Source organism: Pleurodeles waltl, chromosome 7 (assembly GCF_031143425.1).
Source record: "Pleurodeles waltl isolate 20211129_DDA chromosome 7, aPleWal1.hap1.20221129, whole genome shotgun sequence".
NCBI lineage: Eukaryota > Metazoa > Chordata > Amphibia > Caudata > Salamandridae > Pleurodeles > Pleurodeles waltl.
In genome coordinates this window covers 1,355,102,148-1,355,224,043 of record NC_090446.1, presented here as the reverse complement: position 1 = coordinate 1,355,224,043, position 121,896 = coordinate 1,355,102,148, and the positions used below count along the sequence as shown (strand labels likewise).

Below are 121,896 nucleotides of genomic sequence, written 5' to 3'. Positions count from 1 at the left end.
AGATGGGCAGCGGGATGAGAGAGGGCATCTGTAGGGGTGATGGGGTGAGGGGAGATGGCATCAGTGGAGAGAGTTGGTGCAGCGGGATTGAGAGAGGCTATCTGTATAGGAACGGGCTCAGGAGAGAGGGCATCAGACTGTGGAGAGAGATGGTGCAGCGGGATGAGAGAGGACATCTGTAGGGGTGATGGGGTCAGGGGAGATGGCCTCAGTGGAGTGAGATGGTGCAGCGGGATTGAAGAGGCTGTCTGTATAGGAATGGCCCGAGGAGAGAGAGCAAGTGTTGGGAGAGAAGAGGAGAGGAAGGTGGCAGTAGAGGCAACGGGCTGAGGAGGGAGGGCACCTGTGGCGAGAGATGGTGCAGCGGGATGAGAGACGACATCTGTAGAGGGGACGGGCTGAGGAGAGAGGGATCTGTGGAGAGAGATGGTGAAGCGGGAATGATAGACCTTGTCTCTAGGAGGACTAGGCTGAGGAGAGAGGTTACCTATGGAGAGAGACAGCATAGTAGAGATGAGAGACGCTTTCTCTAAGTGGAACTGGGCTGAGGAGATGGCATCTGTGGAGAGTGGTGACATAGAAAAGATGAGCTGGGTGTATGAAGAGAAAGGGGGGCTGGAAGAAAGACTGAGAGCAGTGCGAAAGAAGCGGGAGAGTGGAGAGTGTATCTGTGGAGAGACCGTGCAGCAGGGAGGAGAGTAGGTATCGCAGGAGACGTGGTCCTAGGGTAAGAGTGGCAGCGGAGAGGATAGATGGTATCTTAGGCGAAAGGGGGTAAAGATGAGTGAGGGGACCTGATGAGATGGGCAAAACTACAGGAGGGAAAAGCGAGTGCATCTGAGGAGGAAGGGGCAGCAAAGACAGAGGAGAAAGGATGCTGAGGAGAGAGACGGTATCCGAGGAGATAAAGGGTGTCGTTGAGCAGAGGAAGGGGCAGCAGTGAGAAGAGAAGGGGTCTGAGGAGAGACGGGGTGATGCTCCTGGGAGAGAGGGCATGTGAGGACACAGAGAGCGCAGGTAGGAGAAGGAGACCGCAGAGAAAGATGCTTGACAGTGCATCAAAGGCAAGAGAGTGAGTGCACCTGGGGTGGAAGGAGCGCAGAAAGAGAGGAGAGAGGGGTCTCGGGAGAGATCGGCAGTAATGAGGGACTGGAAGACAGTGGGGAGCCTGGGCCGTAAGTGCAGCTGAGTGGGGTATGCCGAATGTGGTGAAGAGGGTACAAGAGGGGGGTCTGGGGTGTGAGGGGCAGCAGGGTGGAGACAGGGTATTTGAGGAGAGCCAGCGCAGTCCCACTCTAATAGGTGGAGGGAGCTTCTGGGGAGAGAGGGGTGTGAAGAGAAAGGGCCTCAGAGAGGAGCGAGGGTATCTGAGGAGACAGGGGTAGAAGGGAGAGGCAGTATTGGGGGAATCAACCAAAAAGCGGTATGAAGGGGCACGGAAGAGGGGGGATGGGGACCGAACATAGGGGCAAACAGGAGGGAGATCTGAAGAGCGGAGTGAAAAGAAGCGAGAAGGGGAGCAATGGAAATAGAAAGGGGGGTAGAACGCGGTGTAACAGAATAGGGGTGAAAAGATGGGAATTAAAGCTACAGTAACAGCTATTGGCGGTGCACGGGATGAAATCTAGAGAAATACAGCAAAGCGAGGTAATAAAATAGCAGCGCTTGCAGTGCAGGAGGGGGAGGGGTGACTCCTTGCTATTCACACTGTGCTTGTTGTCTAATGACATTTACAACACACTACAGGGAAAAGCATAATAAAAAAATGAAAGAGCGCCGATTGAGAAAAGTCCTACCCCTTACCAACAGCTCCCTCAGCACTTCCAGGAATAACTAGGAGGAGAGGGGGCGGGGAAGGGGGCGGGACGGCGGCAGCACCCAGCCTCTCCCAGCAGCCAGTCCCAGGCCGGCAGTACAGCGGGGACTTCCGCCACGGGCCAATCGAAACGCTGGGAAGGGAAAGAAATAAATACACACATTACCCTCCTCTGCCCCCCTCCCCGTTATCGTACAACTAGCTCCCTCCCTCCTACACTGCTGGGAGGAAAAAAAGAAGTAGAGCTTCGCATGTGAGTGGTCCTGCTCCAGCGGGTCAGTGAGTGGTGCTGTCCCGGGGTGAGGTGAGGTGGATAGCTCTACTGTCACAGCGAGGGCAGGCAAGCGAGCTGTGCTGCGGTTTCCCACCAGGGCAGGTACTTTTGCCAACCTGTCCAGTTCCGTCCATTGCTGCCCACAGACCTCAGGAGGAAATTCAGTGCTCTGTGCCACGCTCTGCAAGTGTTCATTCAGTCATTCCTTCACTCGCTAGTCTGGACTTCCTCCGGAACCTGTTCTAAAGAGCAGCTGATCAGCATGACCCCCGGTGCGGGGTGCACCTATCTGGACCAAGGACCACAGGGATCAGACAAGACCAACCGTAGGCAGGTGAGTTCTGTTCCTGGGGTCTAAGCTTTGCCTCCCCGTCCCATCTACACAGGAACAGCTGGCATCCCTCGTAGTGTAAAGTGATCAGGAACATATGTGGTTGAGGCACTGACCGTGACAGAGTAAAATATATCCTAACTGAAGTTTTTGAAGAGGTCGATTGTGGAGGAAAAATAATGTAATACTGCTCTTTTAAAAAAAAAAAAACGCTAAATACCAGTTTTTTGTCTCGCAGTTTTATATAGCGCCAACTCGACCCGAAGGTATTGGAGCGCTTTACATCAGCACCAGTTATGTTACACAAGAATACATTCAGGGTTATCCTGCATATAAACACTTTGAATTTCCACAAGGGAACTTCCAAATGGTGCCTTTTTGTCAAGATAACACGTTTCTGTGAATTAGCAAGCACCTTAACCAGAAATACTACTCCAGCAGGTGTGACTTTAGACAGTATACAGAAGTGTGGTCATCGCATAGTAGGTTCAAACGACGGGTGTTGTCAAATGTATTCAAAGACAAATACTCCAAACGGGGCTGCCTCTTAGGCATAGGACCCCCTGACTTGCAATATTGTTTTCATATACTGGATTTATTGTAAGCATAAGTGTGCACAGTTGTGGGGCTATTTCAAGATGACTCCCGCGTCCTCCTTGAAGTACTTATCTCTCCGCATGTGTTTTTCACAGCACATATTTACTGGTATAATTAATTGAAAAACACTATCAATCTTTGTTTACATTTATCTGCAGTAATGCCTCATGGCCCCTACATTGTTTTGCTTGTAATATTGAACATTTCACATAATAATACCTGAGATGAAATATCCTGTGTGTGCGCGGCATGACTAAATACTGTTAGGCAAGGGAGGCTTGTTACATTCACGTTTGAAGACCAGTGAGGTCGGTCGTGGAGATCAGTGGTTGAGGTGTTTGGTGATGTCACCAAGAGAGGGATCCAAGGCTAGAACCTGGATCGCCAGACACCTTTTCTGCTGCTGCGGCTGAACTTGCATGGCCTACATCATACTTGTTCCATAGAGAAACCCCTATTTATGTAGCATCCGCCTTATCTGGACGTCAAGACGCTGCAATAACTAGGGGGTGCCTGGCTGGCATATGGGAAGCAGCCTTCCTTGCTTTGCCATGTAACATGTAGGTTTAATAACAGTAACGGAGAATAATGGGGATGTGTTTCACTGAGGAATTCTGCGTGACATCAAATAGACAAGAGCAAAGCTTGTGTTGTCTATGATTAAGGCTTCCAGTTTTCTGTTTTTACCGATTTGTACGGTTAACTCTGTTTCCTGTCTATATTTTTTTTAAAGTGGAAAAGTACAGAAAATTGTATTTCTTGTGAGGGACTCTTCATGTTGCCCTTTGTGAATTCCAGGCCAACAGCAGAGCCTGCATGGAGAGCTGAGGAAGAGGATGATATTTCCTTAAATACAAGCATCTGTTAATGTGTATGTGTATATAATACTAATATTTACCTGGATGCAGTGTTTTATGTTATTTGGCTGTTTAATTTTGTAGAACTCAACAGGCATCAAAGTGTGAGTGCATGTTTATCAGTTAAATATATGTGAAAATATACCATTGTGTGACTCCATTTATTCTCAAAACACAAAATATATGGATAAATAGCAATGAGAGCGCCAAAACATAAACATAGATAAATACAGATGGAAATATTAGAAAAATAAATACTATAAAACTAGGAGGCCTATCTATATCACTCAGAACCTCAAGTTTAAAAACAACCCCTTATTCACTTTTTACCGTGTTTTAATTTGATGTAATATATGCCCCCCCAACATCATCTGCCGGTGCTTTGAATTGCTCCACAAGAGCACAGAAAAAATGGGGGATCCATACACAACATGGCCTCTCCTCCTTGTCCCAAAGGTTAAAAAACACACCTGGCTAGGAAAGTAGACCATTAACATCATGTTACTGGTAACTTTATTTTCGAGGGAGTCCTACTTATTGAACGAAATAGATATCTCATGCACGAGATGTTGGTAAAAATTGTTTAAAATGTTGCAAATTCAAGTCAAGTTTTAAGTAAACACCGATGCTGCTAAAATTCAGTCTAAATATGCCAAATCATGGTATAGTATAAAAAAAATGCACTGTATACTTGGGGGCATGGAGGATGGTGGTGTAAATCATTTGCAGTCCCCCCCAAAACTACCGATGTTTATCAGTGTTTTACCCCCACACTACGGTGCATCATTCAGTGCAAGACTTCCAGTCCAGTTATTCCAACTCATGAGAGGGACAGAGAGTGTAGGCCGGTAAAGGGGGTACCAGCACATATGCCGCTTGGGGAGTTAAATAATAAACACGGTTTCACCAAGAAAGTGGAGCCATGATTCCAACATATTCACACACCTATGGATCTGTACTCACCCTATTTTGGTTGTGCACATGCTGTTCCGTTTCTTTGTTGCCACTTTCTGCTTCTCCATTAAATGTTTTCTGTTTTTTTCGATTGTGTTCCGCTTTTCTATTATCTGTGTGGTTCTGTCCCCACTGTGTTTTGTTTTTTTACTCTCTGTGTTTTGGTTTTGCACGTTCTTTGTTCTGGTTCTGTACTGATGGACTTTTGGTTCTGTATAGTGTTGAGGCCATATACCCACCATGTACAACTTGCCTATTAGCTCTATTCTTGTTCTGGACTCTTGCTCCTTCCTTGCTGTGTTATGGTTTGTACGCCTTATTTTTTATTTCTTTACTCACTGTATTTTGGTTTCGTTTCTTTATTAACCGCATTAACTTTGTTGCTCCTTATTTGCTGTGTTTATACTGATATTACTATGTTTTATTTCTGTGCTAACTGTATTTTGTTACTGTACTGACTGTTCTGGTTCTACATTAACCGAGTTCAGTTGTGTACTCACTGTGCTGTAGTTTTATTCTTACGATGTTCATCTTTCTATTGGCTTTGTTGTTCTGTGCTCACTCTTATATTATTGTGCTCACTGTGTTTTCTTTCTGTGCTCACTGCATTTTCTTTCTGTGCTCACTGCGTGTTGGTTCTATGAAAGCTCCATCCACAGTAAAAAAAATGTCTCTACACAGAAGAATGGCAAATAATAAATTACACTTGTACACTCACCAGACAATTGCGGATTTTTGACCTACAATGTAAAATTTGGCATTGGTTTAAAGGTCTCTGTAATATTCCTTGCCATCTATGAACTTGGATGTTAGAGCCAAGTGGGCACCTTTTGTTAGAATCAAATCGTTAGAATCAAATCGTGACTAGCGGTTCGAAAATTAATTGGCCTTTTAAATACCTTGTGCACTTTGAGGGAAATCTGGTGAATGGTCACCGGAACCCTTTGTCCACCAAGTGTAGTCTTATGGACTAGTAGACTCAGGCTAGCCTGTGGCCCATCATTGGGCACAGGGTGCCTCTCCTACATCCTCTTTGAATGACCATTTGCTGACCAGACTTTGGGTGGGCATCCCTTCACCTGTTTAGGAGGTGGGAAGTATTTCAGAACCTTCTAAAACTTTTACAAACTCTGAACAGTTAGACAGAAGTCCATCACTACTACCAGACGCCAAGTAAGTGCGTGTGAAGTGCATCTGGAAATGGTGGCTGCCAAGAAATGTCAAGAGAAAGGCTGAGACCACCTGTGTGCTTTTGACATTTGAGACCATAGACTAAGTCCTTACTCTTTAGACCCATGCATCACAGACCTGACCCATTAAAGGACACAGTTTGCGGGTTCCACCAATGAGGGAACTACAGCTCTTAGAACCTGTGCGCTATAATAACATTTGGTGTTGGATCTCTGGCAAGGCAGCAGCTAGCAATTTCTAATTTTCTTTATGAAATATTATTTGATGCACAGTGACTGAAGGGATAGCCTTATTAAGTAATATTATTGTGTCTTTCTGTGTTCTAATCCCGCCATGTGCTTGAGGGAAAACAGGCAGTTATACCACGTTAGCCCTTTGACGACCTGCAGAACTTGAAAACTGGAGTTAGTATTGCATGGAGGAAAACCCTAAACCAGTGCTACCATTAGTTTCCTTTTGACTTCCCTCAGCTTCTTACCTCTTGTAATCACCCACTATGCTAGAGGCTTTGAACCGTATCCTAGGCACCTCTGCGACAAATCTAATCTTGAGACCACTAAAAACACAAATGTATCTGCTAGGGAATGGAACTGTTTAAATTAATCAAAGACCCTAAATAGATATTGCATAATCAGGAAGTGGGACACCACATTCCACTAGAACATAAGAGGTCCCCATTTCACGCCTTTTTTCAGCATTGGAAGAAAGGTTTGTAGCTATTTTGCTGTTGCCTGGCAACAGAGGTGAGTATGAATACATGGCCCACTGATGGGGTGTAGGGAGCAGCATCAGTAAGATGGCCAACTCACTCCACGTCATCAGTGACACCGTTTGTAGTTGTGGACCTCTTAAGCCACCAGTCGTTGTTATGAGGAGTGTTAGTCCTATTATTGAATGAGAGCAAAACAACACAACTTTACCCAGTAGAATGCTGACACATTAAAGTACAGAACTGGGAAGTGTCCGTGCTGATTACGAGTAAAGTGGCTAGAACGTTCTTCAACAAAATACCACAGCTGATCTAGTGCCACGTTTCCCTCAGAATGGTGGGTGCATGAACCAGGGTGCTGCTCCCCATAACCTGAATAAATGTGGTTCTTTTTCTGTCGAGTGAACGCAGTGTTTTTCAATGGTCCATGCTCCTCTCATATATTCAAGAACAGGATTCCCAGTTTGGTAATAACCAGAGCTTCAGCACAAATGCCTTCTTCTTTTGGGGCTTTAATCACAATGTCCCAGTTTTGCACTTGCTGTTTTCTGCTTCTTTATTAGCTGTGTTCTGGATCATTGCAACCAGCTCTTTGATTGGTTCTGTACAAGCAGAGTTTAGGCTCTGGTGTTGCTGTCAAGTATATTCTTGTTTTGTTTCTGTATTAGTTGTATACTGGTTCTGGACCGTAAGTACCCCGGCTTTTTACCTGTCATAGTCTTGTTCTGTACTAGTTATATGCCTGTTCTCTTCCAGCTGTGTTCTTGCCCTTTACTTTTGTCTAGTTTTGCGTGGTATTTTCAGGTTTTCTATCACCAGTGCTTTTAATCAGTAGTGGCTGATTTTCTGGTATTTATTCGCTGTGTTCTGGCTCTGTATCATCTCTTCTTGCGTAAAAAGCTTGCGTTCTGGTTCAGAAATAAATGAGTACTGGTTCTCTTTTAACTGCTTGTTGGTTATATCAATTACGGTTTTTTTTCTGTATCAGTTGAGTCTTAATTTGTGTCTACTTTGTTTTTGGTGGGTAATAGTTACTGTTTGTGTATCAGCTGATTTCCAAACTTGTACTAACTTGTTGTGTTTGGTACTAGCTCTGTCTGGTTGGTTCTCAATGTGTGTTAGCCTCACTTCATGTGCGCCTAAACGAAGACTGTGTTGTGTAAATGGGGTTGGGTAGAATATGGTTTCTCTGCATCATACTACACCGAACCAATGTTTTGGTGTAGCATTTTAACAAAACGTTGACAGTCACGTTGGCTGTCTTGGAAGAATCCTTTTTGGAAGAATTCAGGCATCCACCTGCCTTCCTTGTTGTTTGCTTATGTGCAGGCACCATTGAAAAGAGTGACATTATCATTTAATCTGTAGTCTCTACTCTTTGGTCAAGAAGGGGTGTGGAGGTGCCCAAATACCACCACACAAGATGATGGTGGCTATGTGCTGGGCTTCAGAAGGGGGATTCACCAGGTGTTGCACAAGATGAAGGGCAAAAAGTCTCCTATTTAAGGACTATGAAGGATTAGAATCACCAGAAGGAAATCCAGTTTACCAGGAGGTCTTGTTTTACAGGCAATTAGTTCCCAGGCAATAAAAGAGAAATGGTGTTGCTAATCTGTTTGGCAATTGCGCGGCCATGTAACCTAGAGTATTCTGTGTTATTCGGTTCAATGCAAACCTCCCAAAAATGGCATGCACTATTCCCTGAACGTCCTATATTGTATAGGCAGGATTGACTAAAACATTAGTCCTGCCAAAATCTATGGTTCAGCCATATGGTGCAAGTCTCTTAAAAAAGGGTCCTCGACCTTCTGTTCTTTTTACGTGGATTATCAGAATCTCAGCAGAGTGTCCCATTTGTCGAGCTGACAAGGTTTTGAGTAATTTCTGAGTAATTTCAGTCTAACCAGTGGTGATTAGCTGATTGCCTTGGCTGCTAGAGTTAAGTAGAAAACAACATTCATAACCCCTGAGGGCCTGCAGTAGTTCATGACAATGTCATTTGGATAAAATAATACTGCAGACACATTGTGGAGATTGCTCAAAGAAGTGATGGCTGATTGGAGCCCTTCTGTGTCAGCTAAGTAGATGATATAATAGATCCAGGAGAACAGTTATATGTACCATATGTGACATTTGACTGCCGGAACCCTCATGCTCCATTTTAACGCAAGATATTGACAAGCAGAATTTCTCTCTAATTTGCAAAATTCTGTGAAAACAAGAATCTTTGATTTCACTGATCCCTACAACACGATTGTCTGCAGTGGCAGCTATAATATACATGTGTGGTATCACTGAAGGGTATTGACAGCACATCAGTAGAGCATGCCGACCCACCTGGCAACCAAGTACTAATCAGTCTGGTGTATTGTTCATTGGGCTCACATGAGGAGAGATAATATTCATTCTCTTAAGGCCAAGGTCCAGGCGAAACTGGGCTGGCCAGTCAAACAAAACCAATGTGAGAACTCTTGATTTCACAGAGTACAGTGGGACTCTTCTCTAAAAACCGTGAGATCATAGTTTCAGCTGAGCCAAGTGCTTTCAAGGAAGGAGTCCAAATAAGTTGCCTGGACTGCTGAGCATCAGAAGATCTTTTAGACCCAAAAGCATCATATGCCTACTCCTTAACTGTGAAGATAGCTGCTTCTGACAAAGGAGGTTGGGTAATGATGACAAGATGATCAAGGGAACAGAGCAGAGCTTTGCCTCTGACTGTGACACTGTCCTCAGTTACGAAGAGATGCTTTGCAGCGGTACTGGCTTTAATGTATTTTCAGCCCTCTTGTGTGGGTCAATGTTCGTGGTCTAGCTAGATTATAAAAGAATTACTCAAGACGATAATGACAATGAAAGGCGAAGGCCCCAAACTTCAGCAGTGGTTCATTTCTCAGTAAGGTTTGAACTTCATTGTAGAGCACAAGTAAAGAATGACAGCTGAATAAAGCTCAAGGAACCAGATCCTTTTACATGTAGCTCTAGAAGGAGAAAGCCTACTGACTTTTCCCTGGAAAGCCCCCCCCCCCCAAGTGCCCCACAGCTGGGGTCCCTACTTTCCTCATATGGTGTGTGCACCGCATTATGTGTGCTTTTTGTATTTGTTCTGCATGTCGTGTGATTGAGAAATAACCGAGGATGGGCAATGAAGGACACAGTGAATGCTGATGGGTATGCCCCCAAAGTGGATTAATGCTAGTACATTTGGGGTTACTGGACTCTTAAGTGTGATGAAGTTGTTTACTACTGATGTCCTGGGTCCACAGTGCTACTGGACCCCAGAGTGGATGACCAAGTACTCCTCTACAGTACTTAACGTTCTCGTAACAGCAAGGCAAAGGGTCAAAGGCTTATTCAAGGAGGTGATTGAAGTTAGACTCTCGGAACATAGTAAAACACTCAAGAAACCCTAAATAACTGAATGTCCACCTTCTTTAAAATAAAACTACGTTAATACACATAGAACTAAGTACTATACATACTTTTTACCTCCTTCCTAGCCAAAGGAAGGACCCGTAATGTTATCACTGTAATGTAGTTGCATTTATATGGCACTTCATACCCCTGATGAGGATCTGAAGCACATTTGCAGGCTGGTATCATGCTACTCTGGAAGAGAAACAACTCCAAGCATGTGGCTGTCTTGTGGTGTACGTAGGTACTATTTTGTGCTTTAGACCAGAAGACTTGGCGTGTTTTGTTTCTGTGTGTATGTGTGAATTTGAAGCAAATAGGATGGGAGATAGAAACCTGGCTAGGAAAATGTCATGACATACAGAGTTAAAGGTGTCACAGACATCAAAAAGAATCAAAGCCATGGTGCCAACTTGGCCCTGGATCATACGAAGTTAATTTAGTACTGCAACCACTGCAACATCTGTGTGGTGGGAATGAACGCCTGCCTCAACAGGACTTAATAATGACTTGGAAGCAATGTATGCAGTTAACTTAGTATTGACAGGCCTTTCAGGTATCTTTGGACAGAATGGGAACAGTGAGATGCTGCTTTGGACAGAGGGATCTTAATTATAAATCTTCTGCTATCAACCGAAAGTCAGTATATTACACCTGTGGCAGTAGTTCATGATATTGCTCAGTTGATGGTCCACAATAAGTACTGACTCTCCCAGGATCTAGAGAAAAACCCTCTGATGCTCTAGCTGTGACTTATGGCGCCCTCACTATTCTGCATCCTACCTACAGGTGAGAGGCTCAACTGCAGAAGGCGCAACCACCATGCCAAAACACTTCATGCTTTAGTCCTGTAGAGGTTCGTGCTCTTACTCACCTGATCTTTGTTCAATGAGGAGACCACTAAGACTTACCACTCTTTCTATGAATGATGTTATGTGTCTCTGGTCATTAAACTAGACTGCTCTCTGTTTTTGTAGGTAGCACAAAACATGGTGTGGTCAGTTGGCAAGACCACTATCACCTAGTCAGTAAGGAGTACCGCTCTCATTATTAACATGGATGTGTCTTCATCCATAAGGGGTGTCCAGAGAGTACCAACACCTTGCATTGTCTCTTGGTGGAGAGTAGCAATGCACTCTCTTAGTGCACACATTACAATAATGTGACTCATCATGTGTGTAGTAGGCTGGGGCATTGCTCTTGCTGTATATGGTGTTTGTTTTTTTCGTCAAGAAAGGGCCGCTGCTCTTTGATCTTATATAAAGTTCAACCAATCTATAAATAAGTAACCAGGTCAATTAAGGGGCCTGCCCCCCTGGTGCTGTAAATGGGTGTCTAGTCATTACGAGACGCCACCCTTTCTGTGAGTAGCGTATGAATCGGTGATGAGAAAGAGGCACAATTATTGATATTGGTTCATGTAGTACAGATAATTCCTAGTCATATTGTTGGTGGTTTTTGGCCGGACGTAGGAAAGCAGTTGGGTAAGAACAGTTCCAGATTAAAGATCTCTCTGGGTGTGACTGACTGAGAGGGGTAGGATTGAAGATAGAGAATTAAAAGAATAACTCTGATAATAAACCCTTCACAAATAGTCTGTATAGGAATCACCAACCTGCTGAGGTTACATGACCCTGGCTTGATACTTAAAATAGGTGCTGGGAGCAATACTGGCAATACACTGCACCATAAACAATATATCTAATGAAAACCACATAGAGCACATACCAAGAAGCACTCTTAGTTTTACATTCCTTAGAGGAGGAGCTTTAGGTAGTGCAGACTGATAACAACTATGTACAGGGTCACTGTGAGGCTATATGCTCAGGTCTACTCTGGAATGCATTCCCACCCTATATGATAACCCTGTGCCACAGACCAGGGGGGACAAGAGTCAGATGGTAGTGTCTTGAGGGCCAATTGAGCTTGTAGGGATTTAAGTCACCACAATGGGAGAGAGTCGGAAAGAAAAGCTGGAAAGTGGTGCTCGTAATATTTAAGCAGAGCAGCATCCTTGTTATAGTTAGCAGCCATAGGCAAAAGATGGTGCACTGGATGGCAGCCACAATCAGAGGAGGAGAGGCTGGAAGTGGGATGTATGCAGGAGGCAAGAATCCAAGCTGAAGGAAACTTCCACCAAGGTATCATTTGGAGGTTTTCAGACTGTTGTGCTCCTAAGAGCCATTCAGCATTCTCTTGTTTGTAGGGATTCATATTGGGGCAAATAACCCTGGCCCCATGGGTGAGATGGACACAATTGTCCCTCTAGGCCCTTCCTGGTCAACAGAAAAAAATCAGAATGTCCTTAAATTCTCTGATCAGGACTCAATGCATGCCAAGCCATAGGGCAGTAAGCACAGCAGCACATTGTGAATGGCAGTAACTGGAAGGCTTCAGGTATCGAAGGTGAAGGCCACAGTAGCCGTCATCTCACACTCATCCATAAAGTTGCAGTGTTCTGCAGAAACCCACCATGCTTGTCGCCTTACTGCATGAGGTAGGTCTCCAGGCCTGAAGGGAGCAAGTCTGTCTGATGCTGTCTCATGGAAGCAGTTTGTAAATGGCACTACTCTTATGCAAAGCGAGCCTATGTGTCAGATCAATTAGGGGCCCAACTCTCAAAACGATGGTGTATGTATCCCTGGTCCATATGGGCCAGTGCTCTTATTGTTAGTTTAAATATATCTGTGCTTTGAGAGGCATCTCTTTTATTGTTGTGTTTGTGTCTCAAATCATAGAAGATCCAACCCTCTGTTAGTGTGTATGCATCTCTGGTCACATTGGGGCACTGGTTTATCTCTGGCCGGCAAAGGCCACGGCTTTTTTGTTGTTCTACATGTGTCTCACTGATTGTTGGCACACTTTTCTCTTTGGGGGTGGGGAGGGGCTCTTCTCTCCCTCTTAGCGTGTACGTGTCACTAGTGACCAGAAGGCTCCACTCCTGTTGGTATTGTTGAAGATGTTTCTAGTCAGTGAAAGGCTCCCTTTTCATTCTTACACCCACAGGAAGGGTTATCACCTTCATTGATAGTGTGTCTCTTGGCTCGCTCTGTTAATGTCCGGTTAGTGAGAGGCGCGCCTCTCCTTCTTATTGTGACTGTCTAGCTGCCGGATTCTATGTTTCCTGTAGTTTCTTGGCAGTATCTGTTGGGATGCTGTCTTTTACCACTGCTGTGCTCCCTTTGCACTCTTGAGGCCAGATTTACAAGGCCCTGCCGCCACCGGAGCATCACTTTTTGTGATGCTCCGGTGGCGTTGTGCAATGCACCACATTTACAACACCTATTGTTTTTGACGCTGCCCCAGATTTACAAGAATACATAAATCTGTGGCAACGCCAAAAACTAATGCCAACCCTGGGGTGGCATTAGCATGGCACAATGAGGAGGAATACTTTTATTCCTCCTCATTTTAGCTTTTCCTGTGTGCTGCATTCTGCAGCACACTTAGAAAGAGCAAAATGCCATGAAGGAATGTTTATGTGCAGGAAGTTGTCCCTTTCTGCACATAAACAATCATTCATAAATTATGATTTGCTACTTCTATGTGTACTGCATTTTTCAGCACACATAGAACTGCCAAATCACCGTTGTAGATTGTTTATGTGCAAGAAGGAACGCCTTCCTGCACATAAACAATCCATCCCCTCAACTCAGACACCCTTGCACTATGGTGCAAGGGTGCCTGTGTTGGCAGCTAAATTCAGCGCTGGTGCAGGGGAAAACGCAGGGGTGCGCCATATTTTAGTAAATACGGCACATCCCTGCGTTTCTAAAGTGACGCATCGCAGCGCTGCATATTTTGGCGCAGCACCGCGCTGCACCACTTGTTAGTAAATCTGGCTCTTAACTCTCCAGGACAGTGGTAGCCAGGCCGAAGTGTAATGGCCAGCTCCTGGATATTAGCAAGTGGCTGTAGGTCTGGATGACAGGTATAGATCACACATAAGAAACTAAGGACTAGATTTAGAAGGCTCTGATGCCACCAGAGCTTCACTTTCTGTGACGCTCCAGTGGCTCTGTGCAGGGAGCCAGATTTGCAAGGTGGTGCTAAGCCACTTTTTGTGGCTTAACGCTGCCTTGTAAATATGGGCCACTCCGACGCAGTTTTTTGTGTCCGAGGTGTGCGCAGTGGGTGTTGATGTGGGCGTTCCACCGCAACACCCATTTCTTTGGGTGCTGCCCCAAATTTACAAGAAGGCGTAAATCTGTGGCACCGCCAAAAAATAACGTCACCCCAGGGGTAGTGTTAGCATGTACAAGGAGGAGGAATACTTTTATTCCTCCTCATTTTAGCTTTTCCATGTGTGCTGCATTCTGCAGCCCGCATAGAAAGAGCAAAACACCTTGAATTAATGTTTATGTGGAAGAAAATGTCCCTTCCTGCACATAAACAATCATTCAAAAATTATGATTTGCTACTTCTATGTGTGCTGCATTTTTGTCAAATCGTCATTATAGATTGCTTATGTGCAGGAAGCGACACCTTCCTGCACATAAATAATCAATCCCCTCAATGCAGGCACCCTTGCACCATGGTGCAAGGGTGCCTCCGTTGGTGTGGCAGAAATATTTTGTGCCGGTGCAGGGGGAAACACAGGGGTGCACTGGATTATAGTAAATACAGTGCATCACTTTGTTTCTTAAGTGAGGCAGAACTGCATATTTTGGCACTGCACCCCTTTTGAGTTAATCTGGCCCTAAGTGCCCAGTCGAAGCTATTACTTGTAAAATGCATACATCTTGATTTACAGGTTGAAAAAGAACATGTAACATCAGGAGCAATGCAAAGAATCATATCTCCTTGACTAGCTGTGATCTGCACTCTATGCCAATGGTTCCCAATCTTTTCACTTCTGTGGACCACCATTTTATCCTTATTGGAACTCGGGGACCCCCATTGAATCATTATTGGAATCACGGGACTCCCCCCAACTGAGTCATTACTGACAGCCGGGGACTGCTGCCAAACATTTTCCATGATTTGACATGCAAAACAATACTCAAAAAATATAAAAGCATTCATCATACACAAACAGTAACACATTTTATTTAATTTGCAAACAAATATAAATAAAAAATAATAATAATAATTTTAATGGGAAGGTTGGAGCTTTTCTAAATTTAACTGAAGCCTCATATTGTCAACTATATTCTGTTTGATGCACCTGCACTGCACTGAATCAATTTGAGCATACTAATTTAGTTTTTAGCCCCCAATTTCAAATTCCTTGATATTTACAGTATGTTATCATTTTTGTATGTGTACATTTAGCAACTTTTTTATATACACCTTATTAATCTGTTAATATTATTTAATTTTCTAATTAGTGGAGGACACCCTGAGAGAAGGCCTCGCGGACCACCTGGGGTCCCCGGACCACAAGTTGGGAACCACTATTTTATCAAGCTGAGGACTAATGGGCCCTGAACATCGAGTGTGATAAATGTTTAGTTACATTGTAATCAAAGCAGTTGAAACATTGTATCAGCGGCACAAATAACCCCTTGCTCCTTTTTCTGAGTTTCTGTTGCCCTTGCAGGTTCAAGCTGGATAGTTCAGTGGTCCTAAACAAATGCTGTAGCAATTTTGCCAGTTACTTAATAGCTTTCCACTCAGAAGCGAACCCAGAACCCAGACCACAAATAAGGGTGCTGCTGGTTAATAAAGTGTAAACTAGACAGTGCCTCTTGTTCTTAGGCATCTGGTGCAACTGATAATTAAGTTCCTGTGCTGCTGATCACATTACTGGGCAGTTGTCTCAGTAAAAGTTGGGCACTGAAAAGTTTTCAAGTGGGTGTGCGTAAAATTCATTCTCTACACGAGGAAAACGGAGAACACCCTACCTTGGTTTAAGTACTACAACAACTTCAATAGAAGATAACCTCTCTTTAATATTGGACAATGATTCTATCAGTTCTGGTTTCAGATCAACTAACCCGTGAATAGGTGATACCACTCCCACTAAGTCACGTATGCAGAGGGGTCGTATTAGCTCACTAGTAGTACTGGTTTGTTGATGATTTGGGCACCGCCTCAATCCTGCTGAGATGGAGATGGTTTCTTTATGGATTTGAACCTGGCCAACAAGACTGTAGATCCCACTGTTTCTGCAGACATATTTCATACAGGCCAGGGCAGCTCCTCTGCTGAAACATAGGTCCAGCAACTCACCATGCAACCAAGGCACAGTAACAGGGCCTCTCTAATGTCTTAAGATGTGTACTTCCCTTGAAGGGGACAGCAATATGAAGACGGTGTCCTGCTCGGAAGACTCCTCTCAGCTGAGTCTTAAGATCTACCTTATATGGTAAGCTGAATCCACCCTACTGGTTCCAGAGTACTTGTGCATATCATGGTCTAGGGTTACTGCTGGGAAGTTAAGGCCAATCAAGAGCAGTACCTGAGTTAATTATCATACCTTCATCCTTTCACAGAAGAGGGACTTTTGCCACGATGTTTCTGCGGGTTCCTATGCTAGATGGAAGGAGATACTGCAGACAGTCAATATGGTGTGCATCCAGGAGACACCATCCGGACACTCTGAGTAGGTTCTCTCCATTGCTATCCACACCTGTGGATAGGGCTTCCAACACAAGCGAGTTTTGTTCAATCATTTGTTCCAGACAACAGTTGAGCCCTGGCATGATGCAGATGGGAGAAATCTAACCTGAACTGGATCATTCATCTTGCACTGCAAGTCAAGGGCCAGATGTAGGTAGCCTTTTGCGCCTCGCAAACGGTGAAAAACGCCGTTTGCGAGGCGCAAAAGGCCTTCACGATGTAGAGTCACATTTTGCGAATCGGTACCGACTCGCAAAATGTGATTCCGACTCGCAAATAGGAAGGGGTGTTCCCTTGCTATTTGCGACTGCATCGCGATGTAGAGTTGATTTGTGACTGCGAAAGCGGTCGCAAACCAACTCGCAGTTACCATCCACTTGAAGTGGATGGTAACTCATTCGCAAACGGGAAGGGGTCCCCATGGGACCCCTTCCCTTTTGTGAATGCAAAAAAAATATTTTTTTCAGAGCAGGCAGTGGTCCTATGGACCACTGCCTACTCTAAAAAAAAAACGAAACTAAATGGTTTCGGTAATTTTTCTTTTTGCAGCTTGTTTTCCTTTAAGGAAAACGGGCTGCAAAAAGAAAAAAAAAACTGCTTTATTTAAAAGCGGTCACAGACATGGTGGTCTGCTGTCTCCAGCAGGCCACCATCCCTGTGAATGCCTAGACTCGCTATGGGGTCGCAAACTGCGACCCACCTCATTAATATTCATGAGGTGGGTCTTTGCGACCCCATAGCGAGTCGCAGAAGGTGTCTGAGACACCTTTCTGCATTTCCTTTTGCGAGTTGCAAATTGCGAGTCGCTGGGACTCGCAATTTGCAAATCGCAAAAGGAAACCTACCTACATCTGGCCCTTAGTCCTCACTAAGGGCACAATCCCTTGAACTGCAAAATGGGTACACACCATAACTACCACACCACATACATTTAGTGGAATGGGAAGAAATCAAGTTACGGGGGACTGAACAGATTTTCCATAGGATGGGTGGCAGACCCAAGCACAGTGGCACAGTGGCACAGATAAGACACCCTAGGTCCTGCAAATGTGATTGATCCATCACTACCAGTAGAAATCCAAATAGTCTGGTGAGGGCTCAGCAGATACCTGAGCACTAGGGGTGGGATTACACTTTGGGTGTACCACCTGACCCGCAGAGCTCTGGGGGAAAAGTAATACACAGCATAGAACAAACTCAGTTGTCTAATAGAAGTTGAGATCACTGAGGCCAGTGCTTAATTTGAGCCGGTGGTTGCAGGTGGTCCCACCAGCACTGATTTTTGGAGACCACCACTTATTTTCCCTCTTCAGCCTTTGATCCACAATAAGAGAGAGAAAAACACACAATGTAGAAATAAGGGGGTGGAGATAAACGGAATTAAAAAGAACCTGCAAGGGTGAGATAGATGGGCAGGAGTTGTCTGGTGGTAGATCTAACAAGCACGAGGCTGCATCAAGACTACACAGTCTTAGTATTCTGCCTAGCATTCAAGAGCACAGGATGTGCACTGCTGAGCAAAACGTTTGGCACAGGTACTTATACTTTTAGAAATTAAGCACTGACAGTGGAGGACCACGCTAATAGTTGTCACTCGTTAGTAAGAGCCAGCAATGTTATTGTTAGCATATATTTTTCTAGTAGGAGTATGACTATCATTAAAAGGAGGAACACCACAAAAACTGAAGTTCCTCTCACCTACAAGAGCCATGGCGCAAGAGTAGCGAATAGGACAAAACAGGCACTCAATGAATTGACCACTAATGACACTGATTGTGATCAGTCCAGTATTTCAGATTATTAAGGGGCATCGCTCTTAGATTTAGTATGTATGTGGCTCTGACAAAAACAGGCACCACTCCTACTCAACACGTGTATGGCCTGAAAGGAGCCTTCCTTTTTTTAGGTTTTGCATAAACAGGGCACATGCGTTGCCAGTGAAATCTATTGTTTATTAAATAAAAGGCTTAAAAACAGGGTTAGACCCACTTATTAGTTACCAATTCTTACTATTGGTTGGTTTCCATGTCCCTTTGTTTCTTATTGGTTATGCCTCTAGGTTCCTCCTGGCTGCTCCCCTACTCCTGCTTTCTTCTTGGGGATTCTGGGGGATTCCGTACCTGCCAAGGAGCATGGACCATCTGTCTGTGCCATAGAGCGTGGACCTATCACATCTTCCTGTTTGCGGCAGTGTTATTCCACTGGCCTTGTGCTGCTTCAAGTATTTTTTTTTAAACTTTTTACCAGGCACTCTAGGAGAGTGCATTGCACTCTTTGTTCCTTTCCCCCACCCCCTTGCACCATCCAACCCCACCCTAGGCCGCACTGTCCATTGTTGTTTTTCCCTCCCTGCACTGATGTCCTACTCGCCTAAAAACACATTGAAAAAGCCACTAGATCTCACATAGGGAAACCTATTTGTTCTGCTTGTTGATGCATGCCTTGTTTGAGAGGGGCCCCGCTCCTTCTTTAGGTGTTTCAATGTGTCTCTGGCCAGAAAAGGGCAGCGCGAATGAGTCTGTGCAACTTCTGTTGTTATTGTGAACCTCTGCCTGGTCAGTGACCCACACGATCTCTGTAGATGTGTAAGTGCCTGGAATGGCAAGGATTCCACTCTCGCTATTAGAGAATGTTTCTCTTGTTGATAAGTGGCAATACGCTCATCACTAGTATGTATGTGTGTCTGAACAGAAAGGAGCTCTGCTGTCAGTGTACTAATTAATCTGGTCAGAGAGGATATCTGTTTCCACTGTCAGTGTATAGGTCTGGTCATGGATATCCTCTGTTCCCAATATCGTTGTATGTGCATCTGTTCTGAAAGAGGTCATGCCATGTAATGTCGATTTATAGAACGCACTATCACCCGGGAAGATATCCCGGCTCAGAACAGTTGTGAGGCTAGCCAGTCCTAGGGCCAAGAGGGACTTGTGGAATTCAAGAAGTGAGGAGAAGGCTCTGGTGTGTAGCAGCAGGTCATTTTAGACTTTAGGAGCAATGTAGGAGAAGGCTTTCCTGCCAGATCTAGTTTTTGTTATGTGTGGTATGCGTGGGATGTGTGTAAGTAGGAGTCCAGACAAGCGGAGGAGTCTGGAAGGTTTGTGAAAGCAGATGCAATTCTTGAGTTATGCTGGACAGTGTTATGTAGTCTCTTGAAAGTGAGGTTGGGTGACATTTTATATATGTCTTTGGCCCGAGAGGGTATCCACTCCTGCTGCCTGTGTCTGATACGATCGAACATTGGCTCCCACTGTTAGTGGATTTGTGACTGACCTGTGAGGGGATGTGATCCTGCTGTCAATATTTGTTTCTAGCGAAAGAAGAGCTCTCTCCTTGCTGACAGTATGTCTGTTCCAAGAGTGGCTTTGCTCTCACTTTTGTCATGTGTCTTTGAATAGAGGACCATGCTCCCACTATTAGTATGCATGCCTGTGATCAGTAATCAACATAAGTCCTATTGTTTGGTATCTAGGCTGCCCTGGGCTGAACTGGCATTGGTTGCATTAAAAAAAAAAACTGATTTCTACAACAAGTGCAAAATGCGTAGGAATTTCTTATACTATACTGAAAGTACTGTGGTGGAAATGCCACTGTGGGAATCTCCTCCACATTCACCCCCACTTGCAGAAATTGACAGATGTCCTTTTGCATTCCAGTTCTTAATCAGGCCCTCTGTGTTATCCTGAAAAGGCACCCATCATGTTGTTATTTGGTTCTTATTTCCTTGAACCTCTCTCATCTTGTCACATCATTTTCAATGATTATTGCACAGCAACCATTCTATGAGATTTGGGTGCTTATTGAAGGCAAGCACTCCTGCGGGTGATACTGAAATATGATCTGTCCACCCCTTCCTGCTTACTCTTTCTAAATCTCATTACGCCTAGTAACCTTTCATTCATTCTAACTCTTTGGTCCTCTTTATTGGAATGCACCTCTTTTGAACTGAGAGCTCTACCCTCTTGTTCGGCCTGGCATCCTTAATTAAGGTGGTCTTACCCCAGACGTTTTGCCTTTCACCTCCTTTTTGTTGGCCTTAGGACTCTGAGCACCTTACCACTCCTAAGCAGTGCTAACATGCATGTGCTTCTCCCCTAAACATGATAACATTGGTGTACCCACATTTGGCATAATTAATTTATTTGTAAGTCCCTTGTAAAGTGGTATACCATATACCCAGGGTCTGTAAATTAATTGATACTGGTGGGCCTGCAGCACTGATGGCCTGTGTGTGCAGTTTCACTGCCACTTCGCCTTGATATTTAATACCTCTTGCCAAGCCTTAAACTCCCCTTTTATTAAATATGTCACCTCTAATGTAGGATCTAGGTAGCCGATAGGGCAGGGTACTATGTAAGTAAAAGGCAGGACATGTACTTTGAGGTTTTACATGTCCTGGTAATGAAAAACTCCCAAAGTCGTTTTTCATTACTGTGAGGCCTAGTCTTCTCATAGACCAGCATTGGGAATTCCTTATTATACATTTAAGCTGTAATTCCTGATCAGAAAGGTGTAGCTACATTATGTTTCATTTCTTTGGAATGGTAAGGATAAATCCTCTTTACTGGTAAAGTCAAAATTTATCAGTAGTATTTAGAAATCCACTTTTAGAAAGTGGGTATTTCTCTGCTATCCCTGTTCTGGGTGCCTGACAGCCAGTTTCCAATACATGTCTGGACTGGGCTGGGGTGTCAGCTACATTTGTGCATTCCCTCCAGACAGCCACAGCACAGGACACTCAACTGTATCTGCATGCATCTGCATACTGATGGGTCTTCCTGGGTAGGGATGATGGGAAGGGCTCACACTTATACTCCAAAGGGCAGTGGCCTGAGCCCCACACTAAGGGCTGATTACCCACAATTGACAGTTTGGAGCCAGGGCTGGGATGAAAGGGGACCCTGTGCACTTCAAGGAGCTGCTCTGAAGTCACCCCCACTTGAAAGGCACTTTTTGGTATAAGTACTGGGTACCTGACCCCCTGAGTTCAGACCACTACTGGACTTGGGAAGAACTTTGCTGAAGTAAAGACTGCTGTGATGTAGGATTGCCACTCTGCCTAGACTGACACATCCAAGGAACTGCTTTTGTACTTTGCTGTGCTGCCCTGCTGCCCTGCTGCCTGCTGATCTCTGCCCTGCTGAGGGCAAGGACTGGGCCCATCTTGCTGAGCAGAGTGACTTCAAGGGCTTGCTAACTTGGCCTTGTTCTCCTGCAGCCTCAGAGACATCAAAGACTGCCTGAAACTTTCCTGGTGCTGTTGGACTCTGTCATCTGTGAGTTTTTGCTGTGAGTGCTCCTTTTCAGTCCTGGGCCTTAGAAGTGGGTTCTGCAGCTGATGTCTGCAAAAACCGATGCATCACCTCGATTGTGTATAAAATGTCACTGCATCATTCTTGATACTGATGCAGCGGCTGCTTGGCAACATTGGATCCACACCCTGTGCAGCTCAATGACGGGAATTGGTGCATCTCGAGGCATTGCATTGAGTTAATTGGAGCTCAACAATGACGCGGGATCTCACTTTGTGCAGCTCAACAGTGACGCAATGGATTCTCGATCCGACCAAAGCTCCATCCAAGGTACTTTGTTAGCAGGACCTGTCAGGGTCCTGAAGCCAGCCTACCCTCTGTCACAGTCAGCCTGAACTTTGTATTTGCACCCGTCCCTCAAGTAACCTTGTGACTGCTAATGACTTCTGAACACTTTTTTTTAAATTTAATCTTTAAAAATTCATGTCTCAACTTCTAATCATTGGAGTTTTGCCGTTTTGACTTTGTTTTACTAAGATAAATATTCTCTATTTTTCTAAACGTGTGGAGACTTTTTGTAGTGATTTTATTGTGTTGCTATGTGTGTGTGTTGCAGAAACACTTTACACATTGCCTCTTAAATTAAACCTGACTTCACTTTGCCAAGCTACCAGAGAGTGAACATAGGTTAATTTAGGTTGTGTAACTGCCTTACCCTGATTAGGATTGTGGTCCCTACTTGGACAGGGTGAATTCCTCTCCCAACTAGAGACCCCAATGTCTAACACCTCTTTAATCAATTCACAACTGCACTAAAGGACCACGTGCTATAATGTGGATCTGCAGAGCATGTATAACCCCGCTCTCTCCTCACCTCAGTCTGTCTGCAATTTCAGAGGTGGAGCTCCACTGTTTGGGAGAGGTGATCTATATTGTGTGCTGTCATGTCTGTTAATATATTGTGTATGTTCACACCCTTGTTCATATGCTGCCCACTATCATATATAGTCATTGTTCTTGCAATATGGCATGATCAACAGTGAACACTGAAGTCATCCAGAGGCATTTCATGTAGAAAAGATCATGCCTTGTTTTTTAAATCAAATACATAAATCAATAAATACTAACAAAGAAGGGGACATTCTGGACTCTATGCCGCTGGTCTATACATTTTGTACGTTTAAAAAAAAAAAATGTTTATTGTTATTAACTTAGTGTAACCAAGACCCCATGGTAGACCGACATTGCTGTATACGGCAAGCACAAGAAAACAATATTGATGAATCTTAGTTAATGAACAGTATATACAGCATTTATATGTTTGAAAGAGATATTTGCAAGATGAGCAACTACGTGTCAGAGTGCAACAAATTATTTGAAAAAGTTACTTCCAGAGGCGAGCAACTGACTGAGTGACATATTGCAGAAATCAGTGTGCATGCGTAACATGCGACATGGGACCACCTACAAGAGATGGCAAAGCAGGTTTGGCTGTCGAAAAAAGTGGAGTAAGGGGAAACCAAAGCCAAGGGAAAGCGAAGCAAGGGTAGTTGTATGTGACGTTTGGGAAACAGTGTCAGTCGAGAGGGCGGATTAAGGCCTCGAGGTCCTTCAAGTGGAGAATAGTGCTAGTTAAGGATGTCCCTTTTAAGCTGTCTTAAAAAGGTATTTCATGAATTGAGTCTCTTTTAGGTGAATAAGGTTATTTTTGTATTTGTGTTTGTTTGCTTTTAATACACCAGTCATGTATACTTCATCATGTGCCCAGAGCTATGTCTTGAACTGGCAATTTCAGGTTTAGCCAAATATCAAAAAGGGAATATGGCAGAGAATCATGTCACTGTCTAAGACCCTGATATCTGAGGTTGCTTTTGCAGCACGGTTCCTTGCTGCAATAGATGGCAGATGTAACTAGTCTGGGTGTAGCCATGGACAAAGAGAGGATCCATGCAGGGTGATTGGTGCGTGTGTTTGACATTGCAGGTGTTTTCTCAGGCCAGGTTTCCACCGCCTTCTTCTGGTACCATACGTTAGAGTAGAGTCAGGAAAGAATTAGCCCTCCAAGTTAATGTTAATGGGACTCAGGTGTGCAATGGAAATGCCTGGAAAGTCAAACCCTGCTCTGACGATGCCATATCAATGGCAGCACTATACAAGCACTAATCAACAGTTACAACAATGTCCTGCTACTTCTGCTTTGAAACTGGACACAGGCCTACATGAACACTGAGACTCTCCATCAGCCCCGCAGCTAGGAACTTCCTGGGTGCTTCCTACTAGTTAGGTTGAGCCCCCAAGCGCTCTGGCCTGTTGTAATCTATCTGTGGGCTTTTAAGCATGCCCTCCGCACTCCCATCACTGTCACTCGTTTGTGGGCTTGCCTTTCAAAAATCCTTTGTTACCATTAATAAATGTTTTACACTTGTCCCTCCTTGGGGCAGTTTTGTTACCGCCTTGGCCATCGACCCTGTTATATGAATAATTGCACTTTTGCCGATACGTGCGAGCAAACTTCTTTTTTCTTTTGTGTCTCTCCTTCGCGCTCATGGCAGCTGTGGTGCTTTTAATTGGCTTGCTTATGTCCAATGTTTTACTTTTTATTTTTAATTTATGTGGCAAGAAAAGTCCAGTTAGGAATTTACAACGCTAATAGCTCTAAATCGAGCAAACACCAGACCCATTGCATTGTAATTGCTTGTTTTTGATTATCTGATGAGTACACTTTTGGAGAGTCTTTTTAGTAAAATGTCATTCCTGTACCCCGACATTTGTAGTTACTATTAAAAAAGGTACAAAGGAAGTTTTTGTTTATGTCACAGGTCTGTGTATTTTAGTTACCGGTCTATCAAAGATAAGCCTATATTCATGGGAGATCTTTCTTTTTAACAAATTTCTTAAATGAAGAAAGCCAGATTAAAGCAGGCTCTATGAACTTCGATTTAAAGGAACCTTGAAACTACCTTTTCCACAAAAATATGGTTTAGTGGAAAAGGAAAATGTAAACAAAGAAGAAGGCAGTGTGACAAAAAAATAAGAAGGGAAAAGTAGGTGAGTATACTGGATGGTGTTAGCCTGGATGAAGGGGGTGGGGGGGGTAACACGTTAACAAAACAAGCATTGGCATAGCCAATAAGTCTTGACCTTTGGATTTGAATGCAGATTTACTGGGTGTTTTTTTTGTTATCATTGTTTAGTATTAGCATGGAAAGTTAATACATTTTTACATAATATGTACTTTGTGATCTGCCTAGTACACATTCTTTGCAGCCGGCATATTAACCCTCTGCGCTACCTTATGATGAGTCCAAGCTTCCACTAGATAAAACTACGTTATCTCTCCAGAGAGAACATTATTCACCAGTTATTTTGACATTTTTCTTGTTGGAATTCACCAAACATGAAGACGTAGTCAAACTGCAAACAACTTAAACACATAGTGGGAATCCAAGAAATATGAAGACGGAGTAAGAATCCAAAGAACATCACAACAGTCATACTGCCAACAACATGAGAACAGAATCGGAATGAAAACAAGATGAGGGTGGAGTCAGAATGAATGTAACATGAGGACGGATTTGGTACGAATGGAACATGAGGACGGATTGGGAGTGAAAGGAACATGAGGACGAAGTCGAAATAAAAGCATGATAAAGAGCAGAGAAAGTACTTTGGACCAAAACACAGAACAAAAGCATGATGAAAATGCTTGGAGTAGACATATCTCGACATGGGCAATGTTTTATGAATTAATCTTTTCTTCAAAGTTCCACGGATAACATTGTCGAACTCTAAAATGAACAAAACCCCACACGTCTTACGTAAACATATGGTAAATACGGCCAAGGTTTAAAATATCAAAGTGAAAACTAAGCTTTTTAAATAGTGTTAACTGTGGCTGGCTCTTGCATGTCTGAAGATGTTATCTTGTGCTACAAAGTCTTGGCTGTAAATAGGCTGGTAACAATGTAAATTAGCCCAAATCACTGTATGGTAGAGTGACTCCACTAGAGAAAAGCATTTTTTCCCCTTTTGAACAACAAAAGGATCTCTGACAAAAGCAGTAACCCACTGAACTCTTTACATGATTTTCACTTTGTGACCTGCCTAGTACACCTTCTTTGCAGCAGGCATATTAACCATCTGCGCTACCTTATGTTGACTTTAAGCTTCCACTAGACAAAAGTACGTTCTCTCTCCAGAAAGAACATTAATCACCAGAGTTATTTTGACATTTATATTGTCGGAATCCAACAAAAATGAAGACCAGTCAGAATACAAACAACTTTAAAACATAGTCGTAATCCAAGAAATATGAAGACGGAGTAAGAATCCAAAGAACATCAAGACAGAGTCATACTGCCATAATGAGTCCTAGCTTCCACTAGATAAAAACATGTTCTCTCCGCAGAAATAACAGTAATCACCAGAGTTATTTGACATTCTTACATTATATGCACTTTGTAATCTGCCTAGTATACATCCTTTGCAGCAGGCACATTAACCCTCTGCATTACCTTATAACGAGGCCATGCTTCCACTAGACAAAAGTACATTCTCTCTCCAGAAAGAACATTAAACACCAGTGTTATTTTGACATTTTTATTGTCAGAATTCAACATGAAGATGGAGTCAGAATGCAAAAAACTTAAAAACGTAGTCAGAATCCAAGCAGTATGGAGAACAGAGTAAGAAGCCAAAGAACATCAAGACAGAGTAAATTGCATATTATGACAACTGAGTTGGATTTAAAAGGAGATGAGTATGAAGTCGAAATGAAAGCAACATGAGGACTTATTTGTAATGAAAACAGCATAAAGACGAAGTTGAAATGAAAGCAACATAAAAACGGAGTCAGAATAAAAGCAATATAAAAATGGAGTCGAAAACCGCTAATAAAAAAAGTTACCAAATTATTGAATACGTATTATAACAACAGAGTTAAAATCAAAACAAGATATGGACGAAGTCAGAATAAAAGCAACATAAAGACGGAGTCGGAATCAAAGCAAAATGAACACAAGTCAGAATGAAAGCAACATAACAACAGAGTTGTATTTAAATTAAAATGAGGACGGAGTCAAAAGCAAAGCAACATAAGGACGGAGTCGGACACGCTAATAAAAATATGTTGTCAAATGGCTGATTTGCATGTTATGACAACAGAGTTGGATTCAAAAGAAGATTAGGACAATGTCAAAATGAAAGCAACATGAAGAAGGAGTCGAAACGAAGCAACACGAAGACAAATTTGGATGAAAGCAACATGAGGACGAACTCGGAAACCACCAGAAAAGAAAGTACAACATGAGGACGGAGTCTGAAACCACCAGAAAAGAAAGGAAAAAAAGAGTCCCAAAAACAGGCAGATAATCACAAAGGCATAAATATACCAGTACTAGTCAAAAACGATGAATTAACCAACAGCAAGCAAGCATTTTAACAGACAGAGAAAAGAACAAATAAAAAGTCAATAGGAGGGCTAAAGTCCACAAACTATAAACAACATGTATCGAAGAGACAGCGCAAGTGCTGCTGTGGCTTGACGTAAAAAGGGGGTTAAGCAGCAGGGGAGTAAGAGGCATGGAAGTTTGGGGAAAGGTCTTTAGAAAAGGGGGAAAAGGGAACGGGAAGGTTAAGAAGGGAGGGGAACCTCTTCCTTAAGAGGCATAAAATAGCCTAAAGAAAGATATTGTCAATCTAGTGAAACACATTCTTGATGAAAATTACCAGTATTGTTTAGACAAAAACATTTAGTCAGAGCCACTTTCTTTAAATTGGTTATCATCTCATACACATTCAACCCCTTCCTGAGGCCTGTAGCTGCCAACTGCAGGTATGTCACGAGGCTCACTTTCAAAATCTCCCTCTTTTTATAGATGGGAGATGACTCCAGCAGAGAAGAGGGGTATTCAAAACTTCAAATAATATATGTTTTCACAGAAAATACACAGGTCTAAAAATCCAGGTATTCATAGATTGAGGTGGGCCAAGGCTCCCCGAAAACTCTTTGAAGCTGGTGGTATGGACCTGTCTGAGCTCTAGCAACAGCCTTGCTAGAAGTGCTGAGAGATGCCAAAAATAACAAGCACAATGAAATGTATTAAAGAAGATAAAGAACTTGAGGCCCAGACAAAGACTGGCATAAATGTAGTAAAGTGTATCCAAAGGAAGACATAAAATATTTTTTGTTGGGGTACAAATAGTCGACACTATTATTTTTCAGGATTAAGGACAAACCCCTTTTTATAAGAGTTTTTTTAGAGATCCATTAAAACCTAAAGGGGTAAAAAAAAAATCAAATAGTCCCATAAATGTCCATCTGCAAGGCCCAGTTCTTGGTATGTATGCAAGTTGTGGTTTGGCCCACTGGGGAAAATTACCTTTGGCTTGGAAGGAAGAGCTCAGTTAGACTGAGCAGGTGGCAGAAGATGTGTAAAATAATTTCCACAACCTTGCAGTGACATAATGATGTTTCATATAAAAAAAGTTTTGCTTAGATGAAAAAACTTAAGGCAGGGGAAGGTAGCTATTGAGGGTCCAAGCAGAAAACAAAGCCTTTGCATCCACACACTGATCTTTTTTTTTTTACTGGTCCTCTGATGAAATGGATGATGTGGAGGCAAGCTTGCATGTGTACAGTTCTTCAGTACTTTGAACCATTGACTTCGGATTCTACAGAGAAGGCATCATGTATCTCTATTCTAGAGGAACTACAACACACACTCAATTCCCTATTTTTATGGAGCCATGCATTGAAAAACCAGGGTGTGAGGTAAACATGCAGGTTTCTTCTGGTACAATAGGCTGTATCTGGGGCTAAATTTTGAGGTTTCTTTTGGCTCTATGCCACCATTTGTCAGCGTTTGCCTTATTTCCAATGAATGTTGTCCTAATTAGGTATTGGCTGACCAAAGTCCTTCAGATTTCAGACCCCCATCTGGCCATCCACAGGGCAGACTGGGACTGCTTGGCCCCACTGGTGGTTGTTGAGGTTGCCAAGAGTGTCCTAGGAACCTTTCTACTACCGCCCTTCTAAATAGCCCTCTTTCTGCACCTGAGTGTTAGGATAGCAAGGGCAAGCATTCACCAGCTTCTTAGGGAGATAGTCTGCCCATGATCTCAGAATTAAACAATTAGTCAACAGGCATAAAAACTTCAATGACCAGCCCAGTGTTTGTAATTTTAGAAAACTATGTTTTACTCTTACAACAGCACTAAGTAGTATGCAGTTCAATCCAGTTTACAGGGCTGTTATCCTGGTCTTGATTCTCCTTTGTAACGCTACACTCGCTAATACTCCCTCATGTTATCTCTCACCTCAGTTAACCTTGATACGTTTTTTCCCCTCTAGTAATTATGGAAGAAGCATGAAAGGCTGTTATGCTCTCGTCCTCCACTAACATGGATCTAGCATCTGGTGGAGTCCTGTGATAGTTGGAGGCAGTACTTGGAAACCATAATGGAAGATGGGCAAGGTCTGCATGTCTTTTGACAAGGCATCCCGAGTTTAGTCCAGCTTTGATCAGTGGCCCTGGTGCTTCAATGCTGGTGCGTGCTTGGCTGTTGTGGCCCCTTCCAGCCGGTGAGGTGGGTGCAGTCTTACTTGGGCTGTTGACCAACACAGATGAAGGTACGAGAACCAACCAGGTTCAAGCGATCAATAGGGTAGTTACAGCTGTAACTGAGCCAACACCATCACCTGGGCCGATAGGATCATCAAGGCATTTGCAGCCCCAGCCACATAGACTTTTCATTGTTCCAGCCAGGTACCTTCTGAGAGACCAGGAGACCCAATACAGAACGGGTTGCTTCTAGTTTCCTGAAAAAACAATCAGCTTTCTTCTGGCATCCCTTCATCCAGGGGCGTGCTGGGCTTCTCCTTCTCGACAGTCACTTCTCCTGCAGGGACAGGAAGACTTCTTCAACATCCAGGCAGGATTCCGGGCACTAGGCAGCTTCTCCAGCAGAAAGTGTAGACTTCATGTGATTATTAACTCCTGGAGATTGGCTGTCACCAGACACCAGAGCTCGTCACAGAACAGTCTTACAAGAACTCTGTCGAGCAGTCCCTCCTTTGGTCCTGAAGGACTCGGAACTAGAAGAAAGTGAGGTGGTTTGGGACCCAATTTTATACACATTTTCTAGACAGGGTATGTGGATCCACTGTTTCCAACTTCATAACTGGTTTGGGATGGTTTTCTTTTCAAGTGTCCTTCTCAGGCTGCTCTCAAGACACTTCCTGTGTGTAGAGCTCTGCATCTCACAGGAGGTAACACCCGGACTGTCTCCAAACTGGAACACCCATAACATGGCACATCAAATGATGCGGTTTCTCCACATGGCTGCCATCATCCTCTGTGAAGGAGCAACAAGGATAAGCAAAAACAGAAGGCCTGACAGAGGCACTTCCTCAACTAGCACAACAGAAACTAGAGCTCCACTCCTGACCCCTACTATAAGCCAATTGGCATTCTTCAGAAAGAACCAATCAACAGCCCTTTGCTAACAGTTTTCTCCACCAGCCACATGAATGCTGACAATACACTTCCACTTTCTGAGGAAGGTGTTCATCTTCTGCCATGACAAACTAGAGACATCCAAAAAGAATCCCACTGGCTTCAGTACTTAATCATTGACACACCCAGTCCATATACTGCACGTGCTATAGCCACACTGCACACACACTTGACCTACACTCAGGGTGTCAGCTCAAGGTTCTGGACATTCACATGACAGCGGGCCTTTACCCAAGAGGAGCCTGTAAGCTGCAGTTTTCTGTGATGGATAAAAAGGACTAGTAACAATCTCATTAACATTAGCAATCTCAAAAGACGGTCTGCTGCCATCACTGGTTTATTGGCTAAACCCACTGCTTTATGTGCTGTACACAAGACAGGAACTGTATTCTGTATCCATTAGATGGGCATGCTTGGTGCACCCCTCCTGGTCACAGGACAGGTCCAGGACCTTTGATAATCAGGGACATGTCTAGGCCTCATCACACACTTACATAAGCGTGATGCTAGGGCCAAAATAAAACTCAGGATAGCAGCTATGCTATCATTCTCATTCTCACTTTTAAAGGGGAAGTAACTTCCACATGAGTTTCCAGACAGCCCATGAACTCTAATCTAATATGTTGTTTCCATTGAAGCTCAGTGAGAGGCTTGGCGGGAAAGATGGTCTTTATGCTGTTCTTTCCTTGCAGCTACTCCAGAGGTCCTAAAAGTTGAGAATCAGAGAGCTGGCAGGGAACCTCTTTGCCAGAGTCACTTAATTATGTGTTGGATGGAGCAGCATCACTCAAAGGATTGTCCCATCTTACCTTGAGGAAGGAGTAAACCTAACTCTGAGAGAACAAATGCCTGGACTTGAAGGAACTACCACCATCCTTACTGTTACTTACAGACCTTCACAAATCCACACACCTTACAAAAGGCTAGAGAAGGTAAACCATTTCTCTCATTACCAAGCTTGATTTTAGGGAGTAGAAATTCCCTAATTTGGAATTGCATGTGTTTTTTTTATTATTATCAATACCTCTAAAATGACATTGCTAGTGTGGTCACTGTTTATTAATGTTATTTGTCATTTGCGTAGCCCATACAATCTGTCAAACGTATGGCATTGCCAGTGGCATAATGAAACTTGAGGACCCCCCTTCTGTAAAGTATGTGGCAGGACACCCTCCTCCCTGACCCAGTCAGGATCTCTCAGGCCAGGGGCCCGGCGCCCAGTGTACTGCGCTGAGGGGGCACCCTAGAGCTCGCCTCCTCCCCCCAACACCACGGTGGCTGCGGGGACTAATGCTACGCTACTAGGCATCGTAGGGCTAACTGCAGTACCTAGAACATTTCATGGCCAACTTTTCCAAGCGATTTTGAGGTTTCCATTGCAGACCGAAGTCTGATTTGTGTTGTGGAAATGTGCAGTAAGTGAACAGGTGGTGTGTGTCTGAGGTGAGAGGGGGTTTAAGTCGTGAGGCCCCGGGGCTGTGCTAGGTCATTATCTGTCTGTTCATTCGGAGCAGGTGCTCATAGCTTGGCGGATGTGTGTGTGTCCAGTCCCTTGTAGAAGCAGGCCCTCTTGGGTGTCCCAGTAGACAGTTAATTGCACACTTGGTATGACTTGGCTATGCACCAGGGGCTCTTGTTGTGCGTTCTGTTGAGGAAGGTGTGTGGTAATTCTTGTAGAATTATGTTCGCTTTTTGATATTTACCTATATGATGTATTTGTGCTCTGTTGGGTGTGAGCGCTGCTTCATCTGTGGCTGTGCTTTCCGAGCTGGGTACCAGCACTGATTTCTTTGACTCGGAGCAAGAGAGAGAAAGTCTGGAAACAAAAACAAAATGAAGAGAAACAGAGCTAAAGGTAGAAAGTGTGTGCGAAAAAGAACTTACAAGAGTGAGGTGAGACAGGATGATTAGGAAGGTGGAATAGAATACAGAGGCATCCAAATTGGCAGCCTTGCAATTCGGTTACCCCAGAATTTGGAACTGCGGGCTTCTAGCAAAGAATTTTACCCCTGCCCTTCATTATTATACAAATTAGAACTGGGTGAAAGGGTGGTGTTTTGCTTTATGTAGAATGTGCCATGCGTATGAGAGGTGGCTGATTAGAAGTGCATTCTGGTAGATAAACAATTGTGGGTTTTAAATATAATGGCAGTGTTTGGACATGACCTTGAGTCATCATGTTAACTGCGTTGGGCAGAAAGCCCAGGTACACTTTGTAACACAAGAGAAAATATTTATTTGTAACTTTAAAGCATTTTTAAAATTACTTTTTGGCATGACTGTGCTGATAACCCCTGCTCTTATTTAACTAGGCAAGCAACTTTGGCAAGTTTGTATCCATGAAGTTATTATGAAATATGTAAATAAAGTATGTAAGACTATCAAGTTACATTGAAACACATGAAGGCTTGATACACAGATGCTGGAACAACTTTCAGAGTATGGGTGCTGGCATCAATGTTACACCACCGAAGTCATAGGGATTGTGAAAAAGTGTTGCATCACACAAAAAATAAGGATAGCAAATAAACTATCCCCGTTCAGCAGGAGAGTGGCAAGCGTGTGGTATGTATGTATCTGGTGGTGCATTTTGGAGCACATTGTCACAAAACACATTAATAAAGCAACGTGTCATAGCGCATCGTCATTTACAGACAGCATATTTTCCATTGAAATGGCCTCAAACTTTGCAATGAGTTGCAATTTTACTGATAAAACTATATAGCACACAACCAATCTGTGGAAATTGGTTTACAGCAAATATTTACCATTTGCACATCAAGTGTCTTGATTTGTGTCGATCCTATTAAAATCTTTGTTTTTATCACACTTCATAATTACAAAAAAAGTGCTCACTTTGTGCTTATCTAACTGCTGATGTATTTTGAAATAGTTGTACCTTGATTTTACAGATATTTAAATGTTGTGTGTCAGAAACAATTCTACATACTTTCCTTTAACACTCTCTGTATCCCAGCAGGATTGCCAGATAGTTCACTTTACAAACTCCTCTAATGTTTTAGTCACAGACAGAAAGGTAAACACCAGACTTCAAGATAAAAGAATAGGCAGTAAGGACACAGAAGATATAGCCTGACATTTGACCTCGGCCCTTGAACACATAGCAAATGTTACAAGATAAAAATAACATTTAAAGGCATCCTTCTTGCTCATTTAGCACTTTAGCATGGTTATGCAGCACCCACGTGACCTCTATTTCCTGAGCCTATGAAGGCTTGACACAATTGCACAGGGCCAAGCCCTTATGTGTAGTTACAAATACAAGCAAAAAAGCAACAAATTGAGCGCTTCAACAGGAGGCAGATCAAGCACCTCCATTAGGCAGCAACACTTGGCAGGCCAGAATCCCAACCTGCTAAACAAGCATTCACTAAGCCAATAGATCTCATCTTTAAAATGAGAAGGCTAAACTATTGACCTAAGCAATGTCTGTTTGTAAAGCATAGTGCAAAATATTGTTTTAAAGTTTCAAAAAGGCTGGTGATGTGTTGCATCCTGATGTGCTCTTGGCCAGTTTGGATTTTGTTTTACATTTTTGAGAAAAACCTTTTCCAGGGTGGCTGTTAATGTGTCATGACACTTGCAAGTCTATTTTTAAATCTGTTTTCTGAAAAAAAAAACAATTTGAAGAAGGTCATCAGTGAATACGTTGTTATATCACAACACATTTGAAGGCAGGTTTTAAAGTGTGTTCAACTCCCTGTGTAAGAAATGTGCTTGCACTCTAAGAATACAAGATTTATCTACCTTTTTTAAGTATTGATGTACATGGCACATACTATTCTTTATTTCTTTTATAGCATTACTCACCCCAGTGTAGGGGTCAGAACACTTTACAGTACACACAGTGGCACAATAAATCATACATGTATGTAAATCAATGCATGGGAAATGTTAAATATGACAGTGAGGGTTATACTAACTTATAATCTGTAGAAATCACATATCACCCATACTTCTGGACATTGTGGGGGATCGTCGGACCACGTAAGTCGATCGTCCGTGAGGGGAGGTGGGTGGGAGGGTGTTTTGTGTTGTGTGCGTGCATGGGGGTGTGCGTGTGTGTATGTTGTGGGGATGTCTGAGTGCCTGTATGCTTGCGGGGGTGTCGTGAGTATGGGAATGAGTGCGTGTATGTCTGTAGATATGTCTGCATGGTTGTGTACGTGTATGTTTGAATGTGGGTGTGAGCATCTGACTGTGTGTGTGGATGTTTGCATGTATGTCGGTGTGTGTGTGTGTATGTGTGTTGGTGGTGCCTGCATGCGTGTCGTGTGTGCATGAGTGATGTGATGTTGGGGTCGGGGTGGGGAGGGGGGTCCTGCCACCTTTGGGCAGGTGGCAGGGGTGGTGGGGGGTGTAGGGGAGGGAGTCGGGGTGGGGGTGTCGGGTGGGCGAGACCCCTATCAGTGCCAGGGAAGGAATTCCCTGGCACTGATAGTGCTTACCGCCATGGATTTCACGGCGGTTCCAAATGCAGGAAATCCATGGTGGTAAGCCGGGTCCAAATACTGCCGGCAGTATAGTGACCATCGCCGGGCTGGAGACCCTGGTCTCCAGCCCAGCGGTCATCTCCGCCCTGGTGGGCGGAACGGAGAAGCAGCGAATGACCATGGCGGTAATCGCCAAGGTCATAATTCCCCAAAAGAATGACCGCCAGCCTATTGGCGCTCTTACCGCCGCCTCTCCTCCGTCCGCCAGGGTCGTAATGACCCCCTATATGTTATGAGTGAACCGTCAAAGTCTGGAAATAAAACCTAACACTGATTGTGGTTGTCTCTACTAATAAAATGATATTACTTCCCAAAGGAACACTTCTTAGCAATCTCAGAATAACAGCAGATTGTGAAAAAATAAGCATGTAAACTAGGGGTGGGTGAAGAATTCCACTCCGCCGGCAGAATTCACAGAGTTTTCCCCACTCGGCACTCTACATGGAGTGCAGAGTTCTGAAAAACTCTGCGAAGTGACGCGTAGCGGAGGAGTTTTTTCTCTCATTCGTGCTTACCAATGTTAAGTTGGTGAGCAAGAGAAATCGCTAAGTTGGTAGCACGAGTGAGATTTCTGAACGAGGGCGGTTGCTGCTGCTCGTGTTGAGGAAGTTCCGCTCGAGTAGAAAATCTACTCGAGCACCAACAAGAAGTTAGCGCCCTCTTGCGCCCTGCATGATGCCGTTCTCACTGATTTTACAGCAAGGGAGAAACGCCCGTGCGGAAATTCAGTGCGAACAGCGCATTTTACCCAAACTTTGTCACTCGCGGAACTCCACGTGGCGCAGCAGAGTTTTTTGGCAATTCACGGAGTTTCGTGTAGCAGAACTCCGTGAACACTACCCAGGCCTAATCTAAACCCCTAACTCACAGTTTGCATGCAGCCCCCTCCTTGATGCTGGTAAACAGAGCACTGTGATATATTAGAAGGCTTGCAACTTAGTCACTGAAAGTATAAAAATTACATCAATGTCAAAAGTAGTAACCCACTAACATTGCTAAGAAAACAATATGTGACCTTTTAAAGCCGGGTCTGGTGGCTTAGGGGACAAAGGCATCCACTTTAGAAACCTGTGTTTGGCCTCATAGTCACAGGTTCAAATCCCTGCAGGTCCACTCAGCCTTTCATCCAAAATTCTGAGGTCAATAAAATGAGTACCATTGAGTTGGGTAACAATAAAACATCTGTTATTCAGTGCCTAGATACCTACGGGTTATGTGTGCTTTACAAATACACATGTTATGTTATGTTAAGTTACATTGCTAAGAAAACAATTAGTGACCTGCATGTTACACACTGTGCTATGAAGCAGGCACATTAGTCCTCTGTGGTCTACAATCAGTCAAAACCCTGACTGGACAAAAACTGAACTCCCCCCATAAATGTGTTAACCACTAGAGTTGTCTTACTGCTATTATAATCCTCTCAAAATAGCTGGGCACACAATGATCTCTGAAGAATGTGTCTTGATCATGTAAGGCATTTTAAAATGTGACCTCTTTGTGACCAATTAAGTAATCTAGAACAGATTTATGTTCAGATATGCCCCTGCTTATTTGCAGATTTTTTAAATATATGTATACGCTGTCAGGCTCTGATTTTCGAGCTTCACCCTTCTACCCGCTTTACACAGGCACATCTTGACCCCAGATTATGGGTTTCCGGGGTAAAATTGTTCCAATTTCAGCACAGCTTTCAGTCCATCTCTGCTGTAGTGCTTGGGAAGAGCAAACAACATGTCAAGCTATTTTAGTCCACTTACCCCAGCCACAGATACATTTCAGGAAGGTTTTAAGTGGGTTGAAAAAAGTGGGGGGAAATCCTTTCCAAGAGTGGAGGCTTCAAGCATGTAAACTAAAATCCACAGCTTCCCATCCTGTGCCATACGACTAGTATTTGGAGCCTTTCATGAACTTATTCTAATTGCACACAGGCATGTCACACAATAACGAACATGTGCCTAAAACATGTCAGATCCATCGGGTTTGGCCATGCGTATTAGCAGTGTCTGATTAATGAGTAACAACAATAATGTTTTGAATAATATGATATATGAATAGACTGTTTTTGAGTCCTGATATTTAGAGACTGAAATACCATATTAAACATTGCTGTGGTCTGTGGAAGGGGCAGTGGTCCATGGAGTGTCACAATCCTGTTCTCCGCTTCACACCACTTACTTCTTCAGCTGGATATGTATGTCCTTCTTCTCCCCTCTGTTGACATATCTCAGTCCTTGTCGGTTTCCTCTTTTGCAGCCCCTCTTCACTCTCTCCTGCACGCATTTCCGTGGTTCTTCTTCATTTCACCACACTCACACACATGCAAAAGATACACTGCCCTGTAAACGCAATTTTCTTTTACTTATACCCAGTAAATATTTCAACGGCTGTGTGCCTCCTTCTCACACTTTCAGAAAGATTCGCAATTGCAATTGGCACACCTAACTGCACTGTGTGCTCTGCAGAGAGGCCAGGGATTGGATGAGCATGTATTCTGAACCCTTTATCACCCTCTGGTGGACACTGTGAGAAACTCCTACAGCCTTTGGCCCGAACTCCAGAGGTCTCAGGCCTATTATAACACCCACCCACAATCTGAAGTCACAAACAACCGGTGGTGACTCTTAACGACACACAACTTGGAAAAAGCAATTACATTTATGTAATGATATAGCAGTAGTCTTCAAACATCTTTAAGGCTTCCCCCCCGTTTGTAAAAAAAAATCAAAAATCAAAGGGGTCCCAGGAATAACAAATATTTTTTCACAGTTATTTTAAACTGGCCACTCTAAATTTACTTAACAAGTCAAACATAGCTATTATGTTCAGTTATCCCTTTTAAATTACATGAAGTACATGACTGCCAAAATTCTGTGGGCAGCCTATTTTCAAAAATTGTAAAGGTGTCCACAGTGTGATCGTTTACTAGAACTGGTAAAAAGTGGGGGGCGTCTTTGAGGGTTATTTAGAGACTCTTCCCCTTTGACATCTACACCCAGCCCGGACAGGAGTGAGAAACAATGTTACTTATGGCCCATTACAGAGTGGCTCACAGCTACAACACAGCACAGCTTTCACCATGGTGTTCCTCTTGGCAGTACCTTGTGCCCCCTCTGAGATCAATTCATGATCCCACCGAGGGGGGCCTGGCCCCCAGTTTGAGAACCTGATGTCTACTTTTATTACGCAGCTAAAATATCATAATTTGAGTAGGGCCAGACTGTGAGCCAAAAGAAGCCCTGGCAAAAAGGTTTCTGCCCCACCTTTGCTTTTTTCACTTTATATTTCTTCCTCCCTCCCTGTCTCTCATTGCTCTGCCTGCTGCCATAAGCACTAGGGACCTGGAGAAAGGAAAGTGACAGAGGCAGTGGGAATGGGTTATAGCACAGGCCTGCAATGGCTCCAGCCCTACCCCTCGACCCCCAAGGGAACTGGCCCATAGGGTAGACCAATCTGCTTAATATCAATCAATTTCAGAACAATTCTGCTTTTCTGTTGGATCAGGGAACTCTTCAGGACCATGCTAACTAAAACATCAAAGAGAACAGCCTGCGATGGCTGTAAGCAGTCATTAAATATATTTTGGATAGCTCGTAACTACAGCCAGATCTGTAGCAGTCTGTTGTTGAAAACAGTAGCAATAGTTAGAGTGGGCTTTGAGTAAGCCAACTGCCTATCATAGGTCGACTTTGTTGTCACTCCTTTCCTTGCTTTATATTTGATGGCTTTACATAGGTGTGTTTGTCACCCTTCTGGACTACAGCTGGTTTTCAATGTTCTGACTGGATTTTCTATGTCCTTCCACTACTGACAATGATAAAACTTGAGAAAACAATTTTTGTTTTGTTTTTCTTTCAGTACTCCATAGTGTAATGCTATCTGTATTTAACCACCGATTCCATCTTCACCACTGACTCTATTTTGTGCTTAGCTTAGCTTTAAATGCCGTCACGTTGGCAGCCCAGGTATTTTTCCCTGCACAGTTTGTTCTCTACATTGAATGTGTTTTCGCTTTTCTCACGAGGGAAGAGAACATAACATAGGGGTTGCAACGATAATAAGAGTGTACAAGGATGAGAATGTTTATAGCAGAGAAGGGCACAGCTCTGTCTTGGAAATACACTTTAGGATCTAGTCAATCCTTTTGTGTGTTTTCACCACTGACCAAGTACAGCCAGCGCTTGAATTTCACAACTTATTGGAAGGGAGGGGAGAGGTTACCAAAACCATCCTCTTAAGTTTGTTTAAGGTATATATGGTGGGTAACCTTGGCACTGAGGCAGAAGGAACTCATTTCTGAGGGTGGACGCCCTGCTCAGAAAAAATCAGAGTCCCTTTGGGGAAAATTTCTCCTGTCCAGGGTTCCACAGCTTGACATTGGCAAAGACAAGGATAATGTTGGGTTTGATCCTTATGGTGATGCATTTTTAATTTTTAATTAGCTTTACTGAGTGCATGCATATATATATTCACTGCATGTGTATTCATTGTTGATATATTGCATTATTTATATTGCATTTTTTCTGATTATTATTATTCTGTGATTATTTTAGTAGCTGCACATGTTTTTTTGCATTCAAGTTAAATGCTCATGTTGATATTTTTGTATACTTTTGTTTGAGCCCTGGGAGGTGCCTTAATAAATTCATTACTCAGACTAAGAGTGTTGCATTCTTTGTATTCTTTAGCCTCGTTCCCTCTTAGTTTGAAGATAAGCAGAACCCATGGGAGTTCATCTGCTTTTTCCTTTCACTCCCTTGTGCTCTTGTTTTCTTGTAATTTTTTGCATCCTCTTTCCCCTATGTGTGTTACTTCACCACACTTTGTTGCTCTCATACCCCTCCCCGCTTGTCCTTTGCCTTCTGCACCCTGAACTGTTTCCCTAATTCTCTGTCACACTTCTCTGCTTCTCTGTTGCTTTTTGTGTCCTCATCTGCCAGATGCTCACCACTGCACCACCTGTTCATGTTGCGCCCCCTCACTTTCACTGTTTTTCTCGACCGCCCCCTCTTTTCTATTGATTTTCTTCCTTCTAACAGTTCCTCTGGTGCTCTGTCACCCCTCCCTGCCCTTGAGTTGCTTTTCACCCACTCCACCAGTTCCTCCATTGCTAGATGGTCCCTCACTGCTCACCAATTGTATTTTGTCCCCCTACACCTAGCTGTTGATCGCCCACCTTTCCCCTTTCCACTTTTTTCTGTTTCAAAATATAAATACATTTTGCAAGAGCCCAGGAGCTGCACGCTGCTACTGGGCTTCCCTGCTTACATTTTAGTTAATTAATTTACTGTTTGAAAATGGCCTACTGACATATTGGAAAAGTAAATTAAACTAAGTAAAAAAAAACGGCCACTAGTGCATTATGGTACGTTTCTTGCAGCAGACATATTAACCCTCTCCCCTACCTTAAAGCCTCCACTAGAGAAAACTCCGATCTCTCTCCAGCGAGAGCATTAGAGTTATGTTGACATTTTTATTGTTGCCTGAAAATTGCTGGAGGCAAGGAACGCTGCAGCAGATGCTTTTTAAAACTATATATACCTGCAAACAGGGCGCCCCCACCCGAAGCCAGCACCAGGTGCGGGTGCAGTGACCGCCCTAGAGCCCGCCTTGTTATACTCAAACAAAAGGAGTGCTGAAAACCCTTTAAATGAGGCCTTTTGTTTTGGAACCAACTGGCGTGTAAATAAAAAAAAAAGCCCCCTGCTGCTTGTATGTTGCTTCTCTGAACAGAATGCACGCAACATGCGGGTACTGCTGAATTGTGTCCTGGTGGTGGAAAGTGACAGAACGACAAATTCAGCAGGCTATCCTGGGTCGGCCGGATCAGAGATCCAGCCAGAACCGGGATCCGGCGCGGTGCGCCTACTTTCCAACACTGGCTGGAACATCATAACGCCCCTCACTCTTCCTCAGCCCTAACACCGAGAAGGACTGAAAGATCATGATGTGACTGACCCTTCCCGAACCCTACAACAGATAGACTGCAAAAGCATAATGTGACTGACCTTTCCCCAGCACGACAACATAAATGTTTGGACTGCAAGTGCCTGATGTGACTGCCCCTTCTCCAAACTTACAACGAAGATGTACTGGAGGAGCTTGATGTGTGACTGACTCGGTCCTGACGGCTGAGATAGACTGGAAAAGCAGACGTGTGAGTGACACTTCCCCAACCCGCTAGAGACTGACAAACAGGACGAGCCCACGGTGTAATTCAGGAAAGAGATGAACTGGAAGATTGTGGAATGTGACTGACTCGGCTCGAGCCATGGCGTTCATACAGTGGCATCGGCCTGTTTTCACTTTTGACTTTCGTGAAACGAGTTGTCCAAAATCAGCACTGCACACTGTCACGTGAATAATATATCATAAAACAGCGCTCTTATCTTGCATTTGCTACTATTTCACTTTCGTTATTTGTCCAGGTCCTTGCCATTGCCTCTCCCTGACTGTAATGTTGTTCGTGACACCAGAATCTGCTCTAGAAGACTTGTTTTTTATCTGAAATTCCTGCCGTACAGATGGATGCATCCAGCTATCTTCGGCTCCAGCGCCTCGAGGGTGGTATTGTAGGCGCGGTATTCAGCCTGCGAGAGATCTCCAGCCTCCGCGAACAGCCTGTCGAGATTTCCTCGATACATACAGGTAACGCGAGCAGTCTCTTACGCGGCAGGCAGTCACAGAGACACAAATTCTGGTTTGTATGGAATGAACTGCGGGTACCTCAACTGCGAAAGTTCTGAGAAATTAGAAGTTATAAGTTTCAATGTCTTAATTATTAAATAAGCAAACAATATTGTTGCATTCTAGTAATGATCCTACTTGACAACATTTGAAACAGTTTAAACGTTTAGTACGTGCTATTTTTATCTTTGCCCGAGTACTAATTGTCCCCGCCCACTTCCGGCCATTCTGTTAGACAGGAAATGATGTGCAATGACACTGAGTGGGACCTGTGGTCCAGGGTTCTGAAGTCTAAATCATAACACATTGCATTCCTCCCTCCACCACTTGACAAAACACAGCTTGACTGCACAATGTCGGTCGCCCTACGTTTCCTTACCATTACTCCTGCCCTCTTTTCTTTCAAGCACTTTGATGCTACTGCTCAAGTGCATAAGCACTATACAACACATTATAAAAAGGCAGTACTGCATATCAAGCAAGCAGGATACTTCTTTCTGTGCTGCTGCCTGATCAGCCAGTTTTCAGAGCCGTTGTCAAAATGGCGCAGGCTCTAAGCACTCTCATTGGGAGCGGCTAAAATCACAAACTGCATGGTTTGTTGGAGTGATAGCATAGAATATTGAAAGTTGGAATCAACCGAAGCTTAGTATGAAGCTCTGAGTATACATCCCCGTACTATTTGGTTCTTCTAAATTCTGTGGTTGCCCTTTGCGCCATCCCAGCAAATGCTGACATGTCATCAGGTGGATTTCCTGCCACCCCCACTTCCTGTTTTTGAAGGTGTCCATTTATGGACTCAGAGAGGCAACTTGGTTTTGTATTTCTTTTTCTTTCCATCCTACTGGAACAAAATCCTACTGTAATAGAGAAGGGGCAAGGAATGATATTCACTTGATTATTATTGGTGTCATTAGAGGAGTATTTTCTTCAGTGGCCTGGAGGGAGGTCTTCAATGCTAAACGTGTTCTAAGCCAGATAAGGGCTTGATCACATCTCCATCCCTGGACACTGAGAAGGACCTACTGATGTTAATTGATTTTTCAGCCATCAAGACTTTCTCAACACTGATAACACTTGTTCTATGACCTTCTCTAAGGTGGAAGAACAATTATCTTCCTATGGGACTTCCTTTGGTTCTGTCCTAGAACCAGATTGCATAGTCTACTTTAAGCTACTGACCATGGTCTGACTCGGATGGGGAGTCAGGGACTTAGACAAAGTCTATGATTCTTTCATTCTCAAGGCTCTGTCTGTGACTAAAATATCTGGTACAATCGGCGACCTGTTGATATCATCTTTGTCACCCTCTTTTTCATCTTCTTTTCCAAAGAGAAAGTTAAAATAGCCACGCGACAGCAGTGAAGATAGACGTTATGTATTAAGGAGTAGTCCATACACCACCATCAATAAGTCCTGGTCGATTGGAGGCTAGGAGCAAAGTCCCCTAGCTTTGCATTAATCTACATACCATAATCCAAGGCACACGGATTCTGGACTACTAGAACCCATCTACAGGGAGCAAGGGCTAGCAAAGCACATCCCCACCGGTGAGCAATAAAACACGAAAGCAGAATGGAGGAAATAACCCAGCAGAAAGAAATAACAAATATGCGATTATAACAGTACAATGGCACAATAAAATGTATACAATGCAGCAGCAACAAATTGAGCTATTGCATACAAGTTTTCCACCATCCAGTACAAATTAATCTGATACCCAGCCTTATTCCTCACCTCATAGCTCACCTAAGATTCTTTGAAACCTGCCCTGCTTCTGCCTTATGAGATTCTTCACTCAGTACCACCTTCGGTTTCCTCAACTGTGCAGCGCAATAAATACCCTTGTTGTCCACCATTACGTTCTTCTTCACTTCATCAATGTGCACCTCTTGGTCATCTCAAGTGTCCGTGGATTCCCCTGCCCAGATACGAGAGCTGCCCTTCTTCGTTTTACCTCTAAACGTTCTTCACAAGGTGCCCCACAAACATGGAGTAGTTTCCCAATACTGCACCCTGTACTTGGTCAACTGGGCCTTATACAATGTCGCTGATGCTCTTTTTGCAGCTCTCACCAAGTCCACCTTTAGTTTAATTCCATCATTTGCTATTGTACGACGTATGTCACGAGAATGTCACAAGCCTCAACTCCTCCTTCCCTGTGGCGACAACTTTTGTATGTCCTTTTTTTATAGGACACACAGCCTGATGGACAGAAAGAACATTTATATCAGAAAAATAGAGAAGTGAAACTTGGACAGAAAACTACTTGTTGGTAGATCTATTTTTCGCAAGCGATAATTGAGTAGAAGTGCAACAGCTGGGCTCACCACTGTATGGGAGTATAAAACCCATTGCTTTATATCTGGTGATGTGGAGTAAGATGCTAGAGTGACTTATAAGAGCAATGCATGTTGCTAGATTTTATAACTGCATTCTAAATGTTGGCAGTCACAGGTTTCAATTCAATTAAAAATGTTTCAATATTTACAAAGAAAGGAAACTTTTAGGAGCAAGTAAACTCGGTAGGGTATTTTTGCTTGGCAATGTCGAAGAACCATGAAGATAGTTAAAAGGGACAAACCATAAGTGTTAACACTAGTTTGAATGCCGTAATGTGAGCATATAATCCTTCCTATGTCGATACATTGAGTGCCACCACATTCAGTAACAGTAGCACCTGTTCTTCACAGTGCGTGGAAATGGCAAACGTTTAGTGCTATGTGCTAAACGTTCCTGGTGCTGTGCTTGTTCGCATGAGTGCTTTAAAAACTGTAAAACATATACATGCAATTGTGTGAATTTGGAGTGTGAATCTGTTTTATGTTGGCAGCGGGCTCCTACATTGTGAGAATTGGAATCTTAAGTCTTGCACGTCATGGTGATCTCTCACTGCCCGCCACAGCAACGTTGGCTCATTCAATTTGTGACCTCACTCTAGAGGCAAACAGATGAACCTATTGAGTAAGAGCATTAGAGGTGGCCAATGATTTATTTTAATTTTATTATTGCAGTTTGTGTACTGCAAACTTGGCTAAAGGGCATTGGAGTGTTTTCCGCGATAATATGATTCAAGATACATATGATTATGGGTGAGGGCTAAAATACACACTCACATGTTAGAAACAAGAAAACACTAGACTTGTATGGGATGGATTTTGGAGCAGGCATTAGCCAAAGTGCGTTTTGACAAGAAGAGTTTGAGTTCCTTTTAAAAAGGTAGACAAACAAGGGGTTAGGCGTTGACCAGGTGGAAGCGCGTTTCAAACCTCTTCCCGTCCTGCCAGAGAAGGACTGCTTCATTTATCACTGTGCGTGATGCAGAGCATTTTAAAATTTGCTTTGCTGCAAAGGGCAGACACGGAAGAGTAAACCGCATAGGAGATATGTAGTTGAATTTCTCATGAACCGAAACAAAGCAGTCGGCCACTTGGCACACACCTCCGAGGAGGGCCAGGTGGACATTTTGGAGTCTGGAGAGAAGTGCGTTCCTGTGATCTAATATGGAAAAAAAATAGTGCCTGATCAACTGACTTTAGATCCTGATGCCCCAAAATTGACCAAGTTTGTATTGTGCGTTCCCTCACCACAGTGGAGATATAGCTATGTAAGTTTAGCCAGTTGTCAAGGATGAATTAGCCATTAAGCTTTTGTCCCAATAGCTGGTTTGCACCTTGATGGAGAACAAAAGCCAATCCATACTTGGGCAGGGTGGGTAGGTTGAATTTTCCAGTAACATTAATGGGAATTCACTTTTTGAAGACCATAGTTTTAAGTCATTTTTACAATCTTGAACTCTGATCAGGGTGTTCCAAGAGCAGGTACCAATCAATCAATATTTGTAAAACGTAGCTACTCACCCATGAGGGTCTCAAGGCGCTGGGGTGAGGGGCCTCAGCCTAAGAGCCACGTCTTGAGGTTCTTTCTGAAGATGGTGAGCAACAGGCTTTTTCTGAGGTTCAGGGGGAGGTTGTTCCAGCTTTCTGCTGCAGTGTAGGTGAAGGATCATCCTCTGGCGGTGGTTTTGCAGATGCGAGGGATGGTGGCCAGAGCCATCTGGGCAGAGCGGAGGGATCTGGTGGGGGTGTGGAAGGAGACGCAGTGATTCAGGTAGGCTGGTGTTGCGTTCTGTATGGCGTTGTACTTGTGGGTGAGAAGCTTAAAGGTGATTCGCTTCTCGAACGGTAGCCAGTGGAGTGTCCTCGGTGTTGGGAGATTTGTTCTCGGCGAGGAAGGTCCAGAATGAATCTGGCGGCGGCGTTCTGGATGAGTTTTTTTTTTTTTATGTTTCTAGTTAAGGTGCTGACGTAGAGGGCATTGCTGTAGTTAAGCTTGCTAGTGACTAAGGCGTGGGTGACTGTCCTGCGACAGTCTGCTGGGATCCATCTGAAGATCTTCCGAAGTTTGCAGACTGTGTGCCAGTAGGAGGAGGTGACAGAGTTTACCTGATGGGTAATGGATAGGGAGGAGTCGAGGATGATTCCTAAATTACGGGCGTGCTCAGCCGGACCAGGAGGTCAGTGCAGGTAGACATTGTTCAAGCAGCAGATCTTAAGAAAGATGTGACTATCATCCACATATTAGTGATACAGCATACCAAATATCTGGGGAACTCTCCAAGTAGCTCCAGATAGAGGTTGAATAAACTAGGAAACATAATCAAGCCCTGTGGAACCCCTTGTGGAAGATTAACAAATAACTCCCTATTTTGACTGTGTGTTCTTTCAAGATGTTCATTACTGAGCATTTGAGCATTGACGACTCCTGAAAAGGTCCAGAAGGACAAGAAGGTGGTAGTTACCTGAGTCACGGAAGTGAAAGGCATCTACAACCACTTGTACAATGCCAATTTGTTGAACATTCAGCCCTGCATGAATCTAGATTGCCAATAATCCTGGAGGTCGTTCGCATGTGGAGAGGTAGTTGGGATGCTACACAGCATTCAATCACCTTCCCTAGGTTGAAACAGGCCTGAAGTTGTTGAAATCACCAGCATCAGCAGGGGCCTTTTCTGGAGGGGTTGAAGGATACCTTGTATAAGTGACGCATTCACTTAAGTGCCCCATTAGGATAGCAAATGTTCCTTACTGATGAATCCAGGTAAAGTGTCATTGAAGTGGTCTGATGTTTGACCGAGGTAGTAGTTTTGAATGAATCTGTTTCTAACACTTCATCCATACAAGTATGGATGCATCCTACAAGTTCACCTCAGCAAACAATACTATGAAGTCTTCACACTTGTCTTTCAGAGCGTGGACTAGGATGTTTGAAGTCAGGTTGTTTGTATGTTTAAAAACTTAAGGATTTTTTGGGCTGATACTTGGAGGCATCTATAAGCAATTTCATGTTTGAGCAATTAGCTCTATAAATGTTGGATTTGTAATGTCTTCTGGTTGTCATAAGCTGTTTCAGAATAGAAAACGAGTGAGCTTGTAAGGCAGGTTTTTTTCTTTGAGTTTTTGCCAGCATTTTCTGTCTTTATAAAGACCTTTTGAGAACCAGGGTAGTGGGGGTTTCAGACTCTTTATCTCAATTTTAGCAGCACAGGTACCTCCATCAAGTAATTCCTGCAATCGTTGTATCCTCTGCTATGGCATTAATGTTATTTCGGGACTCAGAGGAGACTAGGAACCACCATACTATTTTGGCAAGAGCATTATTGTCAATGTCCTTTGTGTCACTAAATCAGGTTGACTTTTTTCCTATTGACCCCAGGTTCTCAGGGAGGCAAAGACTAGCATAAATGCAATCTACAGGTGATGTGACCAGTCCACTGGGCTGGACACATTGGTACAAAGAAGGGTATTCTTTGAGATGATTTGATCCAGAGTGCCACCTTTCTAGTGCCTGGGGTACACTCGCTATTGTATAAGATCATTGTCAATATGAAAGAAGAAAACCTTACCAGAATTATCACTGATGTTACACCACTGTAGATTGACTTAACCTTCAAAGATACTGGCCTCAGAGGTCATCCATTGAGCTGTGATTAATTACATGCATGTTTCAACTAATGTGTTAACCGAAGGTTAGTGGTAGATAACATTAAGTATAAGAGCAGAGGCCTTGAGAACAATGATTTCAAGAAATAGGCATTGTGAGAATGATGGTGAACAGTAGCAAGGTTTCTGAATGTTAACATTTTCTTGTGAATAATAGTTACTCCACCACTGTGTCTGTCTCCGTGGTCACATGTTAGAATTGAGTACTGTAGATGAAAGAGGTGTCCAGGACATTGCTTGAGGAGTCATTAAGACAGATTTATTTCATTACTAGGATATCTAGATTAAAATTCTTGATGGTGTCATAATTTTCCGCACAGTGCTTGACTGCAAAATTGCAGTTGCAGTGTAGGCACTGATGCGAGTAGCGGTTGGAGTTGGACATACTGTTCTTTAGTTGTTTGATCAGAACTCTGTTCATTCTTCTTGATTGTTGTGTAGGAATAGGGAAGTCTGTTGTTTAAGGTGGCTCTGATGGAGAGGCTGACTGGGGCTCGGTCACTCATCTGTTTTGAGGAGTCACCTCTGATTTCATAGATTTCGATGAGATTCTGGAGCTCTTTGTCTGAGGGCGGACTATGGGCCAGATGTATCAAAGGTTTTTACCCATTCTGTGTCTATGGTAAAAAGTGTTTGTACATATGGCCCAAAGTTCTCTTTGGAAGGGGACAATGGTTACCCCTTGGAAGAGTTGTACTTACTAGACAGGCAGTTCATTTAGTATTGGGGGGTGAATAGCTGTTAGCCTGTCCAGCAATAAAGATAACTGATTACATTCTTGAGATAGTGCCTCAATTTTCTTACTTAGTTCAGAAATAGAGGATAGCATATAAAAAGGGGGATATAAGTGAAACTCTAAGAGTGGACTTGGGGTGACTTTTTCTGCTACAGCTTGGGCCTAGATTTTTAGGTTTGAAAGGTAAATTTTGGGAACCTGGGGGTTGTACATGAGAAGAACGATTAAAGGAGGCTAGGTTCAGAGAGGATCGGGAAATAGAGGTGGAAGTCAGAGGGAGACCCAGCACAAGAAGAAGGTTGAGGAAGTAAGGGGAGAAGGGGTGGGGTACTCTATCATGCAGGGCATTGGGTTTGAGAGCTTCAGTTGAAGACTAGAGGGTGGAATCTGATGGACTGTTGTGTTAATGAGGCTAAGGGAGGAGAGCAGTGCTTAATTTGTGCTTGTTGTTTCCGGTGCTGAGCACCGGTACTTATTTTTGAGGGCTGGGGCTTACTCTTCTGCCTCAAGCATTTGCTGCGAGCAAAAGACACATAAGTGAAAGATGGAGGAAGAGAAAAACGAAAAAGAGTCACAAAAGGAGAAAGTAGAAAGCTGCAAGAGTGAGCTGAAAGGGCAGGGAGTGACTTCAAATGGCTTGAAGAGGCCCGAGATGGCTTCAGGATTACGCTGCCTCAGTATTCCGTACTCGCACATGTAATTGCAGCAGCCGCATGTTTAATAAGAGGGCTTAGGGCACCGGCACCTATGTATTTACAAATTAAGCACTGGAGGAGAGGAAGAGGAGGAGGAGTTTGGAGCTGGAGTCAGAAGACTGGGGGTGATGAGCGAGGATATGTCAGGGATTAGAGCATCTGAAACTTCTAGAACTTGGCTGCTTGAGATCCTGTTTCCGTAGGAGTGTGCTTGGCTGCTCAGAAGCCCACGAGGACCGAGACGAATATACTGGGATGGAATCCTGAGATGGTTGTTGGTCTTTAGCTACATTTTTCCATATTGGAAGAGGACAGGGGGCATCTGAGGGTGGGGATTCGCCATGGGATATGCTGGTAAGAAGGAAGTGGGTACAGGCAATGCAAAGGGCATAGGGGCGGAGGAGAGGGTTGAGAGATAGAAAGAGGCAATTGAACAGAGCCAGATTCTCATCTTTCACTTGTATCATGACATTGACAAAGATAGAGAAATTACAGAGAGGGGAAACGTTAAGCCTTTGACCATAGACAATGGTCGTGAGTGAAAAGAAGGTCAGTTTTGATAGACTCCCTCCACCCGCAGCGATATTGGTCAGGAATAAATGTTTCTGAACATTCCATAAAAATGTTGTGTTGGTACAGAGGAATATAATTTCATATGCTGTTTTGTAAAGCAATATTATTCCTTATATACGCAGTCTCTTGTGCAAACATTTGATATTTAAATGAGTCATCTTACTCCTGAGGCAGCATTTCAGTTGTGCCGACTTTCCCCTTTCTAATCCCTTCTCCCACCTCGCCCTTGGGTTTGGAGTCCGGGCCCTTTCTCTGGGTTCTCTGAGTAGTTTAAGAAAAGAGAAGAGCAGAGGCCTGGAAAATACCCTGCACGTTAGGCCTGATGCCACAGGGCTTCCAATGAGTCACAGGGAAAGTATGTTGGTAGGAATTTGCCAACCACGGCGGTGCTATAATGTCACGCCACCCTCCGTGATGTGCCTTTTCCCGTTCCCTGGCCTCCAGGGAGGATGTGAGCTGGCACGCCACAGCGCCTTCTGAGGTGCAAGGAGGGCGGAAGTGTTTTACAGACTCAGCTGTACAGAGCTTGGGGCTAGGGTCAGTTGAGGTCTCCCCTCCAGAGCACGTGACGTCTGGAGTGCTCTCTTTAATGCTCACACCGACTGTTTTGGGGCCAGTTCAGCAGAATGCCTTTTCAGAAAATCCGCCACATAATGATGGTCAGTTTTTTGTTTTTTTTTGCCTCCATGACCAGTATTTTAATGTCCGGCTGGTGCAAAATTTAAGAAAAAAAAGTAAAGCCGGTATATTTTTGCCATGATCAGTACATACTTTAAACAATTACTTGAGAAAGAATGCACTTTAAATCTGTTCTAGAGCTACCTTAAGGATCCCTAATTGATAATGTGACCAAAGATGTAAAATCAATGTAAAAAAGCATTGGCAAAGCCAATAGGTCTCAGCTGCGTGAGAACTATTGGCTTTCTCAATGTCAATGTCTTTTAGCCATGTTGTATAGGAGAATGGCTGCTGTTCAGCGTGGCTGAAAGTCATGGCCTTGTCATAGGTCTTTTTTGTCTAGCAGGACGAGCTAGACGAGCAACACACTTTGTGAGGGGGTGGAGGGTTGGTGGGGTGAAGGTAAAAAAGTGATATGACGCAGCCAGCGGTGTCCACGTCATCCTTTTTTTGTTATGGTCGCGAGGATAACAGGAGTGAGGGCCAACACACAGAAAATGGGTGGAAGGTAAGAGGCCAAACACATCAATGGAAGGGAACAAAAGGACAGGGTAAAAACCGAACATGAATGGGGTGGGTGGTGGGGGGTGAAACAGGGATGGGAGGTGGGTTGGGGTAAGGAAGAAACAAATGGGGCAGGAGTATGGAAGGCAAAAGCAACAACATGTTTGGGGATATGGGAGATGGCCTGAAAATGCAAGCATGCATAAGGAGTGCTTGAACATTAAATAAAAATAGCTCCAAAGTACTTGGTCCATGCTCCACAGAAGGTCCAAACACAAGAAGAGGACATGAAGCATGCACCCGATCACAAATGGGAATGGAGCAAATGAGTGCTATTCAGAAGCAAACAAATAGTGAGCACTGTATGTAAACAAAATATCTCGAAGAGACAGCACATGCGTCGGACCTTAAAAGCATTTGTTGCCTAACATATCTATAGGCTTATCTCAAAATGTCTTCTTTTTTTCAATGAGTTTGGTGCTGTATCTGACGCTGTCCTGTTAAGGCCCATTGTTCTTCACATACTGCATACTAGTATGAACTGTAGCAATCTGACCTTCTCATATCTTTTCTGCTACATCCGTTGTCTATCAGTGAATCTGCCCAGTGATTTAATCAGTGCCCATCATTGCTGAAATCCGGAAACAAAGAAGGTGCGGTACACTGATGTTTGTCCTATCCTCTAGGATGAAGGATGGCTGGATAACTGTAGCCTGAAAAAGATGGAACATTGGAACTGGAACTTTTGAGAAGTGGCAAGGATACTTTCAGTGGTCCAATTCTGCAGGCGGACATTGTAAGAAAGGCCAGACCGGACACTTCTTTCCGCCATTTCACTCACCTACTTTGCTACATCTTGGTCAAACCTCAGGCTAGGCAGACATGGCATGGCAGTCAGTTCTTCCTTTGTCCAGGCTCCCCGCAGAGCTACAGCTTCCCTGTGTTTATGCAAAGTCCCAGGGGGCATGGAAGGAGAGCAGAGACTGAGAGTGACTGTCTGCCCTCCAGGTAGTCTCTCAAGCCCTGGCTCGGATCCTTTAAAATGCAGTGACACAAGATCTAAATTAAGTTATGTTGTTCAGCAGGTGACTCATGGAAGGGGGTGGAAACTTCAGCAGTGGTCAGTCCTTTTTCTGTGTCACGTTACATCATGGTATAGGTGGTTGCCCACAAAGCCTTCTCATCCAGTAGAACTGCTGGCCACATGTCCATAACTAGCAACAGGAAGGGGTGAAAAGAGCCAGGTGGAGAGAGGCCGAATGCATCTCTCACATGAACTGCTACCTGGCCCAGATCAGATGCAAACTGCAGAGCACCTTCTTCAATAGGCTGCCAGGAATAAGGGCATCCTTAGCTTCTTTCATATTCAGCTGTGCCACGCATTTAGCCTTCTTCACGTTCCACTTTAAGTGGCTTATGTGTCCTAATATGTAGCACTAAAGAGGATGCCCTGACTTCATTAGCAGGTTTTTATGCCATACGTTAAGCAGCACTTCGGCTGTCCCTTAGCATAGCTGTCAAGAGAAGTTACTATTATTTCATTTAATGATACTCAGTTTACCGACTGTAGAAGGATGAGTGTCTTTGTTGTTTCAACATCGTGTTCTACTCAATGAACCACCCTGTCAACCCTGTGTGTTGCAACAGCACAACAAAACACTGCTTTGTTGTAACAGTGATCATAGTATTGCAGCTGGTACTACCACTGTTAACCCCACGAGCAACCATAATAATGTTGACAAAGTAGACTACCTGAACTTTACCCAATGCGCACTACATGCAGCACAAAACTAAAAGTACATTGTAGACACACTTAGACAAAACTCTATTCAAACGAATGTCCACTAAATACTCACACAGGGAAGATCCTCTCAACTGAGGCTTACATTTGAACTCATTAGTCCAGGCAGTGTCCTAAGACAAATGCACATTCAACTTGCCAGCTTTATCAAATTAAAAAGCTCTGATAATTTATGTGAAGTTGCAAGGCAGTCCTACCCTGCATAAGATTGACTTTTGCTTGGGTTGATTAGGGCAACTCTAAAATAGCTAATAATATTCTTCTGATGTGGTGCGCGTATTGAGCTGATTAAGTTCCAGGCACCTAGCCAGGGTGGGTGGAAAAGAAATGGACGGTTGCAGGATTTTGGGAGGGAACAGCAGCAACATGGACCGGGTGGGAGGATGGTAGGGAAAAGCAGCAACATGGACGGGAATATGAGAGACAGCCTGAAAACACAAGCACTCATACGGGGAGCATGAACCCCCCCCAAAAAAAATAGCTCCAAAAAGGGAAGCTGTGGATGGACACATGTACTGGGTCCATGCTCCAGGGGGGTGCCAAACACAAGAAGAGAACATGACAGAGGCGTGCCTTCACGAACTGGACTAGCGCTGGAATGAGAGTGATGCTGAAGCTAACCAATGGTAAGCTATGGGGGGCTTTGAGCCTACTGTATGTAAACAAAATGTTCCAAAGAGATAGCGCATGTGCTGTCTAGCCGAGACCTAAAAATTAATTGAGATAATTTTCTTTGAAGTTCTTTTTAAATATCATGTTTGGCGAGATGCGGAGGCCACTCAGGAATCAAAAGGGAACAATGCATATATTGATAATTAAATAAGGAAATTAATACACCAACTTCCTTTCGGTTGGCGCTACAGAGTGTACTGTATCATTGTGATGTGTAATTCCATTGTAAACAACTGGAATGGCTGTGAAGAGATTGTTCAAGTGTTTAAAACCTTGCAAAAAAACAATAAAAATAATTTACACCAAAAAAGTATAATGTACGGGCCTTTATTGAATCTTACCACCTGGGCAACCCTTACTCTTCCCAAGTCCTTGAGTTCGGGCACGTGTGTTCCTTCTCATGCTTGTGCACCCCTTTTCCTGAAGGATTCAGTCTCCCTTAATTGAAAACTCCAACAGAGGCGTCGCTTTCATCACAGTACCTAGCTCTAAAGCTACTGGGAGCCAGATGTGGGTTAAAACAAAAATAACATTCTTTAATTTTTTTACACAATCCTATTTCGTAGGGGTTAAAATAACAAGTGATGCTTCTACCCAGGGCTTTAAGTGGGATGGAAAAAAATGGGGTGCCTTTAAAAGTGGCATGGCCTATTTAATTAAAGAGGGTGGTTTAAACATATATACTACATTTTGGCGATTCAAATAGTGTCGCAACTGGCCTGTTAGTTTAGAGCCTCTCTGAGCTTTCTGTTATTGCATTGAGATATATAATACAACAACAAACACACACCTTCAACCAGCAAATGCTGTTGGGCTTACTCATGGTTGTTGGCTGCTTAACATAAATGAGTAACAACGATTATCCTGTAAGTAACTAATATTGAAAATGTTTCAATTCTGAAATTTGTTGAGACTGTCAATTGAATATCAAAGAGGCCTGCGGAAGGGGTAGTGGTCTTCAGAGTGTCTCAGTCACTCCTGTTATGCTCAGTCTGTTAAACATGTGTACCCTTTTCCTCCTCAGATCTCTTCCATCTGCATACCTTACGCCTTATCTCTTTCCTCTTCAGCACGGTTTTCGCTGTCTCCTGAATGCACTTCCTCACGTCTCTTTCACTTCACCACTCCCAAACTTACCTGTAAGCAATGCATTTTCTTTTGCCTTTTCAATATTTTGATAACTGTGTACCTCCTTCACACCCATTTGCACAGAATCACAATTGCAACTGGAATATGTGACCATTGCTGTGCGTGCAATGCAGAGAGGCCAATGATTGCGTGGCCATGTATTCTGAACACCTTTTTGACCCACTGACAGGCACTGTGAGAAACTTGCACTGCCTTCGGCCTCTGCTCCATAGCTCTCGATCGTGGCCCGTTGTAAAGACCTCAAAGCGACTCAGTTCAAAACATGCACTATGTAACAGTAATATACTACACCATACACAATTTAGAAAAACAACATCATGAAAATAGCTAACACTCTTGGGGAATGCAAGATTACATAATACATGTATAATATATAGAAGCTAAATTGGTTACATCGATTGATTTAACGTTTTTTTACATTTATTGTTCAGGCATCAATTAGTGTTACTTGCCAGCAAACTTAAGGAGCTTACTGTAAGGTGCGAAACTGACCTGTTTCAGTGTCCATTTTAAATAACAACCGGATCAGGGACTTGGAGGGACCCTGTCCACTTAAAACCCTGATCTCACCGAACTGAATGGTACTGCCCAGTCGTTGAGAAGCCGGTTGGTTTCAGATTGGGCTCCAGCATGGCAGAAATGGCGCTTTTGGGTCAAGCCAGTTTTGGCCTCTCACAGTTCACCAAGATTCATTTCCTGATGTCGCCCAACCGTATGACTGACCCCAGTACTCAAAGGCATCCTTGCAGAGAGAGCACACATTTTCTTATGTCTCCTTAATTATTTGTTCTACACATAACTCCTGTTGTTCAGACAATATCTCTGTATCTCTTACAAGCCTGCATAGCCAGCAGGTTTCCCAAGTATATGCTTGACTATTTAGTCCAGTCACGGTTTTTGCTTAGAATTCGGTGGCTTGTAGTCCTAGGTTTATAGTGAGTTAAATAAGGTTACAAGTCTCAGAATTCTAAGGAAAACCAGAACTGTCCGGTCTAGTCACAAATGGAACTTGGATACTTGTCAGCTTCAGACCTGTATTATGGTGACTCATGCTCCCTGCACTCTTCTGCTGCACTCTTATTTTATTTCTAGCTCCAGTGTCTCTAACCCTGTCTGGCTGATTAATAGTAACTGCAAAGTATGTGACTACAGGTGGGCGTAATTCAGAGAATTACTTAAACATGATGCAAGATTCTGCTTGAATCATGCGAGAAGAGCGCTATTTCTGATTGCAAAAATGGCCTGTTGCGTACAAAGTGGGCACGAGCATGCATTTTGTGCTAAGAAACAGCGCTAAATGCAACAAAACGCAAGCAGTGAGCGCCCTCTAAATGTGCTCTTGGGGTAGGATTTTCCCACAAATTTCGATAGGCATTTAGAGGTATTTTGCTTGCGCAAAATGCACCCTTGTGTCCAAAATGGATGAGGGATGCATTTTGTGCTAATAAACAGCAGTAAAAGCAGCAGAAAATGAGTAGCGATTTCCCCCTCCTCCCCAAATTACTCTTAATTACGCGAGCAGGAGTAATCCAGAGCTGGACTCACCTACAGGGCAATCAGGCAGAGCGAGATGGGCTTGTCTGACCGATCAGTGTATGGGCTGGTGTTTTAGCAGTTTGTGGGATTCGGTTTTTACTGTTGATTTCACTGATATTACCACAAGTATTGGTTGCAGTAAACACAAATGCATGCACGCTCCCAAACCTTGTAAAGTACCCATACATCATGGTCTTACAGGTTCAAAACTCGCCTGATTTGCAAATATGGGCCACTTTTTTAGCTATCCGGATTGCTAATGCGGACCACTTTTATTTTGGTGCTCAGGCCTATTTTTTGTCTCAGTCCGACTCTGAAGGAATCTTGTAATTATTTATAATTCCAGGTAAACGAGTAATGCAAAATTACCACAATTACTCTGATCACCCCCACATAATCAAAATTCTGGCTAGGTCTACCCTGTCTCTTTATTCACACCTAATGATTTCTTATCACTCAGTCCCTCAGAGGCGTCTCTTCTCACTTCTCTTGTTGTCATACCTCTTTGTCCCTGGTAGCGAGCAATCGTTTCTGGTACCTAAAGTTTTCTTGTCACTCTATCACTCCCGGGCCTTGTTTCCAGTAATTAGTGTCCTTCCGCCTCCCTGTACCATCCCGGCCTCTCTTTCTCGAACTACGGTTCCCGTAACTCTGTATGCGTAGCTGGACTCGTTTCTCAAAACTTCTGTCCCCAGGCCTGTCTACCCTTCAGAAACATATGTTTTGTTTTATCTTGATCTGATGCCTTTTCCCCTCAGAGGCCTCTCTTTTAGTTAGCTCTGGTTCGCAGGTTTTTCGGTCGCCTGGAGGGAGGCTTTATGCAGTTCTCTTGAGCCTCTGTTTTGATAACTCATGTTCGCGTGTCACTCTAAGCCTAGGGAGACCAGATTTTGAGGAGCAAAATCCCGGACAGGTCAGACATAAAAGAAGGACTAAAGACTTTACTCTCACTTTTATATCTGGCCTGTCCCATTTTTTATGGGCGAGCGCAAAGCGCTCCGTCCATGATGTAATCTCTTTTTGGGCTTCAAACCATGCCAGGTCACGTCAGTCACTTTCATTGGTTCCTGGGCTTGCTCTCTAAAATTTGCTTGCTTTCATTTGTTAAAGGCATGCATACGTCATGCCTTTTCCGGTGTTTAGCCCACCTACACAGCACCGGTAAAGTACTGAAACCATTCGAGTCTCAATGTTTTCAGCCCAGGTTTCCGGACTACTTTATCTGTTTATTTTTCCCACAGCGTGATCATGCTGGGGTTTACATAGCGCAATGGCGCTGCATTTTACATAGCGCATTTTTTCTTTTAATTTGTGTCAAGAAAAGTCCGGTTAGGAGTTTACAGTGCAAATAGCTCTAACTCGAGCAAATGTGAGCCCCGTTGCATTGAAAATGCTTGTTTGTGTAGCTTTGTGAATGTGTGCCTATACATGTGTGTACACACACACACACACACACATTTTCAAGACTACCTATATAAAATTACCTATGTCTTGACCTTCCACGCTGCAACCCCGACCCTCCCTCCCTCCTCCCCCCCACCACCAGCCTCTCTCTCCTCTCCACTCCCTCCCTCTGCTGGGAGCAGACAGGGGACTGTGATGCCTGACCAGTAACAGATACACTACTTTCATTATTTCATACTTTGTAGGCGTCTTTAACTTATCCTTCCCTAGATGATCTGACTTTTGTCCCAAAATCCGGGACATTTATTTAATAATCTGACCTTTGTCCCAAAAACCGGGACATTTATTTAACATTAAGAGAAGCGTCGGGACACGGGACACTCCTCTAAAAACCGGGACTGTCCGGGGAAATCCGGGACGTCTGGTCACCCTAGGCCTCGCTTCTCGTAAGTCCCGTTCCGACGGCTCTCGAGTCCTCTCAGAAGTCTGTCAACTCTGGTTAGCAACTCGTCTCCTCGTAGCCCCTCTGTTACCGCCATCACTGCCTTGTCTCCACATCCGCGAGAACCTCCCACGTGCCGTACTTACTGGAATATACCTATTTTAGGTTTCTTCTGTAGGAAGCTCTATCACGCAATTTTAAAGATCCTTTGCTAAAAGAATGATGTGGTGGGGGGGATCTCTGGCATGTCACGCCACACTTCTTTCTGTGCCCATATGAGGACTACGCACTTTCTAGAGAAAATAACATGAAAACCACACATGCAGCAGCTGTGAGAAAGCCATGTATTAAGTAGGCTAGAGCTCTGTGTTCAGAGGGCGTGGGGCACTTTCTGGCAAGGGACTGCTCTCTTGTGAAAGAGTTTCAAAACCGTGTGCCGTCACATACTTACACCATGTGTTCCCTCCCCCCCAGCCCCCACACACGCACACACAGACCAACCCATGCTATGGGAGCCATCTTAAGGAAACGAATAACTGTTAGCTCATGACGCACTGCTACCTGTGTACGCAAAGCATATCTCAGCGCATAAATCTCTAAAGCCTACTAGACCTATCGATGGCTTTACGCACCAGCCGCACACACACGAGTTTTGGAGAGGCTTAAAGCCCTGACCCCCCCAGCGAAGATGCCACGGTAGGTAAATCCACCTCTAGGAAGTGACACTGCTATTAAAGACACTGTCAGCATCAGTGGGGTCGGGGGTGTAATTGGCAGAGTTTGCAATTTCCAAATGCTGCCAATCATAACATCATAGAAAGTGAAGCACGCCCCTCCTCTACCGTGGTGCCTCAGAAAATAGTTTTCTCAACCATGAACCCCTTGGTTATTTTGAAGATCGTGTTTCTTTTCACTGGCCAGTCGGTTTATCGATTTAATTTGTCGCACTTCCTCTGTTCATTGTTAAGTGGGTTGCACAGACTTTTGTAAGATTGTGGCTGTTCTCGACAGTCTTCGAGTTGTGTGGGTTACATTTTGGCAGACTTTGACTTTTTTCATTTTTGCTTTGGTTGAAAGAGTTTTATTTCGCAAACCTTGATTTTTGGAACTGTGTTATTAGAAGGCTTTTTATATTTTCATTGGTCCAGGGTTATACGTTTTTTGGCTTACTTAGTGCACCGGAACCAATTAAAAGAGTCAGAGTTTGCTAAGTGGAGCACACGCAGCGAATGGACAAACTAAAACGCTCGAGTTTGTCAGGGTTCCGGGGCTACTGCCCCTGTTGCACTTTTGATAGCCACGCCCTAACTTGTTTGGTCCTTGGCCAGCCCTCGTATCGACTTTGCTGCCTGTCCTTCTGCTCATCAGGCTCCACGTCAGCTCCTATTAATTAGAGCAGTGAGGAGGCATATAGCCGCGGGGATTAAAAATAGCTTGGAGGGATAATGAATAGCGCGCGGCGGACTCTGGCAGCTGGTGCCGCCGCGGAACCAAGCCCAGGGCATCTGGGTACTGAAACCTAAGAGGCCGGTCACAGAGTGCCGGGAACACCGCTCCTTCTCGCCGCTCGCTCATGACGATCATTTAGGGAAGGAAAACTATGGTGAAATACCTGGGGACCCTTCTCCCAGTGAGCCCCTTTCTCCGCCTTCCCCTTTAAAGGACCCGCGACAACCGTGATTCATCGTAGCACTGGTGTGTGCACCACAAACGGGATCCCAAGTGGTGCGCAAATACCACTCTGAAATAGTGGTCGAAGTGTATTAAAAACAAGCATTGGCAAAGCCAATAGGTCTGGCCTTTGCAGGGTCTATTGGCTTTGTAAAAGTATTTTAGCCAGGTAGCTCAGCATCGTGGCTGCTGTTAAGCATAGGTAAATGTTAGTGGCATAGAGGAGAGTGGCGTGGAGTGTTGTAGAGTGGAATGGTGTAGAGTGATGTGGAGTGGCATAGAGTGTTGTGTATTGGAGTGGCATAGTATGGAATCACGTAGCGCGGGACACACGAGTGGCATAGCGTAGAGTGCAATGGTGTAGAGCAGTGATACTCAAAGTACGGCCCAGGGGCCACATGCGGCCCTTTTGACCTCTACATGCGACCCCCAGGGCAGCAGTAGCACTAGGCTGCTGTTTACTCAACTCAACAGGCAATACTTTATTTAAACATTATTAAAGATAAAGAAAGGAAGGAAGGAAGAAATTTGTCCTGAAAGGCTTAACTGCAGGAACGCTTTCATTTTTTACGAAATCTTGGAGCAAATGTCTGCAACTATGATAAGGGTTCTCACAAATTCAAAAAGTGTATTTAATTTACACACAGGACCATTTCATTTTACTACATCAGATTATATCAGTGCATGGAGAAGTGTATATATATATATTTTTTAAACAATAGATTTCAAACATAAAATCAGAAACATTCATTATTACCCACACCTTGACAATAATGCCAATAGTGAATTAAGAGCCAAGTCAGTTATCTGCACTCTTTGATTGGCCTATTATACATGAACAACTTCATCGTTTATTAAATCAAACACAGGCGAAGGGTTTGCACAGTGCACATACTGAAGTCATGCATTTGGAGGTCCTCCTCATACAATAATGAAGAAAATGAAGGGAACGTGAAATAAAACAATTGCCTAGGATCACACAATTTGGTAAAGTGGGGACGCTGGGATTAATGCCAGGTTTTCTGGTTTCACTTTGAGCGATTCTGCCAATAGATCATATGCTTTGCTGCCCCCTACACCCACCATAACGCCACAACCCCTCCCCATCCAGACCCCCCTTCTACCTTTAATCACCACACTTCTAGCATCAGTGTGGCCCTCGGTCACACCACAGACCAAACTTTGTGGCCCCTGGGAAAATGTTTGTGAGTACCCATGGTGTAGAGTATAGTGGCGTAGAGTGCAATGGCATTAAGTGCAGTGGCATTGAATTCATCAGGGTAAAATGCAGCTGCGTAGATTAGAGTGGTTCAGAGTGCTGTGGTGCAGAATGGAGTGGCACATAGTGCAGTGGTGTAGAGTAGAGTGGCGTAGAGTAGTGAGAGTGTAGTGGCATAATGTTTAGCAATGCAGAGGGCAGTGGCAGAGAGTACAGTCAAGTGGCATAGAGTGAAGCTATGTAGAGTGCAGAGTAGAGTTGAGTGGCATAGAGTGCAGTTACCTAGAGTGGTGCAGAATAGATTATAGTCCCATAGAATGCAGTGGCATAGATTGGAGTAGGTCAGAGTAGAGTGGTGTAGAGTTTAGTGGGAGAGTGCAGTGTTGCACAGTAGAGTGTCAGAGTGCAGTGGTGTACAGTGGAGTAGAGTGGCGTAGAGAGCATTAGTGTAGATTTCAGTGATGCAGAGTAGAGTGCAGTGGCATAGAGTGCAGTGGTTAAGAGTAGAGTGGCAAAGAGTGCAGTGGCATAGAGTAGATTGTGTAGAGTGAAGTGGTGTAGAGTGGAGTGGCATGGGGTAGAGTGCAGTTGCATAGCGTGATATAGAGTGTAATGGCGTAAAGTGGTGTAAAGTGCAGTGACATAAAGTGCAGTGGTGCAGAGTAGATTAGAGTGGCATATAGTGGATTGACATAGAGTGCAGAGGCATAGAGTTGAGTGTGACAGAGTAAAGTGTATTGGTGTGGAGTGTACTGGCATAGAATGCAGTGGCATAGAGTGCAGTGTTGCAAAGTCGAGCTGTGCAGAGCAGATTGGTGTGGCCTAGACAGGAGTGGTGCAGAGTGCAGTGGTGTAGAGTAGCAGTGGCGAAGAGTGCAGTGGTGTAGAGTAGAGTGTCAAAGAGTGCATTGGCATAGGATAGAGTAGTACAGGGTGGAGTAGAGAGGCATAGCATGAGTGACGTAGAGTGAAGTGGTGCGGAATACACTGGCATAGAGTGGTGTAAGGTGGAGTGGTGCAGAGTAGAGTGTAGTAGTGTGGAGTGATGCAGAGTTGAGTGGAGTGGCGTAGCATGGAGTATTCATGGTGTGATAGGACACTGCAATTACAGACAACACATTTTCAATTGAAATGACCAGCACATTTGTACAGACATCAGGTTTTACAAAGAAACCTATACAGAGCACAGGTAAAAATGTGTTTAAATTGCATCACCTAGTTTAATGATTTGTTTTGATCATATTAATCTATTGTTTCCAACACACTTCAGAAATAACAAAAAGTGTGTGTAGGAAGTTGGCTCTGTATGTACTATTTCAAAGTAAGAAATAGCATGCACAGAGTCCAAGGGTTCCTCTTAGAGGTAAGATAGTGGCAAAAATAGATAATTCTAATGCTCTATTTTGTGGTAGAGTGGTCGAGCAGTAGGCTTATCAGAGGGTAGTGTTAAGCATTTGTTGTACACACACAGGCAATAAATGGGGAACACACACACTCAAAGACAATTCCAGGCCAATAGGTTTTTATATAGAAAAATATATTTTCTTAGTTTATTTTAAGAACCACAGGTTCAAGATTTACAAACAATACTTTAAATGAAAGGTATTTCACTTAGGAACTTTAGGAACTTTGAAATAGCAAAATAGCATATACAGTTTTCACACAAATGGCAATAAGCTATTTTAAAACTAGACAGTGCAATTTTCAACAGTTCCTGGGGGAGGTAAGTGTTTGTTAGATTTGCAGGTAAGTAAACCACCTACAGGGTTCAAAGTTGGGTCCAAGGTAGCCCACCGTTGGGGGTTCAGAGCAACCCCAAAGTTACCACACCAGCAGCTCAGGGCCGGTCAGGTGCAGAGGTCAAAGTGGTGCCCAAAACACATAGGCTTCAATGGAGAAGGGGGTGCCTCGGTTCCAGTCTGCCAGCAGGTAAGTACCCGCGTCTTCGGAGGGCAGATCAGGGGAGTTTTGTAGGGCACCGGGGGGGACACAAGTCAACACAAAAAATACACCCTCAGCGGCACGGGGGTGGCCGGGTGCAGTGTGCAAACAGGCTTCGGGTTGGTAACAGAGTTCAATGGGAGACCTAGGGGTCTCTTCAGCGATGCAGGCAGGCAATCGGGGGGCTCCTCGGGGTAGCCATCACCTGGGCAAGGGAGAGGGCCACCTGGGGGTCGCTCCTGCACTGGAGGTCGGATCCTTCAGGTCCTGGGGGCTGCAGGTGCAGTGTCCTTACCAGGCGTCGGGTTCTTAGAAGCAGGCAGTCGCGGTCAGGGGGAGCCTCTGGATTCCCTCTGCAGGCGTCGCTGTGGGGGCTCAGGGGGGTCAACTCTGGCTACTCACGGGCTTGCAGTCGCCGGGGAGTCCTCCCTGTAGCGTTGGTTCTTTTCAAGTCGAGCCGGGGGCGTCGGGTGCAGAGTGCAAGTCTCACGCTTCCTGCGGGAAACTTGTTGTTTTCAAAAGTTGCTTCTTTGTTGCAAAGTTGCAGTCTTTGTGGAACAGAGCCGCTGTCCTCGGGAGTTCTTGGTCCTTTTAGATGCAGGGTAGTCCTCTGAAGCTTCAGAGGTTGCTGGACCCTGTGGAACGCGTCGCTGGAGCAGTTCTTTTTAAGTGGGGAGACAGGCCGGTAGAGCTGGGGCCAAAGCAGTTGGTGTCTCCGTCTTCTCTGCAGGTTTTTCAGCTCAGCAGTCCTTCTTCGTCTTAGGTTGCAGGAATCTGTTTTCCTAGGTTCTGGGGAGCCCCTAAATACTGAATTTAGGGGTGTGTTTAGGTCTGGGAGGGCAGTAGCCAATGGCTACTGTCCTTGAGGGTGGCTACACACTCTTTGTGCCTCCTCCCTGAGGGGAGGGGGGCATATCCCTATTCCTATTGGGGTAATCCTCCAAAATCAAGATGGAGGATTTCTAAAGGCAGGGGTCACCTCAGCTCAGGACACCTTAGGGGCTGTCCTGACTGGTGGGTGACTCCTCCTTGTTTTTCTCATTATCTCTCCTGGACTTGCCACCAAAAGTGGGGGCTGTGTCCAGGGGGCGGGCATCTCCACTAGCTGGAGTGCCATGGGGCATTGTAACATGAAGCCTGAGCCTTTGAGGCTCACTGCTAGGTGTTACAGTTCCTTCAGGGGGGAGGTGTGAAGCACCTCCACCCAGAGCAGGCTTTGTTTCTGTCCTCAGAGAGCACAAAGGCTCTCACCACATGGGGTCAGAAACTCGTCTCTCAGCAGCAGGCTGGCACAGACCAGTCAGTCCTGCACTGAACAATTGGGTTAAATACAGGGGGCATCTCTAAGATGCCCTCTGTGTACATTTTTTAATAAATCCAACACTGGCATCAGTGTGGGTTTATTATTCTCAGAAGTTTGATACCAAACTACCCAGTATTCAGTGTTGCCATTATGGAGCTGTGGAGTTCGTTTTTGACAGACTCCCAGACCCAATACTCTTATGGCTACCCTGCACTTACAATGTCTAAGGTTTTGCTTAGACACTGTAGGGGCATAGTGCTCATGCACCTATGCCCTCACCTGTGGTATAGTGCTCCCTGCCTTAGGGCTGTAAGGCCTGCTAGAGGGGTGACTTACCTATGGCACAGGCAGTGTGAGGTTGGCATGGCACCCTGAGGGGAGTGCCATGTCGACTTAGTCATTTTCTCCCCACCAGCACACACAAGCTGGCAAGCAGTGTGTCTGTGCTGAGTGAGGGGTCCCTAGGGTGGCATAAGATATGCTGCAGCCCTTAGAGACCTTCCCTGACATCAGGGCCCTTGGTACCAGGGGTACCAGTTACAAGGGACTTACCTACGTGCCAGGGTTGTGCCAATTGTGGAGACAATGGTACATTTTAGGTGAAAGAACACTGGTGCTGGGGCCTGGTTAGCAGGGTACCAGCACACTTCTCAGTCAAGTCAGCATCAGTATCAGGCAAAAAGTGGGGGGTAATTGCAACAGGGAGCCATTTCCTTACACTGTGCTTTAGTGGTGCATTTATAATTCTGATATACTCTGAACTACTTACACAGTTCATGTAAATGTTGTGTGCTAGAAAAAAACTCTTTCCTACCCACAGTATCCAGCAAGATTGTCACATAAATCCTCTCCCTTAGAAGTCAGAGAAAAGAAAGTAAACAAGTGCCCTTGGGATACAGTGCCTGCATTTGATCTTGTTCTTTCAGTGCAGAGCTAATTTGACAAGATAAGAACAAGATGTAAAGGCCTGTTAACAGAAAGTGAGTTTGTGGAACAATTCAGTAAACATGGTTTAGGAAATGGGGGGACAAACAGAACCTAGAGATCCTAAAGCAAATAAAGCCAGCAAATGGAAAGCCAGAATGTATGAGTTACAAACCACAAAGACAATGGTAATGAATGAGCAGAATGCACTCGTAGGTCATCTTTCCAAAAGTTCCTAAGATTTATTTAGGCTGCGACCTAAAAAGTATGAGAACTGCGATGCTGAGCGCAATGGGGGCTGGGTGAGTGAGCATCTGAGCTTCGTCAAAGGTGTGGCTAAAAAAAAAACCAAAGATTCTCTAACTTTTTTTCTTCTCTCTAGTCCGGTATAGCCTTATAAAATAACATACATTTTAAATGAAAATTAAATGCAAGTTATGTTAATCAGTGAACAATGCACTATTGTACATTATGTGAAACCTCTGTTAGTTAATTCACTGCACCCGAGAGTCACAGATTCGAATCCTGATTGGTGCAGTAGAGAATAGTGACTTGTGCATGTTTAGTGCTACAAGGTCCCAGTCTATGACAGAAAGCACTGTGAACATGTAAGTAATTATTTTAAACTTGTATTACACACAGTATAAGATAGGCTGCTACAAAATGCACAAAGTTTTAAGATAAAAAAGTGTTTCAAAAATATTGATTTTAGTAATACCCAGGCTGTATGTTGTGCATTTTTTATAACTGTCTTTTAAAAGCACACACTTTACAGGTTAGCTGGCAACTCTACAATACCCCTCAAAAAGAACACATGCCTGTCATCTGAAAACTTCAAGTTATTCCATCAATTAAAGCCAATACCTGCTTCCAAGACCCATTCGCATTTGCAGATTGACCAGTTATGCACATTTATATTTCTTTCAGGCATACAGACACCCTGGCAAGAAGGCTCCTTCCTGGGTTTCACAGCACAGGAGACTCCCTGTCTTACACTTCAGTTGAAGCATTTCAAATGTCGTAATTAACCGCCCTGGGACTTTTGACTTTTCACAAAAAAGTAGGGTGACTGTTTTTCTAAAATTAAAAAAAAGTAGTATGGGCATGCCGTGCCCCTCAGAACCCTCTCACACCCTCCAGACTTCGACCCCTGCCCTGAACCAGAACATTTCCCTTAAAGATTCATTCAGGAGGAATTTGTGCAGGGAAAAACTGCAATATTCATAGTTTGGCAGTTTGGAACGGGAGGAAAACGCGGCATTTCTGCAGTATGACTCTATTTTGACCTGGGCACTTGGAATGGGCAGCTACATACAATACGGTATCAGCTTTTCCCCATTTCATACCCAGCAGTGCTACCGCGGCTCCTGTGATTAGGGCGTCGTCGAATTTATCTGAAATGAAGGGGTGGCACCGACTTGTGTATTTTAGTGCTGATATCTTAATAACCTCACGTTTCCCCCGTTCCGAGCTGCAAGCCGGGGAATGTACCGGTGTTTCCACGCACAAAGTCTGCCACATGGTATGTGGCAAAATAGTACAGCAAGTGGCAAACAGTACTATGCTTGCGTGACCAATCAGACCTTCCAGCCAGCGTCATGCCCCGCCCCTCCCACCCTTGCCCGCATAGGACGTTATTATATTGCTTTAAAGTAGGTGGTGGAATCTTTAATTGTGACAGGAAGTAATCACTTAAGTAAGAGAACTGTTCAAAACAGCAAACTCTAAATTGTTAAATAACTGACTCTTTCAATACTACAAATAATAAGAAATTCGTAAGGAATATAGTTGTGTAGCAGATTAGAATAATTATGTCGAAGTCCTTAAAGAGTTTGGAAATATTCTAACAGATGGCTCTATTTTAAGCATCGACCCCCCACCCTCCCCCCCCATTGAATCCGTGCCTAGTCCATATTACCTCCTTTAGTGCAGCCTAAACTTAGTGTCACTTACTGGTGTTACTCACTCAGTCAGTGCTGCCCCAAGCCGAATTCATACGACCTACAAAGACGAAGGTAACTGGACATTCTCTGCTTAGAGAATACTCTTTTATTTAGAATGATGGGATTAATCTTCACTCGTGCAATATGAATATAAAACTTCTTTCTGTGATGTTTTTATTTTTCCAAATTGTAGGTAGTCGTGTAACTGAAATTAAACCCTCTTTCCAAGCATTACAACCAAAGTAAGTTAATATATAAACTTAGTATGCTTGGCAATTATAATCTTGCCTAGCCATTATTAAAGAATTTATCTTAAATCAGTTTGCCTCGCTAGAAGGCTGAGGCCTATTACCTTAAAAGCAGGACCACTGGAATTGTGCAACAGGCGAGGAGCAAAGTATGCATCAGAGTTGATTAAATTATACAGCAAGAAAACGCAGGGTATGCAGCATAATGCGGGAAATTGTGCCATAGAATTTTGTCATTTTACAAATTGTTATCTCTGGGCAAATGTTTTACTTTGTTTTTACCAGTTTAAGACCCAAATGCAGCAATAAACCACTGAAAGATGACCAGTCAATCTGTGAGAAGGGCCTTCAATGCATGGCAACATGCGCCGCCACGTTTTTAGTAACCTTCGATTCATCCGAGTTCGAAAAAATGTAATATGGCAAATGCAGCAAATCCATAATTATATAGATAAGGCTGCACTTCATACATTCTGTTTTATGTCATACAATGATACAGAGTCCTTGGGGAGCCAGAAAAGTTCCGTTATAAATCATGCAACAGACTAATGGGCTTATTTATTGGGAATTGGTCTTCTTGCCAATGTGAAAGGGTGGGAAGGCACCATATTTGTACATTCGGTGCAGTCCTGTCCTTTCCTCCTGCACTAGTGTACAATTGGCTGCTTAGCGCCTTATGAAGGCACCCTTGCACTATAGGGTAAGGATGTCTGCGGTGCGTGCAGGATGGAGCACCTTCCTGCACCAAAACAATCCAGAGAGGCATTTTCCTCTTTTCATGTGTGCTGCAAAATGCAGCACACACGGATAGAGGAAAAAATGAGCAAAAGTATAAATATTTCTCCTCATTACTCCTCCCAAGGGGAGGTGTAAGGTTTTGGTGCTTAATGTGATTAGGGAAATCTGGGTCAGCAACAAAATCCATGGGTGTTGCATGGAAAAAATCCACTGCAACGACTATGGAATGCCTCCCTAGCAAAGAGTAAGGCAACGCAGTGACTTGCGCTGCTTTGTCTTACTCTATGTCTATGAGCCCATTCAAAGCCATGCAAAATGGCTTTGTTTGGCCTCATAAATATGGTTGAGAGGTTTGCCCCACTGAAGCATCAGTAAAAGTGACGCTCTGGTGTGACAAGCCTCTTGTATTTAAGTCCCTACATCTCCCCCTCTGTCAAATTAAAAATTACTAATTTTTAGAAATCATGAGACAGATACAAATATCTACATATATAAAAACTTGTACAACCATATCTCTTCAATCAGTCTTCTTAATGCCTTGATCTGTCAACCCCATCTGGTTAGTGGAAGCTGTAAATGGTCATCTTCAATGTCAGAAATTGCAGAAGATGGTAAGGAATAAGCAATAGTCATTGAGTTTTCACAATCAGTTTTTCTTTCACCATCTCGAGTTGATAGGCCTGAAGTGAGAAGAGTCTCTTGTAAAGGACTTTCCCGGTTGTTGGCCAGTCACCATGTGTCCTTTGGTAGACTCCTTGAAAAGGTTCAACATCGTAAGCAGCATCACCATTTTTTTTTCCGTAGTGGTTGTGCTATCACCAAAGCTCCCTTTTTGAATGAGCTGTCTTTCGCATATCGCCTTTTGTCTGTATACACTTTCTTTTTCAGTTTTTTTTTTAACCAAGTACCTCATCTGAATTAGGTTTTCATGACTATTTCATTCTGTGGTCCATTCAGGTATCTTGGTTGCCATTGCTCTCCCGAACATCAAAGTCACAGGATTTTCACCTGTGGTCAAGTGGGATGTTGAATGATAAGCTCGTAAAGTAGAGTTCAGCAATGCTTTTAGACTTCTCAAGAGTGGCATGCTACTCTGCTTTCTTTAGCGCACTCATAAAATGCTCAACAAACCCATAGGCCTGTGGCCATACAAGTGTAATCTTTTGATGCTTTATGTTAATATGCTCCAGAAATTCTTTAAACTCTTTGCTATTGAAGGGTGGATCACTGTCAGACTTCACAATGGCTGGCAAAACCCATGTTGCAAATACGCCATAAAGTATTTCAGTAACTTGCTCATGTGTCATGGATTAAAGATCTTCAACCAAAGGAAAATGTAAATATCTATTTATTATCACCATTAAATGATGTCCATTGTCAAGTGTACCAAATAAATTAATGTCTATCCTCTCCCAGGCATGTTTAGTGAGTTATGACATGTTGTTGAGTAACCTTGGTTGACAGGCCTTGAGTTCCTTTTCAATTCTGTCATCTAGGTATGGAAACCAAACTCGGAGAGCTCTCTTTGTTGCAACAATACCATAATGTCCTCCATGAGACACTTCTATCACCTTCTGTTGTAGACTCCCCGGAATCAGGATCCTTGTAGATTAACTCCTTCCTGCATTATGGACAATTCATCTTTGACTTTCTTGTACTTTTGATATTTACCATCATTACTGAGAGGTCGAACATGTTTGTTCCAGGACTGATGTGTAATTATGTCCTTTAAGTTGAGCAGGTCACTTTCATGTCTCAAAGCAGTGACAATTTGGGTTAACGATACAGCAGCTGGTGTGCTTGACTTGACAATGAAATTGATGTAGACTTGATGTTGGATGGAGTACAATGATCTTGAAAAGGCACTCTCAAAGTTTAGTCAGCAGGAATTTGGTCCTTTCCTGGTCAATGCACAATTATGTAGCCAAACTCTTGCAATTGTAGTCCCCATCATTCAATTCAAGGAGGCATCTTGGCTTTTGGATAGCCAAAGTAATTAGCAGGACTTTTATCCTTTCCTGGTCTATGCACAGTTATATAATCATACTCATGCAATCATAGTCCTCATAGTTCAACTCAGGGAGGCATCTTGGCTTTTGGATTGCTGAAGATTGTCAGCAAAGCATTATGATCAGTCACCAGTATAAAAGGCTTTCTGTACAGGAATACTTGGAAATATTCACAAGCCCATACTACAGCCAGACATTCCTTTTCAGGTTCTGAGTAAGCACATTCTGTATGAGATAAGCTTCTTCTAGCATAGGCCCCAATATGTAATCTTGCATTTGGGGTGCTACTTTGCTGTGCAAGAATATCGCCTAACCCAAACGGGGCTAGCGTCAACTACAATCTTGGTATTGAGCTCTGGATTGAAGTATGTCATTTCTATAACACTTTCTATGACATGCTTGATTCTCTTGAAACGCTTTTTACATTCTTGTGACTATTTAAACACGCATTTTCTTGATTAACTCTCATAATGGAGCACTGACAGTGGCAAAGTCCTTTATGTATCGTAAACAGTAGATGGCCACTCAAAGAAAAGAACGTGCCACTGAAACGTCTTGTGGAGCGGCAGCATTTGCCAAAGCTTGACCTTTGACAGGACTCACACTTGTCTGCGTTTAAAGTCAAACCTGCATCCTTGAGTAACTGACATACTTGTGAGAGGACTCTACCACGCTCCTTCTGTATATCCCCAAAAAACAGTATTTAATCGATGTAGTTAAATGCATTCACAACAGGTTGTATGATGCGTCGCATGACGTATTGGAAAAGTTCTGCAGCCAATGACACGCCAAAACTAAGTCTCTTGTATCTAAACAAACCACCATGTTTAGCAAAAGAAGTAATATATCGGCAGCTTTCGTCTAGTTTTAACTGATGATAACCTTTACTCAAATCAAGTTGAGAGAGATTTGGGCACCATTCAATTGCGTGATCATGTCAGCAGTGTGTGACCCTGGATGTAACTCTTGATCAATCGCTTTGTTGGCCTGGCGCATGTCAACATATATGTGCACAGCTCCTTCATGGTCCTTTTTAGGCACTACTACTATTAGAGAAACCCAGGGTGTTGGACCAGTAATACATTCAATAATGTCATGCTTAAGTAATATTCAATTTCTTTTCCAACAGCTTCTTGTAAATGAAAATCAACTCGTCAAAGTCTCTGAGCAACAGGACGGAGATCGTCATTAATATGCAGTTTTGCTTTCAAAGTCTTAAGCTTTCCTAAACCATGAAAGAAATAGGGGAATTGACTTACTAGTTTGTGATGAGCATTCATATTGTGATTCACTGAAATCTGTCCCATGTCAACAGCCATGTAGAAACTCAGCAAGCAGGTACTTGCTGCTGTACCTTGAAGGACATGGATCGGTGCTTGTACTTTTTTTTCTGATGTTTTCACTGTTGCTGCAAATAAATCTTTACTCTTCATGGGTGTCGATGCAGCCCAAGTGTATACTTTGGTCTTTGATGGTGTGAGCTGCGGTAACAGAGAAAATTAATTGTACTTTTCTTCAGGCATTATATTTATCGAAGCACCACTATTGATAATGAAAAGTATTGAACATCCATTTATTTTCAGTGTAAGCTTTGGACAGTGCTTGTATGATTTTGTTATTTTGACGTGACAACTTTACAGGCAACAATTCTGACATATACACCTTTTTCTGAGGTAAACATTGGCATGGCACAATCACTTTCTTCACTTTCACTTATCATTGAGACTGAAGAACTGTTTGACGATGATATAGATGACGATCAACTTTGTTTATTGTGTATTTGCCTTAACTGGTGTTGCCACTGGGCCTTATAGGCATCTGTCAAACTTTGTGTCTAGAATGTTCTGGCGGCCATTTTTATTTTGCTCCATGACACACTTACTTTTTCCTTCGCTCTGCACAAAATGGTTCTCTTTTCCATATCCTTTTCCTCACACTTTGGTTCATGTGGAAATGCAAATCCACATCTGAAACATAACTTCTTTTGTGTGTAGACATCACTTTCTGTCCTTCAGTCCTTTGTTTTGAATTACTTTTCATACTCATGACCGACTCTCTCTCGGCACCTCCAGCCTCCATGTCGGCATCTTGTATCTCAGCACGTTCCTAATTTCTGGCAGGTATCAACACTCGCTCCAGTTTTTCTCAACATTTGTCATCTGAATGGATCGAACAAACATCCATCAATCACTCTAAGTCTCATTGCTTCTTCATCATTACATTTATTGAACTTACAGTGTTTAGTGAGTGTGTGAAGTCTTTTCACAAATTCATCCATCGTTTCGCTAACTCTTTGACGTTCTTGCCTGAAAACATATAGTTCGTAATCAACATTTGATTCTGGATTAAATGTAAAATTCAACTAATTCGTAATCTGATGGTATGTCACTTCTTCGTCAGTTCTTGGCATTTTATTTATGACTTCTTTCACACGATCACAGCAAGATTTTGAGATATTTGATAATCTTCCTATTATCAGTCTCTTCTGTTAACAGTGTATCTATGAAATCTTCAAATGTCTCTATCCAGGCAGTCTATCAATTGGCAATTTTTTAGGAAGATGGCAGTATGGTAACTGTTCATGGGAGTAGCAGACAATGAGGGTGGAGCTCTGTTAAACGCTGTTAACTGTCTCTGGGAATCTGCATCATCACTGACGCCCAAGGATGTTTCAGCCTGTGGGTCATCCAGGACAGCCCTTGGAGTTCTGACCTTCTTCTTGGTCTCTATCGGAGGCTCGTCACTCATGGCGACCTTTGGAGTTGTTTTGAGCCTCCATCTGGGAGCTTTGATAGTGTGCCGCTTCAAGTACTGGACAGCTCTGTAAGCACAACCCCAGTGCTTCTTCTTGTGTCTCCCCGCCCGGTGCTGAGGTAATAATGCTCCTCTTACCAAGATTCAGTTAAGAGTAATAGCAGTATGCTTGTTTTTTACTTGTTCTGTCAGCTAGCGCTATTATTTGTAATGATATATAGCAAATCATGATTGTCTTTAAGTGCACTTTGTAAGCATGGTTGAATCTGCCTTCAGCGTTTTTGCTCCCTATATTGTAAAACTTTATTTTACGTGGCAGCACAGTACCATTTTTGTTGGACTTTGGTCATAGTTTCTTGAACAACAATGCATAGATTTCCCGTGAAGCTCTTTCCTTTCACATTCTTCATACTGACTGAATTTGTGCTTTGACTCCACAAATGCCAAACATAAACTCAGCACTTCGCCAAAGGCACACATGGCGTGCACAGTCAGTTTGCTTGGACCAAGACCAGGAGAGCACTTTCTTTTTTGGGTTACTTATCCCCTTTCTTGACTCCAGTTGTAGCGTCTTCCCCAGCCAGGTACCCATTGAATGACTAGGCCACACACGGACCTGTAAATCACATGTATTTTTTCTTCTGCAAAAGATTTTAAACTCCAAGATTCTGAAGCACTCTTTCATACATTGTATTCTAGTGATTATGTCACACACTGATGCAGTGTCCTCGGGGAGCGCAAAAGGTTCTGTTCTAAATAATGCAAGACACTATATTAGGAAAGGTTGAATTTGGTTGTATGTGGCCTTTTTATAAATGTCTTTGCATTTCCCTTCTTCTCTGAAATAAGACTGCAGTGTGTATCATTCTGTCTGTGCTATGAGGATGCCTCACATTGACTGTATATCTATGAGTTGCTGATAGGTACTCTAGTTATAGTTGGAACAAGTAGACCATACAAAAACTTTTTGATTATCTATACCTTTGGCCATGTTTTATGAATCAGTTTGAAGTTTTGGCAAAATGTGTAAACGAACATAGGAATGATCATGAGACGTTTTGTGTGGATTAGTCAAGGACAGGAGAATTTAAAATGCTTTGTCTCTCAAATTTCCATTCAATTTACGTTTGAACCTGCTGGCAGACTTTAACCAGATATAGGCAAGAAGTTCGATCTTGGTGAAATTAGGTATTAGATTGGTGTAAGTCCATCCCACGGTCCTTAAACTATTCACAACATTTTCTTAACTTAGCTTCATGAACTAGGCAATTCCTCTTCCTTACACCACCATGCTAAAGGTGTTCTCACACCCTATTGTTCTGCCTGCTCTAACAGTAGGTATTTGGACAGAGTGCAGCCAAAGTGGAAACATGTTTGGACTTTTTATAACTTTGGCCCTGTATGACACATTGCAATAACAAATATGTCCATCTAAGTTGAAGCTTGAAAAGTTGTGGGCTGATTCATCAAAGAGGAAAGTTTAGACAGAGGGGGCACATAAATGACATTTTCCCTTGAAATTCCCATAGAGAATTCATGGAAAGTACCGTTTCCAAAATTGATGAATGGAGGCAATGCCCGGAAAGCGCGGAACACAGGGCAAGTGGATGCAAAGACACACCCCAGAAACTGCTGGGTAACAGTAAATACCATTCCCTACTTTTCAGGGACAGTGAATGGGTTTAGGTGTGTCACCTTTGGCCACGCTTTAAACCCACAGCCTGCTGACATGGCCAAATGTTGTGCTTAATGGGTTAATGGGATCTGGAGACCAGGGACAGGGGAGCAGGCTACGCTCTCGGGCCCACTGGGGACAAACAAGGGCAATGCCCAATGTGAGCTTCAACCAAACCCAGTGCCTACTGAGTATAAATGAAGGCTGGATCCCGTGGACTCTGAAGGCGATGGGGGAGGGTGCTTGAGGCCAGACATTACATTGTCCTGTTATTGCCCAATGTATACGTTTAACAGCATCTCAGAAGACCTTAGTGAAGGCAGGAATGGGTCTTGGCCACTCCCAGTGTTTAGAACATACTAGTCACAGACACATATCATGTCCCCAGGGAATTGGGGCTGGTGGGAGTCCCTATATCCAGTTCACATGGGCACACTATGTGCCTAAAGAATACTACAGACAAATAAAGTTTCTTATTAGATGTGTTAAGGTAGCTCCATGGTTCAAATCTTTAAAAACACTGAAATCCCTCAGTGAAGAATCCATAATGCCCACAATGCACTGCTGATGGGCTCTTATTTAATCTAAGAGGTGACACTGTGTTTCAACATAGTTGTTGCTGAAGGCTGTTATAGTCAGGGTAGATTGTTGCATTTAATCCATCAGTCTTTCAAAGACCAAGTTTGGTTTTGGATTTGTTTGCCTGTCGCTGTTGAGTTCATGATCTTCTAGACATTTATGGACTTGCGAAGCTTGCTTTAACAGGTATAAGTCAGGGTTCATCCCTGTAGTCAATGTGAGAACTTCACCTCTCCATTTCCAAAGAGTCATCCTCATTGCCAGCTCGAACTGCATGAAAATCTTGAGCTCTGCTGAAAAATACCTTTGTTTATCCTCAAGTTAGCGCTGTTAAGTACAGATCGATGTGAATATATAGTGCACAAACCTAGCTACAAATCAGCAGAGCACTGTCCAAGATACCAGAGAACAATTGTACAGTAGAATCAGGGCCCACCAAATAAAGGTGGTTGGTAAAGGAAGGGAACTAGAGGGATATACCAAGTGTGGGGATGGTGAGTAGAGGTTAATCTGGGTAGAGAGCATGAATGGAGAAAGAAAGGACAGCTATTGACACTAACAGAGCCCCCCCCCACTGCGCAAGGGAAGGGGATTGCTCATGAAGGAGGTAGTCATAGAGCGGCACTATTTTGTTTAAATAGATGATATTCAGTTTCCTTTGAAGTGAAGAACTGATGGAGCCTTCTGAATCTAGACTGAAGCAGATGGCTTTATATGTGGTGCCTAGAGGCCTGATGTGTGATCTTTTCTCTCCCACGCTTTGTAATCTTAACCATTGTTGTGCTACTGCTGTAGGATTTGCAAGATCTCCTGGAAATTTTAATCTCTGTTGCCATATACGGTGGAATGCGTGGATTGATCAGCTTGTAATGATAAAGGAGCTCTCAAATGGGATGCGGGTGAGTGGACAGAGCTAGTGAAGTTCTCTGAATATTGGTGTGATCCTGACATACTTCTGAATTCCTTCGATCAAGCAAACCACTATGTTTCTTCGGCAATACAAAGTGTGTTTTGGAAATGCATCTGTCTTGCGTGGAGTGTGAGTTCTCAAGTGGATGTTGGTGTCTGTGTAGAAATCCAGAGATTTAGTGTTGTCAGTAATTTCTGCAGTGAAGCCTTCAAGGTTCATTGCTGAAACCAAGAATGTGACTCCTATAAATCAGAATGCTGCTCTGCATTCATTTTGTTCTCGCAATCGAACAATGGTCGGTAGGAGGATTCCAATTATCACCTCATATAACCAATGACTTCCATTGTAAGGTCTTGGTTAGATACCTCTTGTTTGCATGCAAATTATACTTAGAGTGGGCTTTGTGTCGGCCCCTTCCTCATGATTGGATGCTATGCTTTCTGTCTTAAGTGTTTGCTTTTGGTTCAGTGACTTCCCTCCCCAATCTGGTCTTTGTCCTGCCGAAGTGCATTTTTGTCTCATGGTGTTCTGATTGGGTGAACAGCATTCATCCACTGTTGATTTGAATGGATTCTTTTTTTTAGGGTCTGGCCCTTGAGACGGCTGTAGATGTCTCACCATGCTATTCTTTTTTTTAAAAATCATACATAATATGAATATATGTCGGAACAGTGAATGCTGGAACCACGCATGCTTGAACAACATGGTCGGAACAACTACTGCTTTGTTACCACTAATGTCTTTACTGCAACTGCCTTAACAATGATTTTTCATTGTAAAGGCATTCCAGGTAAAGGCATGCGTGGAATGGCATGCATTGTTTCAGCATGCGACACCCCCACCCCTAAAACTACCACGACCCCCCCATCTCTGCCCCTAAAACCTATAACTACCTCGACCCCCCACCACTAAATCCTAAACTACTGCAACTCCCCCACCCCGCCCCTAAACCTACCCCGGCCCCCCACCCCTTCCCCTAAAAACTAAAAGTACCAAGACACCGCACCCCGCGCCTGAAACCTAAAACTACCCCAACCCTCCACCGCTGCTCCTAAAACGCCTCCTCCCCTAAACAATCCCACTCCTAAAACCTAAACTACCTCTACCCCCACCCCTAAAACCTAAAAGTACCCCGACACGACCCCACCCTGCCACTAAAACTACCCAACCCCCTGCCCGCGTCACCCCAAAATCTAAAAGTACCCTGACTCCCCACCCCTAAAACTACCCGAACACCCCACCCCTAGAAACTAAAATTACCTCCACCCCTGCTCCTAAAACTACCCCCAACTCTACCCCAGCCCCACTTACCTGACCGCGTCCTCTCCGATCCTGAGTCTGTTTTCCTCTGCCTTAATCATGCATGTTCGTTGTTCAGACATGTGTGGTTAAGGCAGAGGAAAACAAGGTAATTGTTCAGGAAAACGTTGTTCCACTTTCATGGACAACTCACCTCGTTGTTCCCGCGTCATTGTTCAGGCTGCTTCCCACATAATATATATGGAGAGTGTTTTGTTCTGTGGGCTTAATCCATTGGTCTTCTCAATTGTCCCTTGCATTTTGCTTCACTCCACTATGGAATGGGGCATGAGACATTCAGTCCTCCTACTTTCCCTCTTGGTTCCCTTCACTTGAAGCTCTGTCCTATACCGAAGAAACACAAATCATGCTATATCTGACCAACGAGAATGCCTCTATCTAAGATAGATTCAAGCAAAGTCGTCTGACAGTAGTGGTTCAGATGAGTAACAACTGCCTTAAATTGAACTCTGGAAAGACCATACTTCTGGTCTTTAGAAAAAATTCCACTTTGTGGTCGGAAAAGTGGTGTCACATAGAGCTTCGTCCACATCCCATTCCTTTCGTGTAGGCCAGGAATTTAGGTGTTAAAAATCAAACCAACCAAAACTGGTCATGCCATTTCACTTCAGGCTGATGAAAATAATTAGGAAAGTGACCGGGTTCCCCAAATGACAAATATTGTAGTTCATGCACTTATTACATTTAGATTGGATTATTCCATCTCCCTGTATCCTGGTCTACCATTGTCTCAGATCAGGGAAACTTCAACTTGTTCAAAATGCTGCAGCAAGGGTTTTACTTAACCCTCTTATCAATAGGCAGCCAATGTAATGCCTTGAGCTTGTAAGAAATGGAGCTGAATTTTGGGAGGTTATGTTTAATACTCCCTAACTTTGTACATAGTGCCTTTTTTGGGACTGGACCCTGCAGCCTGCAAAATCTTCTTTCCCTTGGGCCCTTCTAGGAATCGTAGGTCACCTAACTCCAGGCTTTTGTTAACCCAAAGATCAGGAGGTCAGTTCTTCGCGATTCTTAGTCCCAAATAGTGGAATCAGCTTTGTGTGTTGTGTTATGCGTTGTGATATGTTTTGTGTTATATGTTCTGTTATGTGTTTTTGTGCTCTGTGTTGTTGAGTTGTGTTATGTTATGTTCTAGGAGGATATCCTGGCTCTGAGCAGGTTTTAGCCTGGCCAAGCTTAGGGCCAAGTAGGACTACTCCAAAAGCCAGGTATTCATTTTCTTGCAGAATTTAAGAGGTGAGGAGGAGGCTTTTATGTCTAGTGGCAGGTGGTACTACACTTTAGGAGCGATGTAGGAGAAGGCTCGACCACCAGATCTGGTTTTCCTTATCCGTGGGATGTGTGCAAGTAGGTGTCTGGATGAGCGGGGGTTTCCGTAAGGCTTGTGAGAGCAGATTTGATTTTGAGGTATGTTGGATCATTGTTGTGTAGTGCCAGTGTGGGTGAGGAGTCTGAAGTGTGCTTGTTAGTGTATGGGGATCCAGTGAAGCACCATCAGGTGTGGTGTTATGCGAGTACGGCATGGGACATCAAAAATGATTCTGGCTGCTGAGAGAGAGTGATTCAGGGCATGCATAACAGTTTCCCAGGTGCTGATTAGAAGTCATTTGATGGCATAGATAGTGAGCATCGGTGTTCGTTCTAGCTCTATTGGCTACCAGGTGAAGTCCCACAGTGAAGTACTCTTCTTAAAGATGACTATTTCGGTTTTTGTCAGTGTTCAGCTTTAGACAGTTGGTCCGCATCCAGTGGACGATTTCAGTTATGCAGGCATTGAAATTGATCCAGGTACTGGGAATCTTGCCTGTGTGAGAGAGAATGAGATGCACGTCATCAGTGTAGGAGAGGACGTAGATGTTGTGAGAGTGGATGATGGTAGCTAGAGGGATCATGTATGCATTGAAGAGGGTTGAGCTCAGGGAGGATCCTTGCTGGACTTCACAAATGAGGTTGCAGGCATCCAAGGAAGATGATGCCAGGCTGACTGACTCGGTCCTTCCAGTCAGGAAGGAGCAGATCCATTGGAGTGCGTGTCCTTGGATTATGATGTAATGAAGGAAGTGGATGAGGATGGGTTGGAAGGTGGAAGAATGTGTCAAATGCTGCAGAGAGTCCCAGGAGGATGTGAACCTCCATGTCTCCTCTGTCCAGATTCATGCAGATTTCACCCATGGAGGCAGTCGTTGGTTCTAAAACCAAACTCAGTGGTGTCAAGGAGCTTGTGGGCATTGAGGTATTCCATGAGGGATCTGTTGATGATTTTCTCTAAGACCATGGCCGGCGATGGTAGCAGGGAGATAGGTCTGTAGTTGGCAAGTGTTGAATGGTCTGCAGAGGGTTTCTTCAGCAATAAGAGGACTGCTGCATGTTCCCAAGCATCTGGGAACGTTGCTGAAAGGTTGGAGGCATTCAGAATAGGTATGAGCATGACACCGATGGGTTGCAGGCTTCTGGAGAAGATGTAGTGTGAGCATGGGTCCAGTGGTGTCCCTGAGTGGATGGACTTCATGGTGGCGGTTGTTTTCTTCCGGGTAGTTGACAGGCCATGTGGTTAGCATAGACTCCCTCATAAGATTGAGAGGTGTTTCGCAAAATCTATTGGGTCTGTTTGTGGACTGAAGTAAATGGTGGTGATTTTGTTGCTTAAGAACTGAGATAGATTGTTGTAAAGGTCCTAAGAGGGGTTGATCCAGTTGTCTCTTTGTCTCTGTTGGTGCTGGCCTCGATGCAGTCCACCAGAGTGGCACGTTTGGTGATCCAGATCATTTGGTGGTAGCATCTCAAGGTGGATTTGAAAGTGCTACTTTCTGTATTGCCATGGCTTATTCTCCAGTTGTGCTCTAGTTGTTTGAAGTGGCATTTCATCAGTTTGCTCCCCTGTGTGCCCACTGGCCTGGGGTCTAGATCTTATTGTATTGTTCTGTTTAAGGGAGGGCCAGGGAGTTGGCACAGGAGTTGATCCAGTTGTTGAAATTCACGATTGCTTTGGGGAGGCTGCTGCTGTGTTCTGGTCAGTGGGTATTGAGAGTGTTGTTCCAGTCCTTGTCGGTGATGCAGTTCCAGTTTCATCGGTCTGGTGGTGGTGCATGTGCACTGTACCGACATGAAGATGGTGAACTTGTTGAGGTTATGGTCTGTCCAGGAGACTGATGTCAGCTTGTCGACTCTGATGTTGTTGAAAGTGGTGAAAGTAAGGTCCGAGAGGTGTCCAGCGACATGAGTAGGTCCCTTACTTGTTGGGTGAGGCCCAAGCTATCAGGGACTTCAACAAGTGCTTTTGAGTTGGGATCAACGTGGTCTTCCAGATGGATGTTCATGTCTCTGCGTATGATATAATTGCTACCATCTAAGATGAGTGGTGTGACAAAGTCTGTGATGGTTTTGGTAAAGTTGGTGCACTCTCTCCACGTTCTGTAGATGAGAGTACTGCTTATGGTGAAGTTGGCGATGACGTGGAGCTTGAATGAAAAGTGTTCCATGTTGGAGGATGATACGTCGGTGCAGGTGGTGCAGCTGATGGTGTTCTTGGTGGGTATTAGTGCACTCTACAAGTATGAATTACATTACATTACACTTTGAGTACCTGCACGAAGTCTGTTGCATTGTTCACATCTGCCTAAAATAGTGACTTTCTCTTCAGTGTCAAAGATAGGTCTAAGTTTGCTTTTTTTAATTGTATATTTATATTAAATTTTATATGTTTTAAAGTTGTAATTATATTGCCTTTAAATGACTTTATAACATTGTATCTGCCTGAGATTTGAAACATCTTGGTCAGGTGGTGCTATATTGTCTTCATCACAAATAATAATAATATAAAATGCATTGCACAGCTCAAAGGCTTGCTGTTTAAAAAAACATCACTAGTAAAACAGCCATATCAGTGACTTGTTTCTATTTACAATTTTATTGCAAGCATATGATAGACAGACTTGGGAGGCGGCATGTTTTATTTTGTTTATTTTTCTTTGTGTGACACGTACTTGTAAAAATAAAAAAGGTCATCAGCTTGACAAGGCTCAACCTACCAGCTTTGACAATGCTTGTTTTGTTTTTTATTCAACATTCCATAGGAGTGCACTTCCTTACTCTTTCCCCATGACTTTGCCTCTGTTTCCCTTTGCTTCCTGTGTTAAATTATTTTTAGCATTAGTACTATTATTTATAAGGTTTCACAAGCACAGCTCACGCTTGTGTGCTGTGCTTGTGAAGCCTTATGTTCATTAAAAAAAAATCGTAAAAGGGGCTCAGAACCCACACCTTACATACCTATATTTATCAACCACTGGCTTCCACATGGCTGCTACATCACTTAACCTTCCATTGACTGGTTCCCGCGTAGCTTCCTCCTAACTTAACTTACCATTGGACGGCTCCAATTAAGGCTTTCATGTCACTCTGCTGGTCAGATCGTTCTCCTCACCTCTGTTGTCCTGCTGTGGAGCCTGAACCAAGTACTGCTTCCAGTGTCCAATGTCCACATGCCTGCAGAGGTACTCTTTTTTAATTTTGGAATGAAATACTCACCAGAGAGCCTGACCCTCTCCCCACCTCTCTTCATATTTTACATTCAACGCTCCCCCTTCTCTTTAAACCACTCAACTTTTGTTTACAATTGCCCTGCCCACAGTTTAACCCATTTTTTACTGCAGGCTTATATTTTACTTACGTTTCAGTGCTCGTCCCTCTCCCTCCCACCCCCTCCTGCTTCATCACAATCTAGGACTGAGGGAAATATGTACAAGCCACGGAATGATAATGATAAACACCCTTCCAAAGCAGAAGTCTTATATTATTGTGTACAGTGTGTCTATACATTAGCAGGCATTGCCAGCGCCACTTAAAAGGTAATGCATGCCATGCATGCAGGTTGCCCAGTCACACCTTAACTCGCATGCACAAAGTGGTTTGTAAATGAGCTCAGAGCCCAGCGTTTTAATTCACAGCGCAGTCATTGCTGGGTGCCTCGCACAGCAGCCCCTTTCCCCTGAGCACACAGGAGTAGTTGGGCGTGCCAGGATTTCCTAGTGAAAGGTTCAGTATTTAAAGGGGGTTGCAGGTCATGTCTCTGAAACAAAGCTCCGGTGACACCCAAGACAGCAAGCACTATTTTTGAATGAAAGAAAACGGGAAGAATACAGAGTGCAGGTCCTCCTCAAACCTTTTTAGGGTCGAGACTGCGTTGCATGCGCTCGCGCATGCGTATTGCAGCGAGACTCTTTTGTATTTAGAAAAGGGCTCGGAGCCCTGTCAACTTCACGTCAGTGTTTTTTATTGGTTCGTGGGCTTGCCTAATAAAATCTGCTTGCTTTCATTAGTCGAAGGCAGGCATAACTCATTCTTTTTCCGGTGGCTAGCCCTCCTCGAGCGCAGCGACCAAGTACAGAAAACATGCGAGGTTCGCTGTTTTCCATCGGGCTCGTGGACTTCTTTTTCTTTAATTTACGAGCGCGATCTCGCTTGGCAGAAGTCGAGCGCTTTACATAGTTAATTTCACTTTTTCGGGTTATGTACATAAATGCACTTTTGCCAGATAGGTGAAAAGTCCGGTTAGGAGTTTACAACGCGATGAGCTCTAACATGAGCAAACACGAGACCCGTTGCATTGTAAATGCTTGTTTACTCTTAATTTTCCTTTTAATGGTGCCCATTTCGTACCCAGAGCTACCCAGTTCCACGAGTTGCCTCTCACGGTGTGTGATTCAGGCATTGTCTTCCTCCCTCGCTTCTCCCCTCCATCCCTCTTACCATCCCGCACTCACTTCTTTCCTTTCCTTCCCTTTTCCTTTTTATTTTATTTCAAAGCAAAAAAAGCGCCATGACACGGACAATGCTCTACGTGTCAAAGCACTCGCTTTTATTTTAAGCAGTGTTGCACAGCATCTCAGCTGCTGTGCAACAGTGCTTGTTTCTACAAGGGTGCGGCCATGGAAGCATGTGCTTCAAAATGCTTGAAGACAGCAAGTAAAAAAAAAAACATTGGCAATAGATTGTTTTTTAAAAACGTATTGACTTTGCTGAAACTGGTTTTGTAATAGTGTCTATAATTACATATTTGTAAAGCTTTAAGTATGTAAAGTTATGGTGGTTGTGGTACAAAGCCTAACCCTAAAGGGGTGAAACATGATATTTTGTGTGACTATGGTTGATAAATTTGTGTTAGTGAAAGGTAGTCCGTAGCAATACCTTACTTGTACCCCCTAGCAGTGCTAGTGGGGGAGTTGTAAAACCCGGAAATAAGGGAAAATGTTCTATCTTGATTTTCGTGGCTGTGAGACCTTCTTTGAGACTCCTCGTGATAATCTGGCATGCTGCTCCCATGGCACCTAAGACAACTGCTTAGGTTTGCCCTGAAATATCGCCGGCCTGGGTCTGCAACCAGCACATGAATTGGTGTGTCAAGATGCCATGGAGTCTATCCATACAGAACGGAAATTCAGCAGCACTGGAGAACAAAACACACATAGTCAAAAGAAAAAACTGAAAAGAACAAAGCCACTTAGGGAGGTGCATGAAACACACAAAAGGTGATGGGAAGAATTCTTGCAATCTGTCTAACTACTGCCAATCGCTCGGGGTAGCATCCCAACCTATCAATTTTGAGTGTGCCAGTCGTGGGTCCCGTGCTCAATGTGCCACTGGAACCAAGTGTACCTGGCTGATAAATCCAAAACTAGGGCAAAACCGGTCCTAGGTTACTTGTCTTCCAGGTCAGGGAGAACCTGGCTTGATGGATTAGGCTGGACAGTTCACATGAGGAGCAGAGTCAAGACTAATTTGCATATGCAGGGTCCAAACTGAGGTGATACGGTGAGCAAAAGAATGATAGGTTGGGATGCTACCCCGAGCGATTTCCAGTAGACAGATTGCGAGCATTCCTCCCATTCCATTTTGTATGTTTTATTAAAACATTCCACCAACTGAGGACTAAATTCTATAAAAATAGAGAGACAGAAAGACAAACAGAAGATCTATACCAGGCATTTGTGGCCCTGAGCCCCTTCATGGTCTTCCGTGGAGCTCTCAACATTTACTGTTATAATTGTTTTTATTGCTCATCTGTGATCAGACTGTTAAATCATAAACACAGTGGTCTATTTGTAACACAATTTAAATGGGTATGTATCCAAAAAGAAAAAAAATCGCCAAAATTTACAGAGACCAGCTGATCTCACATTCTTTTCATGAAATAGATAAAATACGAACAAAGTTAGGAGGTCTGCCTTTCTGTCACATACAGTGTTTTTGTGTTCTGCCACTGTTACTGTTAAAAAAGTGATGAATCTTTGTCAATATTAAAAAATTAACATTGATAAAAAGCAAAACACATATTTTTTTGGGTGCCAAAAATCTCACATTGCCACAGTAGTTACAACACTAAAGTGAACATTTTTGTGTTACGAACGTCGTCGCTCACAGAGAGGTGGGCGAATGGTTAAAGTAGGTTGACCTGTTGACATATGCTATAGTGGGTGGAAGAAAAATGTGAGCATGCAACAACAAACCAATGGAGGAAGTGGGATGTCTGAAAGCCTAAATAATGAATAGGTTATAACTGTGCCAAAATCAATAGGTCTCAACTAACGCCACACCTAAAAACTATAAGCAGTGGGGTACTGAAGGCAGGATTAGTGTACGAAAACCTGAAATATTTACAAATCCCAATTCATATGGAGGCAGGCTTGTTTTGTGTCTTAGAAATACGGATGCAAGGTTTTTCTTTTTTCTCTGTGAGTAAAAATCCCATTCCTCTAATGGTAGATTAGAAAGATTAAGACATCTCCTCAGTTGGATTTTTCAGGTGTTTTGGGATATGGAGGGATTTAAACCTGCTCATCCGAACTCTTCTAAAACGCTTGCTGTTCCACCTGGTTGAGGACTGGCAGATGGGTTGCTGCTGATAAATCACTTCTGTTCACTTTCTTTAAATGTTTCGGCCCAGAATTAACACAGAATGTGCCTGATTCAACAACTCCTGTGTCACTAAAACATGAGATTATGAAGTCGACAAGTGGCACTTAATTTTGACAGTAACTGTGCACTATGACCTTGTTTTGGTACGTTGTACGGATCAGGCAGTTGGTAATCTCCTGATCAGCGTGCAATAATTTGGCAGAGCCGTGAGGAAATATGGCCTTTAGCAAACAAGCAATTGTGATGCCCAGGTGGCCAAATGAGTAAATCTGACACAGGCGATGACACAGTCGGCCAACATACCTCAAATAAACTGCTTCAGGCAATTGTCTACTGGACTAAATGGCAGGAAATTAGTAAGGGAACGCCGTCCTGCTAGCAGTAAACCTGCCTGCATTTTCAGAGATTGTCGGAGCTCTTGCACGTAGTGATGCAACTGCATTCTATGCACAGCTGAAGCTTTACATTGCATTGTCATTCACTTTTCCTTAAACTGTTGTGAGTATATGTAGCCCCCTTCCGTTCCCTCGCAGTTTCCATCTCCCTATGGCACCCCCTAACTTTGCTCAATTGCCCCCACTGGCAGTCATACCTTCTGGTCGATTGCCTAATATGTGTTCTGTTTTTGCCTGTATGTGTGGATGTATTAACCTTTAAAAACGAAAACGATAATAAACAATGTTTAGTATCGTTTTATTTTTAAAGGGACGGGGCCATGGGGTGATGGCGGCTAAGAAGGGACGTGCACAGGGCACTCCTCTCAGTGTGAATGTATGTTTGGCCGTCCGTCTTGGGCCGACCAAACACACATGGGCACAGGGCTCTCTCACCCGGTACTGTGTTGCCAGGTTGGCGACAGCAAGCCCAGGCTCCCAGCCTGCCTTGAAGGGCCCAGCCAGGGCACTCCAGCCAATCGTAACGCTGCTCTGAGCAGCATCATGATTGGCCGCAGGGTGCATCGGAGAATGGCGAGCTTCAGGTAAGTTTTAAAAAAAATATATAAAAAAAAAAAAATGTTTTATTCCTCCTACCCCGACCCGCCACTTTGCCCAGTCATCAGCCGCGACTGTATGTATTTATGTATGCATGTATTTATGTATTAATGTGTTTTCTTTTTGTAGTGCTTTTATGTAGAGTTTGTCATGTGCATAAATATATCTTCCGGTCACGTCAGTGTACAAGGAATGAACACATACTAAAGAATAAATAGGAAGCCAGTAACAAGAATAACTGTCGGTGGGTTGATGGGGCATTAGTGGGAGCTACAGTAGATTGTCCTCAAATAATAAAATTTTGTGTACAAGAATAAAATAAACAATTAATGAATAATTAAGATAGCAGGAATGAACAACAATAAAGGAGGATCGGGTGGACGAAGAGTAAAGTCTGTTATTAGAGTCTGACCAAAGTCTTTACATGTACAACACATGCAGATTAATTTAACATTTATTTGAAAAGTTATGTCTTTAAGATTACATATGTCATTCTTTTGTGAGAGATTCCAGCTTTGGGGGCAATCAAGATGGAGGATTTGCAAAATTACTGTTCCAGAGAATCTACCCAAGGGGATCCAAGTAACCATCCCAAGTAACCATATTTGAGCCATCTTTGAGAATTGTTTATATGCCGGATATGAATGAAAGCAGCTCATTGGTTCACCACTAAAGCAACATTTTAGTTTCTACCTTATAGTCTTGTCCCTGGAGTCTGAGTGTTCCCTGATCCTATCCCCATGCATCATGTGAGTGTCCATGATAGAAATAAAAGTAGTGTAGGGAGGAAAAGACAGCCTTAAGTGCCTCTCAAAGCCTTCATTGTGCATCTTTGACTCTACAAAATGCGCATGCCTCTTATAAGTAGTTATATGAGCAGGAACCTCAGCAGCAAACCAAAATTAACTTGCACCCCATACACTCTACAACACTCCTCCCACAAGAGCCTTAGCTGATATACATTTACACAACTTTCTAACGCGTATGACAATTCATGAATATTCATCTCCGTCACAAATCTACATTTATCCATGAACAGCCATCATATAATATGGGTATAGATCGAACAAAGCAAAAATGAAAAGCCAAACATCCTTCACATCCAAATATATCTCATTGCTATTGGTACTGCATCTTCTGGGTAATTTCTGTGTTTATTGAAATTTGCTAGTAAATAGGTGGTAATCTGTGTGCTTTTGTGTTTCCCTTTCCACAGAGCTTGGAAACAGTGAGACTCTGATGAATGCTGAGGAGCGATAATTTTTTTGACAAGGACTTGCAGCTAGATCGGCCCCAGTCTGGGCATAACATTTTGAGCAACAACGATGGTAACGCTCGGCTGGTGTTGCTCTTACCGCTGCCTTTACCTCCTTCCTTCAAGTTTCATGGCCATGACCTCTCCCGAGCTGTCCTACCACTACAAGCCATTCTGTGGAGACTTTGGTGGTGTGGAGATGGCCCTGCAGAAGCTGGAAGCCAGCGGATTCTACTGGAGCACACTGTCTGGCACAGAGGCTAAGAAGCTCCTGTCTGACCAGCCTGTAGGGGTTTTCCTCATCCGAGACTCTTCAGACCACCACCACCTCTTTACCCTCAGCGTGCGGACAACAGCAGGGATCACCAATCTAAGGGTCAAGCAGGAGGGACGAGCCTTTTATCTGGAAACTGTACCTGGTGCCGAACGACCTCCGACCTTTCCCTGTGTGGTTAAACTGGTAGATCACTATATGCACCTGACGTCGGTGGGGGAGTCAGACTCTAATATGTGCTACATCGACGGAAAGGACCACCCAATCCCCTTGATACTCACCAAGCCCCTCATCCACAAAGTGGTCTCTCTACAGTACCTGTGCAAGCGAACAATGGTGGCAAACGTTCCCTCTGGCTCCATACCTTCAGGAGCAGACTTAGAGGACATGCCTGTGCCTACAGTTCTTAGGAATGTTTTCAAGAACCAGCCACAGGAAATGGGGAGGGAAGAAGGTAAAAAAGAAGGAAGTACCTGCTAGAAGAACTCTGGGTGCAAAGCGAAGTTTCCATTTCTTGCCAGGGAGCGAAGATTCCAGACCACTGCCAGAACTGATAACTGGTACAGGCCAATCGTGATCGTGCCTCTCCCTGAGATGTGATGAGGCTGTAGTCAGGGTGTCATTTAAGGGGCTTAGGTGTCATTGTTAATGCACTATAAATCTAAAATAAAATAACAAAGGTGCAAAGATTTTGATTTAGGAGGCTCAGCATGGACTGACGATCCAGAACACAGGTAGAGAAGCAAGGTATGACAAAATGGCCAACAGAGCAGCCTCATGCTTCTAGGATCCACAAAATCAATCGATTGGCTCTTTAGATCAATATCAATATCTTTACTACAGCTTTTAGCTGTTAAATATTGTTGGAAACAGGAAAAGAAAGTTGGTCTGAGTATAGAATGTCTGGTTCAGCAAGATCTGGGGAAATATGTCTCCTAATATTGGGGTTTGTTGAGCCAGGTCTGTTTGGTGAAGGCATCCCACATGCACATTATTACTCCCTTACGGGAATTTCTGTGAAGTAACGTGAGATGTATTGAACCCACATAGAAAGCTTATCACTTTGAACTGGGGAAGTCTGTGGTCCAAAAAAGCATTCCATGGGCGTGAATGACGGGCAGCCAGTTTACAGTGGGTTAAGCTGCGTGTGGAGGGTCTCATGAGAGCAGTAGCTGGAGAGCTCCGGGAGGGCAGCCAACTCACCGATTATTGTTTGCACAGTATCTCAGAGGAGCTTGGCTCTTCCCTGTGGTTAATGTGGTTTACGGTCACGATTCCTGGAGTCTACATTAATGGTCGTTGTGGGAGGGCCAGTGGTGAGTGCAACATTTCTGTGGTCCAAAGCCCTGGGTTGCTTCCCAGCCTATGTCCTGCTGGTCATATTCGGCCCACTGTCTCTATCACAACAGTGGCTTGATTTGAGAATTGAAACTTGGAGGAACAAAGGATTCCTCTGCTATTTGCCTTAATTTGTAATCTGGAATACCTTTTCCTAGTAAGAGCTGAGTGGTAGAAGTGATATTTTACTCTGGACAATTGGTGGCTAATTTTCGAAAACACCTGTCCTTTTTAATCTTTATTTACATTGCTGTACTCACATTTAAATTCAGGTCAAATTCATAATCTTGTAGGCAAGGAGAAGACTGGGACTTTCAAGTGATCACGGGGAGGATAAAATCCAAGAAGCTTTTTCCAACAGCAGCAAAAGGAGTCCACTGACTCAAAATACACCAGAAAGAATGTATTGCTCTATTGCTTCCATCAGGCCAAGCCTCTGTCTGTCTCACGGATCTAGATCTGAATTACAATTTTTGTAAAATTGGGCTCCAAGCCATTTTACACCTCTGATCTGTACTGGTCAATCTGAAAATACTGCATAGAATTCAGTGATTGAAAAAAATTACACCATAGGAAAACCCAAGACTTGTAAACTTGTTCTTAACTAAGTAGCCAGCCTACTTCGCTATGTTAGAGCTACCCTGGTCTTAAAGGCTTTGCAGAGTTTTTTGGTATGGAGAAGGATTGACTTAAAGGCTGCACTTACCAAAGGCGAAGTGAGGCTGTGCTGTCCATTGCAGAAAGCTAAAATGTGCTGTCTAGTTTGCCCCACTGATATGTTCTACCCAGGCTAGAACTCGACATATTGTTCCCATATACATTATTGACTCCATGGAAGACAGTTTGCTTGGAGTCATATTTTCCAAATTCTGGAAATTCCGTCTCCAGGACATGCAATCGAAAAAAGTGAACTCAAGCCCAACTAAAAAATGCTCACAATGCAGCTTTTTGGCATTGCCTTCTGATTATTACAAATTACTCTTCACTCTGTTATGGTTTTCTGTTTCTGTTGGCTTGTAATTAAACAAAGAAACCCCAGTAAACCATCTTGTGCTTTTGTGGCCCATACCATTTAACGGAATCTTCTTTTTTTATTGTTTATGTGTCTATAACATTTCCTTGCTCTTTATTTTGTCACTGAAGCCCTGCATATAGAGATGGTGCCAAATCAAATGGATTGCGGGTTGGTCATGTTTCCTATTCATTGTCTCAGAGCAGACAGGCATTTCAGTTGGGGAAACCAAGTTAGCTTGAAGTTGACTGTCTCTCAGCTGATGAAAGTGCCACCAGCAGACCAGCAGATGTTCTCAAAATAGAAATGGGCTTCAGTAACTATCAAGTAAATTCATTTTCTCAGCACCATGAAGTTGAATGCGGTGGTTTCCTGATGCTCTATAGAAAAACAAATCACGAAAAATGGTGCATAATTAAGAAACACACCGGTACTACAAATTCCAACTATTCACCTTTTCACAGATTTGTTAAACCTAGAAAAGTATTTTAAGATTTGGATATGCTGTGACACTATCCACACACGCAGAGATTTTCCAGATGATGCTAAAAGTAGCCAGAAAGAAATCAGCAATGTGTATCTGATTCTTGGTACAAATGGGAATCAGTACTGAATAGCAGAATGCTTTGGAGTCATCGACAGATTTGGAACTCTGTTATATGTAATCCGTCCTGTATGTTCGTAGCAAACACCCAACAGTGTCACAAATCCACATTTCCCCCCTTGACAACACACTCTGTCCTGTTTTAATCATTCATAATAGTCCTTTTTCCAAAACGTATTGTTTTCTTTATTTTGTCCCGTTTGAGAGATATTATGCTCTAGGAGTGTCTAGACTAGAGAACAATTATTTCATCACAGGAAATGTGAGCCTCGAAGAAGCTGGCATTAATGTTAGTACCACTCAGAGTGACCAGTTATGAGCCCGCATCTGAGTCCGCATCTGAGTGTGAGTCTCACACCCAATGAGTGAGATTTGAGACTGGAGTTCTGTCCGAATGTAGGAAATGATAGAAGGGTCAAGTGTGGTGTTGAGCAAAACCTGAATGTGTCAAAATGCTCTGCTCCACCATGCGCTCTGACAGCCACGCACAATGCATTCTCCAGTCCAGCCTTTCATTTGGAAGGCAGCTTAGAAATCCAACTTTATTTTGGAATAACAAATAAAACAAACATGCTATAATAGCTCTAGATCATATCACATCTAGGACTAGGTGACTTGTAGCCACGCTACAGCTGGATAAAACAACCATTATTTGGAAACATGGACAGGGTGCAACTTAAAAGGAGAGTCGGTTGAACAAGAAATGACTTTGTGAAAGTATCCATGCTGGAGACCAGCCACAACAGAAATGAAGTCACAAACCGAGAAGCGTATCCACCTCTAAAAACTGACAATCCTGCAAGGCAATCTGACTGAGTGCAAATAAAGACATTGTAATTATCAGTAAATGCTTTGAATGATTTCATTTTAGTCTGGCTACAGACTGAGACATACAGATCTAATTTCATCATGGCAAACCTACACAATAGGAAATACACAGAAAAGGGATTTGAGTCAGCCCACTTCAGCCATTATCTTGTTTGGGAGAACCTCGTCCAGTCATTACTTATATAATAGTCTATCACATTTAGAATCAGCCCATGGCACTTCACAAATGTGTAATTTTTCTCCATATGCATTTGAGATTGGCAAAGAAAGTAGCCTGTTGGTTTCGAATGAGCAGTGACCGATGGCATTTTGTCTTTTTACATCCAATTCCACAGCAGGGACCCCGAGACAAAGGAGTCAGTCTCCGGAGATCCCACCTCAGTTTTTACATATGCAGAACAATCTGTGTCTCAGCAGCGGTGAGACTTGTGTGGGGCTGGGGGGGTGAGGCTAGATACATCAGCATTGTCTGGGACTCGTGTCCCTCATCTCCCCATCTACATATTATAGAAAGTAACCCTTTCATATACAGTTCAGCTTCACCAACAGCACTGGCCATGATTGTCTTACACTGGGCTGGATATGTTTGGCAGATGACAGCAGGGGCTGTAGCCAGTTGCAGAGTGAGAGGCAGGGGAATGGTAGCATGAAAGGACATCCGATCTAGAGCTGTTGGCCTCTTAGCTGCACCTTTTTTGCTACTGCTGCAATTGTCACCCAACAGATTACTAACAGTAGCAAAGGAGCTTTCATAAATCTGTCCATGATCTACAAAATTGTTTCTGTTAGGTATCTGTTCCTCGCTCAGCCTGAAGAGCTTCCACAGTCCAAGATGGCCACCAGTCAACACCTAATGGGTGATGTCATGCTCGGTACTATCAATACTATCAATACTACCAGCAATCTGTAAATCACCAGAAAATACCACCATAGGGTGACCAGATGTCCCGGATTTGCCCAGACAGTCCCAGTTTTCTGATAACTGCCCCGGTGTCCCAACACTTGTTTGAGGAATACACAAATGTCCCGGTTTTGGGAGAGGGTCGGGTGAGCACGCACATTTATCACTGTGCACTTTGTTCACACCGGTCCTCTCATGACACCACTGATAGAGTATTGTTTAAAAACCTCCCCTGCTGTACTGCCTGGCTTAATTCGGGCAGTACAACAGGATTTAATGGTGAGTAAACTCCTGCGGAACCCATCGCCCGAGGACAGAATAACAGCCATGCTCCAGTGTGTTGCAATGGGAGCTTTGAGGGAGTCTTTAATTTTCATGCTACAAAGGTGTGTGTTTTGGTAGCATTAGAATATATATATATATCGGAAAAGCCATTGACAGAAATAGGACTAAATGTTGGCACTGGTCAGTGCAGTGTCAATATTCAGGCCCTCATTACGACCCCGGCGGTCGGCGGTAATTTGAGGAAAGGTACTGCCAACAGGCTGGCAGTACCTTTTCCCAAATTATGGCATTGGCAGTTTGGCTCAAGCTTTCGGTCTTCAACCAGGCGGCCATCACAATCCCACCCTCGGGATTATGACCCCGCCTATCGCTATGGTTTTCGTGGCAAGCATACCGCCATGAAAACCATGGCGGTAGGTACTATCAGTGATAGGGAATTCTTTCCCTAGCATTGATAGGGGTCCCCCCTCATCAGGTTCCCCCCCACCCTCCCCCTCTCTCTCCTGCCCCCACACATTTACACACCCACACATACACACTCATACGCATACCTACATCCACCCACGCATGCACACATACATACCCACACACTGCAACACACACCAACATACATTGATGCACACACGCATTCACAACACACAACATACATGTACACTCACATTCAGTCATTCACGCATGCATTCAACGCAACTCACACCCGCATGCACGCATACAAAAACAGACACACACACACACAACACCCCCACACCCCACACACACCCCAACCCCCAGCCCCCATTCCCTGTCAGAGAACCTGACTTACCTGCTTGCAGGGGGTCCTCCGGCAGGAGATGGCATGCGGCGCTGCTGCCAGCAGCAGCATCCGCCAGCAAAACACCGCCGGACCATATCATGGCTCATGATACAGTCAGTGGTGTTTTGCTGGCGAGGCGCTGCTTCTGGCAGCAGCGCCACCTTACCGCCATCCGCCGCCATGACCGTCGACAGTATTCCGCCAGCCTTCTGGCGGAATTCCGTCTACGGTCATAATGCGGGTGGGCCTCTGGCAGCTGCGGTGACGGTATGTTTGCGGCCATCGCCGTGGCGGTAGGCAGCAGTTACTGCCAAGGTTAAAATGAGGGCCTTAGTCCTATTTCTATGTCAATGGTTGTCCCAGTTTTTTGTTCAGATCAGCTGGTCACCCTATACCACCACTCTCAAGTCCCTGGCTCATGGTGATTCAGAGATCGAACTGTCCCTTGATTTTTTGTTTCTGCCATTCTTTGCAGGTAAGCTGCATTAATACATTTAAGCGATCCGAGGTGATAATTACAAATAAACTCTTTCTATTCTAAGAGGTCCACAAGAAGAGTCTTTAAATACGTATTTCTAAAGTTGGAACTAATTATAATGCATTCGCTTCACTGTCACGGAATGGTGCTATAATCCCCAGCTCCAGTGAAGTTGGGAAGGCCGTTAGTGTAATTTCATTTGAAGTAAACAAGAAAGGATGAGAACAAAATGTAACATTTTGTACTTACTGTCAACTGCCTAAACTAGCAACAAATTATCAAAAACAAGAGAAATGGATATTTAAAATAGGAAAATATATTTGATTCGTGGTACACTGGATTAGATACGATCATACAAAGGGAACAATTAAATATGAAAGCCTCAAAAATTGGGAGCACTATACTCTGAATAAGGAGGGAGTTTCCCAGAAGAGTGTAAATGTGAGGAGACATTTTTACATCCTTGAAATATAATCAAAATGAATTGATGATAGATTTATTTAACTGATGCTCGTATTAACAAGATAAAGAGCTAAAAGTGACATGAACCTAGGAAAGGACTAGCAGAAGCTGAATACCCAGGTTTTAAGGGCCATATGTACGAAAGCTTTTTCCCATAGACACAGAATGGGTAAAATCCTTTGGTACATCTGGCCCTAAATGTCTTACGAAAATGTAGCTCGGACACTGAATTGCGCATGTCTAATGCAGGTTATGCCAATGCTTTGAAGCCAAATAAAAAAAGGAAAGGCCGCATATCTGAGAACAGTAGTGTGTAGAGCCGTTTAGCACCTGAGGATGTCCATGAGAGGGAGGAAAAGTATGGTAATATGAATGTTTGAATATGCATGGGACATTTTTTGAATGAGCTTTGAAAACCATGCAAAAAACTTTAAAGATGACCTGTTTACCAATGGGGAGCCAGTGAAGTCCCTGCAGTGGTGCTGAGATCAAATGCAGGTTTCAAATTAATCTTGCTGCAGATTTCTGAACAATCTGTAGCAGGTAGGTTGGAAAGGTCAGATACAAAGAGTTGCCATACTCTAATCTAGCTGTAAAAAGTGCATGCCCCACCACCTGGGAGACTGGCAGAAGATGCAGTACTTTCATAATGGGTCTCAATAAAGAGAGGCAAGTAGCAGAGGCTGTGGCTACCAGCGATGCAAAAGACAGGTTGTTGGCAAATTTGATACCTTAGTTTCTAATCATGCTGGACGGAAACGTGAGCTGTCCTAACATAAAGGAAGCTGCAAGGGAATAATGGAATTCCGTATGGAAATGAAGAATAAGCAAGTGTTAAAAAAATTGTTTTGACTTCAGAAATGCAGATGTATGGCTTGAGGTTTGGTATATATGATTTGTTCAAGTGTCCCTGTATTATCAGGAGCTGCCTCCTCTTCATCAACCAAGAGTTCATCTTCTCTAGGAAGTCGAAGCAAGCACTGTATGGCGCTGGTTGGTAAATGTCAAAATTTGTTTTGATTTAATGCTTCCAGACAGTGACATTTTAAACATTCAACTTCCTATATCTGGATGCTAAAAACAATCTGTCCCATCTGCGCCTTCACTTTTAGAACAAACTTTCAGATAAAGTCCTACTTAAAAAGCAAGAAGTGGTGGATGGAGTGCTTGAATTGTTCCTGCTGCATTCCAGTCCATTGTTTGCTGGTGTAGGAGACCTATGCTCACTGCGCCATAGAACTCCAGCTGTCCCACACTGATGAGGCCCAACTAGTCTGGGGTAGCTTCTGTTCCTGTCTGGAACGGACCTGTCTGGCAGCTCACACCTGTCTGTACCCACGGGAGCAGCTCTATGACTGATCTATATATTATTGGTGTCTTTCTGGAGTAGCTTAGGGAGCAAATAAGCAGTGGACTACAATGTGAGTTCATATGGGGAAACCCCACTTAATTCATTACACTCAGGTTTTAAAGGGTCAAACATTCAAACTTCTAATACACAGTGAAAATAATAGGCTCACAAACAGAAGCGGCTGATATTGGGAAGGCTTGGTAGGAGAGCACATGAGTGGGGATGGGTGGGAGAAAAGTGGAGAGGTTGAGGGTAGCGGGGGCAGGGGGGTAAAAAATAAAAAAAATAAGACTTACCTGTTGCTGCCGGCCCTCCATGTCCCTCTGCTCTTGCCGCCTCGGTCCCTTCTCAACTTGCTCCCCTCCCCACCCAATCCAGATACTTCTCTCGTGCTGTTACCCAGCATGAGAGAAGTGCCGGGTTTGGCCTGAGCAGGCTGAAATGCCGCTGAGTTAGGGAGTGGGACCCCATGCTTCATCTCCTCCCAGCTGTGCAACACAGCTCGGGTGGAGAGTTGTATGTGTGTATGTCGGTTTGGCTGGCCTAAGACGGCAGGCCAAACCGACAAGCACACTTAGAAAGCACCTAGCACTCCTCCTCCCCCTGCTGATGCAGAGGATGCTGGCCACACCCCGCCTTAGACTGCTTTTTACTGCCTTTCAGCAGTGGGGCAGCACCATAATGGAGGGGCCGTCCCTGCTCACATATAAAATCCTCCACAATGTTGGCTGAAAACCATGATAGCAATAATATGTGCTAAAAAAATACCTTCATGTAATCAATTCCACCATCAAGCTCGTACCCTTAACACAGCAGGACTCAATTAGGATCCAAATTTAACATCTTTGGAAGGGCTTTGAACACGGATGCATATATGTGGTATTTGTACAGCATGAGCATAGACAAGAGACAGCAAAGCACTGTACAAGGTCAAAGGCAAGGACAGGCAACAAGTGATTTGAAAGGGGGCAGCTTTTTGAATTAAACTGATGGCTCTGCATCATGATGTAGTGCTCATTAAAGAGGTGCATTGTCAACTCTTTCCTGAACTGGAGCTGGGACGGGGTGGTCATGATGGAAGGGATTTAGGAATTATTTTCATAATTATTTTCATAATTCTGGGTTTGCGGGTGGTTACTGCACTGTTGATTGTTTTACAGGGAATGCTTTTCGTCAATACTTTTTCAGTCTATATTTTTAAGGTCAATATTCTGTCATAGAACCGAAGTTTCCAGTGTTCTCGGCTAGGGACCCCGTTGGCCCCCTAACATATTCAAATTCTAAATTTCCCTGCCAAATTAGCCTTGGTGACATTGAGCTCAGGCCTGCAGCCTACCAATGCTGCTTCTGATAAGGGTGGCATTTTGCCCTTCTTTCAGCCTGGGAGTAGCCACAACACTAAACAGTCTATCTTCTTTTTGTCTGCTATTCCCTTCATTCTGACTTTCTAAAAACGTGAAAACTTCACATACAGACCACCGTTTGTATAGATTTCGAAACTCTTGAAATTTATATTTTTTTGCGAGGGTACGACTGGAAACCTTTTAACTGTTGCAGGTTTCCATTGATGCTTCTAAAAAGTTTAGTGTAATGTGAAATTTAGCCATGTGTGGGCACTTCTGTACGCTGAATTGTGCATGGTGTGCATGAGGAAATGCATTCCCATGTCTGCAGTTTCACTTTTATATTAGATTTCTATTTATGCTCACTGTGAAAATATTGTTTCCTATGAAGCAACCTCTATTCAACACCTACACTAAGGAGGTATTTGGGTCCCATTCCCAATCCTAAAATGTATATACTCCAGTCCAGACAGTAGTAGATCACTGACCCTTCCACTGACAGGAACAGGCCAGAAGTTTAAAACCACCTTTTGTAAATTGCAAAAGTGATTCTACTCCTATAAAAGGCCATTTGCCTGTGTAAGAAAAACTAGCAGGCAGAAATAGCTATGTAACTCTGACCCAAATAGCGGTAGATTTAACACAACAGAGTATAGAGGTGATCAAAATGTCCATTTGGGGTCTCTTGCACTGGGCATGGATTCGTGATTCGGATGTGACCCTTTTAACTCCGTTTTGAAAGTTAGTGTCGATGTAATTGCACAGAATGTGGCTTCACCATGCTGAAATTATCCTTCAATTTAGGGTCTGCGTGTCACAGAGGCCTTATCTTGTGAGTCACAGATCCCCCTCCTGTGACCCCTCCCAATGTCTGGCGACAGGTGGCTTCGCACACAGTCCTAACACTACCGGCAGCCTTCTCTGGAGGACTGACATTCAGACAATATTCGACAACCTGCTTAGTCACACACAGTGGTGGATGGTGAAGTTTGCAAGTGGTGGGGCTGAGCTGCGCTTGGGCGGCTTTGGGGTTCACTTTAGGGTGGCAGCATCTTTTGGGACGTCGGTCGCCATTTCCTGTGCAAATCCTTTTATTTAAAAAGAAGGGTTAAGTGTCTTAAACAAAATAAATACAAAATCACAACAAATTAAAAAATAATAATAATAAATAGAAGCCATGGACACAACCGTAGTTTCAAGTATGACATCTTCCAACACAAATTAGAAAATAAAACAGCAAAAAACGTCATGATCATATCCATGTGCATTTCTTAGAGTATAAAGCACATTGCTGTGCGGCACTGTGAATGGATTTGGTGAAAGCGATGCTGCTTTGGATGTGTGTGGTGTGAGTGATAGGCGCTTTGTGTGGGTTGATGCATATGAACTTTATTATGGGGTGTGCGATAAATGGGCTTTTAGTGGATTTTTGTCAGGTTTGAGGCATCAACATTGGTGCCTCAAACCTGCCCCTGTGCCCACTAATATACAGCCCTGGATAACAGGGGTCACAAATTGCTGCCTGTTGCACCCCTGGCAGGTTTCACAAGTTCTGTAGTGTGTGCCTGGTTGGTAAACCTGGCCATGCATCTCCTGCTTACTCAGCCTTGAGGCATCTCAAGTCTGCAATGGTGTGTTACATCAGAAACACCACACCAAAGTACACAAGCTGTACAGAGTCTGCAGCAGAAAACAAATACAAAGACAAAGGGAATCATAGGGAGTGCGCCAAGAGAGAGGTCTATCATGGCACAGAAATGCCATGGGTCCTACGGGTATGCTCAGCACTCAAGTAAAACAAACAGGGCTATAACGAAATGCTAAAGCCCTCGGGTATCTTGACAAAAAAGCACCTGCAATTATTCACCAGAAAGCAGCATTGCTACTGTGTGCTGCATACAAGCGCTGCAAGACCTTACCATGAGTGCTGTATAAATCACTACAAAACATAGGGCCTGATTACAACTTTGGCGGAGGGGGTTAATCTTTACCAAATGTGACGGATATCCCGCCCGCCGTATTACAAGTCCATTATATCCTATGGAACTCGTAATACGGCGGGCGGGGTATTCGTCACATTTGGGACGGATTAACCCCCTCCGCCAAAGTTGTAATCAGGCCCATAGTCTCTAGAATTTAGTAATCCCTTGACAGGGGATGTTTTATGTTCATAGGTCCATTTTCTTTTTTTAATTCATGTGTTATGCACATCTTTACAAACAGGTTTCTAGTGAGTGATGTCAATATTTGTAGGTAGACAGTAGTATTACTCTATAATTACTCATGAGTGCTTTACCAGTCACACATTATCAAGTAATCTATATATATGTTTCTCAAGCAAGCAGAACCTGATCAGTTCTGCTTGAATTGAAAGACGTGCAATGCTTAAATTCGAAATGCTAACTCTCAGTGAACAGATAAATATAAAAAACACAAGTTAAAATGTTAACACACTGTCTATTTATCTCAGGGAGAAGCATTTCAGAGGCACTTGAGTTTGGAGTGTAATCATGCGGGTACTGGTTGAAGTGTCCAGACTTCGCATCACTGATCTCACCACATCTCACAAAAAAACAATTTATCCAGGATACACATTTTTTCCCAATTTAATTTCCTTTACCTTGTTATGTAAAATAAAACACACTAAGCATGTGTTTTTAAATGCAGACCATTAGGCATGCTTTCAATCCCTCTGTCAAAAAAAGCAAACCTTCCTTCTCAAACTTTCCAGTTCAGCCTCGACAAACCCTGCCATACTAAATTAGGATGGTGTGTCCCAGTAACATGCAATTCTCTTTAAAGATTTCAACCAAACAAATTTGAAAAGCAAACACAACATGTGCACTGGATTGACTAAACAAAAAAAAGAATTCTATGTAAAATTCTAATAAACGTACACACTGGCAAGCTTCCAGAGAGCATTTACCTTCCTAAAGGCTTGTTTTACCTGATGCCCACATGCAGCTGCAGTGCAGTTCTCCCATCTTGCCTGCTCCTCAGCTCCTGGCTGCCAGTGAACGCCTGAAACACAGAAACTGGAGCTCAAACGACGGTGTCCACATGTTCCTCCAGGAGCGTGGGAAGCAGACACCTCAGGTCTGCGCAATGTCTTCCGAAGTTCTGATGATAAACTGCACAGACTCGACTTCAGAGCTTCCCACCTGCCTGCACCCTCTGCCTTACTCTATCCCAACTCATCACAGGATGGGACCCACCCACATGTGACAAGTTGGGAAAGTGTGGGGTGACCATCATCTACACTCACTGATTGACGCGAAACCCCAGTGCTACAGGGCTTCAGCCTAAAGCACCCGGGGCTCACTTTACACGCACGTCATCAGAGGGTGAAGAATGATCATCATGGTTATGTCTTTGTTGAGCTGATGACCTCACAGGCCTCAGGGCTGTGAGCTCGTCAGCCCGGCAAATACTGCATACTCAGGGCCTGCCCACAGGTAGCAGATTTAGGGAATTTATCAGAATCTCTGACTCGCTGGCAGTGTGTCATTACAGCAACAGCAGCCCTGGCCCCAAGAAAAATGTGTCTACATTTAAAAAAAATGTAAAGAGTTTGTTTTGTTTTATCTTTAGTAATACCTACTCTTGGGGGTGAAGGTAAAGGGGGAGAAGCCCCAAAGCCCTTGGTCAGAAACCGCCACTGGTCACAGATAAATCACCCGGGGTGTTATGTATGTAGGACACATTTCCCTTTGTGCCACAATCTAGGATTCGAAAGCCAGTTACATCACTGCGTGGCAGACCAATGTGCCCACGCCACCCAGGGGGTTAATGAGCAATTTACAAGTTATTTTGAAATACAATTCAGTTCTTGTTTGTAGGTTCTGAAATTGATGTGACTGTGCTGGGGCTCCCTTGAGCAATAGAGTTCATGGCTGTTCTTCACTTATCATCCGTACCAGTGTCATCGTGGCGCCAGAAGCAATGACCTTGGTCAATGCCAAGGAGTCACATCACTGTCATGGTGACCAGTGCCTCCTGATATCTTTCAAACCAGCACCATCTGCCCCACAGCGCCCAGTGCCCACCTGTGTCATAGTCACTAGTGGTCGTCTTTGCTAGAGTCTGGAGTGCCCACCTTTTCCAGGAATGCCAGTGTCTCTCTATGCCAATCACCTGCTGCTAATGGATGCAAGGTCCCCTGAGCTTTCTAGCCAATCAATCTTTCCCAAGCCACACACTTTCAACCCTTTCAACCCAAGATTAGACAGAAAACATTCACCAGAACTCTTAACTCAGTGCAACATGTGGTGAAGGACATATATCACAGAAGGAAAATAATATTTTTGCCCAGACCTTACAAACGCTTGCCTAGTCCCTTGCTTAGCCCTGACTTTCCCGTGACACACTGTATGACCTTGATGTGGAAAAAACAATTACAGTCCCTAGTGCCCTTTAGTGCCAGACTCCTCTGTGTACATTTGTGTTTACTTCCCATGTGACCAGCTTTGCCTTGGTCTCCAAGAGTCTTAGTAGCAGGGTCCCCGCTTTCGATATTTGATAGTTTCTTGTGTCCATCAGTGCTGTGTTCCATAATTTCCATCCACCAGTGTTCTTGTCTTGAACCTCCTACTTTAGGGGGTCACAGGCAGATAGAATACCTTATCCCCAGAAGGAAAGACATGTGTCATAATCCTCTCTAACAAGCTATCCTTCTTTAGACAGGGAGTGTTAGGAGTCAGCAACCCTATCAGAGTATGTCTCATCTTCAGGGATTATTTATAAAGTTAGCCCCACCCTGGCTCCCCAAAATAGTAGACATTCACAGTAATTGGTAGTTTACAAAGTCTGGATATTTATTATGCCCAAATCATCTGTAAAACGCATGTGTCAGAATTATGGTCCTTTGTACTAAAATCTCAGCATTCATAAGTAGAGCCAGAGCCAAGCCAACGGAAGACCCAAATATGTCTTGTCACACATTCCTATTGTGGTTATTCTAAAATCCCTGTTATTCAAACATATCTTCATCCATATAATTACTTGGTTGTATCGCCTAAATAATTCACAGCATGCCAAGTCCTGTTAGTTTTCCTGCATACCTTACTTCACTGCTGGGCCTGCAGTTAGAATAGGATCTTTCAACATGTCCCTCCTCAAGCCCTCCCTTTTCTGGCTTCTCTTTATGCCTTAGCTTCCAATGAGACGACCTGGGGGCCACATGTCTCCCCCCTGACCTTTGCATGCGGCCCCCTGGGCAACAGAGCACTGGAGTCCATTCAGCAGGACCATGAAAAAGATGTTTATTAAATAGACAAGCGTTTTTTTAAATGTTCATTTAAGTTAAAGAAAGGAAGTAACTAGGATGTTCTGCACAGCTCACATTTAGTAACAACTTTATTTTTAAAGACATCCTGCAGCAAAAGAGTACAAATATAATAAAGTCTGTAAAAGGCAAGTCAGTTGTTATGTGTCCTATTGGGTAGCCTGGGTTTATATCAGACATGAGCATCGTTATTGATTATTAGATCAAACACAGAAGAGGGTTTTGTACAGAATACGTCATGAAGGCATGTATTTTGACATCCACATATGTAATAACGAAAAAGGAAGGAAAGTGAAATAAAACAATTGCCTAGGATCACACAATTGACCTAAGTGGAGAAGCTGGGATTAATCTCAAGTTTTTGGTTTCACATTGTGCAAGTCAGACACTGATTGAATATGCTTCACTTCCCCTACACCCACCTTACTGACAACAATCGCCACACTGCTGGCATCAATGCGGCCCTCCGTCACATCACATACCAGACTTTATGGCACCTGGGAAAATGTTTGTGAGTACCCATGTTCTAGACGGTTCTGTGATCATCAGTGCCAGTACTCCAAGCACCTTGGTTCCCAGTGAACATCTATGCCAACTATGCCCTTGTGCCCCTCTGTTCCAAGTAGTCCAATTGCTCACCAGTGCCACAGAACCCTGTCCCACTGTAATCCAGGTTCCCCAGTGCCCATTATTGTCATGTCCTAGCCTTTAGCAGCCCAGTACACATCTGTGCTAGGCATCTTTCCAGCTGTGCCACGATTGCCACATTCTGCATCAGAATCCATAGTTTGCCATGGTGCCAGGTTCTTCAGTGCCCATCTATGACATGGTCCCAAATTCCTACATCCTCCATTGTCTAAATGCTCCTTTGCAGTAGGATTCTCAGTATGATTATTTGACTTGACACGAAGAGATCTCGCTGCTGGCAGCTGGTGTGGCCTGTTCACAACTTCAGACCACTCAACATTTAATCCTTTTCAGTCTATATATCGATTATCATTGACTTGGGTAATGGTAACCACTGCCACTCATAGTGGTTAGTAATGATAAAATCTGGGTTATTAGCAGTGCTTAATTTGTAAATTAAAATGTGCCGGTGCTCTAAGCCCTTCTCTTAAACACGTGGCTGCTGCAACTAAATGTGGGAACACAGAATACTGAGGCAGCGTAATCCTGAAGCCACCTCGGGCCTCTTCAATCCATTTAACTCCACTGCCTGCCCCTTCAGCTCACTCTTGCAGCTTTCTGCTTTCTCCCTTTGTGACACTTTATCGTTTTTCTCTTTCTCCATCTTTCCCCTGTGTGTCTTTTGCTTGGAGCAAATGGTTGGGGCAGAAAAATAAGCGCCGGCCTTCAAAAATAAGTGGCGGTGCTCAGCACCGGAAACAACAAGCACAAATTAAGCACTGGTTATTAGACTCTTTATAAGACCGTATTATATTATCGGTGCTAGTGTTGCTAGTGCCCACCTGCGACACAATTGGCTTGTGTCTCTGCTTAAGATCTTCCAATGTCTGTATAAGAGCCACAGAGTGCTCTGTACTCAAGACTACCAAAACGAGGCCCTTTTCACCCATCTCGGACACGGTTCCTAGTGCCCATCTGTGCCCCAGTCTATAGTGCCAATCTGTGCGAAGTTATGCCAGAGTCTCGAATAACAGAAGTGAAAGGGTTGCTTGAGCGCACTGCTACGGTCCTACTTGTTTTGGAGCACTTTGCACATGAACAGGGAGATGACCAGCTAGAAATCTGAAAGGGGGTCTGGAAAAAAAACCAGAAGAGCCTTTAGGTGGATTGCACCATGTCAGACCTTTCAATTAGGCCCCCCAATAGAATTACTCTTGTTTTTGTTTTTTGGGGAGAGGGGTATTTTGGCATTGGTAAGATACCGAGAAGCCCTCCCAAACTATTCTATGCGATTTAGGATTCCTGATTTAAAGTGCTCTCTTGTTGGGAATGGAAGCATGTGAAAAAGCTGTATCAACTCTACACGTGATCCATCCCTTTGAGATAGCGCAATCACTGGCCTTAAATGGACATTACCCACGCCATTCTCACACCTTGGAGGCATTGACTGTGCTACATACCTTAAAAACGTTTTATTTCTCCCCTCCACCAATAGGTAGCACCTCTACCAATAAACCATCTGTTTAGTTTGTCTTCTCTGGTTCTTGGTGTGATGTCTTATAGTGCTCTTTTTCCTATGTTTCTATATTTCTGTGCTATTGTGTGGCTAGTGGCCCCTTGGTGCATGGTTTGCATCTCTGCCACCTCCTGAGCTTGTCTCCATCCGTGACATACTGGGTCCTGACCTTTGGGTTTGGTGTGCTTCCCTGAAGTTTTCAGTCCAACTAAAATCAATGACCACTTTTACTGTTTTCCAACCCGTTTGGACCATATTGCGAGCCATCATCAGGACAGGATGAATTTGCAAGGCATCTGAGACAACAGTGTATGGGAATAACAATGGGGAAAACCTTATCATGAATGTAGTGCAATATGTGTCTTCTGTGGAAAAAAGGTAAAGGTATGACTAGCTATGGACCCAATAATGGATTCCTGCACTTGCTATCTGTATATAAGAGGAAAAAGGTAGAAATAACAATAAAAACGGATTAGCCAACTACCAGCAATATTAGACTATGGAATGGACGTGAAAAATGAAAATACCAACCACCAGGTGGTAAGATATTGTTAGTAACATATAATTACATGAAAAATGGCTTCACTAGCATGCGGTGTTATAAATTCATATATGAGTGCTATTGTATTGACCAAATGAGAAAATAACCATTGACAATAACCACTAACAATATCAATTAATAACAACACTTGATAGTAACCTTACAGTCAAGTTATTAACTATTACTACTCCAAACTGATGCTAGACAAATACACGTAGGAGTTATTGAAGAAGGGTGGGTCTATATGATAGGTTAGATTGAGAACTTGTGTAGGACCCTGTAGTTCACTATTTCTGGGGCATATCTGAGCCTACCAGTTCTGCTGATCTGGCCACGTGTCAAAAGAGTGTTCTAATGAAGACGTAGTAATCTCTCTAGAGACTGCCTTGTTTTAACTGTGATAGAATGTCATGACGAGTTGTGCAATATACCATGATATGGCCTGCTTCAATAACAAGAGGGCAATGCCTGAATGAACAGGGTCAAGAAAGTCAACTGCATCTAATTGGGTTGGTAACTCACCACCTTCTCAAGAACTTAACAAGTGCGCAGAGGATGGTGACAAGTCAAACGTTAGCCCACGTCCTAAGGTCTACTGAGAGTAACTCTCATGGAGTTTTGACCACTCCAACTGGCACGGGGTGGGATGGTTCCTACCTGCTGGTGACTAGGTGGACAACAAGAGCCACCCTGACTGGCCCTCCCAGAGTATGGGAAACTTACTGAGGGCATGGAACAGTATCAGTATAACAATGTGCCCTCAGGAGAGCTGGCTAATAATACTGAGGATAGAATAGGTACATGTAAGTCTAAAAGAGCAAAGCAAGGTAAGCGGGATGTGGTTCTTGTAAGACCAAAAGTATCTGATGCAGAGTACAGTACTGAGCTGATGGAAACCTGAGACCCTGCTGTAAGGAAACACGCCTGTGCCTGGTTCTGAGGTTGCTGAGCAGACTGGTGGAGCACACATATTTATTTATTTTTATTAATTTATTTGTGATTTTTTATATAGTGCAGACTACGCCCACTTTAAAATATATTTAACACCTATCAGTAACCAATGGATAAAATAAAGGCTTACTCTTAGAAGAGTGAGTGACATGGTACCCTTCACGAGGAGGGAGTGCACATACTCTTAACACTGATATAGAAGAACAGTTAACATCAACCGGTGGGGCAACACTGTATCTGTCATGTAAGGATTATCAGTGAACAGTGCAGAGGAAGGCCGAGGTGCCTCCGAAGATGGTATGGAAATAAGGGTAGTTCCCCAAGTGTTGTTTGAATAAGAGAGCTTTGAGGTCTCTTTTTTGAAGGCGATGTGACATGAGTCATGCGGTGGCTCCGAGGGAGGGAGTTCCAGACTCTTGTGGCACTTCCAGAGAAGTACTGGGACATGTGGCGTTCTTTCTTGATTATGTTTAGTTCAGTTTAGTTAATTAATCGCATGGTTACTTAAAACCATTGCAATAAAATACACAATAAAACCAATCAATGAAGCTATGACACCATATGACAGTAGTGGTAACACCTGATAATCATACTAAAACTATATTTCTTTTCAATAAAACCAGCGGACAGCTAAACAAACAGTACTCAGTACTGCGGCAAACAGACAGATGTCAGGGCACTAATGAATAAAAGTTCAATCCTCCATATGTATCATGTCTTAGGGGGTCATTCCGACCCCGGCGGTCAAGGACCGCCGGGGCCGGGGTTGGCGGGAGCACCGCCAACAGGCTGGCGGTGCCCCGCAGGGCATTCTGACCGCGGCGGTTTGGCCGCGGTCAGAACAGGAAAACCGGCGGTGTCCCGCCGGTTTTCCGATGCCCTGAGGAATCCCCCATGGCGGCGCAGCTTGCTGCGCCGCCATGGAGGATTCCGACCCCCTCACCGCCATCCTGTTCCTGGCGGTTCCGACCGCCAGGAACAGGATGGCGGTGAGGGGTGTCGTGGGGCCCCTGGGGGCCCCTGCAGTGCCCATGCCTATGGCATGGGCACTGCAGGGGCCCCCGTAAGCGGGCCCCACATAGAATTTCAGTGTCTGCATTGCAGACACTGAAATTCGCGACGGGTGCAACTGCACCCGTCGCACCCTTCCCACTACGCCGGCTCCATTCGGAGCCGGCGTCCTCGTGGGAAGGGGTTTCCCGCTGGGCTGGCGGGCGGCCTTCTGGCGGTCGCCCGCCAGCCCAGCGGGAAACACAGAATGGCCGCCGCGGTCTTTTGACCGCGGTGCGGTCATTCGGCGGTTCCCGCCAGGCGGGCGGCTCCCGCTGCCCGCCGGGGTCTGAATGACCCCCTTAGTGTCTTGTTCATAATCATCGAGTATAAGTACTCAGTACTCAATAAGTTAAAATAGCAAGTTTGAAAGGTAGACCGCTGTGCCTAATCAGGAGCAGATTAAATTGAGCTCTGACAACTGTAATCCAGGTAGTACTTTAAAAACGGACTCTACTGTTCCACAGATGGAAGATTAAACAAGCATTTGCAATGCAACGGGTCTCGAGTTGGCTCGTGTTGGAGCTATTAGCGTTGTAAACTCCGAATCAGAATTTTCTTGCCACATAAACTAATAATGATAAGTAAAACAGGTTCACATACTTGAGCCGATGGTCGCCATGAGCGTGAAGGAGACACAGAAAGGAAAACCGAACTTCGCTCACAGTGAAACTTATTGGCAAAAGTGCAGTTATCCATGTTACCGGCAAAAGAGCAATTATCCATATAACAGGGTCAATGTCATGCAAAGCGCTCGACTTCTGCCCAGCAAGATAGTGCTGCGCAGGAAATAAAAAGATAAAGTAGTCCAGAAACCAGCTGAAAACACAGAGCCTCATATGTTTTCAGTAGTTTACCGGTGCGCTTGAGGAGGGCTAAACACCGGAAATGGCATGACGTATGCATGCCTTTCACAACTGGACTCAATCGATTTTTGAAAGGCAAGCCCACAAACTAATGAAAGTGATGGGCGTGACATGGGTGTTAGAAGCACACAAAGAGATTACAACATGGTCCAGGTGCTTGAGCAAGCCCGACCCTAAAAGTGAGACATCCAACCGAGGTGCACTCCCTGTTAAAGTGCCGAGCAGATTAGTACGGGGGGGCTGAGAGAGGTGCAACCAGGCTGCAGAGCAGACCTATCCAAAGAGTGAAAGATCAAGAGATGGACATCCGAACAGGGTGCAATAAAGAGCAGGGAAGGTTAAATGCAGGGTGCCAGAAAAAGTGCAGCCAAGATGCAGGCAGGTCAGTCCAGTGCAAACTAGCAAATCATCAGTTAGTCACACCCTGTCACTTGGTTCACTAAGAGCCTTTGATAGCTAGGAAAAGGAGCAATACATGAAAAGAGCAAAAATCTTTGCAGGGTACAGTCGGACCAGTTCAGGAGGGCTGATCACCTTTGCCGCATACCCAATGGAGAGACATCACAAGCAGTTGGTTGACTGTTAGTCTCGTAGAACGGTGTGGCGTGGGAGCTCATTCCATTCTGGATGATGCTGTTACTGGCTGCCATCGAAAAGGGTAGCTAATCTTGCTGTAAGCCATTTTTTCCCACTTTTAGCAGAAATTATACCAGATGGAAGTTCAGCTCTAGGTCCCCTGGTTCGAAGCAAGCCAACACAGCCTGCCTCCACATTTGTATGCCTCTATGGTTAAAGGGGACTCTTAACAGCTGTCTCCTTTCCTCTAGCAGCACTTTACAAGAGATTTGCAAAAAATATTAAAGTATTTTTGCTGTGCAAGGGTCTTGTGGTTGTTTAGTTTCATCCAACTGTGAGCTCTGTGTGACTAGGTGGCCCTTGACTTCAACAAGCAAGCCTTTTTTCTTGATCAGGTGGCTGATTGAGGCATGCCAGAGCTAGGTGAGCCCAGTTACTGTTAATGATTCCTGGAGGTAGACCTTGCCCGTGGCAAATCTCTGTTCTGCAGCTCCTTCCATAAAAGATGATTTAAGGGCATATTTACAAGCCCTGTGCACTGCCGGAGCGTCGCAGTTTTTGATGTTCCGGTGGTGCAGACCGTAGAACCATATCTATTAGGTCATGCAAAGCTAATTTGGCCCTCATTAGGACTTCGGCGGACGGAAAAGGCCATCCGCCCAAGTTCTGTGGTCGGGTTACTGCCAGTGTGGTCCCCTTCCTGTGGCCCCTATTAAGAGGTTCCCACTGGGTCAGTGGGCAGACACTCACTGGCCCAGTGGGAAACAGGCCACAACATAGATGCCAGCTCATAATAGAGCTGGCAGCAATGTTGTGGTGCATAGGGTGTACCAGCACCCATCGTGCTTTTCAATGGCTGCAAAGTAGACAGTGAAAAGTGCGACGGGGCTGGCCATGGTGACCCCTGCACCCTGTCTCCGCCAGCCTTTACATGGTGGTGTTATCACCATGTAAAAGCTGGCAGAGAAGGGACTCATAATCCCCAGGGCAGCACTGCTTGCTGTGCTGCCTTGGCAGATTAGGACCACCAGCTCTGCAGCCCCTCCAGTGGAGGAGAAGTGGCAGTCCTGGCAGTCCGACCGTGGCGCTTCCACCATGGTCGTAATGTGGCTGTCAGACCGCCACTTCAGCGGCGGTCCGACGGCCACTACGGTCCTGGCAGTCTTAAGACCGCCAGGGTCATAATGAGGGCTTTGTGTGGCTTTTCATGGCCTCATAGATATGGAGTAATGCAAGGCAGCACATATCACTGCGTTGCCTTTTTCTGCACCATGGGGAGATTCTATGGTCGTTGTAGTGGGTTTTTCTACACAGCAGTAATGGATTTTGATGCTGCCCCAGAGTTACTAGATGATGAAAACCTGGGACAGTGGCAAAACCGTATGCCTGCCTAGGGGTGGCAAAACGAGGAGAAATATTTTTATTTCTCCTCATTTCGTCCTCTTTCTATGTGTACTGCATTCTCCAGCACACACAGAAAGATGAAAACACCTCTCTGGATTGTTTTTATGCAGGAAGGTGCCCCTTCCTGCACAAAAACAATCCTGGTTGCAACACAGACACCCTTACTCTATGGTGCAAGGGTGCCTGCATTGGGACTAGGTACCAAGTTGTGCCAGCGCTAGGTGAAAGGACAGGAATGCACTGTAATTCATAAATACGGTGCATTCCTGACCTTTCACATTGGCATACGGCAGCGCAGCAAAAGGTTTGTGCTGCTGCCCTATGCCAATCTGTTGCAAATATGCTGTAAGGAAATGGCTCCCTGTTGCAATTACCCCCCCACTTTTTGCCTGATACTGATGCTGACTTGACTGAGAAGTGTGCTGGGACCCTGCTAACCAGGCCCCAGCACCAGTGTTCTTTCACTTAAAATGTACCATTGTCTCCACAATTGGCACAACCCTGGCACCCAGGTAAGTCCCTTGTAACTGGTACCCCTGGTACCAAGGGCCCTGATGCCAGGGAAAGTCTCTAAGGGCTGCAGCATGCCTTATGCCACCCTAGGGACCCCTCACTCAGCACAGACACACTGCTTGCCAGCTTGTGTGTGCTGGTGGGGAGTTAATGACTAAGTCGACATGGCACTCCCCTCAGGGTGCCATGCCAACCTCACACTGCCTATGGCATAGGTAAGTCACCCCTCTAGCAGGCCTTACAGCCCTAAGGCAGGGTGCACTATACCACAGGTGAGGGCATAGGTGCATGAGCGCTATGCCCCTACAGTGTCTAAACAAAACCTTAGACATTGTAAGTGCAGGGTAGCCATAAGAATATATGGTGTGGGAGTTTGTCAAAAACGAACTCCACAACTCCATAATGGCTACACTGAATACTGGGAAGTTTGGTATCAAACTTCTCAGAATAATAAACCCACACTGATGCCAGTGTTGGATTTATTAAAAAATGCACACAGAGGGCATCTTAGAGATGCCCCCTGTATTTTACCCAATTGTTCAGTGCAGGACTGACTGGTCTGTGCCAGTCTGCTGCTGAGAGACGAGTTTCTGACCCCATGTGGTGAGGACCTTTATGCTCTCTGAGGACAGAAACAAAAGCCTGCTCTGGGTGGAGGTGCTTCACACCTCCCCGCTGCAGGAACTGTAACACCTAGCAGTGAGCCTCAAAGGCTCAGGCTTCGTGTTACAATGCCCTAAGGCACTCCAGCTGATGCCCGCCCCCTGGACACAGCCCCCACTTTTGGTGGCAAGTCCAGGGGAGATAATGAGAAAAACAAGGAGGAGTCACCCACCAGTCAGGACAGCCCCTAAGGTGTCCTGAGCTGAGGTGACCCCTGCCTTTAGAAATCCTCCATCTTGATTTTGGAGGATTCCCCCAATAGGAATAGGGATGTGCCCCCCTCCCCTCCCAGACCTAAACACACCCCTAAATTCAGTATTTAGGGGCTCCCCAGAACCTAGGAAACTAGATTCCTGCAACCTAAGATGAAGAAGGACTGCTGAGCTGAAAAACCTGCAGAGAAGACGGAGACACCAACTGCTTTGGCCCCAGCTCTACCGGCCTGTCTCCCCACTTCAAATGAACTGCTCCAGTGACGCGTTCCCCAGGGTCCAGCGACCTCTGAAGCCTCAGAGGACTACCCTGCATCTAAAAGGACCAATAACTCCTGAGGACAGCGGCTCTGCTCCAAGAAAGAAGCATCTTTGCAACAAAGAAGCAACTTTGAAAGAACACACATTTCCTGCCGGAAGCGTGAGACTTTGCACTGTGCACCCGCCGCCCCCGGCTCGACTTGTGGAGAACAAACACTACAGGGAGGACTCCCCGGTGACTGCAAGCCGGTGAGTAGCCAGAGTTGACCCCCCTGAGCCCCCACAGCGACGCCTGCAGAGGGAATCCAGAGGCTCCCCCTGACCGCGACTGCCTGCTTCAAAGACCCGACGCCTGGTAAGGACACTGCACCCGCAGCCCCCAGGACCTGAAGGATCCGACCTCCAGTGCAGGAGCGACCCCCAGGTGGCCCTCTCCCTTGCCCAGGTGGTGGCTGCCCCGAAGAGCCCCCCCCTTGTCTGCCTGCATCGCTGAAGTGACCCCTTGGTCTCCCATTGAACTCCATTACAAACCCGACGCCTGTTTGCACACTGCACCCGGCTGCCCCCGTGCCGCTGAGGATGTACTTTTTGTGCTGACTTGTGTCCCCCCCGGTGCCCTACAAAACCCCCCTGGTCTGCCCTCCGAAGACGCGGGTACTTACCTGCTGGCAGACTGGAATCGGGGCACCCCCTTCTCCATTGAAGCCAATGGGTTTTGGGCACCACTTTGACCTCTGCACCGGACCGGCCCTGAGCTGTTGGTGTGGTAACTTTGGGGTTGCTCTGAACCCCCAATGGTGGGCTACCTTGGACCCAACTTTGAACCCTGTAGGTGGTTTACTTACCTGCAAAACTAACAAACACTTACCTCCCCAGGTACTGTTGAAAATTGCACTGTGTCCAGTTTTAAAATAGCTTATTGCCATTTGTGTGAAAACTGTATATGCTTTTTGCTAATTCAAAGTTCCTAAAGTTCCTAAGTGAAATACCTTTCATTTAAAGTATTACTTGTAAATCTTGAACCTGTGGTTCTTAAAATAAACTAAGAAAATATATTTTTCTATACAAAAACCTATTGGCCTGGAATTGTCTTTGAGTGTGTGTTCCTCATTTATTGCCTGTGTGTGTACAACAAATGCTTAACACTACCCTCTGATAAGCCTACTGCTCGACCACACTACTACAAAATAGAGTATTAGAATTATCTCTTTTTGCCACTATCTTACCTCTAAGGGGAACCCTTGGACTCTGTGCATGCTATTTCTTACTTTGAAATAGTACATACAGAGCCAACTTCCTACATTGGTGGATCAGCGGTGGAGTACAAGACTTTGCATTTGCTGGACTACTCAGCCAATACCTGATCACACAACTAAATTCCAAAAATTGTCATTAGAAACTGATTTTTGAAATTTGAGCTATTTTTCAAAATTTAAAAAAATCCTGCTAGGGCCTTGTGTTAGTCCCTGTTAGCATTTCTTTTAGAGTTTAAAAGTTTTGTAAAAGTTTGAATTAAGTTCTAGAGATAGTTTTAGATTCTTAAAAAGTATTCCAACTTTTAGAAACATAGGGGCATATTTATACTCTGTTTGTGCCGGAATTGCGTAGTTTTTTTTACGCAAAACGAACTCCATATTTATACTTTGGCGTTAGACCCGTCTAGCGCCAAAGATCTTGGAGTTTGCGTAATTTTTTAGCGTGGACACCTAGCTTGCGTTAATGATATGCAAGGTAGGCGTTCCCGTCTAAAAAATGACTCCGAGGCATGTGCGCCATATTTACACTCCCGGGCAAAAATGACGCCCAGGAGTGGGCAGGTCCAAAAAAATGACGTCCAGCCGTTTTAGCGTCATTTTTTAACGCCTGGTCAGGGCAGGCATTAAGGGACCTGTGGGCTCGGAAGGAGCCCAGAGGTGCCCTCCCATGCCCCCAGGGACACCCCCTGCCACCCTTGCCCACCCCAGGAGGACACCCAAGGATGGAGGGACCCATCCCAGGGAACTTAAGGTAAGTATTTTTTTTTTTGTGGCATAAGGGGGCCTGATTTGTGCCCCCCTACATGCCACTATGCCCAATGACCATGCCCAGGGGACAGAAGTCCCCTGGGCATGGCCATTGGGCAAGGGGGCATGACTCCTGTCTTTGCTAAGACAGGAGTCATTTCAATGGGGGTTGGGAGTAAAAAAAAATGGCGCAAATCGGGTTGAGGCGAAAATTTTGCCTCAGACTGACTTGCCCCATTTTTTGACGCCCAAGCTCCATTTTCCCCTACGCCGGCGCTGCCTGGTGTAAGTCATTTTATTTTACGCACACCAGGCAGCTCCGCCGGCTAACGTCATTCCATAAATAAGGCGCCCGCATGGCGCTTTGGAATGGCGTTAGCCGGCATAAAAAAATGTTGACGCACAACTGCGTTGGCGCAGTTGTGCGCCAAAAAGTATAAATACGGCCCATAATGTCTAATGCAGAAGAGATAGTGATGGAACTCAACCTCACCCCTTATCTGCATCTTAGGATGTCAGAGTTAAGGTCTCTCTGCAAACTCAAAAAGATTAAAACTGGTTCAAACCCTACCAAAATACAGCTCCAGAAGCTTTTGGCAGAGTTTGCTAAAAACAACCCCTCTGATGATGGCCTCACAGAGGGGGACCCTAGTGACATAGAGGATTTCCCACCTCCAGCCCTAGATAGGGAACCCAGGGTCTCTCAAACCCTGACTCCAAATATGATAGTCAGAGATGCTGCTTCTCCCACAGGAGAGTCCAGCAACTCTGGAAACATTGAGGGCAGCTTCAATGAAGATGACCTCTTGTTAGCCAGGATGGTCAAAAGATTGGCTTTAGAGAGACAGCTCCTAGCCATAGAAAGGGAAAGACAAGAGATGGGCCTAGGTCCCATCAATGGTGGCAGCAACATAAATAGGGTCAGAGATTCTCCTGACATGTTGAAAATCCCAAAAGGGATTTAAACTAATATGAAGATGGTGATGACATCACCAAATGGTTCACAGCTTTTGAGAGGGCTTGTGCAACCAGAAAAGTAAACAGATCTCACTGGGGTGCTCCCCTTTGGGAAATGTTCACTGGAAAGTGTAGGGATAGACTCCTCACACTCTCTGGTAAAGATGTAGAATCTTATGACCTCATGAAGGCTACCCTGATTGAGGGCTTTGGATTCTCCACTGAGGAGTACAGGATTAGGTTCAGGGGGGCTCAAAAATCCTCGAGCCAGACCTGGGTTGATTTTGTAGACTACTCAGTGAAAACACTGGATGGTTGGGTAACTGGAAATGAAGTGCATGGCTATGTTGGGCTTTATAATTTGTTTATGAAAGAACACATTTTAACTAACTGCTTCAATGAAAAGTTGCATCAGTATCTGGTAGACCTAGGTCCAATTTCTCCCCAAGAATTGGGAAAGAAGGCAGACCACTAGGTCAAGACTAGGGTAACCAAAACTTCCACTGGGGGTGACCAAAAGAAAGGGGTTACAAAACCTCCTCAGGAGAAAGTGGGTGACACTGGAAATAAAGAAAAAGAGTCCTCTGTAGGCCCCCAAAAACCAGACCAGCTGGGTGGGTCCCAAGGCACAACCCAAAACAAAGGTGGGTACCAGGGTAAGAACTGGGATGCCACTAAGGCATGGTGCCATAACTGTAGACAGACAGGGCACCACACTAAGGACACTTCTTGTCCCAAAAACAAACCCCCTAGCAAAATCCCAGGGGTAACCAGTGTAGCCATTGGGGATGACTTCTCAGATGAGGAGGTCTTCATAGCCTTCAACTGAAAAAAGGGCCCAACAGGTGAGTTGGTGATTCCAGAGGGAAGTAGACACTTTCACTACCTACTGGTGAATGGCATCCCAGCCGCTGCCCTGAGAGACACTTGTGCCAGTCACACTATTGTGCATGACAGGCTGGTGTTCTCAAACCAGTACATCCCAGGTGAGACTGCCAGAGTAAGAGTTAGCCCAGACAGGGACACTGATAGGCCTGTAGCTTTTGTGGCCATAGAAGTGGGTGGGACTTTTAGCTGGAGAAGGGTGGTAGTTAGTACAGACCCCCCTCTTGATTGTCTCTTTGGAAATGACTACCCAGAGGTTAGTCAGAGCCCAAGAGAGGAACTGGTCCAGTGCCAGTCCTCTCCCAAGGATTCTAGAGGTCCTGCCCCTGCAGTAACTGCAAGCAGGCCCCAGAAGAAAAATAAAAGAAAACAGTGTAGGAAGGGTGGACAACCTTTAGCCAAGGTTCCAGCAAGCCAAGGAGATTCTGCTCCAGTAGGGGAGAACTCCAAAAGTGGCACAGGTAAAGTCCAACCTGACCCACAAGAAGTCCTGGCTAGTCAGGCAACTGTTAAGCCTGAGTGGGTGGCTCCTCAGCTAACAGAAGAAAGAGTGGAAGAAGGGTGTTTACTACAAGATGTAGTAATCCCCCACTCTAATACAGCAGACAGGCACCCTGAACCCAAAGAAGCCTGTAACTTAGCCCCTTCCCTTGTAGGTGAAGAGCTAAAGGTGTGGTTCTGGGCACTGACAGCTGTCAGTGGCCTCTGCTGGGTGTTAGCCTTTATGGCTGCACTATCCTTGGCAAGGTGGTCTGACCCCATGCCACATAGCAAGTTAGGCCCCCTGACTCTGTTGGTCATGGTGGGGTTACTCCAACTCTGGGTAACCTCTTTGGGTAAGCTAGGGTGACCCTGGCTAAGATAAGATTAGCAGAGGTGGATACCTCTAACCCCAAAATAGAGAGAATGGGTGAAGACATTAAAGGCACAGACAAGAGGCAATTCAGGCTAGGTCCTATCACTGTGGAAGTGGGTCAGTTCCCCAGAGGGAATGACCTGAACAGGAGGATGTAAGGCAGAGTAGGCCCTGCAACAAACCAGCCTACTTCCTCTACTCTTCCTCGCCTGACAGACTAGGAAGACTCTCCCAGCTTTGTCTGAGTCTCCTGGCCTGTGGGCTGGGGGGGCTTGTGTACGGAAATGGCTCCCTGTTGCAATTACCCCCCACTTTTTGCCTGATACTGATGCTGACTTGACTGAGAAGTGTGCTAGGACCCTGCTAACCAGGCCCCAGCACCAGTGTTCTTTCACCTAAAATGTACCATTGTCTCCACAATTGGCACAACCCTGGCACCCAGGTAAGTCCCTTGTAACTGGTACCCCTGGTACCAAGGGCCCTGATGCCAGGGAAGGTCTCTAAGGGCTGCAGCATGTCTTATGCCACCCTAGGGACCCCTCACTCAGCACAGACACACTGCTTGCCAGCTTGAGTGTGCTGGTGGGGAGAAAATGACTAAGTCGACATGGCACTCCCCTCAGGGTGCCATGCCAACCTCACACTGCCTATGGCATAGGTAAGTCACCCCTCTAGCAGGCCTTACAGCCCTAAGGCAGGGTGCACTATACCACAGGTGAGGGCATAGGTGCATGAGCACTATGCCCCTACAGTGTCTAAGCAAAACCTTAGACATTGTAAGTGCAGGGTAGCCATAAGAGTATATGGTCTTGGAGTTTGTCAAAAACGAACTCCACAGGTCCATAATGGCTATGCTGAATACTGGGAAGTTTGGTATCAAACTTCTCAGAATAATAAACCCACACTGATGCCAGTGTTGGATATATAAAAAAATGCACACAGAGGGCATCTTAGAGATGCCCCCTGTATTTTACCTAATTGTTCAATGCAGGACTGACTGGTCTGTGCCAGTCTGCTGCTGAGAGACGGGTTTCTGACCCCATGTGGTGAGGGCCTTTGTGCTCTCTGAGGACAGCAACAAAAGCCTGCTCTGGGTGGAGGTGCTTCACACCTCCCCCCTGCAGGAACTGTAACACCTAGCAGTGAGCCTCAAAGGCTCAGGCTTCGTGTTACAATGCCCCAGGGCACTCCAGCTAGTGGAGATGCCCGCCCCTGGACACAGCCCCCACTTTTGGCGGCAAGTCCAGGGGAGATAATGAGAAAAACAAGGAGGAGTCACCCACCAGTCAGGACAGCCCCTAAGGTGTCCTGAGCTGAGGTGACCCCTGCCTTTAGAAATCCTCCATCTTGATTTTGGAGGATTCCCCCAATAGGAATAGGGATGTGCCCCCCTCCCCTCAGGGAGGAGGCACAAAGAGGGTGTAGCCACCCTCAAGGACAGTAGCCATTGGCTACTGCCCTCCCAGACCTAAACACACCCCTAAATTCAGTATTTAGGGGCTCCCCAGAACCTAGGAAACTAGATTCCTGCAACCTAAGATGAAGAAGGACTGCTGAGTTGAAAAACCTGCAGAGAAGACGGAGACACCAACTGCTTTGGCCCCAGCTCTACCGGCCTGTCTCCCCACTTCAAAAGAACTGCTCCAGCGACACGTTCCCCAGGGTCCAGCGACCTCTGAAGCCTCAGAGGACTACCCTGCATCTAAAAGGACCAAGAACTCCAGAGGACAGCAGCTCTGCTCCAAGAAAGAAGCATCTTTGCAACAAAGAAGCAACTTTGAAAGAACACACGTTTCCCGCCGGAAGCGTGAGACTTTGCACTCTGCACCCGACGCCCCCGGCTCGACTTGTGGAGAACAAACACTACAGGGATGACTCCCCGGCGACTGTAAGCCCATGAGTAGCCAGAGTTGATCCCCCTGAGCCCCCACAGCGACGCCTGCAGAGGGAATCCAGAGGCTCCCCCTGACCGCGACTGCCTGCTTCAAAGACCCGACGCCTGGTAAGGACACTGCACCCGCAGCCCCCAGGACCTGAAGGATTCGACCTCCAGTGCAGGAGCGACCCCCAGGTGGCCCTCTCCCTTGTCCAGGTGGTGGCTGCCCCGAGGATCCCCCCCCTTGTCTGCCTGCATTGCTGAAGAGACCCCTTGGTCTCCCATTGAACTCCATTGCAAACCAGACGCCTGTTTGCACACTGGACCCAGCCGCCCCCGTGCCGCTGAGGGTGTATTTTTTGTGCTGACTTGTGTCACCCCCGGTGCCCTACAAAACCCCCCTGGTCTGCCCTCCGAAGACGCGGGTACTTACCTGCTGGCACACTGCTGGCAGACTGGAACCGGGGCGCCCCCTTCTCCATTGAAGCCTATGTGTTTTGGGCACCACTTTGACCTCTGCACCGGACCGGCCCTGAGCTGCTGGTGTGGTAACTTTGGGGTTGCTCTGAACCCCCAACGGTGGGCTACCTTGGACCCAACTTTGAACCCTGTAGGTGGTTTACTTACCTGCAAAACTAACAAACACTTACCTCCCCCAGGAACTGTTGAAAATTGCACTGTGTCCAGTTTTAAAATAGCAAATTGCCATTTGTGTGAAAACTGTATATGCTTTTTGCTAATTCAAAGTTCCTAAAGTTTCTAAGTGAAATACCTTTCATTTAAAGTATTACTTGTAAATCTTGAACCTGTGTTTTTTAAAATAAACTAAGAAAATATATTTTTCTATACAAAAACCTATTTGCCTGGAATTGTCTTTGAGTGTGTGTTCCTCATTTATTGCCTGTGTGTGTACAACAAATGCTTAACACTACCCTCTGATAAGCCTACTGCTCGACCACACTACCACAAAATAGAGCATTAGAATTATCTCTTTTTGCCACTATCTTACCTCTAAGGGGAACCCTTGGACTCTGTGCATGCTATTTCTTACTTTGAATAGTACATACAGAGCCAACTTCCTACATATACCCCTCAGTGTATTAGGCTCTACAGTTGTACAGTGTAACCCCCCCACCAGGCCAATATCTGCTTTGGCAGACTGAAATCCAGCCAGATCTGTGCCGGAGAGATAAAGCCCAGAAGAGTGAAAATAATTCTGGAGGACCGTGTCATTATACTGTCCAATCAAAAAAACTTGTAGAGCGCACTACTCACCCGTGAGGGTCTCAAGGCGCTGGGGGGGGGAGGAAATAGGGGGGGGGGGCAGGGAGGGTTACTGATCGAATAAGCATGTCTTGAGCTTCTTTCTGAAGACCAGGAGGTCTTTGGTTTTGCGGAGGTCGGTGGGGAGGGAGTTCCGGTTTTGGGGCGACGTAGGAGAAGGAGGACCTGCCTCCTGTGGTGGTGCGGTGGATGCGGGGGACTGTGGCTAGGGCGAGGTCGGCTGATCGGAGGTTGCGTGTGGGAGTGTGGAAGTTAACTCTTTTGTTGAGGTAGGTTGGGCCGGTGTTGTGGAGGGATTTGTGTGCGTGGATGAGGATCTTGAATGTGATTCTCTTGTCTATGGGGAGCCAGTGAAGGGATTTGAGGTGTGGTGAGATTCGTTCGTGGTGGGGGAGGCCAAGGACGAGGCATGCGGCTGTGTTCTGGATTCTCTGGAGTTTGTGTTTGAGTTTGAGTGTGGTGCCGGTGTAGAGGGCGTTACCATAGTCCAGTCTGCTGCTGATGAGTGCGTGGGTGACTCTTTCTGGTTTCTGGGGGAATCCATTTGAAGTATTTTTTTAGAGTGTGGAGTGTGTGGAAGCAGGAGGAGGTTAGAGCATTGATTTGCTGTGTCATGGAGAGGGAGGGGTCAAGGATGATGCTGAGGTTGCGTGCGTGGTTTGCGGGGGTGGGTGCGGGGCCTAGGGCGGTGGGTCACCAGGAGTCGTCCCATGTGGTTTTGTTGGGGCCGAAGATGATGATCTCGGTTTTGTTTGAGTTGAGCTGGGGGTGGTTAGTGGTCATCCAGTTGGCGGTCTCGCGGAGAGCGACGTGAAGGTTGGTTTTGGCAGTGGTGGGGTTGCGGGTGTGGGAGAGGATGAGTTGGGTGTCATCTGCATAGGAGAGGATAGTGATTCTGTGTGCTCGGAGGATGTTGGCTAGGGGGATCATGTAGATGTTGAAGAGTGTGGGGCTGAGGGAGGACCCTTGGGGGACTCTGCAGGTGATCTTGGTAGTGTTGGAGTGGAAAGGTGGGAGGGTGGGAGGCGGACTCTCTGGCTCCGGTCGGTGAGGAAGGAGGTGAGCCAGTATAAGGCTTTGTGGCAAATGCCTATGTTGTGGAGGCGTGTGCGGAGTGTGTGGTGGCAGACGGTGTCAAAGGCTGCGGAGAGGTCTAGGAGGTTTCCATGCTGTGGTTTTTGCGGAACCCGGATTGTGAGGGGTTAAGAGTGTTGCTTGCTTCGAGGAAGTGGGATAGGCGGGCGTTGACTAATTTCTCTGCAACCTTGACGGGGAAAGGGAGGAGGGAGATGGGGCAGTAGTTGGAGAGGATCTCCGGGTCGGTGTGTTTTTTTTTTAGGAGAGCGGTGATTTCCGCGTGCTTCCAGGGGTCTGGGTAGGTGGCGGAGTCGAAAGAGGAGTTGATTATGTTGTAGAGTATGGGGGCGATGGTTGGGCTAGCTTTGTTGTGGATGCGGTGTGGGCAGGGGTCGGAGGGGGAACCGGAGTGGATGGAGTTCATGTTTTTTTCGGTTTCTTCGTGTGTGGTGGGGGCCTAGGTGGAGAGTGTGGTTGGGGGGTCATGAGTGGGGGTCGGGTTAGGTGAGTGAGGGGTGTGTGTGGTGGGTGTGTGTGATATGAAGCTGTTGTGGATGTCCAGAATTTTGTGGAGGAAGTGGTTGGAAAGGGCATCACATAGGGGCTGTGTGTGTGTGGGGTCTATGTTGCTGGCTTTGGGTTTGGCAAGTTTATTGATGATGGTGAAGAGTTCTTTGCTGTTTTGAGAGTTGTTGTCAAGGCGTGTCTTGTAGTGATCTCTTTTGGCGGTGCGTATGAGTTGGTGATGGGTGCGAATGGTGGTTTTGAGGGTGGAGAAGTTGGTTGTGGAGGGTTCTAGTCACCATATTTTCTCAGCTTGGCAGCATTTGCGCTTGGAGTCTTGGAGTTCGGGGGTGAACCATGGGGTGTTCTTGATGTTGCGGGTGGCGATGTGTTTTCTGAGGGGGGCTAGTGTGTCTGCACAGGTAGTGATCCATTTGGAGAGGTTGTGTGCTCCTGTGTTGGGGTCGTTGACGTGGGGGGGGTTATCGGCCAGTTGGGAGTTTAGTCGTTCTGTGGGGATCTTGTCCCAAAGCCGGTGAGGAGGTGGCACGGATGGCGGAGAGGGGAGCGACCTGCCTGCAGAACTTCGGCATCCCTTCCTCTCAATAATTCGCTCCCATACGATACAGTCAGTGGAAGTTTAGCTTGAATAACACAAAGAAGGGGTACCAGTGAAGGGCCAGCCAATTTCCTTTTGAGGGATTTGAGGGTTACGGCCAAAGCCAAGCCCTTCCTCTTGATGGCTTCTTCCTGGGTGGCAAATGAACTATATTTATCAATAACAGTCCCCAGGTATTTGTAATCATCTGCTGTTTCGATCCAATAGCCTCCCCAGTACAATGTCAGAGCTCTCTTTTTATTGTTGTTTATCGTCATGGTCTTAGTTTTCCCAAGGTTAGTGATCAGGCCCTTTGCTGTGGAATATTTGTGGGTGGAATTGGGCAGCCATTGTAGCCCCACCTGAGCATAGCTCACCAGGACTACGTCGTCGGCATATAAAAAAAACTAGAAAGTGGCTGCCCCCTAGTTTTGGAGTGTGGGAATTGCAGATGTTTAAATGT

At 44.6% G+C, this 121,896-nt stretch overlaps 1 protein-coding gene and 1 pseudogene across 2 annotated transcripts; both read left to right on the top strand.

The window, feature by feature from the left end:
- The first annotated feature begins 968 nt into the window (after nucleotides 1-968).
- Nucleotides 969-91,330, top strand: SOCS3 (suppressor of cytokine signaling 3). Of its 2 annotated transcripts, none has more exons than XM_069200787.1 (2): nucleotides 969-1,017; nucleotides 87,222-91,330. In XM_069200787.1, exon 2 carries the CDS (start codon nucleotides 87,331-87,333, stop codon nucleotides 88,012-88,014), a length of 684 nt encoding a protein of 227 aa, XP_069056888.1. In that variant the 5' UTR covers nucleotides 969-1,017; nucleotides 87,222-87,330; the 3' UTR covers nucleotides 88,015-91,330. The 2 variants fall into 2 exon arrangements, with proteins under 2 accessions (XP_069056888.1, XP_069056887.1); XM_069200786.1 differs by lacking the exon at nucleotides 969-1,017 and adding an exon at nucleotides 2,000-2,424.
- Nucleotides 17,098-17,221, top strand: LOC138247543 (small nucleolar RNA SNORA35; annotated as a pseudogene).
- Nucleotides 91,331-121,896: the final 30,566 nt, after the last annotated feature.

Excerpts from the sequence above, each read along its gene's own strand:
- SOCS3 (XM_069200787.1), top strand. The coding sequence starts at position 87,331 with ATGGTAACGCTCGGCTGGTGTTGCTCTTACCGCTGCCTTTACCTCCTT.